The sequence below is a fragment of the Stenella coeruleoalba genome (assembly GCF_951394435.1).
Source record: "Stenella coeruleoalba genome assembly, chromosome: 4".
NCBI classification, from domain to species: domain Eukaryota; kingdom Metazoa; phylum Chordata; class Mammalia; order Artiodactyla; family Delphinidae; genus Stenella; species Stenella coeruleoalba.
Window position 1 is genome coordinate 143,425,852 of NC_137149.1, and position 133,012 is coordinate 143,558,863.

At 39.0% G+C, this 133,012-nt stretch overlaps 1 protein-coding gene and 1 pseudogene across 2 annotated transcripts; both read left to right on the forward strand.

Moving 5' to 3' along the window:
* Positions 1–29,799: 29,799 nt before the first annotated feature.
* On the forward strand, positions 29,800–121,434 carry LOC307185554 (uncharacterized protein; the record flags this gene model as incomplete). The annotated part of the gene is made up of 9 exons (XM_079919850.1): positions 29,800–29,935; positions 75,311–75,327; positions 80,152–80,286; positions 81,732–81,789; positions 106,851–106,908; positions 108,070–108,116; positions 113,348–113,439; positions 114,185–114,328; positions 119,482–121,434. The coding sequence occupies 6 exons, from the start codon at positions 29,800–29,802 to the stop codon at positions 108,113–108,115; spliced, it is 450 nt and encodes a 149-aa protein (XP_079775976.1). The 3' UTR covers position 108,116; positions 113,348–113,439; positions 114,185–114,328; positions 119,482–121,434.
* Positions 91,535–92,494, forward strand: LOC307186194 (large ribosomal subunit protein eL33-like; annotated as a pseudogene). The gene has a single exon. The product of its transcript is annotated as a large ribosomal subunit protein eL33-like (transcript).
* Positions 121,435–133,012: the final 11,578 nt, after the last annotated feature.

Sequence of the window (133,012 nt, forward strand, 5' to 3'; positions counted from 1 at the left end):
CATATTCTTATGTAATAAATAGACTTGATCTTTTGGATCAAGTCAAGATCTTTTGATCTTTCCCCACACCCTGCAATTTAAAAATCTCACTTTATAATGGGCAGAGCTGCCCTTAACAGCCTTCAATTCCCTGCTGGTCTCTACCATCTGGCACATTTTCTTGGAGCTTGTGACATAGACATAGATTTTTGAATGTCAGAGCAGGAAAATTTCTTGCTAGAGAGACACTGAGGTGTCAGTCATCATTAAAATCAAGCTCTCGAGTGACTTAAGTCAATTCCTACCAATGGAGGAACTCCTGCCAATGAATATCAGCATCTGTATTAGGTTAGTAAAAAAGTGGGGGTTAGAACCTGTCAGGCCCTCATCTTCTCTGTGACCTTAACTCCCAGCCTTAGTCATTTAAAAAGTCTTATTAAATTCCTGTATTAGTGTGCATATATGAAATAGTAAACTAATAAGGACCTACTGTATGGCACAGGGAACTCTACTCAGTACTCTGTAATGGCCTATATGGGAAAATAATCTGAAAAAGAGTGGACATATGTATATGTATAACTGATTCACTTTGCTGTACACCTGAAACTAACACAACAGTGTAAATCAACTATACTCCAATAAGAATTTTTTAAAACTTCCTGTATTAGAAGACTACTTATGAATTCATAGTTAATTTTCCAATACCACTGTCATTATCCGAAAAATAGCTCAAACATGGAGTGTGTCTAAAAGTCTATAGCATTGTTCCAATCCCAGCAATTTCTTACCCGAAACCTAGTCACAAAGAAAATTGTTTTCGTATCTCCCAGAGTATGAGTAAAGGATATGCCCATCTGGGGGGAGTAGCTGCAACCATCCTCCTTGCTTCTTACTGAGAATCTCCACGACACAGGGGCACTAATCAGCGTAACCCGTGCATGGTCCCCACCCCATGGGGCCTATCAGCTTGTTGACCAGTTACAGCATGTATGGGAAGATAGCTATAATACAAATCAGCATGTGATAATTTTTGAGGTTTGTAGTGATAGAGTAGTTGTTTTGGTTCACAAACTTTTTTGGCTGTCTTCCGCTTATTATGGGCAAAATTCTCTATGAACCCCCAAAATCACTGACTGTCACTTTCCAGGGGAAAGAAAAATGGGTTGAAAAAAAGACTCAGAAGAGAACCACATAAAGCTTGTTGGTACCAGCATATATGAATCACTCATTAATTTATATTTATGATGATCTGGGTTCATGCATTTAACTTTTATAAACCAATTCTCTATAAAATGGCAATAGTTTTATTACACTCCATTTGGTAATATGTGATAAATAATTAACTAGGGCAAATTCACAAACCGCACTAATCAGCAAATTTTGAGAAGAATACAAAATGATCTGTTTTAACAGTGGTGTAATGGATGACTAAAAAATACAGGTCTTAAGTTCCAGTTATTTGCACAAATATGCATTACTACCCACTATCGACTTAACCAAATAATCTTAACAAAACTGGGGTGGGGCCGGGCGAGGAGGTGGGGACTGGGGTATGGCCGGGTGAGGAGGCGGGGACTGGGGTGGGGCCGGCTGAGGAGGCGGGGACTGGGCTGGGGTCACGTGAGTAGGCTACCAGAAGCCAGGGAACCCCCAGAGTCACCAGAAACTAAGAAGCAAAGAACAGTAATGCAGCCCTGCTGAACCTTGATTTTGGATTTCCTGCTTCCAGAACTAAGAGAGAATACATTTCTGTTGTTTTAAGCCACCCAGTTTGTGGAAATTTGCTATGACAGCAAGAGAGACTAATACAGGGAGAAGACGTCCAAGGTGAGAAGGCAGTAGGAGTGTGGTCTGAGGTCAGCAAAGAAGTCGGGGCTGGAGGTGTACATTTGAGACTCTGATCATTTAGGTAACAGATAAATCATGAGCACGGAAGGAAGCATGTAAAGGAGACTCAGAGGAAGAGGGCTTCCTCCCCCTGGAATGCTCATCCCCATCCTCATCTCTTTCAGGACTTTGCTCCATTTCTGGGGACCCCCTTTGAGCACCCCGTTTAATCTCCTGCTCCCTCCTACCATTCCCCTTCTCCTGCTCCAACTTTATTTTTCTCCATAATGCTCTTCTCTGAAGTCTACAGGATGCTTTGCTTATTCATGTATCTGTCTGCCTGCCTTTACTGGGATATAAGCTCCATGAGGATAGGGTTTTCGTCTGTTCGGGTCACTGGTGTCCGGTGCATCAGAGGTGCTTAATAAATATCTATGGAATGAATGAATTGAGCGAGTACAGCACAGACAAGGGAGATTTTTGTAAAATAGGCAGGAAGACAGGAGCGTGCCTGAATGCTGAACGCTGATGAGATGGAGCCAGGAGAAAGAGGGAGGTCAGAGACAGAGGGCAGAAAGGAAATCTGCAAAGTCCTGACGTCCCTAAGGAGCTAGGCAAGGATAGGATCTGAGCACGCGGGAAGAGACTGACCCTAGTAAAACAATGAATTTCTTCCATTGTAACGAAACGAAGAGGAAAAGGTGGCTGCAGATGCTGTGTCTTTAGATTCGGAGTCAAGAAGGTAAGAACCCCAGACTTCCAGCGGCACTTTCTATGTTGCCTTGCGATTCTTTCCCAGCTGTGCGGAACAGCCTGGTGACAGGTGCAGGAAGGCCGAGGGCTGGGTTCAGAGATGAGGCTTTACACAAGAAAAGGACAGAAGAACACTGGAGAAAGAGCATTTGGCAAGGAAGTGGCTGAAATTGAGGGCTAAGGATTTAAAAGTAAACTCTAGGGCTTCCCTGGTGGCGCAGTGGTTGAGAGTCCGCCTGCCGATGCAGGGGACACGGGTTCGTGCCCCGGTCCGGGAAGATCCCACATGCCGCGGAGCGGCTGGGCCCGTGAGCCATGGCCGCTGAGCCTGCGCGTCCGGAGCCTGTGCTCCACAACAGGAGAGGCCACAACAGTGAGAGGCTCATGTACCGCAAAATAATAATAATAATAATAATATATTCTAGTTTTTTCCGCTTGGTTTATTGCTTTCGTCACAATCCTGCTCCAGTACACTTTATCTCCTTCTTTTCATTCCAATAAATTTTCTTTATCTGCTCCTATGTATTCTGTTATCTCTTTTCTACCTCCATGCTTCTAAGTATTCCTTTCATTTATTTGGAGTTAGTTTTCCTTTTTCCTTTAAAACTCTCTCTATCTCAGGAACTGCCACAGGATTCTGCGTGGCTGTTATTGACCTGCTGACATTGTTCTTGATCAAAAGTCTGAATTATAATTTCAATTACATTGCCGAAGATTTACCTACTAATTGACTTGGGACATGAATTCATTCCTCAGGTGAAAGAAACATGGCTGGTGAAAAGCCTCTAATGGGCGGCGGGGGGGACAAAGCAAAACAACATGGAATTCTTATTTGTTCATTTCCAGAGCAGTGTAGGAGAGATATGTAAATAATAGAGCTACTTATATCAGCTGTCACCCTGCTTTACCCGAGAAGTAACTTTGCAGCTCCTTTAAACAATTCTGCTTGACATCTATTTGGATGGGTGATAATTGTAAAACATTTCAGTGTCAAGACCTTTACATTTTAATGCTATTTTTCATTTTAATGGAGTTGGAAGCTTTGAGAACAGTCTTGATGGAAATCTACAACTGACCCTGAATCCGCTGTTACATTATACAGTTCAAGGAAAAGGCAACTATTTTGTCTCTGAAAAGACATAATCCTGTGCCCAACCAATTTTTAATTGAGAGTGAAAGAAGAAAAAATAACTTTAATGTTTTGGAACTGATTAGACAGACATATTTCCCACTGGAGATAGGATTTTCCCAAATTAAAAACATTTTGGAGTATTTAAAATAAGTTTGTTGTTGTTTTGCTAACTATCTGTTGAAACATGTATCAATATTTTGCTTTTCTGGAAAACGTCCTCTGCTCTAGGCTATGTGATTCCTTCCAAAAATTTCTTTTAGTTTAGTAAATATTTTTATCGAGCTGATTGGTCCTGTGCTTGAGAAAATATGTTTTTATGGTTTTATGAAAAAAACCAATTCATTTCCTTTCTCCTTGTCTTTTATATTTTTGACTACACTTTAAAAATCCAAAACGTATGAAGCTAGCTCACTGAATATGTATTTAGAGATAATGGAATGTAAAAATTTGATATTTAATTCTTTTCATTGATGCACCGTATTAAAAAACTTTGTAAATAGTTTTTGTTTTCTTTTGTTTCCATCATACAATTGGATATTACAAAAATTGATACACTTTGTAAATCATTTTATTTTCTTCTGTGTTCATTCTACACTTATGTATTATAAAAAATTGATACTGTGCCTGTATGAGGAAAAAAACCTCTCTTTTCATTTTCAGGACCAGGAGACCTGGTTTAATTCATTTTCAATGTGCACGATACAAAAAAGAGCAATTCTGTCTCTTTGAAAGTCATGCTGTGGAGCTGATGTTATGACTCTAGAAATGCACAATCTTTAGTGCAAAGAACGCATATAAACTGTAACCTCGTACAACTGGTTAGTGAGATTCCAGCCACAGCTCTGCACATTCTGACATCATTTCCCTTATCTGGGTCGCGTTTTCCTCACTGGTAGGACTGGAATCCATACTGGCCTTAATTTGCAGGGGTTTGAATATAAAGTAATCGATGAAAAACATTGTGTGGTATGTCGCTCTTTCCCAAGGCAGGAATTGGGATTGCCTTTAACTTTGCATATCTTCACATGATAGCTCTTCTGTGACCTGTGAAGCCCATGGGATGCAGTTGAAAACAAATTAAAACTGGTAATCCAGACACAAAAGTGCTTACTCTAGCTACCTCACTCACTTGTTAGTGATGCTTGCACTTCTCCGTCAGTGGTTTCAAATATACTGTCAAGATAAGGAGATTGACTTGTTTTACAATACTACTGTGAAGAATAACCAATAAAAGAGACTTCCTCTATTTTGAAAAATCAGGAAAGACATCATAAATGCTACACAACAGTGCTCTAATTCTACCTTCCCATCATAGCCTCTGGGATTAATGTATTCATGGATACAAAATAATGCTTTAGTACAGAGTAAGCAAATGTCATTTTCCTGCCCATGCCATAAAAATGCTCTTACTTCCTGAAATAGTTCATTCAGATTTTCAAGATTTGATAACAGTTGCATTTCACTGTACATGTGCAACTCCATTGCTTAATATTTTCATAAACCTAGAGAATTCACAAACTTGTAGTCCCTATTTTTCACTGCTATTGGAACGAAACTAAAAGCACAAGCTAAATGATGTTTAGAAAACATTCCTGGAAATGCCCTCTGATCATGGGGAGAAAAATAAAATCTTACATGGTCAAGCCACTTTATTTGAAATACTTCACTTATCTTATATGGGAGTACCAATCTGCAATACCAGGAGGTAAGTGGAAAGTCGAAGGGATGCACAGCTCTATCTTCTAAATCTCCAAAAGGACCAGGTGAGATGGAGGGTAGGATAGGACTCCCATTGGAGTTCTTGGGTGTGTTTGAATGACAGGGAAGTGCTGTGTTCTTATCCTGCATCTACCTTGAAGTAGAACTCAGCAACTTGCCTAACTTCCAGCACGGCCCTGCCCACACCAGCCAAAATTCCACTGCTCATTAGCAAGCTGATTAAGTTTTACCTATGGTTTAATGGGGAATATGGAGGGTGTTTAAATTGGATACCACAAGGCAAACTTCACAGAAGTTCCCATTGGATGTCCTCCCCTCCCCATTTCTCTCTCACTCTGAGCTGCTTCATCATTTTCCTCTCCTTCTCCCACAATTGCTCAGTATCCCCAAGTAAAGCTGCATTTTCCAAACAGTTTCCACATAGCCAACCGAGTCATCACTGCCTGCCCTGTTTAGCCAAACAGAAGCCCCAGATGTCCCAACATTGTCTTTGGAAAGCAGGTCAATGCTTAGAGAAGCCTTGCCCGGGGAGCTGTCAACTGCCCCTACCACGACCTGGCAAGTCCTGACTCTGGGAGGCTCAGGAGGGAGCACAGAAAGTCCCCAAGTAAAATAAAGTGTCTCTCCTGTAACTTATTGCCAATCAAAAAGTATTTATTGGGTTTCCCTGGTGGCGCAGTGGTTGAGAGTCCGCCTGCCGATGCAGGGGACGCGGGTTCGTGCCCCGGTCCGGGAAGATCCCACATGCCGCAGAGCGGCTGGGCCCGTGAGCCATGGCCGCTGAGCCTGCGCGTCCGGAGCCTGTGCTCCTCAACGGGAGAGGCCACAGCAGTGAGAGGCCCGCGTACCGCAAAAAAAAAAAAAAAAAAAAAAGTATTTATTAAGAACATACTCTTGGGGAACAGACACTAAGTCAGGCATTTGAGTATGGCAAAATAACAACCAGTAACAATACAGCAAAACCAGAAACAAGGCTGGTGCCCATATAGAGGTAGCCATTTGGTAGGAAAGACAGTAACTAAGCAAAAGGAGACACAGATGTATGTACAATCAGAATGGGGATAGGAATGAAGATGGGAAGACCACACTGTGCTATTAGCACATAAAATTGACCTGGCCAGGGACCGCAGGGGGAGTCTTCTCGAAGAAGCTTAGACACGAGGGAAGAGTAAGATTTAAGTAAGCAAAGGAAGGGGTAAGTGGTGAGTTGTTTCAGACAGTGAGGACAGCACAGGCAGAGGAGAAACACGATATTCCATGAAATGAAAGGAGGTGAGTGTGGCTGGAAGGTGAGCAGAAGCGTGGTATGAGATGAGCTAGGGAGAATGAAGGGCTGGTCTTCGCGGGTCCTTGTGGGCCAAGTCAAGGGCTTTGGTCTTTAAGTCCTTTGAAGGTTGTTAAACTGGAAGGGGGCATGGAGAAAAGGGATGCCACACACCATATTTATATTTGGAGGCAGTAGCTCTGAATAGGATTAGAGAATGAATTGAAGTGGGCAGGGGTGGGCAAGTGGATATGGACGAGTAATTGGAAAGCTGTGGCAGTGGTCCAGTGCAGGCAACAGGGTCTGGCACCAGGGAGTGGTAGCTGAGACAGAAGGAGGTGAATGCATGTGAGCATTAACTTGGGTTTGAGAAGGAAAGTGAGGAAGGGAAGTCTTAGAGTGACTGATGGATTTGAGGCTTGCGTAAGAGGACGAAGACAGGTGGCATGTGTGTTAGAAGGAGATACTACTGGAAACAGGTCACTTGGGAAGGGAGGCCAGGATGGCTTTCTTAATGTGCTGATCCAGAGATGCATTTGAGAAATGCATGTGGAGATTGGCAGTATGAGTCTGGAGTTCAGAGCAGAAATCTAAGTTGGACATAAAATTTGGGGTCATTTCCATATAGTTGTTATCATTGTTGTTAATTAAAAAAAAAAGATTTACTGAGATATAGTCCGCATGCCATAAAATTCACCTGTATAAGGTGTATAATTCAGCGGTTTTTAGTGTATTGCAGATATGAGCAACCGTCACCACTGCAGGGCAAGACCATGGGCTTATTTAAGGTGATGTTTATGAATTTATAGTGCAATCAATCAACAATCAGATATTTATTGTTACCTCTTCTGGCAGTTTTCCAAAAGTCTTTAAAAATGGGTTACTTTCCTTCCATCACAGTTCATAGCCTTGGGCATGAGGTTTGTACCTTATTAGTGGTTTTAAGATAACAGGGAATGAAAGTTGGTATAACAAGAAGATCCACTCAGTGGTAGCTTAATTACACCAGACAGAGCTAGTAGCTAAAATCACAACTTTTGTGTTATTGGACCTCACTTTTCCTACTCTACTTCTGTTTTATCCGCTACCACTCATTTGCTTATTTATTGATTCAGAAATGTTTGTTTAGTGCCTACATGTGCCAGGCTCTCTATTACCTCAGAGATTACCTCTTCCACCCCAGCCCTGCCTCATTGCTTCTCACACTAGCCTTCTCCCTTTCCTTTATACTCGTTCTTTTTTTCTCTTTGTTTCTGTATCTCAGGATGGGAAGTAGGATTTATCAATATTTTCCCCGACTCTCATAGCTTTCATCCATGGACAGAGGAATATGTCAAGCCTTGAGGTGACATCCGTTACGACCCACAACTGAGGTGTCTGTGAAGCCTGTGTTTCTGCGATACCCATACAGACCTGGGATTATGCAGAATATGTCACATTTGAATGGTTTATTTATATATTCTCCTTACTAGACTGCTAATTTTTATGATAATTTCTGTATTTTATTAACCACAGTTGTTTATATAATAAATATTTATTGAACTACTATGCACAGGAGGGGATGAGGGAGGATAGAGTATTTAGAAGAAATGATCTTTTACAAGGAACTCCGAGTCCCACAGAGTAGATACACAGGTGTACATACATGAACATGACATGACATAATGCCATAGTATAAGTATGCAGGAGGAAAGAGTAACACAGAAGAGTCTGGGTTAGTCAGGAAATGCTTTTTGGTAACAGTTAAATTCAAAATAGATTTTGAATGGTGAATTGCTTACCAGGGACTAAGAAGATGGGGCCAAGTGAGAGAGATTCGTACCTTATAAGCAGATGGAACTATTAGAACTGCTAAAGCCTGAAAAGTATGGAAAGATTGACTTGAGAAAAAGCAGAAAACATAGGCAGAAGCCAGATTGCGAAAGGCCTTTGATCCATGCTAAGTGTTTGGGCTTTGCTAGGCGATAGAAAATGAGTGAAGAGCTTCAGGGAGTTGGAATGTCATAATCTTAGTTGTCTTTTGGCAGAGTCATTCTGGTGGCAAGGTGGAAGACTGCCTGGAAAGACCGAAACTCAAAAGAAGAGGATCAGTTAAGAGTGTAGACAAGTGATAAAAGAAGTCCAGAACTAGGCTGTGGGAGTGTGAATGCTAGTCTTCAAAGCCCAGTGTTCTGCGGGTTTGTCTTTCCAGACCCCCAGGCTAGGGAGCCCAATGTGGGAGAACCTCTGCATTGTAATTATTCTCTAGTTTGTGGGTCACCCACTCAGGGGTATGGTACTTGATAATGTCGTGAGTCTTCCCCTCCTACTGGACTCATTGTGGTTTCTTCTTTATGTCTTTAGTTGTAGATCTTTGCTGGTAGGTCCTGGTCTTTTTCATTGATGGTGGTTCTGCAGATGGCTGTGATTTTGGTGTGCTCATGAGAGGAGGTGAGCTCAGGGTCTTCCTACTCTGTCATCTTGGCTATTCTCCAATGATGTTTCTGAGCACTAGGTGAGGAATAGACTTGGGGAGAGTAAAAGACCAGTTTTATATCTGTTAATTTGGAAGAGCCTTTGGAACATCTGGGTGGAGATACAAAATAAGCAAATTTACAGAGCTTAGGAAAGAGGTCTGTGTGAGTAGTAAAGAATTGTAATTTGTTAGCCTAAGAATGGGAATCAAAACCATGAGAGCCAATGAGGTTGTTAGGAAGAGGTAAGAGTGAAAAAAGAAGAGAATGTAACATGGAAACCTGAAAAATACTGGTACTGGACAGTGTGATACAAGAATAAGATACACATAGCACTGTAAAGGGGCTAGTGAGGTAGCAGAGAACTAGGAAAAGCCAGTGAAGGTGACAGATTAGAGGAAATTGGTGATAAATGTGAAAAATAGGTAATGTAGGAATTTAGTCTTGTCCATTGGTCTGATAGTTAGCATATCTATCCTAAATGTCTTTTTTTAGAACAATTCTAAAGGTAGGCATGAGGAAATAGATTGGTGAGAAAAATCTATCAGTAATCAGATGTTACTGGGTTGAGGGATAAACAGAAAGTAAGGAAAATAACAAATGGAGTGTAGACATTTTTAATCATAGCACAGCCTAGACGATTAAAGGGTAAGAATATTCACTGTCCTAGGGGAAGGGCTCATTAGGCTTTTTTCTTATAAATACTCCGAGGGCAACAGGTGGAGGTAGGAGTTTTTCTGCTGTGTGTTTCACATGCTACTACTGTCAATGGTGAGTGACAATTACCAAAAAGAGGCTCTTCTAATAATTAAGATTTTTCTTTTTAATTTTTTTTAATTAACAGTTTTATAACAGGAATGTCCTTCTTGATAAAGAAATTCATTACCTAAGATATGTTAAGAAGATGCTGAATAGCCACTTATCCAAACACTGGAGAGGCAGGTGCTGCATCATTTAAGGGTTTGAGAGAGTCTTCTTAACATAAGACTCCATTAAATTATTACCATTTGTTTATAATGGCTGACAATTGTAATGTGAATTAAATTGAAACTCTAGATTTCAGTTCTCTTGACTTGCTTTATAATTCTCTTCTTGTCTATGTGCTCTCTTTTCTCGTGAAACCTTAGCTTGTGTTTCCAAGAAACTCTTTCTCTTTCGACTTTGTCCCATTTTTTACAAAGGCCACCCGGTTGACTGAAATGGTCTCTCGTCTCATCTGTATCACCTCTCTGTTCTTCTTGATGCCTGTCTTTCCTCAGACTAGTCTTCATCTGGTTCCTGTCACATCAGTTACTCAGCCCACTATGTCCTGGTATGGGACAGGTCCACAGGTCAATGACGCAGCCACTGCTTGTCAGAATGTCAGCAAACACACATGTGCTTTTAGATGAGTCATTTGCTAATTTGCCTAGCAACAGCCATCCTAAATCAGCACCCTCTAAGTCCATGCAAAAATTAACAAATGAAGAAAAGATGGACTTTGCAAACCAAGAGCAAATAGAGAAAGGCGATGATTTTATGTGCTGAACACCTTGCTCTTTAGATATGTTTTCATATGAGGGAAAAACCCAAATTCAAATAAATAAAAAAATGATGATGTGGAGGGTACAACAACGAGGATTTGATTACTATTTTCCACCTATTTATATGAATTCATTGATTTATCAGCAATAGTCCTGAACTTTATCGACTCCTGTTTTATGTGCATCATAAATGGAATTTTTATGAATTCTGTTCATAATTCTTAAGCTGGAACGATTTTAAGTAACTGTTTTTCAAATAATTGAGGGCTTGCATTTTTGAGTATAAACACTGCTCTATCTTTCTGAAATAGACTATACCTTACATTTCTTTCTTAAAATGAAAATGCTAAATATAAATCTGACATTTTGCTGATTCAGAATTAACATTATATGATCAACTGATATACTCATCTCATGGAATGACTCAGCCTTTTTTTTTTTTTAATTTCAACTTATATATTGAAAACTGTACCCCAGATTTCTTTTTTCTTTTTTTTTTTTAACATCTTTATTGGAGTATAATTGCTTTACAATGGTGTGTTAGTTTCTGCTTTATAACAAAGTGAATCAGTTGTACATATACCTATGTTCCCATATCTCCTCCCTCTTGCGTCTCCCTCCCTCCCACCCTCCCTATCCCACCCCTCCAGGCGGTCACAAAGCACCGAGCTGATCTCCCTGTGCTATGCGGCTGCCTCCCACTAGCTATCTACCTTACGTTTGGTAATGACTCAGCCTTTAATGGAGCCCCGACAAGCTAGCAAAGACCAGGTTGGGCTCTGAGGCTGTAGTGTGGAGGGCTTGCTTGCCCCTTAATGGCCACAGTTGGCTCTGATTTCAGACTTTCCGTTTTAGACTACCTTACCATCAGGCTCCTGGTTTTAGCTGTTTTTGAGAGTGGACTCACGTCTAAGCAGCACCTTCCTTCACCTCTAATATTTGGGTAGATTTTATGTATATATAATAAAAATGAATATATAAATTAAGTCTGTAAGTTAAATGCAAATCTGCCATGAGTGTCCTAAAGGGGCTCTCCTTTGAGTAACCGCATAATTTTAAGCCCAAATGTGTCATCAATTTTAGGTGCTGAGAGGTCACACATACGTATAAAAAATAGAAAATAGAAACATTGTTTAAAATAGAAACAGGATTTGACTACATGATGCCTTGAGCAAGTCATTTAATTTTCCCAATTCTCTGTCTTCCTTCCTGGAAAATGCATGGAAGAGTACCCCTGTAGGAGGACTGTGGTCATGAACAGAGACAGTTTGTTTAAAGAGGCTGACACATCCAGGGTCCTGATAAGTCAGTGACAAGACTAGGCCTTGTGAAAGGAGATTTTACTGTGCTTAAATTTTATAACCCCAGGTCCCAGAAAACTGCTGAGAAGCAGGAAAATGGCACATTTGAAGAAAATATTTTATAAACAGGTCCTCTAACACAATCCAATCATCATCAATGCCACATACATGGAGGACAAATTAGAAATTCATGGCCTCAGAGAGAAGGAAATAAAACCTGTTGCAGGAACATGGTAGAATAATGCTAACTTGCTACTGCTTTGCACAAGGACGTGATTACAAATGAAATGTGTAACTTCCTGAAGAGCAAAAAAGAAATCCTTGTGACTAAATTTGTTGGGCTAGAAAGGATAAATGCTGCAGATAACAAAGAAACTAAAATTATAGCTCCGAGGAAGCAAGAGAGGAACATCAAATTTGTGTTGTGTGTGTGATTAAATCTCAGAGGAGCATGACAAGAAAACCTGAAGTGAGAAGAAGAGAAATGGGAGGTACAATTTATAAATCTTCAGTGTCCTGTTAGCAAATTGGAACAGTTTTGTGTTTGTCTCTATGAGGAAATCACATTTCCAGGCATTAGGCCTTGGTGAAGACAGATTACAGGTAAGACATTAATGACAAGGACTTGCTTAAAAATGGAGCATATTTAGTCATTTTTCTTCTCAAAATGAGTATTTGGACATTTGAATGATTGTCAGAGGTAGATCTGAAAGCTGAAATCTTTCCAGAAAATCCAGGTCCGGCTAGTGCGTGAGTTGGAGAAGAAGTTCAGAGGGAAGCACGCTGTCTTTATCACTCAGAGGAGAATTCTGTCTAAGTCAACTTGAAAAAGCCGTACAAAAAATAAGGAAAAACGTCTCAGGAGCACACTGACAGCCGTGCATGATGCCATCCTGGAGGACTTGGTTTTCCCAAGTGAGACTGTGGGCAAGAGAATCCACGTGAAGCTGGATGGCAGCTGACTCATAAAGGTTCATTTGGATAAAGCACTGCAGAACAATGTGGAACACAATGTTGAAACGTTTTCTGGTGTCTATAAGAAGCTCACGAGCAAGGATGGTAATTTTGACTTCCCAGAGTTTCAGTTGTAAACAAAAATAACTAAATAAAATATCATTCACAATAAAAAAAAAAAGGTGCTCTGTAAATAGCTGTAATTTTTGTGTGCCTATGGAAGGAGGTGAACTCAGGGTCTTCCTGCTCTGCCATCTTGGCCACTTTTCTCAATGTTCTTATCTAGGACTTTTACAGTTTTTGTTTTACATTTAAGTATTTAATCTATTTTGAGTTGATATTGTAGTGGTGTAAGATAGAGGTCCAATTTTATTCTTTTGCCTGTGATTATCCAGTTTTCCCAACACCATTTATTGAAGACATCATGAATTCCCCACTGAGTATTCTTGGCTCCCTCATCAAATATTAGTTGACTCTATCTGAGGGGTTTATTTATGGATCTGAATTCTGTTCCATTGATGTATGTGGGTTTTTTTTTTATGCCAATACCATACTGGTTTTATTACTATTGGTTTGTAGTATAGTTTGAAATCTGTGGTATGATACTTCCAGCTTTGTTCTTTCTCTGAATTGTGTTGGCTATTTGAGGTCTTTTGTGGTTCCATACAAATTCTAAGATTGTTTTCCCATTTCTGTGAAAAATACCATTGAACTTTTCATAGGAATTTTATTGAATCTGTTTTTGTTTTTAAATAATGCCATCTAAGGAATAGATATAACAGTATTACTCTAGAAGTTTCATAAAGTCTCTGCTCTGTCCAATGCGAGAATTGATTTTTAGGTTAAACCCTTACTCAGAAGTCCTTTCAGAAACAAAGAAACAATCCAAAAGTCTCTTCCTATTGCTAATAAAGGAGCCAACCACTAGTAAAGAATGCAAATGGAGAGAACGCCTTGGACAACAGAACACAGAAGGTAGTCATCCCTGAGTCCATGTCCATCTGACAGTTCAACAGACCCTATTGAACAAAGGCTGAAGTTCCTTAGAAATCAGTCCATGAGGATTTCTGTGTTTGTGGTATTAACAATTGGCAACTATAGACAATATGATAATGCAGATTTTTATGGAAAAATGTATGCCACCCAAAATAGATTTAGCAAAATCAAAAAGGAGTATCCCAGATTAACCTAGAAGAAAATCATTCATTTGGCCTTACCTGACAAAATGTTTTCACCATTTTCTAGAGGTTAGATAATTAACATGGTCCATGATATTATCAAGCACCTAGTAGATACCAAACACATGCTGGAGCGTTAATGGTGAATTAAAACGCAGGCTATGTCATCAAAGAGCTTACAGTCTAAGGAACTAGAATCCCACATATAGTCTGTGTTTGTGTGTATGTGTGTGCGTGCTTGAGTTTGACGCATTCTGAACTGCAAATTGTTGTTATTTTATAAAATGAATTTTCATTCATTCTCTATTGATCTCTCCACTGTATTTTATAATAAACTCTAAGACCATATTATTGAGAAATAACTGGAAGAGAAACAGTTACCCGATTATTCCATCTGGATAGCAATGACTCATTATGACCAGGAACATGGCCCTAACAGGCTTATTTGAAGCTGGAAGTGCTATATATTTTGAACAAAAACACATTATTCTTTTACAACAGGGAAAAATCACTGTGAACAGTTGTACAGAAAAGTGATGTTAAATACAATAGATAAAATAGTTATTAACCTTCCTTTCAGTGATTTCAACAAGAATCCAAATCTTCTTCTTATGGAGGAGAATCTAATTTTTTCAATAGATAAAATAGTTATTAACCTTCCTTTCAGTGATTTCAACAAGAATCCAAATCTTCTTCTTATGGAGGAGAATCTAATTTTTTCATTGTTATCTGGGCATAATTCATTGGCAGGGAATGAGTCCTCACACAGACACTGGTGATAATACAGCATTTTCATTTTCCTTTCATTCCTCTGTAGTTCAGAACTTTATGTTTAAATAATGAATAGAGGGTAAGGATGGTATCTGAATCTTCCCACCTTCACTGAGACAGCAATACCTCTCTGGCATGATTCCACCGTGCTAGTTCAGGCTGGGATTGCCATTTTGATACTTTTGAAAATATCTCTTCTAACCATCTCACTTCATGCTTCAAAGGTGATTATTTCAAGCTCAATTACATCTTCTTGGTGAATTTTGGCATTTCTGGTGGAGGAAGTTGGCTTTATTCTGACATATGGTAGGACGATCATCTCCAAATGGATAACATGGACTTTAGTCAAAGGACGTGGACATGTTGCTTCAAAAGGTATTTGGTATTCTAAACTAGGCAGCTGCAGTCATGCTTTTAAATCTTCTGACTTCGTGGAGGAAGAGACCCAGCCTGACTATTTGTATATGTATAAGTAGTTCAGTTAGTTTCCCCCCAAAATTCGTATGTTTGGAGTCACATATGAGAGTAGCACCTTCAACTATTTCCTATGACTAATTACTGAACAACAAAGGCTTCCGCCAAGCCACTGGAAGAGCATCCTTCTGGTTTGTAATTAATGCATCTCCTTTGACAAGTCACTAGTAGGAGGGAGGAAAGAGTTTATTTTAAATAGTGAACACAGCTCTATTTGTCATAAACCCAAGGTGAGCTTTTCACAACCACATTCCATTTTTTTTGTCTCCAGCCTAACAATCTCTAAACAAGGGAAATCTCTCTCTAGTTATGATGTGTCTGAGGCGCATGTGCTAGCCTTTTGAAACATTCCAACCCAATATCCTTCCTTTCTTTTAAATACTAAGCATGAGGTCATAAATTAGAAAATGTACAGATTTTTTCAGTCCTAATCCCATTTATTAAGGTCTGACAGAAAACTCCATCTAGTTAAACCTAGTTGCAGAGCATTAAGATTCATTAAAGGGAACTGTAATGCATCTCTTTAAAAGAAGAGCTGGGTACATCCACTATATTCAGAGTTAATGGTTATTTAGCATAAATGTATAGAACATTTTTTTCCTTCTGACATACTTTATGATATTTTGAAAATCTCAAAAACAATAAACTATAAAATGTAATTTTTCTCTCTGAAAGACTGTCTTGTGGGTTTCTCACTGTCTAAAGTGCATTACTGTACATTTTTTTGCAGGTACATATATCTGATACAGCAGAGCCCTTTATGACAAGGAAGCAAATTGCAACAAGTCCATTTCCTGTGGAGTTAGAGGTGTTCTTTAGTTACTTTCTGATCTAAATTGTCCCATAAGAGACAGTGTAATTATGACAATAAATAGTTTATCTGGTTGCTTTATAAATAGAGATATAATTTGGTCTCAATACAGATGAAACATTTTCATTATGTTTTGAGATGAAAAGGTAAAGTATGAGGATAAAAAAGTAAGTCAAATGAGGAGTAATAAGTAAGAAGAATAGCCAATTCTTCTTTTTTTTTTTAACATCTTTATTGGAGTAAAATTGCTTTACAACGGTGTGTTAGTTTCTGCTTTAACAAAGTGAATCAGCTATACATATACATATATCCCCATATCCCCTCCCTCTTGCGTCTCCCTCCCACCCTCCCTATCCCACCCCTCTAGGTGGTCACAAAGCACCGAGCTGATCTCCCTGTGCTATGCGGCTGCTTCCCACTAGCTATCTGTTTTACATTTGGTAGTGTATATATGCCAATTCTTAATTAGCATTAGCTGATTATCCAGGTAAATGAACTTTGCTCTCTTTCATTCTCTGTTTCTGGCAGGTTTACAGATCAAAGACAAGTAGGTTAAAGCAACATTTACAAGTTAAACATTTTTGTCACCTCAATCACTCATTTCACAAGTAATAAAAGTTACTACCATTTATTGGTTAACCATGTGTCAGTCTCTGAGTGAGGACTCGACCCACATTAGCACACATTTAATCTTCACAGCAAGTCTGTGAGTTAGACATAATCCTGGTTTTATAGATGTGAAAACTGAGATTTATAGAGGCTGAGATCGTATAGCTAATTAGTGGCAGAGTTATGTGACTCCAAAATCTGTGCTTGTAAACTTACACTCTTCTATGAATTTGGTGAACACTACTCTGCTGACCCCTAAGAGGACATCAACTATTTGGGGCGCAGGCTTAAGCAGTCCACTGACTATAACGAATTTTGGTGCAATACCATGACTGTGAATGAACAAATGGCAAGCCACCACTTCTACAACTGTAAACTCTCCCTATTTCGTTTTGTTGTTTAAAAATCAGGTTATCCGTCTCTTTATTTCCACTGTCTGGCCATGATTGCAAACAATTACAACCAGACACATAGTTACTATTTATAAGTAAGAATTTTTATAAATACATATTTCACTTGTAGATGAGCAAAGCTGCTCGGCTTATGGGCTGAGTAGGAGGGGAAATTGAGGGTACACACTCTACCTAGGTGTGTGCCTTCAGTTAATGCTATCTTTTTGCTTCCTGACATGTCTTTTGATGGATGTCAAATCAATAACCCTTAATGCATAAGAGGGCACAAGAGGCCAAACACTTCTAAGAAAAAAAATATATTTGTACGAGGGAACTGGATTCTAAACATAGTAAGAAGCAGAAGCTCAGTACTGAATCTGGTTATGAGATGGAGATTGGGTGACAGGGATTCTGAAGCTGATCCCTAGTAACAGCCTCCCTCCCTCATAGGTCTGTGGATCTAGGAGGGTCTTCAAAGGCTCCTAATTTGTGCTCCCCTCTGGCAGTGCTCACACGTAAGATGGTCTAGGCATGCCTGTTTGTGCATTCTGTGGTCTTTTGCATCTTCCATTTCTCAGTTCTTTGATTCATCCTTTTTCCTGACTTTTCAGACCCTGGACATAACTACATTAATGGCTTATCTCATACTCACTCCTCTGTTTATTCAGTTTAAAGAACCAGAGGAAAGAAAGTGGGGAAAAAGTGTTAACAGAGCAAACTATCAATTGACCGCCCCTCTAAAACGTATAATGAAAAGCACTTTCAAGTTTTTATTTGATTTTCTAAAATTGCATTGTGGTTTCAATTCCCTAGCAATATGACTATTAAGTGAGCAAGACCTCTATGACTGTCTCTTAGCAAACCAGCTAACTGGAAGGCAAATTTTTTTCAAGTAGTGTGCAGGTGTCATAGGGAAGAACAAATCTGACTCCACACTGGATCCGTTTCTTTTACTTTAACCTTTGTGTTCTGTTGCTTTTGCTGCAAGAATGTTGGTTGCCTATAGCCTGAAATATACAGGATAGCCCACTCTCAATGTTACGACCTTTAAAGCTATAATACTTTTCCATTCATATAGAGATAAAAAGTGGCAGAACAGAGAATAACACCTGCCTTGTTGGAGATTTACAGGAACATTGTGACTGGACCTACCTGGACAGCTGCAAGAACAAAGGATTCTGACGCCAAGAAGTATGCAGTAACCAACCACAACCCCTCCCCTTTTAGTATAACACAAGCCTGAATTCTAACTCAGGGAAGATGGTTCCTTGGGACACTAGTCCACCCTCTTCTCAGTCTGCTGGTTTTCTGAATAAAGTTACCATTTCTTGTCCCAACAACTCATCTCCTGATTTATTGGCCTGTCGTGCAGTGAGGGGTAAGAACTTGGAGTTGGTAACACGGTACTTATGCTAACAGAAGAGGCATCTTGAAGCTCCGCTGATAATGATGGGCATTTAATATTCAAAAGGATACATGCAATATTTATGGTTATTTTTAACTTCCTTATTAAACTATTTACTATATAGGCCTCACTAAGTATTCATTACTGGCTCCTTGATGAGGGTGATGTGTTTTATATACACTTTTTTGGCTACTACTCACGGTTACAATATAGGCTGACTATATTTTAAGTTATTTTTTTAAAAGCTTCTTAGATATTTTGGTTCCAAATTCTTCCAGGGCTGACTAAGAGTGCCTAAGTTGTTTTTAGCTATTTTTTTAAGAGGCAAATAATAATTTATATTAGTAGTGGTTAGTATAGAATTTTTCTTTCCTTTCAGATTTGGAGAACTCCCTGAGGCTGGAGCTAGCATTTGGTGGCATGGTGAGACCTTTGTGCTAAGTTTGCAGTTGAGCAACTAGTATCCTGGGGGGATGAAAGACAATATCAATGGTTCCTGGAATTCAGGTGTTCTTCTTGAACCCCTGTGTTATAGAAAAATGAACATGGGAACTTCCTCTATTTCCGGTCAAGGTAAGAGGTTAGGGATGATGGTTGGGAAAAATTATATCGTTCGCATCATATTGGGGGAAAAACTAAGAACTCCTGTGATCATTTGAGAAAACTGTGTATGCAGACACTTGAACCTCTCCTTATGATATATATGCCCTCAAATCTGTAATAATATCACCATGCTTTCCTTTCTATAAACTAAACCTCTTCCTTCTGATCAATGTGAATATTTTGCTATTTATCTGTTTAGTTGTTAACTATTCCACTTCTGTGGTTAAAAAAGTCCTCTGTTATTCTTCAAGTAAGTCACCTTATAGAGATCGTAGTGTGTCTTAGTATAAGTAATGGTTCCCAAAAGTAGTCTGCAAGAGACTACATCAGAAATTACAGTCTTTTAATGTATGTATTTTCCCTCCCTCATATGTAGGGGTGTGTGTGTGTGTGTGTGTGTGTGTGTGTGTGTGTGTGTGTGTTCCTGGGTCTCACCTCATTTATCAGGCAATTCTTGTACAAAAGGCTGTGTGGAAAACCCGCTAACTAATGTCACATTCCAAACCCCCTCATTTGGCCGTTATAGAAAGATGTAGGAAGTCCTCATGTTATCTGTTGGGTCAGGTATTCAGACAGTGAAGTTTTTATGTGAGTTGTGAAGAGACAGAAATTTTTATCTTTGTGTAACAATATTACTCTTGTAGATTTTGTGTCTTTTACAGGCTTTTCCTGTAGGATTGGGGTGTTAAAATGAAAGCAAGTCTTCTCCAACTTGTCAAGATGTGCTAAACTGAGGCCAGGGCTCAGGAGAAAGTAGGCAGGGTGCTGTATCTAGGTGGGTTTTCATCTAGGGCAGGTCTTGAGTTAGAGTGGAAACAAGCAGATTGGGTCCTTGTGGCCTTTCTGAGGTTCAGGGAGCAGAGTTCTGGCTGGTAATAAAATATTTATGTGCCTGGAGGACATCATCTTTGTTGTAAACACTGCCGGGGGTACTTGCTGGTGTGTTACTGAAACAGACTTCGATCCCCTTGCCCCTGGGCATAAAGCCAATCTACTGACACCGGGTTGGGGTGAAGGAGAGTGCAACATTTATTGCAGGCACCGAGCAAGGAGTCCAGGGAAGCTAGTGCTCAAAACACCCAAATTCCACTTGGGTTTCAGCAAAGCATTTTTAAAGGCCAGGGGTGTAGGGGAGTCCTAGGGTATGTGATCAGCTCTTGCACAATTCTCTGATTGATTGATGGTGAGGTAACGGGGTCACAGGGGTTAACATTATCAATCCTTAGGCACCAGTAGGTCTTGGGGCTCAGGGTCATCAAGTAGTTAACTTCTTCCATTTGCTGGGGCTTTTAGCATCTGTAAAAGGACTCAGGAATGGGCATCAGATACTGTTACCTAGGTCCTTCAGAGGAGCTACGGTACAGGGTATGGGGAAGGCATCTGTCCCAGGAAGGCCCCATACGGTTCTGCTTGGTTACAGGTGTCGCTGCACCCTGGAAGGTAGGTTACAGAATTGGTGGAGTTAGAATTCTGCTCTCATGTTGTGGGAGACACCAATACTCACAAATGCTGCAGAAAGGAAATGTGTACCTGCAGTCAGCAGGAAGTAACCATCCACGAGCATCCTGAGTGTGTCGTTACCTAGGAGACCTTAACTTTTCTGACCTGACATGTCACATTAAAAAAACAAAGCAGGGCTTCCCTGGTGGCGCAGTGGTTGGGAGTCCGCCTGCCGATGCAGGGGATACGGGTTCGTGCCCCGGTCCGGGAAGATCCCACACGCTGTGGAGTGACTGGGCCCGTGAGCCATGGCCGCTGAGCCTGCGCATCTGGAGCCTGTGCTCCGCGGTGGGAGAGGCCAGAACAGTGAGAGGCCCAAGTACCGCAAAAAAAAAACCCAGAAAACGACAACAACAAAAAAAAGCAAAATAAACAAGATCCAAACTTGTTATAAAAAAATCAAGGTTATCAGTATTAAAAGGCCCTTTTAAAGTCTTGGCCTTGATATGTGCTCTTGGACTGTCACCATGGACTCTCTGCTCTTTAGTTCCTAAAATGAAGTTTTGTTTGGGTCACATCTGACTTTGGGGCACTTTCAAAGCGGTTCAGCTGCTGAAATGTAACACCCACTGGAGAGAAAGGAGAGCCCGAGGAGCCTTCCCAGGCCTAAGCGTGCCCGTGGAAGGGTTCACGAACTCTCACAGAGGGATGGTTTAACCCAAGTTTCATCCTGTTTAACTTAACCACTTAAAGGGCTGACTTTTTTATAATGTAGCAACTCGAACAGATTCCACATCTCTTTTATCACTGAACTGTTTTCTTTCCAACTTGTTATTTTCTATGTGTGAAAGGCTTTAGATCAGATACTGAGATGCTCCTAACACTGAAGGGAGCTTAATTAACATCAAAGGCAAATTCACAGTAAGAGAAAATAAAAGCAGCAAGTAATAGAAAGCACAGAAGCTAGACCTACAGGCCTACGAGGCTTAACGCCCTGAAGACAGTGTACCAGATCAAGGGGGGCAGAATAAAAAGTTGAATCTAACTTAAAAGAGAAATCCCCTCATTGCTAACCCCAAATTCTGCATTCAGTATATCCTTAGGACAGACATCCCACGGGGGCAAATCCCTTTTCTTTTTTCTCTTATATTTACATTAAACCAGACTTTTGTGATCCCACGGCATGTTATGGGGCAGGCCTCCAAGGAAGCCCTTCACAGGGGGACATAGGGGCTTGGTTCGGGAGTGGAAGGGTGACTTGGAGTATGATCACCTTTGTGGCCTTTATCTCACGAGCAGCGTGTCCCTGTGGATGAAGCCAGGAGAAACATAGCATCTTAGCATATGTTGGGTCTATAGCAACTGTAGATTCCTTGGGTCACCGTCCTCTTCTGAGTTTCTAATGGCCTCGGTCCATCTTATTACTCAACCCTTTGCTTGGTTTGAGCCTTTGGTGATGTGACATGCCACACTGAACCCATGTTAATGAGAATAACACAAGGGGCTGAAACTAACAAGATCTTTAACACTTGAAAATTTTCCTGCAGTCTCTTGATTATGTTTGCCATTTGTGGATCATGTGTGTTCCAAGGCCTAGGTTATAAAAAGAATCATACATTTTCCAAATGGCCATTTGGCTGTTAGAAATTCTGATAGAAACCCCAACAGATTGCTATGCACATTACATAGGGTGCCGTGGGAAGATCATGAGCTTGCAGTCTTTCTGGTAGCATAGCAACAATTCCAGGCATGACGGCTCCTCAGCACGTTCAGCAAAGCAGCGCGTTCAGTGCTTTCCTGTAAGATACTAGTGGCTGAGCCAACATCTGACTAAAGCCTGGCCTTGACTGATTATGCTGTGGGCAGTGCTAATAACGTGAACGGTAACAGAACTCTGCTTCAAAGCATTTCCCTCTTCCTAAGAATAAACTTGTGTTTAAGGGTCTTTGTTATTATTTATGTCTCTACCCATGAAACATACCTTATGATATTAAGATAAAAGGGATCCTCTTATATTTCATTTAAGATGTTAATTCCATAAATGATTAAATATTTACTGAAAAAGGAGAGAGGTCCATTGGTGTGACTGTCTGGACACTATTTCACAATCATTGGTTTAATGTGCTCCCCTCCCCTTGACAATTTTCTAACACAGAACAAACCCAAACCAAATCCAATCAAAACAAGACAAATAAAACCCTGCAACAACAACAAACAGCTAACATTTGGGCATGCTTCCTATCTGCACGAATAAAACGAAGCATTTCATTGATATCATCATGAACCCATTACCCCCATTTTGCAGATGCAGAAACTGAGGCTCAGAGAAATTAAGTATGTTATCAAAACTACAGAGAAAGTTAGAGGTGGGATGTGAGCCCAGGTCTATCAGACTCTAAAACCTGTTCTACAAGCCACCCTCCCTTTTTCTCCAGGGACTGTGATCTGCCATTGTACCTCCAGTGGTGGGTACAGTGCCTGATGCTTTAGGCACATGGTAAATATGTCTGGAGTGACTCGATCCAGCTCCACACAGATATTCAGTTAGTCTGAAGAGTTTTCTCTGTTTCTCTAGGCACTTTAAATTATGTTTGGAATTCCTTTTGAGAAGTCAGAATTCCAGGAACTCAGTTTAAAACTCAAGGACGCTGTAGCTTTGGTACAGACAGCAGTCTTACTTGGGGACTCCACGCAGCCTGCATGACAAGTTGGCAAATGAGGAAAGTGAGGGGCATTTTGCTGAAGGACTGGAGTGAGGTGAGTAAGCAGGGAAGGGAAATGGATACATTTGTTGTTGCCTCAGAGGTTAATGGAAAATGTCCGTGCTTTGCTGAGCATAACTCGCTGAATAAAAGATGGAGCAAAGTTGCTTAACAAGGTCACTCAGCTCTGGGGGGATTTTGGATCTATGCTCAATCAAATCCTTACACCTACAGTGGCCGAACAAACCTTGCAAGTGGAGTCAACCAAATTAGTCACCCGGAATTCAAGGGATTGCAATTTCTTAGGATTTAATTCCTGTTACCATCACACCTGGGAATGACACCTCCTAATTGAGTGTCTTCAGTAATGCCCAGAGGCTCCTCTGTGATAAGCCCCAGAGGACAACCATTTATCTCATTTAGATTCGGACTACTTGCTGAAGAAAGGCATTTGTGTCAGCAGAAGAAGCCAGCTTTGGAATATAAGGAGGGCCCCAACACTGTATCACCTTCTAGAGGAACAAAAAAGAGGCACAATTTTTTAAACTATTGAAAGGCATAAGCATAGGGTTAAGAGTTAAGAGCTCTTAGCTGAGACCTGCTGTATAGCACAGGGAACTCTACTCAATATTCTGTGATAACCTATATAAGAAAAGAATCTAAAAAAGAATGGACATATGTATATGTATAACTGAATCCTTTGTTGCACAACTGAAACTAATACAACATTGTCAATCCACTATGCCCCAATAAAGTAAAAAAATTAAAAAAATTTTTTTAAAAAGAAAAAAATAATTTCTTGCTCTGTGAAATTCTACCTCCCCTCCCCAACCAAGTTAGTTATTTCCTTTTGTACTTTGTGTCTGTTTCTGCTCTTCTGAACAGTCCATACTTACTTCTTTAGTTGTCTAGGCTGTGCACTGCTTGAGAACAAGCTCGTTGTGGTGTTTGTCTCTATCCTCAGCGCCTAGAAGGTGCTTAAGTGCATAACAGGCAACAATGAATATTTCTTGAATGAACAAATGAATGAATAAAATCCCATTGTTTACAGGTGATAGAAAGCAAGACCCGGAGACATTGAATTGCTTAGAGTACCTATTTGAAAATTTGGGATCAGAACTCAGAACTCCTAGTATCAAGTTTTCTGTTTATACATTGAAAGGCAAATACTGTTTGGGAGAATATTGAGTAAATATCCAGTATCAGTTCTAATTCTCAGAGAGAGTTTTATGCTCTGCAACAAAGTTAATCAGTCATCACTTCCAGTTTATCAGCCCACTGAAACTTGGAACACAGAGGAATCATAAAGCCCAAATTGCTTGCCATGGACTAGACTGCTCTCTTCCCACGAGGTTGCTTGCCCACTTACATCAAAATTCACATGCTGTGCTCTCTCGGTTTAGGCTTCGCGGAATGTCAAACATTTTTTTATCATTGGTTGCATAATGCAGCCCATTTATGAATGGCAGTGGGTATAATAATCTTTTCCATAAGGCTAGTCCCACAGAGGGGAGGATTCTGTCATGACACTGTGATGAAAGCTAATTATGTTCCCCCTTCCAAAATCCTTCTTCCATCATGCCAAGAATGGCTATCAGGAGATTGCCAGTTGTAGCGTTCTCCTCTTTCACTCAGACTCTGTCCAGAAATGTATTTACCACGGAGATGGAAAGTGTCTTTCCCTTTGCCTTAGGGCTTCTACATATAATTTTGACAGCCTTTACTTTATCAAAGAAATTGTGTCAATTTAAAAAACCATAGCCTTTCTTACTCTGGTTGAATATCAAATTTTAGACACAGAACGATCTCTTGAATGTTACATTGGAAAAAGACTTTCAGCCCAAATGAGTAAAAATTTATACTTTTGAAATGCCATTAGTGTTATAATGATCACTGTGGCATTCCTTCAGAAGGATTTCCTTAAGTTTGAATTTTCACTGTACGCCACTATCGTTTTAAGCCGTTAACAGGTATACTTGCCACATGCATGCCAGGCTATATATATATATATGTATATATATATATAATCCCAACCTGCAAAACTTTAGGCACGGATTTCTGATGGAAACACAGAGCTAAGCATCTGAGGCTGATGCATCTCAACAAATGGCAGAGCAGGTGCCACTAAGGATTTGATGTATCCTTTCCAAACAGCAGAAGTGCCCTTATAGACCGGAGCATACCCTGTCTTTGTATTTGGCCTTTTTTCCCTGCTTTTCAGGGGTTCTATGTCCTGGCTGCCCATTAGAAATATGTGCACATTATAAATACCTGAGGGAGCTTTTTTAAAAGTTTGAGAATTGGGTCCCATCCTAGTCCAATTAGGTCAGAAAGTCCAGGGATGAGATCCAGGCATGGGTACTTTTAAAAAGCTCCCTAGGTTATTCTATTGTTCTTTAAAGCCACATCCAAGCTAAGTTGTGACTTGCAGTCACATTAGGGGGCTGACATAGTCCCCAGAAATGCATTCAAAATATCATAGCACGAACTTCCCCTGTCGACGAGCTACCGAAGTGGTTATTAATGGTGTTCTTTTGCTTCAGTCCCCTCCCTGCGCACCACCTCGAACTCCCTCCCCAAGGCACTTTCCAAACGACGACAAATTTAAGTGAAAGGTCAAATCAAAGTAAGACCAGGGTGAACAGAGGAGCCAGCCTTATACTATGCCCAGAACAGCCTCTAGCTTGAAATGCCTAAACACGCAGACATGACCAGAGGGAGAGAAACGGTGCAGCAGAAATACTCTAGGCAGACAAAAGCCTCTTCTCAATTTCGGCTGCTCTTATTTCAGTCTAGTCAGATTGTGAGGGCTGTCCTTGTGTTTCTCGTATTGCCGCACTGTCTTTTCACTGACGCTTCTGCTTAATTGGTTGCTACTTCCCCAGAATTTGAATTCAAGGTAAAGTTACTATGAAAAACCTTATCTGTCCTGAACCAGTTATTATGGAAAGAAAGACTTCACGTGATCACATCAAGCCTTTCTTCTCAGCTATCCACCATAACGCCTGGTCCACAGCACTCCACAGAAGTTGACTCCTGGGGCTGGGACCCATCTCTCAGAGCCATGATGTCTGGTGACCTGAAAGGAAAAGTGTTTGGGCTGCTCCTTCCTACTTAAGATTCACTACTTGCGCTGACTAGAGTAGACAGATTGCAGCTGTGGTAAAACCGCTATTTGTTCGAGTTGGTTCTTTCACTCTCTACTGGGCCGTCTTTCAAATTGACAGTTATAAGTAATGACAAGGAGACCCCCTCAAGGTTGGCGGGTATGATGAGTAAGTAACAGGCTGACATAACACCTGCAGTAGAACAATCTCTCAGCTGTCCCCCTGAGATGGAAAAAAAGCCTATTCACCTTTACCAGCTCCCCGCAATGAGTCCTGAAATCTCAGCTTCTCTTCACCATGAGCCTTGACCCTTGGTTTGATTTAATCTCACAGCAGCCTCTACCTTCTTCCTCTAATAAAAGCCTAAGCTATTTAAAAGGAAATGGAGTGAGCTGGCATACCTTTTGACTTCATTTTGGTAGGTAAATTCACTGGATGATGGAAAACATAATCCACCAGGATAGAGAGAGCGACAGATGAGCAGCCCTTGGACAGATTAGCAATTCAAGGTTGGCTTGGATTACAGCCATCAGATTCAACAACCCGGAGTGAAATCCACTAACTCATCACTGATAAAAAGAATTCAACTGTTTTATAGAGTCATTGTCATTTTAAAGTTGAATCCACTCTATCAACATGTCGTCAATTTAAATTTAGAAGAATAGATGTATTATTTATTTATATTTATTTTATTTAATTCTCTTTTGTCTATGACATCAAGGGCAAATGATGTGGCTTTTAATCTGGTTTTTCACAATAGTCCACTTCCTGCACGTCAAGCACTAGTAACTGATTTTCTGGGCTATTAATCAAATCAATTTAAATTGATGAGGGCCTTTGGTTTGGGAATATTGTAATTCAAACTTTGGGGGTTTTTTTTGAGTGGCTATTGGCCCTGATGTGTTTTTTTATTTTGTTTTGTTCTGAGTTACCCCTGTAGGCATATTTCTGGCACTAAATTCAATAATAAATTCTCTTTACTAATCTCCCAGAAAAGTCAATTTAATTTTCATGTACTTGGATTATAATAGCTTTTGAAAGTAATATGGATTAAAAGGCAAGTTTCAAATTCTCGACCTATTATTAAAAAGAGCTATAATCATTATTACATCTCTAATATTGTTAGAGACTCTTAATCCAGTGATTATTCACCCACTAGACCAAGAATCAGTCACACTTCTTTAGAAACATTATGATTTATCATCTTAATAGGAATTTGAGTATTTTAGAAACGAGATGGGCTACAATGGCAGGACTCTTTTTTGCTGTTGCCAGAATGGTTATTCACTGGGAGGTTTATATAATGAACGATTTGCAGGCTATGCCCAGTGAATGCTACCTCTGCTGCACACCTGGAATTGCTTTTTCATTCTTCTTATAAATGCCTCTAGGCATTAGGCCACTATGGAATAATGACCAATGACTCATTGCTGTTAAAATGGAAAGGGCCCCAATCCACCTCAGCTTTGTGCCTTTCTCCTTGTTTTATATTACGTATAACCTGATACCTCCAGTTATTGTCTTTTTGGATGAAAACCTCCTCTCTTGTGGTCTTCTTCATGCCCATAAGCAGTTGTCATTCCCAACTCTTGGAACCACAATGGAGAATAGAAGAACAATGCCACAGTTAAGGGCCAGGCACAGATTTGGCTTACAATAAAGTGGAATCCTGAAGTTCTCAGGAAAGCTGTTGTGGGAAACAAGACTATTTCAACCTCAAAGATCTCTCTTACTGAGTGTTTAGTTCTCTGTTAAAGAGAAGACCAAGGGTGTCATTGGCCCCATCTGGCTTAGATTCTGGAGGTCACTTGGGACATTGGTCTTGGGTTGGTAATAGAGAGGCGAGTCAGCATTTCTAGGATCCAGACCAAGTGCATCTAAACCCTGCATGGCCAAGAATAAACAGTATCAGCTTTATTGATGTGTGAAATAAGAGTCAGAAGCAATGTCTATTGCCCTGTAGCAGTAGCTGGCTTAAAGTTAAAGTTGGAAACAGTGGTGTTTTTTGAAATGGAAAGGCATTGATTTGTCCCTTCCATCCCAGGAACAGATTCTTTCCCTTCTTTTGGGGAGCTGCATTTCCTTCCACTTCAACTAATTATTTCATTTCATTGTCTTAGTCACAGGAGTAATAGCATAACCCAAGCTGGAGTACTTAGAGTACTTGTTCATTTCTTATTTTGTTGCGTGTGCTTTAGGTGTCATAACTAAAAAGTTTTTGCCTAGACCAACATCAAGGATCTTTTTCCTTATGTTTTTTTTTCCAGGAGTTTTATGGTTTCCCGCCTTACATTTAAGTCTTTAATCTGTTTCAATTTATTTTCTGTGATTGGTGTAAGATAGGGTCTAGTTTCATTCTCTTACATGTGAATATCTAATTTTCCCAGCACCATTTATTGAAGAGACTGTCTTTTCTCCATTGAGGATTCTTGGCTCCCTTGTCAAATATTATTTGACCATATGTGCATGGGTTTAGGCCCTCAATTCTATTCCATTGGTCTATGTATCTGTTTTTATGCCAGTTCCATTCTGTTTTGATTACTATAGTTTTACATTATAGCTTGAAATCAGGAAGTGTGATGCCTCCAGCTTTGTTCTTCTTTCTCAGGATTGCGCTGGCTATTCAAGGTCTTTTGTGCTATCCATGATGGATTTTTAAAACATCAGGGCAAATAGGCACTATCGCCAAAACAAATACACTCAAACTAAAAAGGTTTTATTCTAAGTATTTTTCCTTAACAATAAAAATGTTTGTTTTATGAAAACAAATTTTGATTAAAATTTTTAAAATACTTTGTAAGTATGAAGTGCACTTTTTATTAACAAAAATAAATTGAGCAATATGTTGAAGTAAGGGGTTGTACAATTTAGTCTTATTTATTATTTATTTAGTCTTATTTATTATTTATTTAGTCTTATCTAATAAGACACTATTCCTGACTTATTTATTTAAAGACTAAAAAATCAAAACAAAATATCCTGGCTTTTTCTTTCACGGTTAGTGTCTTTATTTAAAATGACTAAATAATATCTCAAAAATAAATGTTCATTTTCCAACTGCAGAAGCAGTTACTACTATCATAACCTAGATGATCTTAAATAGCATATGATGTACACAGTTCTCCAGTTTCTTTCTATGAAGTCACCTGGGGAGAAGTCCTTCAAAGCCACACCAGGCTCCTGAAATTTCACTGTGGTTGGTTTTATAGAGCATATTTGTAACATCCCTGTGTCGTTTGTGGTTTGTTGCCCACGATTTTCTTTCTATCGCATTGATTGGGACTGAGGTTTTGGAGGTATCAGCAAAGGCCGGATTATAGAACAAAAGAACTGAAGTCTCTGCAGCCTGGCAGGGTTGAGTATGAAAACAGGAAAAAAAAATAGGAGACTGTTGTTTCGGGCATGAATCAACCTGGGAAATTTACCTCTGCTTATTCCCCCAAGGTGGTAGAGAAAAGGCAGCATGAGCGTGCTGTTGGAGAAGGTCAGACAGAGGAGGCCCAGATATCTGCTCAACTCGACATGGTTTGGGGTCTGGGTGAGTGGATTTGGGGATGTTGGGAATATCCCAGAATGACTGTCAGGGACCTGGAAATATTGGGATATTCCAGGAATCTAGACTTTGGGTAGACATTGACCCCAGACAGGAGATTTCATCCCTGGAAGGAGTGCCCTTAGTGCCAGAATCTGGGTAAGAGTTAAGTCACTGAGGATCTGGGTGCCGGTTGGGAAGTTCACATTGCCCTGGTTTGTGAGGAAGGGCCTCGCCACAGGGAACCCAGTCAATCCTGACCTGCTACTGGCTTCCTATGCTTGAAAGAAGATGCTGGGATATTTCCAACTTGACTAAAAATGGACTAAAAATAGTATCACTGATACTAACAACAGCTAAGAATTACTGAGATCTTTCTACATTCTAAGCACTAAGTTCTCTACACGTTTTGTCATTTAAATCTCACAGCAACCCTATGAGGTAAGCTCTGTCTTTGTCTACCTTCTACAGAAAAAGAAATCAAGGCTAAGTAACTTGCCCACAGTCATATAGCTGGTAAGTGGTGAGCCCAGGTTTTAACCAGGAGTCTGGTTTCAGAGCCTGTGGTCATCACCACTTTACCATTGGGTGATTACAGTCTACCTAAATGTATGGATGTCAGGCACTGTCCCAGGTGGGATTTCTGGGAAACAGATCCTGAGATGGAGTTTAGTATGCAAGATGTCTATTCGGGAGTGCCTTTGAGATCAACACCTGGGGGAAGCGAGACAAGATTGGGCAGAAGAAATCAATCCACGGGAGCTCTGGAGCCAAAACGGCCTGAAAATAGTCCTGTGCTGGACTGAAATGGCCTGGGCTGTCCCAGAGGGCAAGATCTTGGGCAAAACAGTCCTCTGTAGCTGAGGTGTTTATGAAGAAGCTTGTGGTGAAGGCTACCTATTGACAGTGGTCCTAGCAGTTGGGGAACTTTCTCAGAGGAGGTCTGATCTGGGTAGTACATCCCTATGTCCACTACAGGTACCCTCATGTTTTCTGAAAGTATCTAGAAAATATGAATTAAGATTTATTCTGCTACTAAACTGACCTTAAATCCCAATTGCTCCACACATGCCTAGTTTACACTTGTATTTCTAGCTTAATTATTAATAGCTTTCCCTTTTACTCTTGAAACTATCTTGGTTGGATGTAAATTATTTTGTTTTTCTGATGCTCTTCTGCTTCTCCTTGTTCCTCTACTTATAATCTTTTATTAACTCAGTTTCTACAAAAAATTAATTTTATAGTAATAAAGACCATGCCTTTGTTTACAAAATCTTTCAAAGAGAAAACAATCATCAGGTCTGCCATGATTTATCCATTATAAGCATGCTAGCTGAGAGAAAAACTCAAAGTTTGAAAACCACAATTAAATATCTTTTCTTTATACACATATTCATGGGATCGTTTTCTTTAGTCTTGTATACTATAATGTAAAGATGACTCTGTAATTCCTTAAGACCGGGTACCTAAATTAAATAAGGTCTGTTGTGACACTTTCATAAAACATTTATTTTAAAACTGGAATGAATGAAATATCTTCAGGTCTTCTTACACTGTATTCAAATGAAGTAACATCAACATGGACACATGAATTTCACTAAGGCATCACCCCTACCCCCCCCCCGGGGCATGTCCCTTACTTAGAAACCAAAGTATCTTTATCAATTTTTGTCAATTACGTTTGTGAATTTCAAGGTGGTATCCCCTATGATCTGAGAAGTCAGCCCCTGCATGTACCTCTGCTATGGTCTCCTGACTAAATTCCTGTTCTCACAAACCATTAGAAATGGGAGCTTAGAAGCCAGTCACCACTGCCCTCACCGTCAGCTTGCTTCCCTGATGATAATGATGCTCTCTGCAGTGTGAAGGCCCTCTCTCCCCCATGGTCCCTGATACACACTGACCTCCATTTGGGATCAGATGTAGCGCTGATTGGGTTCTGAGCTTCATCACAACAGCCTTGCTGCTTGTACACCTTGGTCATAATAGATCACATCTCATCCCCAAACTGAGACCAGGGATGAACCATCTATTCTCTCCGTTCTCTTCTCTCTCAAATTTGGTCTAGGCATCTATGCACAAAATATCAAAGGTAGTATTTGCCCAATACACATAAACTCATTAAACAGATACCTGGAGGATCACTGACCCATCCGTTTATCAGATGTTAAGATAACATTTTCAAAAAGTTAAATAGATGTTAAAGATTCAGAGATCTATTTAACTGTATCTATGATACAGAATGATGAAATTGATTACACACACACATGCATATAGAAAATTATTGATGGAATAAGAATACTAAGTAATTTTGAGTCAAAACTGGTTAATGCCCGACTGGGCAATACAATGGTAACCTTTGGGTTATCTTATCTCTTCTAATAGATACAGATCATTTTCATCTCTCCTGGACAAAAATAATTTGCAATTTATCCATTTTCTACAAGACATCCTCTGATTTTTCAGAACCTGAGCCCTAATAGCTAGTACATAATGATTCAAATAAAGTCACATTTCCTAGGGAGTCAAAAAACCCTCAGGGAATCAGATCCCCCTCATGTGAACTCATTAGACCACGCTGGGCATGAATTTGAAAGAGTTTGTTGTAATATTCTTGGTTTTGTTTTTTCAAGCTTTGAACATACAGATATATCATGTTTTCCAAATACAGATATTCCATGAAGGGTTCTGATTCCTTCTTTAGTCTGAACTGGTCTCCACACATATAAGTAAGGCTCTGAGAAATAGGGTTTTCATTTAGGAACATTCCTCATAGTTCACCTTAACCTGTGTGTTTTTTGCTCCAATCCAGCACCTTATTGGTTTGCTCTTGTTCTTGTTTTACTTTATATATGTTTTTGTTGTAAATATGACTTTTCACATAAGCTTTCTTATATCTGTTGGGCAAGACCATTGTGTATAAAAAATTAGCAAATAAAAATACACTTATTACATCAAATACCATATAATTCGAAGTTTATAATGCTAACTTGCTGAAAATGGCCTTTAACTTGAACACGTCTATAATTAATGTAATTTTTTAAAAAGATAAAGTGATTTAAAGAAAAATAAAGCAAATAATTCATAAATCAATTGCTTAAAGTATTTAATGATTATGGCATTGGCATTGAACTCTCAAAAACCTGGATTTGAATTCTAGTTTTAATTTGTTAGCACAGGGAACTCTACTCAGTGCTCTGCGGTGACCTAAATGGGAAGGAAATCCAAAGAAGAGAGGATATATGTATATGTATAGCTGATTCACTTCGCTGTACGGTAGAAACTAACACAACGTTGTAAAGAAACTATACCCTAATTTAAAAAAAAAAGTATTAGGAGCCCTGGTAGCTCCTAATTGGTGTGGCAATTTGGTTTGCATTACATTTTTAGCAAGATCATTTATCTGTGAAGAACTTCCTCAATTCTACATGTGGATGACCCCATGGCACATAACAACATATCAGCCCATTAGTGTCTCAAAGCACCTTCTGAATTTTAAGTAAAGATCAAATATTTTATAAATGCATATAAATACTTTGGGCATATGAACATTAACAATAATGTAATTGTATGTAATGTAGATATTTTTCTACTTCTAATGCAGGAGGGACTGTAAGAGTTCACTAATCTCATGTCTGATATGGCAGCAGTTTTGCCAACTGGCGTTTCTCTAGAACTATTACTTGTTAATGTTCCTAAATGTGCTATCATTGCTGTCCAGTAACAGAACATTCTGCTGTGATCTGAAGTGTCTACATTGAACTGAGAACAACACACTGCCCTCGTTTATGAATTATTTTATTTTTTTATGTAGGTGGAAAACATAACTGAACCAAGTAATAATTATTAGTTATTTATTTAAATATATCTCATAGACTGTATAAGTCTTTGGCAATCAAGGGCAGTAGCTGCTCATATAGAAAATTTGGAACTAGTTTTTCCAGTGAAAAGAAACTTTTACTAAACCCTAAGCTGTTTTCTACATTAACCCACATTTTTGGAGATATATTTATCTTTTCAAAGAGTATTGTCTCATTATTTATATTTTGTGCAGTTCATATATGAAACAAGTCTTCAGATAAGACTCAGTTCTGTTAAGCACCTTGTTTACTCTGCAATGAAACTCATTTACTGAGGGAAATAATTATTCATAAAGTCTTCAGAGTTTTTCCAGGAAGGCACACAGTAAATGTGAAATATTCATTATAATGGGAACATTTCAACATTTTTCTGTGCTTGTTATTTTGCTGCAGAGAATATCTACCAGTATCTACTAAGAAGTTCGCATTTGACCATTTTTAAGAAATTTCAAAAAATTGGTGATGTTGAACCTAATTACTCTTTCTTTTTTTTTGCAAGAGTCACATTAACCCTTTTGCCTCCTAAATATTTATTTTATTAAAGTTTTATTTAATAATAAATAAAATGTTATTTTATTAAAGTTTTATTTATTATTAAATATCAATAAATTATTAATTCATTATTTATTAAATTATTAAAAATCAATTGATTGTTATTATAACTATATATTATATTATAATTTATTAATTATTAAATTATTAAAAATAAATAACTTTATTTTATTAAAGTTAGGCCTAGGTCTGCCACACCATGGAGTATCTTGTGGAAAATCATAGAAAATTAAACTTGGTTATCTATTGTTGATCTGATATTCAATAGAGTTATATTAAAATCTATCTTCAATGACTGCTTTCTCAGAGGTCATAAATCCCAGCTTCTGTAAGGCACATCACTGAATTATTTTTCTCATATTATTTTGCAAAATAATATATTTCATATCAGGGAGATAAGTTAAGATGCATCTTACTGAGGCCAACCTGATCAGATTGCAATAGATAGTTCAGCTACCATATAGAGATAGATAGATAGATAGATAGATATTTTCAAAGTGGTTGGTTTAGAGTCAGACTAAGCATCAAGAAACTGTATTTATCCAATTGTGCACAGCAGGGACAGGAAGGAATGTACATAGGAATTGAGAGCCCTGGGGGAATCAAACAAAATTCAGAAGTGATAGCATCATATTCACATGGAAAAGTAACTATTGATTGATTGAACTCTATAATGTAACATCAATTTTATACATATTAAAGAAATATGGAATACTTCTTAAAAGTATTAAAAATATACAATATTTATAGAGCTAACGGTTCTTCCAGTTTCCATAGTGCTCAGAATATTTTGAATTTCTGTTTGGTCCTTTTTGTCTGTAACACTTATACTATGTTCATCCAGAATGAGCAAAGAAATTCCTTCAATATATGGGTCGACTTCTGAGTCACAATGAAAGATTTACTATTCTTAACTACTTAGTATATGTTTTTAAATGTACCATAATGAAGATAATTTCTTTATTTTTGAATTTTAAGTGAAATCTTAGTTAAAGCTGAGTAGCTAAGATACAGTCAACTCCATCATTCAAAGGGGAATCATCACTTAACATTCTGATTATAATTCCATGTGAAATAAGCAAAAAACAAAAACAATCTTTTAGCATCCAAACAATATGGAGAAAAATCACTTACTTCTTCATTGAAGCCAAATGCTTTAAAATTCTATTTACTTTTCTAATTACTGGCAAAATAAATTATGGCATCTTTGCAAGGGAAAGTTCTGTAGCTTGCTGGGGTCCAAGGCAGGCTACCCCCCAATGGCATATAGGTTATTTTGAATTAAAGATACTTAAGAAATGGCCAATACAAGAGGGATACTCAGACCCTCCCCTGTATCTCCCTGAAATCAGGAAATAAATATCCCACGTGAAAGGTCCTTTCCCTGCATCTGGACAGCCTATGTTAGAGATCCGGAATTTGGGCAGAGAAGCCTGTATAAACAAACACTGTTTCTTCTCTACTACTCCAAGCCCAAACTTTGTTTAGATTCCTCCCTAATTAAGCACCCAAAGCCTAAATCCTTTGTCCTGTTAATTCCTCACAAATTTGTTTCTTTGTCTAAAAAAGTGTAAAAGCTGTTTGCTTTGGCCACTTCCTAGGTTGCATTCCTGAGACCTCCATGCAAATGAATTAAAATTTGTTTCTTTTTCTTCTGTTAATCTGTATCCTGTCAATTTTATTAGTCCAGCCACAAGAATTTAAGAGGAGTCAAGGGGGAAATTTCCCCTTCCCCAAAACTCAGTCAAAATAATGGAGTAGATCCATATTTCTAGGAAGAAAGCAAATGGTGAACTAATGTGTATTGTATAATACTAATTGTTTAAACAAAGTTTAAAAGGTTGCCCTTTGTACGTCTTTTACCTTTATGTATGCTAACCATTTTCTAGAAGGGACTTTAGACATTCCCAATGAAAATTTGGGCTGTGGATTTGAGTGGGGCGACTTTCATATTTTTATGTAATGTTGGTTCATGTTTCTGCTTTACTTTTATAATTTAAAAAATGAATTAGTTTATTTTAAAGATCAGTTGGTTTTCTCAGACCCTACTTTCTCAGTGTTGCACTGTAAGGTGGGAGGTTCAAAATTACAGAAACTCAACTTAAGCCAGTTTATGTAGAAAGTAGAAAGGATATTTTTTATTTTTTATATTTTATTTCTGCTCTTCTCTATGAGTTGGCCTCCTTCCAACTTAACCACATTGTGAAGGAAAGAGATGCTGCCAGCAGGTAGGCTCGTATCCTCATGGCCTTTCCATTAGTCCCTAGAGGGCTTTTCGCCCCAGTCACATGAAGGAACTCTGATTATCCCAGCTTGTTTCACTTGCTAAGGCCCTGGACCAACCCCTCACACAAGGAGTGGTGTTTGCAGACATATGCAAAGTTATTGCCTCAAGACTCAAGGCCAATTATCATGGCAAAGGAAACACAACCAGAGCAAAAAGGGGTAGCCTGTTTCCCAAAAAAGGGAGAGGTGTTAGGTGGGCAAAAACCACAACAAACACGCATATACACATAATATTTGGGACGTTTATCTAGATATTAGTTTGACTAATAAAATATAAATCATTTAAATGTATTAATAAATCAATAGTAGCTTTTGTCAGTATAGATTTTATCAAACACTAGACACTAAAATTATAAGTTTCTTTTTGTAGGAAGGAATAAACAACGTTATAACACTTTAAAATTTCCTTATGTTCAGAGCGTTGAAATCACTGGTTGAGGTCTGAACTAGATTGTTGGCAGTATTAATGGAGAGCAGGTGCAGATGAAGAGAGGTTTTGGTACAGAAAGTAGAGAAGTTGGAAACTGTCAATTATGGGGGCAAAGAGGCATAAAAATGATATTCTTTCAATGTCCTGCTAATTATTTTTAAAACTTCACAATCAAACAAGTGTCCAGATATACGACAGTCAAGAATCAAACTTAGTAACAAATATTCTGCCTTTCTGCTTTGTATTTTACTCAATACACTTATGCAGAAATAATACATCCTTTATTATTGTTTATTTTAGACAAGAGGGTTACCGTGTGTAATAGTATGGGAATGCCAGACCTGGGGAGAACTGAGCAGATTAGGGAAACATGTGCTGGACTTTTGGATTTGGGCTTGGTTTCTGCAAGGAGTATAGAGTGAATGCTTGATGGTACAACCAAAATGCTTTTGGCAGAACAATACAGAGAAAACCCCACTGGCCTCCAAGGACAGGAGAGAGTGATTTAATAGTGACACTGCGTCCTGGGCTGCTCTTTTGGTCAGATAGTGAGTACACTTGCAGCTGTGAGTAAACTGAGGTGCTGAGAGGCTGAAAGGACCAGCGAATACATTTGAGAAATGCTTTTCACTGTAAGAAACTTCACCACCATCATGCACAATACAATCATATTTTTGAATACCTACTATTTGATGTAGCTCTTAGGTTTCTGGAATGAATTTGAATTGCCTTTTGCTTGAAACAAGGACATTCATTAAAGGAGAATATGCCATCAATCTCTGCTTCCTAATATAACTTAATGAATACCTAGGCCATACAAATCATGGGTAATTCAATGCTTAGTTAATGTTTGTTGGCTCAAAGAGAAATCAATCCTACTGGGACACATTATGATAAAGGGTGCTTTCTGGGACTGTCCAATATACGCTCTAGAATATTCCCTGAAAATGGTAGATTCAGTCTATTCTTGACAAATTTTTGGAAGAACTATCTATCCTAGGATTTTAAAGAAAGCCAAAAAAATGAAATTTTAGTGTTCCATTATTAAATGTCCTCCTGACCGCTGTGGCTGGGATAAACAATAAATGGCTGTGTGAGCTGGGAGTGGGCGTTCAAGCACCTAGCTCTTGGGGGAACAGAGAGAGGCTGGTGGCACAGTGGCCATGGATTTGCCGGGGCCCAAGAGAGGCAGCCACCTGCCCAGGGAGGCATGTGTCATGAGGTGAGGGTCTTGCATTGTACATGGCTCTCCTGGTTGGTGGCCCCATTGGGGTAGCAAATGAGAAGTGAGCAGGGAAGAGAAAGACAAAGGAGGAAGTTCAGGTGGTAGCAAAGGGTCACCAGCTGTAGCTTCAGGCCCCGCAGGCGTAGGGCAGAGATCCGGCCCCCTCCACCTTTTTCAGATGGAAGAAGAAAACAAACACCCAAGGCTCATCGAAATTGTGATGGGCTCACCAATAGCCCCAGGACAAAGTCAGAGATCACTACCCAAGCTTAAGTTTTCCTAAGCTGCAGAAATAGAAAGACTTGCTGAGCAGGTCATAGAATGAATTATGGAAGACCCGTATGCTTCCTTACAGCAGTTAGATTGGCCCTGCCCCACCTGTGCCCAGCAAGGGTAAGCTCTCCTGGAAACTGGTCCTCTGGACAGAGACCAGAGAAGAGGAGCAAAAGAAGAAACAAAAACATCAAGCAAATATTGCAAAAGCTGAGCAACTAACAAAGGGTTGAAGGAATAAACAGGTTCTGCCACCAGAGAAAAATCATTTGATTTTGAATCTCTGGGAGGAACACCAAGATTTCTTCTCTGGATTTTAATGAAGATATTATTTAGTAAATGAAGTCTGTTTGTGCTAATTCAATGCTTAGTTAATGTTTGTTGGCTCAAAGAGAAATCAATCCTACTGGGACACTTTACGATAAAGGGTGTTTTATCAGGCACCCTTGATCACAGTTCAAGTGCCTGACCGTATGGAAACATTGTGTTAGTTCTAAACTCAGTACCATAGTAACTTTTAAGCTTGGGTGTTGTTTAAAAACAAAATCCAACTGAGCAAATTTGAAGATCTACTTGGCTTTATTTAATGATTCATGAATCCAGAAACATCCCATCAAGTAAATAGAAGGGCACTCTGTGGAACTATACAAAATGGAAGGCTGTTATAGAAATGATGTGGGACAAGGAGGTTATTAGCCAAAAAGAAAAGAAAAGAAAAAAAGAATTGTTTCCGCCAAGGTTATCTCACTAGCACTGACCACGATATTCCAGACATTTTATTCCTGGGAGAGATTGAAACTGCAATTAAGTTTTGGTTCACTGTTCTGGGGGAAAGTGGCTTCACCTTCAGTTTCTTTCTTTCTTTCCTTCTTTCTTTCTTTCTTTCTTCCTTCCTTCCTTCCTTCCTTCCTTCCTTTCTTTCTTTCTTTCTTTCTCTTTCTTTCTTCCTTCCTTCCTTCCTTCCTTCCTTTCTTCCTTTCTTCCTTCCTTCCTTTTTACAAGGTTTACAAGGTTGCCATTAAAGCTCATATGATTTGTCCAGTGAAGTGGGTGCTTTCAACGTTGGAAATTGTGTAAGGTAAACCTCAGATGGGAAACACATTTTCTAATAGTTAATTTGCCACTGTGAGGGCATCGGCCTTGCAGCCTGGGAAGATTTCATCCTATCTGGAAAATATACACACAATAACACGAACATATTGATAACCCATACTAAGTGACACTTGCTTGAAGTCCAGTTGCAGGCGCTCAAATGGTCCAGAGGGAGGACATCTGAGGCCTCTGGGGACGAAAATAGTTTTTCCAGAATTATGGACCTGAAAGGTTAGACATTGGTGGTAAACCATTTTTTAAAGAAGTCTTTCCACCAATGTATATATACAATTTGAGTCATCTTAAATGCACTACGGTGGGTGAAGAAATGCAAAAACTGAGTTTGCTAGGGGGCCAGGAAGAATCGAACAGCTGTCTTGGGTTTCCCATAGCTCTGACTGTGTGTTTAATTAACAGCAATTATTTACCCATCTTAATTTCTCTGATTTAGGAGCAGACTGTTGCCATGTTACAAGGAAATCAGTATGCTGAGAGTCTGGCAATAAGGGGTTATTTTTTGCACAAGCAGCATGGACTCAATCTACATGTACAGCAATCTTTTTAGATTCCTTTTGTTGCTGCCTTTGCAGTCAGACAGGGCACTCCCCTGATACTCAGGTTTTGTTCTTTTGGTGTGAGCTTCAATTTTGATGTCAGCAATTTCAAAAGGTTACATAGTTATGAGAAAACTTACCTCTTTTAATGTTGAGGGTACTAGGTTTAAGTAATCAAAGACCTGAGAAATTCAGGAAATTATTTTGGCAAAATACAGAATCCTTGTTTTCTAGGCAGATTATTTAAAAGGTAAAGAAAAACCTTTCATAATCTCTTATTATCAAGAGTAGACCAATAGTCCAAGAAGCCTTTAACCTTTTAGCCAATGAAAGAAAATAAAGTTCTAGTTTTATATCACTATACTATTAATATTAAAGCTCATTCTTAAAATCCTCACAGTAACAACTCAATTTTAGGCAACCTGATTACACAAGATTTCTTCTCTCTCATTTTCTCCCTCTTCCTAACTTTCTATGTCCATAGATCATCCTTCACTTTTTTCTTCCCATTCTGAAATAATCAAAAGTTTTATTTTAGATAAAATTACTCTCATTTTCCTTAACGTGAATGCATCTTTATACCTCATACCTTTTCTTAGCCAAAAAATACATCCTACTCCTCTTCCACAGAGAATTGTTTCCATTATTAGTGCTAGTAGTTTTAATTATGCATATTAATTACAAATATTAGCCCCTATCCAAACTATCCCAAAAAACTGAAGAGGAAGGAATGCTTCCAAACTCATTCTAGCAGGCCAGTATTATCCTGATACCAAAACCAGACAAAGATGTCACACACACACACACACACACTACAGGCCAATATCCTTGATGAACATAGATGCAAAAATCCTCAACAAAATATTATCCAGTCAAATTCAATAATACATTAAGGGATTATACATCATGATCAAAAGGGATTTATCCCAGGGGCACAAAAATTGTTCAGTATCTGTAAATCAATCAAAGTAATACATCCCATTAACATACTGAAATATAGAAAACATATGATAATCTCAAAAGATGCAGAAAAAGCTTTTGACAAAATTCAACATCCATTTATGATAAAGAATCTCAACAACGTGGGTATAGAGGGAACATATCTCAACATAATAAAGGCCTATTTACAGACCCATAGCCAACATCATACTCAATAGTGAAGGCTGAAAGCATTTCCTATAAGATCAGGAACAAGGCGAAACTAAGTCAGCTAGAGAGAGACAAATCCTGTACGATCTCATTTATAGGTGGTATCTAGAAAACAAAATAAACAAAGAAAACAAAATGAAAACAGACTCACAGATACGGAGAACAAACAGGTTGTTTCCAGAGGGGAGGAGGGTAGGGTGGGGGTCACACAATAGGAGAATGGTTAAGAGGTACAAACCTCCAGGTATAAAATAAATAGGCCATGGAGACGTAATATACAGCATAAGGACTGTGGTCAACAGTATTGTAAGAGCTTTGTACAGAGACATTGTTAATAGACTTATCTTTTGATCATTTTATAATACATGAAAATGTCAAATCACTATATATTACATCTGAAACTATTATAGAATTATACATAAACTATATTTCAATAAAAGATAAATATAAAAAAATAAAAACTTAATTGATAAACCATAAAGAGAGAACTAAGTAGATGGAAAGGTAAATCACATCCATGAACAGGAGAGCTCCGTATCATGCAGATATGTATTCTTTTCATACTGATCTATAGGTTCATTTCAATTCACAACATCATTTCAGCATGGTTTTGGGGGAACTTGACAAATACATTCCAAAATTTAGGTAAAGAGCAAAGAGTCAGTGATAAAAGACAACCTTGTAGAAGAGAAATAGAGCAATCTACTTAGTAATAAGACAGTGAGGGTGCTGGCCTAAAGATAGGTAAATAAAAATAAAAGAAAATTGAGAACTTAAACCTATACATTATATATAATAGGGATTGTGTTTGCAGATCACTGGGAGAAAGAAAAGCCTATTCAGTAAAATATTTGGCATTATCACTTATCCTATGACACAGAAATTTCTTCCTAGATGTATTTTCTGATAAACTCCTGCAGAGAGATGTACAAAATGTTCATATCAGCACTACTCAATAGCAGTAAATAAAACCATTATTTCTATTTCACTCTATAGATTCAAGTTACATTTCTGAAAGAGTAAGACTTAAATGTAGAATCAAGATCTCAAAACTTTAGGGAACAATACTGAGAGAAAGATCGTCATAATTTTAGAAATCAGAACAACAAAAGATAAAATTACTATGTTGGCACTAAGGACTTATTTCCTTATTAAAGACACGATAAAAAGTGACAAGACAAATACATAAAATATTTATGATATATACAACTGCCAAATAATTCATATATATCATATATATCATATATATATATCATATATATCATATATATCAATAAAAAACACAAAATCAAATGGGAAAAAGAACAACATATGTGAACAAGCCTTCCACAGGAAGAAAACATGAATTATAAGTGAGCATTTCCCCACCAAATGGGGAAAATATCTGGCATTATCATATACCCTGTGATACAGAAATTCTTATTTTAAATGAATTTTCTAGATAAACTCCTACACAGGAAATATTCCAAAATGTCCTTAGCAGCACTATTCATCATCATAATGATTGAGAACAACTCAAATGTCAGTTAAAAGTAGAACTGGAAAAAAAATTACAGACATTGATGAGGGTATGTCAAAGGGGCACAGAAGCCAACTCAAAGAGCTCCCAGTGGCCAAAGCAGTATTTGGTTATAACTCCAAATTAGAATTAGATAGTGATAAATGTTGCACAACATTAAGAATGCACCAAATGCCACTGAATTGTTCACTTTAAAGTGATTCATTTAGGGCTTCCCTGGTGGCGCAGTGGTTCAGAGTCCACCTGCCGAAGCAGGGGACACGGGTTCATGCCCCGGTCCGGGAGGATCCTGCATGCCGCAGAGCGGCTGGGCCCGTGAGCCATGGCCGCTGAGCCTCCGCGTCCGGAGCCTGTGCTGCGCAACGGGAGAGGCCACAACAGTGAGAGGTCTGGTACCGCAAAAAAAAAGTGATTCATTTAATGTTTATGTAAATTTCACCTCAAAGAGAGGTACTAAGCTTCAGGATTAGAAGCAACCTCTGAAGAGCAAAATAGTAATAAAGTCAACAAAGGAGCACGACATCACTCCACATTCTTCCGTAACATTCTCTGTTTTCTTATATTTCTCGAAAAAATAAATGTTATGGTGGGAAATATTGAATTTCCATGGTAAAGAAACAAGAGCACGGAGCATTGATATTTAGAGATGTGCTCTATTTGGTGTGTACTCACCAGAAAGTGAAGCTTGGGTCATAACAACTCAAAGTATTAACAGTTGTTATTCATGAATAAAGCCATCACACATTTACTGAGTTTGTTTCCAAAAAAGCGGTAAGCTAAAAAGCTGATTGGAAGTCTTTGCACATGCATGGGGCTTTTAAAATGTAGAGTGTTAGCAGGGACACTGACTGTCGAAATCTTTAGGTCTTTCCTCATGGGCTGTTCAAATTCTTCAAACAAGTAGGTTGCCAGATTTAGCAAATAAAAATATAGGATGCCCAATTTAATAGTATTCTATTTAAGTGAAGAGTAATTTTTTTATCATAAATGTGACCCAATTATTAATGGGGGTATAGTTACATTGAAAAATTATTCATTCTTTACCTGAAATTCACATTTAATTGAGCATCCTGAATTTTATCTGGCAACCCTATAGACAAGCCTCTTATAATCTCCTGCCTGAGGGTGTAGAATCCTTGCTGCCGACATTCTTGGAGTTAGGTTCAAGCAGAAGACTGAGGTTACCATATTTCTTATGTAAGTTTTCAAACAAATGCCTGTTTTGAATATAGTTTCCTATGATCTGTTTTATTCCTGCTGAAGAATAAAGTTACAGTCTTCTGCTGGGGTGGAGAAGACCATTTGGCAACTCAAATCTTGTTAATCTACTTTAAAATTTTACATCTATTTTGAGTTCCTTGTTTACACCTACTTCACTTCTACATCCCCACTTCGAGATGTACTTGTTACCACCAGTCCCTGAGAGTTTTGCCATCTGTGGTGGAAATTGTGTTTCTTCTTGGCTTTCTTTGCAGCCAGTTTAGGATTAAATTTACTCCAGTCTTCTGTGACAGTTATCACTTATCTACCTATTTTTCAATTTTATAAATCCATCCATTTGGGCAGGGAGAAGAAGCAAATATACGTCTTCAAATCTTCTTTAACTAGAAGTCAGACTGTCTTTGTCTGTTCAGGCTGGTGTAACAGAATACCATAGACTGTCATACTGGTCATAACAATAGAAATTTATTTCTCGTCGTTCTGCAGACTGAGAAGTCCAAGATCAAGGTGCCAGCACACTTGGTATCTGGTGAGGTACTTGTTCATATACCGCTGTCTTCTCCCTGTGTCCTCACATGGTGGAAGGAGCAAGGGAGCCCTCTGGGACCTCTTTTATAAGGACACTAATATCATTCATGAGGGCTCCACCCATCAACCAATCACCTCCCTAAGGTCTCAACTTCAAATAACACTACATTGGGGATTAGGTTTCACCATATGAATTTGGGGGGCACACAAATATTCAGTCTATAGCACAGATCTAGATGTTTTAGTAGTGACAAAGAAGAGGTAATCTTAATCTTAAATAAGCTCTTCCTGAGAATAAAAAGTGAGAGATTAATTACTGACTCATCTTATGGGGGTATATAATTTGATCCAAAAAATCAGGAAAATATTTACAAGAAAATGAGTTTAATTTTTCTCACAGATATTAAGAAACCATGCCACACAATTTATTGTGTATTATTTATATTAAAATACTTCAAAACATCTTGAGCAAGTTGAATTAACACCAGGAATATAAGGATATTTTTAATATTTGAAAATCAGTTAGTGTCATTAATCAAAAGACACAAAGAAAAAATATATAGCTATATCAAATAGAAGAGGCATCTGATAAAATTCCCCATCTGATGTAATTCAAGAGAAAAACTCACAGTAAATCAGAAATTTTAAAGTAGGGATAACCTATATTTCTACCAAATAATCAAGACTAAATTTCATATTTATCTACCAAATATCAAAAATAAACTTAGCATTTATCATTAGTAGCATTCTAGTTCATGTCAAGAACAACAAAAGGATGCCCACTATCTCTACTGCTAATCAAATTATACTGGAGGCTTTGATCAATTCAGTAGTTTGGGAGTAAGAAATAAAAAGTGTGAGAGTATTAAAAAAAATAAATACACACTTTACAGAGAGAAAGATGGTCTACAAGAAAATTGAAAATAATCTACAGGCAAGTTATTAAAACTAAGAGTGCAGCATGACTAATGTTGCACAGAAAATATACAAAAGATAATTGCAATTTCATACATCAGCATTTTTTAAATTAAAAATGTACTTTTGGAAAGACAGAGGAAATGTAAGTGCCTAGGTAAAATCTAACAAATGAGGTTTTAGACTTTTATAGGGAAAATTAGAAAACTCTATGAAAAAAAAATTAAAATACCTGAGTAAAATGATGTATAAGTTTGGAAAATTTAAATAAACAAAATGTAATTTAGCTTCTAATTAATTTTTATTTTTATTACAAAATCCCTTAAAGTTCCAATAGAGTTTTTGTGATTTTATATGGAAATTTAAAAGCTGATTCAAAAATTCTCTTGTATCAGTAAAGGGTTATGAATAAACCTAAAACTTTGAGGAATACAGATCGTATGGATTCACCTTAGCAGATATGAAGACTTTTGATGAAGCTGTAAAAATATAAAATGTGACAAACTGATGCGGAGTTTGAATGCTAAGTCATGCAACTGAGAGCTAAGAATGAGACTCGTTCATATGAAGACACTTATAGAGGTGTCATTACAAATCCAGGAAGGAAAGATGATCTATTCAATACATAGTGCTCAGGTATTGGAAGAATAAAATTAAATCCCTGTCTCACAGTATATATAAATTACTTTCAGATGGACTAAAGGCCTAAATGTGAAAAAACAACACTTTAGAGTATTTAACAAAAATATTGAAGAATATCACTGTCATTTCGGCATAGAGAAGGCTTTCTTAAATAAGATGCAAAAGGCACAAACCAAAAATTAAAAGAATTTATGATTTGATTTATATCAAAATTATAAATTTCTGCATTTCTAAAGACACTATAATCAAAGACAATTCATGCCTTGAGAAAAAAATATTTTCAACAAACGATTAGCATCCAGCATGTTTAAAGAAATGAAAAGCAATAAGAAAAAAGACTTCACACAGAACTCATAGATCAGTAAGCCCAAATTAGCGATACAAATATAAACCTACATCATTATAAGTCAAGGAAGTAAAATATGTCATACTCATGAGATTGGAACTTCTTTAAATATGAAAACACTAAATGTTGTTGAAGACGCAAAGGACAGGAACACTCATACCTAAGCACGAGGAAGGTGAGAGTGTAACACCACAACCATTCTGAAAAATAACTTGATTATATTTAACCCAGAAACTTCACTTCTAGGCACAAATCTTTATTGAAGCATTGTTTTTAAGAAAGGAAAACTGAAAACAACTTAAGTATTCATCAGCTGGATAACAGGCACATAAGTGTGGTATTTTCATACTGTAGAATACTGTTTAGCAGCTAAAATGAATGAAGAGTGCTATATGCACCAGCATTGACAATGCTCAGAAAGACCACAGGACAGGAGGCAGGACTCAAGGTGGCAGAGTAGGAGGCTATGGAGCTCCTTCCTCAATGAACACATCAAAAGTACATCTACCCCCTCCCCCTGGTAGCCATAAGCTTGTTTTCTACATGTGACTCTACTTCTGTTTTGTAAATAAGTTCATTTGTGCCATTTTTCTTAGGTTCCACATATAAGTGATATCATATGATATTTGTCTTTATCTGATTTACTTTACTTGATATGATAATCTCTAGGTCCATTCATGTTGCTGCAAACTGCATTACTATGTGTAAAATAGATAACTAATAAGGACCTGCTGTATAGCACAGGGAACTCTACTCCATACTCTATAATGACTTATATGGGAAAAGAATCTTAAAAAGAGTGGATATATGTATATGTATAACAGATACACTTTGCTGTACAACAGGAACTAACACAATATTGTAAATCAACTATACTCCAATAAAAATTAATTAAAAACAAAAGCAAAAATACATCTACATGTGGAACAATTCTCACTGAAAACTAACTGGAGACTGGCAGAAAGACTCCCGTACAACCATGGCTGTAAGAAAGATACACAAAGAATTGGGTAGGAAGGGAAGGAACGCAATCAGACCAGGACCTATGCCCGTGGGAAGGGACTCAGAGGAAAAAGGAGATTACATGGGTGGAGATCCTCCCTGGGAAGTGAGTCGTTCAAGCCACACATTGGGAGTCCCAGCCCTGGGGTCCGACACAGGGAAGATAAACCCCTTTCAGTGGTTGGAGGGCTAGTGGGACTCGGAGGAGGGCTGTGGGAAGCCTGGACTCTGCTCTTTAGGAGACAGACTTGCTTGCTTGATCCTAGAACAGGACAGAAAGGGCAGGTTGAAACCACATGTGTGACTGACTGGTATCTTGTGACCACCCCACTGTGTACCCCAGCCTGAGCCAAGCGAATGCTCCAACACCAATCAACCTAAATACCCATATATATATGGACGTATATATAATGAAATATTACTCATTCAGCCATAGAAAATAATGATATTTTGCTATTTGCAACACTGTGGATGAACCTAGAGAGTATTATGCTTAGTGAAATGAGTCAGACAGTAGAAGACAAATGTTTTCAGTTATATGTGAAATCTAAAAAATAAAACAAACATATATAACAAAACAGAAACAGACTCACATCTGTAGAGGACAAACTAGTGGTTACCAGTGGGGAGAGGGAAGTGGGGAAGGGCAAGATAGTGATATGGGATTAAGAGACACAAAGTACTACATATAAAATAAATAAAGACAAGGATATATTGTACAGTACACGATAATATAGCCATTATTTTGTAATAACTTTAAATGGGGTATAATCTATAGAAATATTGAATCAATATGTTGTACACCTGAAACCAATATAATGTTCTACGTAAGTCTACTATTCTTCAATAAAAAAATAAAAATTAAAAAAAAATTTTTAGTTAATATAAATTAAAATAAAAAGAACTAGAGGCAAAGAAGTTTCAGGCACATTATCAGCATTTTCAGCTAAAAGGAAATGAATACGGAAATTGCTTCATACCTTTTGGCCATTTAAAAAATTAAAGTCTTTACAAAAAAATAAAGAACATATAGAATCAAAAATGCAAATTAAGAAATAATATGTAAAGTTTAACAGCATTGTAAAGTCATGTGTAGTAAATCAAAATATTGTTCTTGGATACACACACAAGTAGCAAAATTATAAAAATATACACGAAAATGATAAATTCCAAATTCAAGATAGATGTTATGTCTGGAGAAAGAATGAGAATAAGGGAAACCGGAAGAGATATACAGTAGGCTTTACCTGTATCTGAACTGTCTAATTTCCTAAAATCCTCCAAGGCAAATTTAGTAAAATATTAAGATAGACAAGATTGTTGTTCAGTATATTATTCTGTAGTTTTTCCTATATGAAATATTTAATAATACAAATTATTATTAAAGACAAATACTGTATGATATCACTTATATGTGGAATCTAAAGAATACAACAAACTAGTGAATATAACAAAAAAGAAGCAGACTCACAGATATAGAGAACAAACTAGTGGTTACCAGTGGGGACAGAGATGGGGGAGGGGCAAGATAGGGGCAGAGGAATAAGAGGTCCAAACTATTAAGAATAAAATAAGCTACAAGAGTATATTGTACAACACAGGGAATATAGCTAATATTTTCTAATAGCTCTAAACGGAATATAACCTTTAAAAATTGTGAATCACTATATTCCACACCTGTAACTTATATTGTACATCAAATATACTTCAATAAAAATAAAGTTACTGACATAATCACGCACACCCCCAAAAGATTTAGGCATAAAAATAAGAAACTTCGGGAGATAAATGAAAGTTATTTGTTCTATCACGCGACAGGTCACTCTAAAAATGTTTAGCGTTCTTTCTTCACTTTTTTCAGTGGGCGGTCTCTTTCTAGCATGCCTCACCAATGAAGAAATATTCATCATATTTAAAAGATCTAGATCAAGTCGTATTATGTCACTGGGCCCATCTAAATGCACACAGTCCACTTGGCCACCCTCTCTCCTGTCTCCAATAGTGGTCATTTCATTATCTTTACCACCCTTTTCCCAATTTCCCTCAGCCCCACTCTTTCTTGTCCTTGTCCAATGACCTGCCCCGAGAGGCTTCTCACACACCTGCTCCTATCCCTGCCTTTCCCTTGAGGCCCAGAGGATGTCAGGTCCCTCCTTTTATAAGCTTGTTGCTGCACACTTAGGCATCTCTCAAACACATTTCCTTGTTTTACTGTGTCTTTCTTACCTTCTCTGAATCTGTTCTCTTATCTGTAAAATGGGGGCAATAAATACTAATTTCCAACGTTGTTATAATGATCAAGTGAGATCAAACAGAGAACCTATGTCAATGCTAACTTTTACTGTATAAGCCATATGTATTAAGAGTTGTAATTTATAATCTAGGTTTTTAAGTGTAGGAAAATTTTATTGACTTCCTTAGAAGAGTTCTATTTATATAATATTTCTTTCTAAAATATCTACAAAAGCATTTGTGAAAGTAAATTCATGAACATAAATCAGGGAAGGAAAAGAAAAGTAAATGTGTACCAAGTGTTAAGATGGGACTGCAGGAAAGATTTTTGAAAGTTTGCAGAGAATTACTAATTTGATAGTCATTTTGGTTTCTCTCCACTCTACATTTGTCCCATAAGGTGATATTTTCTCCACCAGAACTAGTCAGAAGAATGCTTGAGTTTTGAAAGTATATATTTTAAAATTCATAAAAATGATGAATTATCTTATGTTTGAATTAGTAAATTGGTATAATGCTTTGTATGAACAGCAGGACACCAAAACACTTTTGAACAGTATTATGAAGCATTAAAGATGCTTCCTTTGGACTAACTGCTCATTTCCTAAATGAATTTGATAGCTTTTCTCATTTAATAAAAGGATGAATTGGAAAAATATGAACAGATTGTAATAACCAGAAAATAAATGAATTCAACAACCTGGAAGAGGAACGATTGCCAACAGACTGAATAATAATGTAGACGAACTTTGGCATGCACAATCTATGTATGAATAAGAAATACAATTTTTGGCACTTAATTTTAGAACAGACTGCCTAGAAGTGGATTTTGGAAAAAATAACCTTTTTAATATCCTAAAAAATGTTTTTCTAAGGTTTTTAGTCAACTGTTTTACCTAATAATTTAAAATATCCTGTATCTCTCCCTCGCTTTCTTCCTTTCTTACTTCATTTCAAAAATGCAAAAATAATCGTGTTAAGTATGACTATAATGAAGATTATAGTTCTTCCTATTTTGATTCCATAAAACACACAAAAAGTGGAAATTTTGCTCTTTTGCTTAAATATCTTTATTATAGTTGATATCTCTGAAAAAAGAATCATTATCTTAATAGAAAACTGGCATTTTCATTCCAGCCATTTCCTGCTACCTCAGCTCACGGGACCAAGCTTCTCCCCTGCCCACCCCCAATCTCTGCCAGTGAAGTGGCTTCCTAGTGGGTGGAAACTTTTCCTCCTTCACAGCTCCCTCCCAGAAGTGTGGGTCCCATCCTTACTTTTTTGTCTCCGTTTTTTCTTTTTTCTTTTGCCCGACCCAGGAATGTGGGGATTTTCTTGCCTTTCAGAAAGTTTAAGGTCTTCTGCCACCATTCAGTAGGTGTTCTATAGGAGTTGTTCCACATGTAGATGTATTTTTGATGTATTTGTGGGGAGGAAGGTGATCACATCTTACTCTTCCACCATCTTGAAGGTCCCCCCAGTACTTAGAATCATTTAAAATTTTTCATGTATATCAGATTAAATATACTGTTTCATATATCTATTTTCTAAGAAAAAGTAAGATGAAGATTATTGATTTTTCCTTTTACCTTGAGACTAATCTGTAAATAAGAAAACTACACTCTGATTTCTTGTAGGAATCTTTTACTAAACTAAAGGAAGCTTTGTCAATGGAACTCTAAAGAAAAGAAAAACGAAATAAAACTTTTTTTCAAAAGTGTACAATTAAAAAAAGTGTACAATTTTGAATTGTCTAATTCAAATAGTTAATGGTTTATTTTAATCTTGGTAGGCTTGAGAGGGGACAATTTTAGGGAATACAACTTTGGTGAAAAAAGTCAAAAAATTTGAAAATCTAAATTTGATGATGACACAGAATCAAACTGATAAATGCTTTAGTTTATAATTGCTCTTGGTAAATTTCTTGTCTATGGAATAAACAAGCACTTCTTTAAGTGCCTTGGTTTCAGTTGCTTTGAAAAGTAGAATAAAAAATGGGTTTAAGGAACTGTGAAAATTGACTCAGGGGGTACAATTTGATTCAAGACATATTTGACTAAAATTTTTCAATTTTCTCATCTAAGAATAAATAATACCCATCTGTATTAGTCAATGTTCTACAGTGAATCAGAAACAACAGAAATGTTTCCGGGAGAGTTGTAGTTTGAGTCCAAAGACAGTCTGATGGCAGAATTCCTTCTGGCAAGGGAAGGCCAGTCTTTGGTCTATTAAGGCCTTCAACTGATTGAATGAGGCCCAACAACTTGTGAAGAACAATCTACTCAAAGTTCACTGATTTAAATGTTAATCTCATCCAAAAAAACACCTTCACAGAAAGATACAGAATACTGTTAGACCAAATATCTGGGCATCATGGCCACATAAAACTAAACATCAAACCATCTCAAAAGAATATTCTGAGCATTAAATGATTTCATACGTGTAAAACACTTAGGACATCACTGGCACCTAACCTTCATCAAATGTTAAATCCCATTATTGTTGCTGTTATTAATATTCAAACAGTTACTTTGTTAAAGTGGAATTTTAAAAATGATTACTGTTTTATAGCTTGTATAAGATATTTCTATTGTTTGAACAATGAGGCATTTTAAGTGATCGTGGAAAACAGCAAAAAGATGTAGATAAGAGCTTCCTAGTAAATCGCCCGGTGTTCTCATTCACATTAAACCTTTCCGAAGAGAAATACATTGATGTATCTATCCCAAGGTAAATACACAAAGAAAAATAATTTCTTTTACAGTGCTTTCCTCGGCACTTTAGAGATACAACTCTTTCCTTTCCAGTGGTAGAAAGAGCTCCGTTCCTCAAATCTGCTGAGGAGAAGTGTCTTGCTTCATTTTAAAGTTTGTTCTTTCTCTTTCTCTCTTCCTTTTGCTACTGCTGGGGAATCAGTGTAAAATAAAGGTCCATCTCACAAAATCTTAGGCTGCAGTACACCTACATTACTTACATTTAGCTCAAGTGGAGGTGTTTATTACAACCAGGAAAGTTATGAAAGATGTGCAGTTCCCAAGAGGATTTGGCCTCCCACCCAATCAATCATTCACGAATGCACAAGGTTAGAAGCTGGCCTTTCCTCTCTGCACCCACTTCATTGTCCGGTCCTATACTGCCCCGCTCGCTGATCTAACAACTGAAGCCCGAAGTTCAGAGGTCAGCGGTTTCTTACCCTGACAGTGATGATGTTCTCTCTTTCTTCATTAATTGTGAATTCTGTCAAAGCTTTTTTATGTTTTTGAATCATAGTTTTAGGAACGCTCAGATTCCTTAATAAACCATGTCTTTTCTCAGACAACTTTTCTGACTTCCCATTTATTGCAAGACGGTTTGAAATTACTACCTTTGATTATGAACACCCTTGGTTCTTGTCATTTTTTGCACAGACTTTGAATTGCTTATTTCCTTCTCATGTCATATGGGAGTTCAGTCCGTGTGCAGATAGTTTTGCTGCTTCTGGTATGAAAAAGCACTATGCTGCTGCTTCTCTTTTGTCCCAAGTTCTTTGTTTCTCAGCGTTATTAACAGTTAATCTTCTAAAGGCCTCTGCTCACACTGTAGTTGTATTTGTTCTGGGTGGAGACTGACAGGGTGGGCGGTAGGGCAGCTCTGAGCAGCTCAATTGGGCAAATTGAGAAAATGAGGCAAAGGTGTTCTGGGTACACTTTGTGCTAATTTTGGCTTCCCAGCCCTCCAACTCCTGAAGCCTGCTCCTCCCTTTTCCACTCCCCAACCAGCACTCTTCTTCCGCTTTAAGATCCTTCTACCTGGGAGAGGCTAATTTTTATTCAAGTGTTAGGTTACTTCTTAATTTCCATTATATATGAGGGCCATAGGAAGAGAGCAATCTTCAGCCCAAGGGAATATGAGTTGAACACCCAGGAATGGATAATGTGTCCTTTCAACCATATTATCTAGGTGATTACATACTCTATTTGTCTGGGGGTCCTTAGAGAAGGTCTCACCATGAAATAGATTGTGTTGGATTCCAGGTAAGCACACCAAATGTAACGGAAGCTCCTGGTTTCCCACTCAGATCCCCCTGTCCTGCTGGTGTAGTCATCTTCCAGTTGCTTACCACGTCAGCTGCTAAGGACTCACAACTGTACCCTTCTCAGAAGACTCCCCATCCGTCAATTGAAGGCACCTAGCTTGAAAATTCCTGGGCAGTTATTCTTACTTCAGGGACAGCCCATGGCCATGGCCATGGCCAATGGCAGACTGATACACAGGACAAAATCCCAGGCACTCAGCTAAAGCTGGAAGTACAGTGGGCTACCATTCAGTCTCTTGAACTCCTCATGGGCTCAGCTTGAAGCTGGTTTCAGCTGAACCCACATCTTTGCATAGCTTCTACCCATCTTTGCTTCCTTCACCTCATAGGGTTCTCCCAAGAGCATGGCCTCAAAATCACGTGCACAAAAACACACCCTTAGGCTCTGCTTCTAGGGGACATGACTGAAGGCCCTGAGCATATACTTAGGGAACCAGCAAAGCATGGGACCTAAGAGAAACGAGGGACATTTTTTGCAGAAAGAATTTGGTATTGCAAATTTTAGAAAGTAACATTGCAGCACTTGCCATGAAGGAAATCAGAATTTTGACTTCTTTTTAAGAGTTTCATATTGTTTTTCTTTTGAATTACATCAGACAGGGCACCTCATCTCTTGAGTGCTTGGTTACCCTACACATCTTAACCAAGCATTGGTAGTAAGAAAGGACATCTCTTGCACATTCCTATTTGTTTTCCATTCATTCAAAACCACATATCTCTGTGGATTCATGAAAGCAAAAACGTAGATAAACTGTAGAATTCACAAATTTAACCATGTGCAAATCTCATAACTACAAATGAATCTTCCAAAAGAAGTGCATAGTTGAGTTGCTGGGCGGCAACACCCACTGGAGGGATTTGCACTTGGCTGCTCTAGGAGCCAATTCTGGCCCAGAGAGATGTGGGAGGCTCTGATATATTCTGTATGTGAAAGGAGGTCGACCACTTCCAGAACCCAGTCACAACTGCGGGCTCGTTTTGCTGGGCATCCTGTCTAGAAAACTTCCAAAATAGCAGAGAAAACCCAAAGAATTTTTCCGTCCATGGCAGCAGGCTTCTGATTGACCATGGAACTGTTCAAATTTGGGTGATCCTTTTATTAGATGGGCTATATCTCTTCAGTTTTTCACAACCCAGAACCATGTCTGTCTACGCTCACATCTCACATTCTAAAGCAGCTAGATTCGCCCATGCAAGGCACATTCTATCCATAAAATTGGCACCTTCCTTGTTTTTCTGCATCTTCTCTGGTTCTGCCCTGATTGAATGGTTTTACACCCCATCTCTGATCTGCCTCTGGACCTTCTCATTTGACATTGTTATTTGGGTTCACTTAGGTTTGATTCCTTACTTACCTCTCTTCCCTGCCTCTTCACAGGAACTCCTGCAGATGGATAATCCAGTTGGGCATCTTTCAGGTTAAGTGTATTGACACCAGCTCATCCCTCAGGCGCCACTGCCTCACAGTGTCTTAGAAAATGTTCTCAGTGTATCCCTTATGATAGAAAGACAAACAGAACACAAGGGAAACCACCAAACAGGCAGGCAGCTTTCCACTGTCGAGCTTCCAAGTAGATTAAGCTCTTAAATTCTACCACCTTTGCTCCAAGTACTGTGAGGTCCCAGTGGGGTGAAAGGTGAGCTGATTTCTTGAACCTCTCCGTTGACCTCATCTTGTCGACCAGGGTTTCTCACTAGGGGATTGCTAGCTTATCATCACTCCCCGGCCCACACCTCCGTCCGTGTTACAACTACTAGAGCTCTAAGAACAGGGTCAAAAATCTTTTTTTTCCTATGACTACATCTGCTGCTTGCTGTCTTTCATTGCACACCCACTATGGGACAGGAACCGTGCCAGATACTTTCAGGGTCATCATTTTTAATCCGTACTGCTATGTGCAGGCTAGGAAGTAACTCCATCCTGCACATGAAGTTGTGGTTCAGAGGAGTCCAAGTCAGATATTAAGTGATATATTTGGATATAAACCCACATGCATCTGAGTTCCAAGCCTTTGTGCTATTACCTCCCTTTTTTTTAGCGTCTTCCAGCTGCTCACCTTAGCCTAGCAGCTATCCATTTGCAGAGCCCCTTGTACTAGCTACCTATTGCTGCGTAACAAGCTTAGTGGCTTCAAACAACACACATTTATTATCTCAGTTTCCATGGGTCAGGAGCCTGACCGTGACTTAGTTGGCTCCTTTGCTCAGGGTCTCAAAAACTGCAATCAAGGTGTCAGCTGGACTTCCCTCCTTTCTGGAGCTCGGTGTCCTCTTCCAACCATTAGCAAAATTTATTTCCTTGAAGCTACATGCCTGAGAGCCCTGGCTTCTTACTGCTGTTGGCTGGGGGGTCCTAAAGGTCTCCCCTTTTATGTCCCAGGGACCCACTCTCCTCTCCAGTGTGTTACCTTGGAGTCTTACAAATGTAACATAACCAAATGAGTGACAGCCCAACACATTTGCTGTATTCTATTGGTTAGAGGCAACTCACAAGTCCCTCCCACACTCAAGGGGAGGGGATCCTACCAGGAGTAGATTATTGGGGGGTGATATTAGGGGTGTCTGCCAGTCTCCTTTGCCAAAGTTCTCACAGGGCTGCTGAAGAAGGTTAGGAAAGCATGGCCCAGAGCAGGAGGGATGAAGTTTCTGCTGCAGCAGCTGGTCCCAGCTGCCATTTCCCTGCCCCAGTTATTTATCTACTTTGCTGGGGCAGGGTGACAATTTGGTCATAGAAAGCTTTGATATCCGTGATGGAAGGTTCTTTATAAATCCAAAGTACATTTTTCCTCCAAAAGAAAATAGAAAGAAGTCATCTGTTGCTAGGGAAACCACAACCTTTCCCTGTGCTTATTTAGAAAAGACACATATTCAAGACTCTTCTCTGTAGGAACAGAGATTGTGCTTTATGCTGGTGAGAATAAACAAAGAAAAAAATATTCCACTCAAAAAAAACATCCATTATTTTATGTCTTGTGGAAAATACTTTATTCTCTAGGGGTAGGGTGGAGCTCCATTCAAAATTCACCCCTCTTCCCCCTTGATATTTATGTCTTGTTGGCATATGAAACTTCATTTGAGGTCATCAGAATCTTTGGATCTGGGCAAGACTGGAGAAGCTGAAGGGATCCTGGACAAACCAGCAAATACCTGTTCCAGGAATGCCTAGTTAAAAGGCCACGGGACTCCCCCTCGCGCCCAGTCAGGAGTCTCCAAGCATTTTAAATACTCTTAGTGCACCATCATACGTCTTGATTATTGCTAAACTATCACATTCTTGTTTAATTTTCGGGTGTCTGGAATTTGAGCTAAGCCCCACCGCCTTAGACCTTTCGATCCGCGGCATCCCCTCTGGGGCAGGGCTGGGGCTGCCTCTTCCAGCGCCCGCCACGGGCTGCCTGAGCGATGCCTCCAGGCTGCCGGCCAGGCTGCCACCTCTCCCAGCCCAAAGGAACTACTAGCTAGAATCTCTGCCGTGATCTCCTGGGGATAATTTACTTGTAAAGGGTGGAGGAGAGGCAAGATGGGGCAAGGAGGCGATAATAACTGGAGCGGTCTGACCTGCAGAAATACTATCACGTAACAATGGTGGGTGTCTAGGAACAGGACCTTGCGTAGACTCAGAGTCAAAAATGAAGAGAAAAGGCATCTGAAAATGAAGGAGAATATTATTTTGGCTTGGCCTTGTGTGTCTTCTCTATGGGACTAATTCTTCTGCTGTTAGTTACTGTAGGGAAACTATCCCAAAGCGAAGTTTATGTCTTCTCTTCCTAGCTGGGGAGCTGTGTGCTCTTGGAGATTTTCCTCCCCTCCTCCTTCCACAGGCCCACATCATCCAGGGGCTGGGGAGAGGGGTGTGGACCCAGGAACCAAGACATCCAAAACCCATCTGCTGGGCAAGCAGAGCACTGCAGAGAGTTAGCTGCAACTGAACTATAGATAGTTAACTAATAGGTGAACAATTATTTTATTCCTTGCTTGTCTCAGACATGCCTTTCACGTTGATCTTTGTGAGTCAAGGCCTGTGTTGATGGCACAATAGTTTACTCATTATTGTGCTGACTACGTCAGGGCTTATTAATTCAAGCTGTTAAGTTCTCTCTTGGAAAACTTCTCAAATGATTGCAACCATAGTTTAAACTAATCTTAATCATAAAACAATAGGAATAAGTGTGGAATAAAAAATTCATTCCTTAGTTTAACATAAAGAGTTAAAAATGTAACTCTTTTTTTCTTTTTGCGGTACGCGGGCCTCTCACTGTTGTGGCCTCTTCCGTTGCGGAGCACAGGCGCCGGACGCGCAGGCTCAGCGGCCATGGCTCACGGGCCTAGCCGCTCCACGGCATGTGGGATCTTCCCGGACAGGGGCATGAACCCGTGTCCCCTGCATCGGCAGGCGGACTCTCAACCACTGCACCACCAGGGAAACCCCTGATTATCATTTTGAATCCACTTTGAACGCTTATATATAAATTTCTTATGTACTTTTATTTTCTGATTTTCCTTTGAAACATTATACTTCTCAAAATTGTCGGATTGTGGATGGAGGTACATAAACCAAATACCTGGATGAAAACTGAATATTTAGTAAAACAACTGGTTATTTCTAAGTATTTTATACTGATTAGATAAGTGATTACATTATTCTTTTATTTTTAGACCTTTCATACGTTGTCCTATATATATATACACAAGTATATACACACATATTTCCTGATAATGCTGTATTTGGGTATTAATCTATTTTACTTGATTATAAAAATAATATTTTTGTGTGTGGGTGTAGTGTATTGGTATCTTTTTAAAATTCAAAGTGACATCGACATACCTCTGCTTGCGTTAAGATTACTCCAGTGTGCCTAACTCTGGAATAGAATAATGAACCAGGCAGATTTATTTTTAATCCAAATACATTACTAATCCAATTTCAATTAAATGTCTTGTTTAAAACAAATGATCCATCTACAGGTTTCCCACGCTTTCTGAAAGTAGAGAGTTCCTATGAAAGCTTTTGTAAGTTGAGATCGAATAAAGAGAAGGACACATGCCACTAACGGATGCACAAAATAAATTGAGAAAAAGCAGATATGCAGGCAGACAACAGCTCAAAGCTATGGTGGCTACACGCTGAGATGCTGAGTGTAGTTCCTGGGAAGGAGCTTGGCACCACCCGCCCTGCTCGGGCTGCGAGCTGCCTCTATAATGGCTCAGCTCGCTGCAGAGCAAATGCTGAACACTATTTTTGATTTTTACCTTTATTCTTAAAAGCGAAAATCTCCTTCAGATTTTTATTCAGTTGACAAAAACAGGTACTAATGTAAGCCTTTCAAAAAAGCGAAATGCCAAAGTGAACTTTGGAAAAGTCGGGGATACCTGGAACATATTGCAATGTCAATAAATTGGAATTAAAAGGGTGGGTCAAGAAGGGATGTGGGAGCCTTCTGCATTTTATTGAGATATGAGCAGAACTGGTGCCCAGGGGTCAGGGCCAGCTGTGAAAAGATGATTTCATGTGAGTTCTGTAAACTTACCCCGGGAAGTGGACTCAGCCACGAATATTGCCTGCAACTATCATACGATATCCTCAGTCTAGGCAACTCTGTGTAATTATAATTGAAGGGGCTATTTAAACTCAGGTTCTTCTGCTACCAAACAGCTGGTTGTTCCCTCGTGTTAATACACTGGTGTGCAGTCACGGAGGCAGTGGGAGAAGGGGCGGTCAGGGAGAGGTAGGCAGTTCAGATTTGAGTGCGAGGGTGTTGCCGTGTGAGGCTTGGAGACGCTGCGTCTGCCGTGGTGGGACGGTTAGAAGAAGGGCTGCAGACAAAGGACAAAAAGGGGAGCATAGGTGTTGCTTGTTTCAATAGTTCACCACACAAACTCTGTACTCGGTTGAATTCCAGGAGGTCCGTGCTATAAGCCACATCTTTAACGACCTTAGGTATTTTCACATATCCTAAACCCAAACAATGTTTCTCTTGCCCCTGAATTTCCCTGATAGTCATTTACTTTTTCGCTACCCTCTTTAATTCTTTGTTGATTGATGTTTAGATTAAAAATCTTTGTTTTTTTAGCTTCCCAGTAGGAAATAGATGAATCCCCATCTTGAAATATCATTTATACCAAGGTTTCTTTTCAGGTCAGTTCATTAATAGCCACCAAGTGTTAATGATTAAGTCATTTTGCACATTTGAAAAATGAGTATTATATACACAAACTATACTGAAGCAACTGAGAAATGGCTTCTATACAGTCCTTTGCAATTGACAATGACCAAACACTAGAATAATCGTTGTATCAGAGGCTAGTTTGAGGAATTTGCTTTGTCTTGTCCTGTGCATGGAACAGGGTCATCTACACAGTGTGTGAACAAGTTAAATGCCACCATTGAAGTGGGCTTTCAGAAGGGTCAAGCTTCCTGCCCTGCAAGGCTGTTAGCTGTGCAATTCTTTATATAGGCTTAATGCCAATTTTCTTTATAACTTACTGAATACATTTAAGCATAGTACTGAATATATGCATTCCAGTCCTTTTTTTCTTTGATACTTTCATTCTTAAGCAGTTTGACGATTCAGTGTAAGGTACATGTGAGTTTATGTTTATAATCTTTTATGATTATAAGAAAATTAGGTGATTTCTTATGATAAATTGAATGAATACTTGTCTTTATTCAAGTCATGAGGGCTTTTGTCCTTGTATTATACATAATAAATATATAACTGATGTCAATCATACCATATCCCTATCCATATGTGTAACCAGTAGATGTATACCATGTGTGGAAGCATGAGGATGTGCCCCTGTGCCACAGAGATCCCCTTCAAGAGAGAGAAGCCAGCTGAGAGCCTCCTGTTGTCAGCCCCTTCAGATCCTCCTCAGTTGTTGAGTCAAGGTCACACTGTTTTTGAGGTGAGCCAGTCAATGATCAAGCAAGTCTGTGGAACAACATCTTAGCCATCTCCACCCCAATGTGATCCTTTACAGGGGTAACCTATGCTCCGGTGCCCCCCTGGGGAAGCAGGGACTCTCAGATCTCTACTGCTGTATCATGGCTCCCTGGACTGATCCTGCTTCTGCTCTTTTACTTTCAGGTGTCACTCCCAAAGGTACTTACTGTACTCCTAACTCTGTCTCAACATCTGCTTCCTGAAGTCAGACTCCAACTGCCATAGTAGAGTATAAAGTTCACCTTGCACTTTCACTTTTCATTCTGATCTCCAACTTCTCACTAGAAATGTAGGGATTAAAGAGAAGATGTATACTCTTGTCTCCTTTATCAAAGATAAGGTGACCATATGTCCGTGGGTTTATCTCTGGTCTTTCTATCCTGTTCCATTGATCTATATTTCTGTTTATGTGCCAGTACTATACTGTCTTGATTACTGTAGCTTTGTAGTATATTCTAAAGTCAAGGAGTCTGATTCCTCCAGCTCCGTTTTTCTCTCTCAAGATTGCTTTGGCTATTCGGGGTCTTTTGTGTTTCCATACAAATTGTGAAATTTTTTGTTCTAGTTCAGAAAAAATGCCATTGGTATTTTGAAAGGGATTACACTGAATCTGTAGATTGCTTTGGGTAGTATAGTCATTTTCACAATGTTGATTCTTCAAATCCAAGAACATGATATATCTCTCCATCTGTTTGTACCTTCTTTAATTTATTTCATCAGTGTCATAGTTTTCTGCATACAGGTCTTTTGTCTCCTTAAGTAGGTTTATTCCTAGGTATTCTATTCTTTTTATGGCAATGGTAAATAGAAGTGTTTCCTTAATTTCTCTTTCAGATTTTTCGTCATTAGTGTATAGGAATACAAGAGATTTCTGTGCATTAATTTTGTATCCTGCTACTTTACCAATTTCATTGATTAGCTCTACTAGTTTTCTGGTAGCATCTTTAGGATTCTCTATGTATACTATCATGTCATCTGCAAACAGTGACAGTTTTACTTCTTCTATTCAAATTTGGATTCCTTTTATTTCTTTTTCTTCACTGATTGCTGGGACTAAAACTTCCAAAACTATGTTGATTAATAGTGGTGATAGTGGGCAACCTTGTCTTGTTCCTGATCTTAGTGGAAATGGTTTCAGTTTTTCACCATTGAGAACGATATTGGCTGTGGGTTTGTCATATATGGCCTTTATTATGTTGAGGTAAGTTCCCTCTATGCCTATGTTCTGGAGAGTTTTTATCATGCAATGGAGAAAAAACAGCCTCTTCAATAAGTGGTGCTGGGAAAACTGGACAGCTACATGTAAAAGTATGAGATTAGAACACTCCCTAACACCATACACAGAAATAAACTCAAAATGGATTAAAGACCTAAATGTAAGGCCAGGGACTATAAAACTTAGAGGAAAACATAGGCATAAGACTCTATGACATAAATCACAGCAAGATCCTTTTTGACCCAGCTCCTAGAGAAATGGAAATAAAAATAAACAAATGAGACCTCATGAAACTTAAAAGCTTTTGCACAGCAAAGGAAACCATAAACAAGACAAAAAGACAAGCCTCAAAATGGGAGAAAATATTTCCAAATGAAGCAACTGACAAAGGATTAATCTCCAAAATTTACAAGCAGCTCATGCAGCTCAATAACAAAAAAACAAACAACCCAATCCAAAAATGGGCAGAAGACCTAAATAGACATTTCTCCAAAGAAGATATACAGATTGCCAGCAAACACATGAAAGGATGCTCAACATCACTAATCATGAGAGAAATGCAAATCAAAACTACAGTGAGGTATCACCTCACACCGGTCAGAATGGACATCATCAAAAAATATACAAACAATAAATGCTGGAGAGGGTGTGGAGAAAAGGGAATCCTCTTGCACTGTTGGTGGGAATGTAAATTGATACAGCCACTATGGAGAACAGTATGGAGGTTCCTTAGAAGACTGAAAATAGAACTACCATATGACCCAGGAATCCCACTACTGGGCATGTATCCTGAGAAAACCATAATTCAAAGAGACATGCACCACAATGTTCATTGAAGCACTATTTACAATAGCCAGGACATGGAAGCAACCTAAGTGTCTATCAACAGATGAATGGATAAAGAAGATGTGGCATATATATACAATGGAATATTACTCAGCCATAAAAAGAAATGAAATTGAGTTATTTGTATTGAGGTAGATGGACCTAGAGTCTGTCATACAGAGTGAAGTAAGTCAGAAAGAGAAAAACAAATACCGTATGCTAACACATATATATGGAATCTAAAAAAAAAAAAATGGTTCTGAAGAACCTAGGGACAGCACAGGAATAAAGATGCAGACGTAGAGAATGGACTTAAGGACACAGGGAGGGGGAAGGGTAAGCTAGGACGAAGTGAGAGTGACATTGACATATATACGCTACCAAATGTAAAATAGATAGCTAGTGGGAAGAAACTGCATAGCACAGGGAGAACAGCTCAGTGCTTTGTGACCACCTAGAGGGGTGGGATAGGGAGAGTGGGAAGGAGATGCAAGAGGGAGGAGATATGGGGATATATGTATACATTTAGCTGATTCACTTTGTTATACAGCAGAAGCTAACACAACAATGTAAAGCAATTATACTCCAATAAAGATGTTAAAAAAACACACACGCACACACAAAACATTCATTGCACATCTGCTTAAATAAATAAATATATATATAAAGAGACGATGTGTATTTTAATCTTCTTTGGAGAACTGCTATTATTGTCTATCCTCCTTGGGCCTCCTGGTTGTGTGAGGGAGTGAAACCCGTTTTTATAAATACACCTCTCCTTTCTTGGACTAAATTACTGTGATGCAAAATGAGGGTGGAAAATTTCAGACCATTAAACTTAAATTTAAGGATCATCTTGTCCTTTTCATTAAAAAGAAAAATCCAGCCTACATTTCCTCCTTGATAAAATAGACTGCTGACTCCTAATTGGTCATTTTAATAAAAGAAAGTGACTTGTAATCATATAAGCTTCAGCTATTAAAAATGTTCTTTCAGTAACTCTTACATGTGCCTGCTCTGATGAACTCTTCTAGTTCTCTATGTGCTAAGAGGTTCATTTGGGTCATTTAAAGTCAATTCTATGAACCTTTAAATATGCACAATGATGTTAGTACCCTATCCTAAGCCTTCTAAAGTTTAAACTAGGGCTGAAATGCTTTTTATTAAGTTAATTGGCTCAAATATGAAGTTTATAATTACCAAGTACATACAGTATGGAAAATAGATAAAATGCTGCTTTTATAGAAAAAGATAAAGCTATTTACAGCTTCAGTTGGCTAACTGTTGAGATAGTAAATAAATAAAGCAACAAAAGACTCAGGAAATACTCTCCTTCCTGGAATATTTTTGCTCTCTAGTTTTCTAAAACAGTTATGGAATTTCCACCATAACAATTTTAAAAGGCTGGATTTGAAATCAGGATATCTGCATTTATATCACAGCCCTGCTACTCACCTTTTGTGCAAAAAATAGTATCATTTAACTTCCCTTAGATTTGTTGTTGTTGGTTTGGGTCTATAAAAAACTTCAGAAGATTGTTGTGATCCCCAGATGGGAAGATGTAAATGAAAACACTTTTCAAGCCTAACAAGGTTTATGCTGGTATCAAATATTGTTATTTTTTCTATATTATCAAATCTAGAAAACAGATCCAGCTTATTTTGAGAAAAAGTTATTAGGTATTTTGTAAGGAAAATAGGTAAAGTTGATATTACTATCAAGACACCATTATTACTGTACCACAAGCAGCTTGGAAAGCTTTAAAAGGTGTAGAGTGACTGTGACTAAAATCTACCACTTTGTACACAGTGCACCCTGTCTGTCATGGAGTGTTCAATCAGACACTAGTCTTTGTGCCATATTCATTTGCTAAGTGACTGTGTGTCTCTGAATTTGAAATATATATATATATATGTATGTATTTGTTAAGAACTTTTGAGGGGTTTTTTGTTTTGTTTTGTTTTGTTTTGTTTTGCGGTACGCGGGCCTCTCACTGTTGTGGCCTCTCCCGCTGCAGAGTACAGGCTCCAGACGCGCAGGCTCAGCGGCCATGGCTCACGGGCCCAGCCACTCTGCAGCATGTGGGATCTTCCCGGACCGGGGCACGAACCCGTGTCCCCTGCATCAGCAGGCGGACTCTCAACCACTGCGCCACCAGGGAAGCCCTGAGTTTTTATATACTGTACTCTTGCTCATATATTCATACACAGGTAACCTCTAGTCTTTCTTCTCCTTTTAATCTTCCTTTTTTGTTATATTTTTAGTTAAGGAATACTACTTGTATTGAGTCATATGTGGCCATAAGTGTAAAATTATACAGCAAGAAGCCCGTTTCATGGCATGACTTGAACCAACATCGTTCTCTTCTAGCAGGACTGCCTTTCCCCTTAACTATCCCTCTGTGTCCTGGAGCTCCTCTTCAGAGATGTCTGTAACGAACACGGGCTACCTGCGGTTGGGGAACCTCAACGGGGCCTAGCGATCAAAGACCTCTCTGTGTCCCATGGTCTCTGCCTGGCCCAGCAAATGCTTGTTTACCAAACATTTGCTTCTCCACGGGAGTTGCCTTCCTCCCCTCTGAAGTCCACACCACTATCCCAGCAACGGCTTTTATGTCGTTAGCTGAAGATCGTATTTAAAGTGAGGCTTTTGCACATTGGCTTGAGTTACTCATTTTTCCTGGGTCTCTCCCATATACACGTTATTACACTCTTATTTGATTTTTCTCCCATTTATCTGTCTCATGTCAATTCAAGTCTTAGACCAGCCAGAACAACCTAGAAGGGTAGAGAAAAATTTCTTCCTCCCTGATCCTTTGAAAGCAGCTCTTTTGCCCCTTTCCTGTTTGTCCGCTCCTGCTTCCCTCTAACCTTGAAAGAACCTAATTGTAGGAATGAACCACTAGGTAATTTAACCTAACTCCTGACTTACGCTCCCCTGAATGCACACCATGTCTTGTCTAACCTGTTGACTATTTTCCTAGTAAGAATGAAGAATTAAGCAGTTGAGAAATGACTAGCTCTCTACCCCAGACAGCACCCTTAGCAAGCCTGCAGGCAAGATCACACAGGTAAGGTAACATCTGAAGTGAGTCAGCCAGTCTGCACTCAACGGACAATGATGCAGAACCCAACCTCCTGCCTCGATGACTCACTGAAATTCTTTCCCCCCTTTTTCCCTTTAAAAACTGTCATGGTTGAGCAGCATCTTTGGAGTTGGTCTCCGGGCATGAGTCCATCTTCTTCCCAGATTGCTGGCTATTCTAACTAAAGCAACTTTCCTTTCTATTGACACTTGCCTCTCAAGTTATCATTGTTTGAGTGGCAAGCAGCTGAAGCTGAGTTCAGTAACAACTTTATTAAAATTTCAGACATTACGCAACTTTGACAGAAAATGCGATGTTTCCTTCCTGCCTCCAACACTTCTATTAACACTCCTCAGAAGTAGCAACTTCTAACAGTTTGTTGTGCGTCCTTTCAGAGTGTGTGTGTCTGTGTGTGCGTGTGTAATACTGCTCTGGGCAGGCTGCTATAACAAAATACCATAGGCTGAGTACATTAAAAGACAGATATTTGGGACATTTATTTTTCATGGTTCTGGAGATTCTGAAGTGTAAGATCAAGATGCCAGCCATTCTGATTCCTGGCAAAGATGGTCTTCCTGCCTTGTAGACAGCTACCTCTCACTGCGTCCCTAATTAGTGGAGAGGGAGCAGTCTCTCTCTTCCTTTAATAAAGTCACAGATCTCATCATGAGGGAGCACCCCCATCATCTCATTTTGCCATAACGACATTCTAAATGTTTCCATCTCCAAATATCATCTCAGTGGGAGTTAAGACTTTGACATTTGAATTTTGGGAGGAACGCAGTTGAGTCCAAAGTGTATGTATCTACACACACACACACACACACACACACACACACATTTAAATATATATGTATATAAAACAATTTGAATCATATGAAAACAATTGTAAAGTTTTTCACTGGAGTAATTTTTTAAATAGATTTCAGTTTTACAGAAGTTTTAGTTTCAGAGCAAGATTGAGTGGGAGGTGAAGAGATTCCCCATATACTTCCGTGCTCCCACGCAGGCATAGCCTCTTCCGTTATCAACATCTTTTACTAGAGTGGTACAGTGATTACAATTGATTAACTTACACTGACACATCATTATCACCCAGAGTCCCTAGTTTAAATGGGGTTCACTCTTGGTCTTGTACATTCTATGGGTTTGGACAAATTTATAATGACATGTATTTACCATTATAGTATCATACAGAGTATTTCAAATGCCCTGAAATCCCTCTGTGTTTTGTTTATTTATTCCTCCCTCTCCCCTAAAACCTGGCAACCACTAATCTTTTAACTGTCTCCACACTTTCGCTTTCCAGAGTGTCATATATTTGGAATCATACAGTATATAGCTTTCTCAGATTGGCTTTTTTCACTTAGTAATATGCATTTGAGATTTCCCCATGTCTTTTCATGTCTCGATAACTCATTTCTTTTTAGCACTGAAGAATATTCCATTGTCCAGATGTACTGCAATTTATTTTTATTCATTCACCTACTGAAGAACATCTTTGTTGCTTCCAAGTTTGGGCAATTATGAATAAAGCTGCTGTAAACATCATCAATGTGCAGAATTTTGTGTCAACCTAAGTTTTCAATTCCTTTGAGTAAATACAAAGGAGTGAAATTTCTGGATTATATGGTAATAGGTAATAGTGTGCTTAGTTTTATAAGAAATCACCAAACTTTCTTCCAAAGTGGTTGTACCATTTTACATTCCCACCAGAAATGAATGGCAGTCACTGTTGCTCCACACCCTTGCCAGTTGTCAGTGTTTGATGTCAGTGTTCTGATTTTGGACATTCTAATAGTTGTGTAGTGCTATCTCATTGTTTTTTTGTTTTTTTTTGTTTTTTTTTTTTTTTTTTGCGGTACGCGGGCCTCTCGCTGTTGTGGCTTCTCCCGTTGCGGAGCACAGGCTCCAGACGCGCAGGCTCAGCGGCCATGGCTCATGGGCCCAGCCGCTCTGCGACACGTGGGATCTTCTCGGACCAGGGCACGAACCCGTGTCCCCTGCATTGGCAGGCAGACTCTCAACCACTGCGCCACCAAGGAAGCCCTATCTCATTGTTTTAATTTGAGTTTCCCTGATGACATTTGATGTGGATCATCTTTTCTTGTGCTTACTTGCCACCTGTTCGGTTATTTTGCCCATTTTTAAATTGGGTTGTTTGTCTTCTTATGGTTAAATTTTAACAGTTCTTTCTATATTTTGGATAAGTTCTTTATCAGATATGTCTTGCAAATATTTTCTCCCAACATGCTGTTTGTTTTGTTTTTCTCTTGACAGTGTCTTTCACGGAACGTAAGTTTTTTCATTTTAATAAAGTCCGGCTCATCAATTCTTTCTTTCATGGATATTATGCCTTTGGTGTTATATCTAAAAAGTCATTGCCATACCCAAGTTTATTTCCGTTTTTCTCTTATATTATCTTCTAGGAATTTTACAGTTTTGTATTTTGCATTCAGGTCTGTGATTCACTTTAAATTAATTTTTTTTGAAGGGTAGAAGATCTATGTTTATATTCTTTTTTTTTTTTTTTTTTTTTGCATGCACATATCCAGTTCCAGCACTGTTTGTTGAAATGACCAAATTTTATCCATTGCGTTGCCTTTGTCAAAGATCAGTTTACTATATTTAAGTGGGTCTACTTCTGGACTCTCCATTCTGTTCTACTGCACTTTTTCACCAGTACCACACCCTGTGGATTACTATAATTTTACAATAAGTTTTGAAGTTAAGTAATATCAGTCCTCTAACTTTGTTCTTCTCTTTCAGTATTGTGTTGACTGTTCTGGGTCTTCTGCCTCTCCATATAAATTTTAAAATCAGTTTGTTGGGGCTTCCCTGGTGGCGCAGTGGTTGAGAGTCCGCCTGCCGATGCAGGGGACACGGGTTCGTGCCCCGGTCCGGGAAGATCCCACATGCCGTGGAGCTGCTGGGCCCGTGAGCCATGGCCGCTGAGCCTGCGCGTCCGGAGCCTGTGCTCCGCAACGGGAGAGGCCACAACGGTGAGAGGCCCACGTACCGGAAAAAAAAAAAAAAAAAAAAAATCAGTGTGTTGATATCCACAAAATAACTTGCTGGGATTCGACTGAGACTGCTTTGAATCTATACATCAGTAGTTGGGAAGAACTAGCATCTTAACAGTATTCAGTCTTCCTATGAAAGAACATGGAATATCTCTCCATTTCTTAGTTTTCCTTTTATTTATTTCATCAGAGTTTTGTAAATTTCTTCGTATAGCTCTTGTACATATTTTGTTATATTTATACTTAATATTTCATTTTTAGGGGTGCATTTGACTAATTTTAACTTGAGTAATTTTCATTGTGTAAATAATGCAATAACAACATTTAGTGAAATTCAGGAAACCAAAATCACTAAAATAATGTTACCCATATGGTTTTGTTTATTAATATTCTCTTCCAGTTCTTTTCCAGGTGAATATCTACTTTGCATAGTTATAATTGTATTGCACACACACTTGTGAATCCCATGCTTAAAAATTGACATTGATGTAAATATTTTCCTTGTGACTATGTGGTCTTAATAATTAGCCTTGTCCAGAATTGCAGGTATGTATATCATTATTCATTCCTATTGATAGCTGATTTTTTTTCTTATGACTGGGAAGTTGGTTTTAAAATTCACAACTTACTAGGAAAAGTAGTTTGCAAATACTTATATATGGCTACAAGTGTTCTGTTACTTTCTACCTATGTGACTTTGAGTAAGTTCCAAGCTTACTGACTAACTATGCCTATTTTCCAAATAATACATCTATCCTTTTCCTGGAGTGTAATGAGGGGTGACCCCATAATTCATTTTAGTTCCTTAGACTAGTCCAGCACATAGAATGTGCTAAATAAATAACATATATATATATGTTTATTAAAGATATTATTTACAAATGCTTACGTAAAATGTTTAATATATTTTAAATGTTAGATATATGGTTAAATCAATATCACAAAATTTGAGGTCCACAAACTAAAATATCAACCAAAAAACACTGCAATAATTCTATCAAAAGAAGTCCAATGATTATAAAGCTGTTTTGCTTTTCTGTTAGAACTTCAGTAAAAGATGAATAGACCAGTCATGGATGATTCAACTTTCCCCATTAGGCCAAAACTTCCATTGATTCGGTTGATTGCTGACAACTATTTTCTGAATATTTGCGGAAGTCACTGAATGGGTAACCTACAGAAAATATCATTGCGAGAAGACTCCATAAAAAAATGCAGTAGGGGGCTTCCCTGGTGGCGCAGTGGTTGAGGATCCGCCTGCAGGTGGAGGGGACGCAGGTTCGTGCTCCGGTCCGGGAAGATCCCACGTGCCGCGAAGCGGCTGGGCCCGTGGGCCATGGCCACTGGGCCTGCGCGTCCGGAGCCTGTGCTCCGCAACGGGAGAGGCCACAGCGGTGAGGGGCCCGCGTACCGCAAAAAAACCCACAAACAAACAAACAAAAATGCAGTAGACCATTAAGAGTTTACTGCACTTAGCAAAAAACATAATATTCCCAGGGCTGTATCCTTGTTGGTGATGAAATAGTAAGTCTTTATGCCTAAAATGTTCATATCCTAGAGAGACAGATGTCTTATTTCAAGGTGCTTCTGAACAAGCCGTGAAGAATAGCATTAGCTTACCCTCAGGGTATGATTGACTTTGCTCTACAGGGCAGCAAGAGCAACCTCAATTCTGTATCCATCAATGGAGATTTATGATCTGATTATAAAAAGCAAAATGCAGAAAATGCACTGAATGCTAATAGAATCCACATTAAAAAAACTTACAAAGTTTTGCGCACATGCACATACATGGATTCATTTTGGTTGTTGCTTTGCCAGAAAGAGGTACAGAAGAGCCTTCAGTGTATGACTTTTCTTAATCCAGAAATGACTGAAAATGATGAAAAAGTATACTTTGAAGTAAATCATGGGCTTATACCCCATCCTTATACTTCTAATGATGCTGAAAATTTCCCTTAATGTTTTTTTGTTGAGAAGAAGGTCTGAATAGGTTGGATCTATGCATAATTATTTTATGGTTGAGCAAAATTTTATATTTCTCTACAACAATCCAAGAGAAGCTGGGATTTCTTCCAAGAGCTGTCTCATGCTTCATTCATTTTAAGGCCACCTTCATCTGCAAAGACCATGGTTACTTAAGAAGAATTCTTTTATCATAAGGACAGATAAAATTACTATTGGTTATTTAGGCATTTGATTCTTTTCTAAAAATCATAGGAAATGTTTTCTGAAATTCTGGGAACAGATGCAAATTGAACACGTTCAGGGATGGGGTGATCTTATTTAGCCATAGTTTATATGAAAAATATTTGAGTATATTATTCATCAGAAATTGTTTCCTGCTGGAGTTGAAATAATCAAGTAGAATTCAATAACACCATTGGCAACTTAGAGAATAAACAGAGGTCAAAATTTGGGTTACCATCTAATGCTTAATAATCTAAGAACTCTAGTCTTGTATCCACAGAACCTGGGGGAACAAAAAGATAAGGAAAATTTACATTGCATGGGGATTTTTCAGTTAATGGAATCTTGGACTCTAATGGAGGCTGGACATCACTAGCTTCCCACCCCACCACATTAAAAGACCATCTCCTGTGTCTCCCATGGTGATCTGTCATATGGTCATTCAACTTCTGCCTTGATATCCCATTGTAGGAGAGCAGAACTTGTCACCCCCAAATGTGTCTCTTTGGCATGAGGGTGAATTTAGGCTGATTATTTTTAAGAAACAGTCCAGGAAAGTTTTTCTTGTTACCTCCCTCTTAACTGTCTGAAGAATTTAGATAAAGGTCCCGTTCGAAGAATAGAGCTATCTGCACCAGAGACATCTCCAAAAGAGCATGGCTAGGTGTGGAGGGGGGAAACTGCACAGGGCCTCGACATCAGAGTCCACTCTGGGTCACATTTTCTCTGGCTGGCCCAGCAAACATTTGTTTACCAAGCATTTGCTTTTCCATGTCCACATGAATTGCCTTCCTCCCCTTTGAAGTTCCAAACTACTACCCCAACATCCTTTTTTGTCTTTGGCTGAAGATGTTGTTTATTAAGGCGAGGGCTTTGGCCATCTTGGTGAGTTACTCAGTCTTCCTAGGTCCCTCCCATGTGTACATGTTACTAAACTTTTGTTTGATTTTCTCTAGTTAATCTGTTTTATGTCGATTAAAATCTTAGACCAGCCAAAAGAACCTAGAAGTGTAGAGAAAAATTTCATTCTCCACACCAGCAATTTCACTGTTGGACGCATCTAGTTGCTGAAATCACTTATATGGAGATGAAACTCCTCCCCAAAATGCTCACTAATTTTTCCTGGATCTGCCTCTAAATAGGAGAGAAGATTTGTTCCTTTTGTTTACAGATCACTATTTATATAATTAAAATATGATAACAGCTTAAGGAAAACTATTATGTTTTTCCCAATCTCTTCTTGCTCAGGCCAAGCAAAGTTACATGCACAGGTTTGGAGCCCAGCTGAGATAAATTCCTTCTTGCCTTTTCCTAGTTGTGTGGTATTATTGAATCTTTCTAAATCTTAGTTGTTTTGTTTGTTTGTTTGTTTGTTTCGGTACGCGGGCCTCTCACTGTTGTGGCCTCTCCCGTTGCGGAGCACAGGCTCCGGATGCGCAGGCTCAGCGGCCATGGCTCACGGGCCCAGCCGCACAGCGGCATGTGGGACCCTCGCGGACCGGGGCACGAACCCGTGTCCCCTGCATCGGCAGGCGGACTCTCAACCTCTGCGCCACCAGGGAAGCCCTAAGTCTTAGTTTTATTGTCTGTAAAATAGCTACAAAGCAACTGACCTTATACATATTCTCTGAGGATTAAATAACAATGCAGGCTCTCAACAGATGTTACCTACGATTTTTATTCTCTTTAAGCATTCCTTGTGTAACTTAAATCCTTAAGAGCTAGAATAGATCCAGATAATTGTAACTTGAATCTGTTTCTTGAAAAAGGTCAATGTTTAATTTCTGTAATTTTTTGAGAGTGGGATGGTGGAGAGAGGGGGTGAAGGAGAGGAAAAGAAGAGAGAGGGAGAGAGAGAAAGAGAGGAGAGAGGTGTTCGGGTGGTGCAGACGCATTTCTCTTGTATCTCAGGCTCTGGCGTTTGAACTCCATCGGGGGCTTGCTTTCTACTGTGTAGGATATGGTACTTCCTTTATTTCTCCTGGAGTCAATTAAACATGAAATTCAACCCCTTTCTGATTGCACACATTCATACATAAGCACGCGTGCGCGCGCACACACACTCACCAAGTCTCTGAATGTGTAGCAACGTTAATAAAGGTTTGAGAAATTAAAAGGGCTTTGCTTTGCAGTATATGAAAACTTAAACTGAATATCTGACATGTTTGTTCTTGTGAGGGAGGAAAAATAATTTTCTCTTTACTCTTCTAGGGTCTTGGCTGAAGCCCCTTTGTAAGAAAAAGACAGATTAACAGGGAAAAAAAAGACAGAGGTTTAATAACGTGTATATGTTCTGGTATACAAGGGAGATACCCAGGAAAACTGAGTAACTTCCCAAAATGGACCAAGCAATCACCTTAAATATAATTTCCAATTAAAGACAAAAGAAAATGTTGGGGAGTCAGGGGAGAGTCAGTTATGAGAGATTACCAGTAAAAGCAAAGTAAAGAAGGGTAAAGTTGTTAAGTAATTTTAAATAGTTGCCGTCTCCATTGATAAGAATTTCTAGAGGTTTAGAGTCAACCCCCTCTTCCTGATACAGAGAGGAAGACATCTTTACAAACGGAGATTTCTCTTATGTATGTAAATGTCCTTACAAAAGGGTAATTTCTACTCAATTTCCATACGTCTGCTTTTTAAAAACATAATCAGCCTGTCGTGGGCTGGCAAATTCTGCTCTCCTTTGCCTATTAAAGGATGTCACTTGCCAGCTGGTTCTACAAGGATTGAGTCACTATCCACTGTAGTCTCTGACCTACAATATACCCTGGAAAGAGTTTGGGGCAGGGATCGACATGAGGCACACTGAGTCCTGGGAAAACTTGCAGAACAGGCTCTGAGATAGTTAGATATTTACATGAGAAAATTTTATGAACCCAGGTTCTGGCATCTTCCCATACTTAGAAATGAACTGAAATAATTGACTGAGATATCTGTTCCTAGTGACTAGCCGTATCCTTCTACTGAGATGTGTGCTTGACTGTGCCTACCTCCACCAAAATCACATATGCACTGGCCTCTCCCCTTACCTATTCAGAGCAGTTCCTCAAAACTTTCTGAGAGTCTGTCTCAGGGCTACAGACCTCAGTAAGTCCCCCAATAAAACCAAAACTCACAGCTCTCACAGCTCTTGTGCATTTCTTCCCCTCAGTGAAGGACCCTTCATTGTAAATATCTCCTCTACATTCAGCTATGTACCTTTGCCACCTTTTCTGGTCTCCTTCCTCTCTCCCAGGAGCAAACCAGAAAAATTCCTCTGAGAAGTGTCTCCTTCATTAAGGGATCAGATTCTTAAGATTCAATTGGTTAGACTCTAAGAGTACTAGTGACAGGTATTACAAAAGTGATTTGGCTCTAATTAATAAATTCCTTTTTTCAGAGATCTTATCCCTTTATAAAATTCAATAACAAAATAATGTAATCCTACAGAGAGTTTTTTGCACTGCCAGTTTGAGAAGGCGGTGTAGTTATTTACGGAAGATCTTTAAACAAGAACAGTTTTTACTACTTTGAAATCACTTGCAGATGTTATTCAACATCTTTGCAATTTTGTCATAAGATCAAAACTAAGATATGGTACTTGTAACAGCCATCTGTTTAATGCTTTGTTGAGAAACTTTATTTCTTCTAGTTTTTTAGGATAATTTCTGTGAGTCCAAGTCTCTGCTAAGGTGAATGTTTAAAATCGTTTTCTTCACAAGTACCTAGTACTTCTGAAACTGCTAAAATACATCTCATGGGGCTCTGAAGAGCTCTGGTCCTTTATGTCTCAGCACAGAAAGAATTCAGTGAGAAGCAAAGTGATAGATAAGAAGTGATTTATTAGAATAGGACACTTACGAGGCTTACAGGTGGGCAGGTGAGAGGGTACTACACCCTGAGAACTTAGTGGGCTACAGTTTTCTAATCAAAGGAAAAGTGAGGAGGGGGATAAGACCACCTTCTTCCTCATTCTTGAGTAGATGTCAAGCTTCTATAATCACCTCCTCCTCCATGTCAGGTGGGGGAGTTTCTTGTGGTATGGTAAAGGGGCCTCTCTCCCCGCAGAGGCCTGGGGACAGGCTCTTATATATGGTAAAACTGGAACTGTCATGGTGCTATGGAAATGATCAAAAAGGCAGTAATATATACTAAAAATGGTAAATCATCTCAGATTTCAGTATAACGTCACCTTTTCCTTATACTTTTGTTTTTTAGGGTACACAGAGGAGCATGTACTAGGAATCATTAACTTACTGAGCTCACTGGGCAGGATGTGGGTCTCATTCCACCATTGTTTTATTGTTTGGGGGCAGGTCTCATGTTTCTGTTGCATGGGGTTTTTATTTTTCTTTTTTGTTTTTTTTCATTTTAAGTAGACTTTATTTTTTAGAACAGTTTTAAGTTCATAGAAAAATTCATCAGAAAGTACAAGAGTTCCCATATACTCCCTGTCTCAATCACATTGCATGGTTTTGTTGCTAAGCAAGCTTGCCTGGCTTTCTGGTTAAGCAAACCTGCTTTCTTGAGTGATCATTAACTTACAGGGGTCTTCCTTACTTTTTTCTTTACTTACAATCCCCTAGTGGGATTTAACTATTTAATCACCTACTTTGTCCATTTACTCTGTCCCTATCATCCCCCCTGCAGGTGTTTACTCTTTTATGCTTAAAAGGGGGGTAAAGGATGACCACCGATTGTTGAACTGAGAAGGGACGCAGGCCTGCCTGGGGAAGGAGTAAAACACCTGGCTGACTGTCCCTTCTCTGTTGGGAGAATTATAAACCAATGTCACTTTGCTTAGTATCTTTTAGCCCTCTTTGATGTTAAGCATTGGAGGATGAGTTTATGAAAGATGTAAATTAAAAGAAATACAGTAATAAGCATTAGAAAAGTCACTAAAAGAGATTATAAATATGATTTTGGAGATCCAAACCATTTTTTTAAAACAGTTTCCAAATCTGGAAGAGGGTCAATTAAGGTCTCAATCTGTTTGTTTTTGACTAGGTCCAGAACCTCAGTGTTTCATACTTTGGGGTCTATCAAGTCTTTTATCTCAGTTATAGATTTAATCTGTTCTTTATTTTCTGTTAATATCTTTCGGTAATAAGGGTGGCTTCCTTGTCCCTCAAGAAACAGAGGGACAATTTAGTTAATAAGTCCCTTCCATTAAAGAGATAGGACGGTCAGGCACAAACAGAAAGGAATGTAAAAATGATCAGCTTTTGCTGGTGCACAAAAGGGGTTCCAGGAAAGTGTGCCCCTGTCTCTTTCCTGACTCTCCCATTACATATTTTTTTATGATTGGTAAGACTTTCAATCCTTTGGGTGAACACCAAAAGGGTTGCACCAGTGTCTATGAAAAATTCTTTCAAATGGCCCACCGCATCAAGGACCACCTGGGACTTGACACTAGTTATGTAAATGGCATCTCTAGGCAGACCCACTTTGGGCCTTGGGCCCCCTCAGTCTTCTGATCGCAAAACCATTTAAGGCCGAGGGGCCTCCGTCACTCTCTGGCATCTGGGGAATTCCCTCTGCCAATGTTCTGGCTGTTTGCAAAGGGCACATCGATCACAATCTTTCCTCCAGTGCCCCTTTTGTCCACACATGGTATACTGGTTTTCTCTGTGTACCCATGGGCCTTGTGGTCTACCACAGCCAAATTGGCCTGGAAAGTCCAGCCTCCTATTTGGTGGTCTCTGAGTGGACAAAGCCACTGCCATCACTTGGGCCTTTTGTATATTTTTCTGGGTGTGTTCAGCCTTTTCAGCTATATCCCTAATATTGAAAACTGAATAAGCCAATTGGAGCAAAGCGTTCATAGGGGTCTGAGGACCAGCAGTTGCTTTTTGAATTTTGTGTCTGATGTCTGGGGCAGACTGGACAATGGCATACGTAGCCAAAGTTGCCTGTCCCTCGGGGGAGGAGGCCTCCACATTCCTATACTTTTTAAAAGCTTCCTCTAATCTCCCTTGAAAACTGCAGGATTTTCTTCTGATCCCTGTTGGACTTCTTTCACTTTTTCATCATTGACAGGTTTTATTGTAAATTTTGTCATACCCTCTATTAAACAATGAATCATATGGGCCCATCTATGCTTATCAATAAAATTTATCTGGCAGTTTCAGTGTGGATCTGACTCTGGGACAGCATTGCTCCCCACCCGCTGAACTGCATGGCCCTGTTGGTCTCAGAGGCAGAACTGTAGGGGCAGTTGGTTGGTAATTTAGGCTGCTGTGGGTGCTAGGTAGGCTGAAAATGGGGCCCTTGGGTAACTCAGGGTACAAAGGAGCTCCTGGATATGGAGGTCTCTCCTCACCCTCGGGTGTGTTTTCCCCTGGGATAATAACCTCGGCTGGAGCAACGGCTCCTACCTGTGAGATAGCCATTGTTTCCTTATTTATTTTCATTTTGGATGCTCTGTCCATTGGTGAAAGTGGGGTATTAAAGTCCCCTACTATGAATGTGTTACTGTCGAATTCCCCTTTTATGGCTGTCAGTATTTGCCTTATGTATTGAGGTGCTCCTATGTTGGGTGCATAAATATTTACAATTGTTATATCTTCTTCTTGGATCGATCCCTTGATCATTATGTAGTGTCCTTCTTTGTCTCTTCTAATAGTCTTTGTTTTAAAGTCTATTTTGTCTGATATGAGAATTGCTACTCCAGCTTTCTTTTAGTTTCCATTTGCATGAAATACCTTTTTCCATCCCCTTTCTTTCAGTCTGTATGTGTCTCTAGGTCTGAAGTTGGTCTCTTGTAGACAGCAAATATATGCGTCTTGTTTTTGTATCCATTCAGCCAATCTGTGTCTTTTGGTGGGAGCATTTAGTCCATTTACATTTAAGGTAATTATCGATATGTGTGTTCCCATTCCCATTTTCTTAATTGTTTTGGGTTCGTTATTGTAGGTCTTTTCCTTTTTTTGTGTTTCTTTCCTAGAGAAGTTCCTTTAGCAGTTGTTGTAGAGCTGGTTTGGTGGTGCTGAACTCTCTCAGCTTTTGCTTGTCTGTAAAGGTTTTAATTTCTCCATCAAATCTGAATGAGATCCTTGCTGGGTAGAGTAATCTTGGTTGCAGGTTTTTCTCCTTCAACACTTTCAATATGTCCTGCCACTCCCTTCTGGCTTGCAGAGTTTCTGCTGAAAGATCAGCTGTTAACCTTATGGGGATTCCCTTGTGTGTTATTTGTTGTTTTTCCCTTGCTGCTTTTAATATGTTTTCTTTGTATTTAATTTTTGACAGTTTGATTAATATGTGTCTTGGCATATTTCTCCTTGGATTTATCCTGTATGGGACTCTCTGCTCTACCTGGACTTGATTGACTATTTCCTTTCCCATATTAGGGAAGTTTTCAACTATAATCTCTTCAAATATTTTCTCAGTCCCTTTCTTTTTCTCTTCTTCTTCTGGAACCCCTATAATTCGAATGTTGGTGCGTTTAATGTTGTCCCAGAGGTCTCTGAGACTGTCCTCAGTTCTTTTCATTCTTTTTTCTTTATTCTGCTCTGCAGTAGTTATTTCCACTATTTTATCTTCCAGGTCACTTATCCGTTCTTCTGCCTCAGTTATTCTGCTATCGATCCCATCTAGAGTATTTTTCATTTCATTTATTGTGTTGTTCATCATTGTTTGTTTCATCTTTAGTTCTTCTAGGTCCTTGTTAACTGATTCTTGCATTTTGTCTATTCTATTTCCAAGATTTTCGATCATCTTTACTATCATTATTCTGAATTCTTTTTCAGGTAGACTGCCTATTTCCTCTTCATTTGTTAGGTCTGGTGGGTTTTTATCTTGCTCCTTCATCTGCTGTGTGTTTTTCTGTCTTTTCATTTTGCTTATCTTACTGTGTTTGGGGTCTCCTTTTTGCAGGCTGAAGGTTCATAGTTCCTGTTGTTTTTTGTGTCTGTCCCCAGTGGCTAAGGTTGGTTCAGTGGGTTGTGTAGGCTTCCTGGTGGAGGGGACTAGTGCCTGTGTTCTGGTGGATGAGGCTGGACCTTGTCTTTCTGGTGGGCAGGTCCACGTCTGGTGGTGTTTTGGGGTGTCTGTAGATTTATTATGATTTTGGGCAGCCTCTCTGCTAACGGGTGGGGTTGTGTTCCTGTCTTGCTAGTTGTTTGGCATAGGATGTCCAGCACTGTAGCTTGCTGGTCGTTGAGTGAAGCTGGGTGCTGGCGTTGAGATGGAGATCTCTGGGAGATTTTCGCTGTTTGATATTATGTGCAGCTGGGAGGCCTCTTGTGGACCAGTGTCCTGAAGTTGGCTCTCCCACCTCAGAGGCACAGCACTGACTCCTGGCTGCAGCACCAAGAGCCTTTCATCCACAGGGCTCCTTAATTTGGGATGATTCGTTGTCTATTCATGTATTCCACAGATGCAGGGTACATCAAGTTGATTGTGGAGCTTTAATCCGCTGCTTCTGAGGCTGCCGGGAGAGATTTCCCTTTCTCTTCTTTGTTCTCACAGTTCCCAGGGGCTCAGCTTTGGATTTGGCCCCGCCTGTGCGTGTAGATCGCCGGAGGGCGTCTGTTCTTTGCTCAGACAGGACGGGGTTAAAGGAGCCGCTGATTCTGAGGCTCTGGCTCACTCAGGCCGGGGGGTAGGGAGGGTCACGGAGTGTGGGGCGGGCCTGCGGCAGCAGAGGCGGCATGACGTTGCACCAGCGTGAGGCGGCGGCCGGCGTGACGTTGCACCAGCGTGAGGCGGCGGCCGGCGTGACGTTGCAGCAGTCTGAGGCGCGCGTGCGTTCTCCCGGGGGAGTTGTCCCTGGATCCCGGGACCCTGGCAGCGGCGGGCTGCACAGGCTCCCCGGAAGGGGGTGTGGAGAGTGACCTGTGTTCGCACACAGGCTTCTTGGTGGCGGCAGCAGCAGCCTTAGCGTCTCATGCCCGTCTCTGGGGTCCACGCTTTTAGCCGCGGCTCGCGCCCGTCTCTGGAGCTCTCTTAAGCAGCGCTCTTAATCCCCTCTCCTCGTGCACCAGGAGACAAAGAGGTAAGAAAAAGTCTCTTGCCTCTTCGGCAGCTCCAGACTTTTCCCCGGACTCCCTCCCGCCTAGCCGTGGTGCACTAGCTCCCTGCAGGCTCTGTTCACGCCGCCAGCCCCAGTCCTCTCCCGGCGCTCCGACAGAAGCCGGAGCCTCAGCTCCCAGCCCCGCCCGCCCCGGCGGGCGAGCAGACAAGCCTCTCGGCTGGTGAGTGCCGGTCGGCCCGATCCTCTGCACCCCTGTTGTTGTGCTCTCCTCCGCGGCTCCCAAGCTCCCCCCTCCGCCACCCGAAGTCTCCGCCCGCGAAGGGGCTTCCTAGTATGTGGACACTTTTCCTTCTTCACAGCTCTCTTCCGCTGGTGCAGGACCCGTCCCTATCCTTTTGTCTCTGTTTAGTTTTTTCTTTTGCCCTAACCAGGTACGTGGGGGGTTCCTTGCCTTTTGGGAGGTCTGAGGTCTTCTGCCAGCGTTCAGTAGGTGCTCCGTAGGAGTTGTTCCACGCGTAGATGTATTTCTGGTGTATCTGTGGGGAGGAAGGTGATCTCCGCGTCTTACTCTTCCGCCATCTTCCCGGAAGTCCTGAGATAGCCATTGTTGAACAGCCTTTTCCATGGATACAGCAGCTTCCATCAGAGCAATAGTTTTCTATTCAAAAGTTTCATTCCCTTTGTCAAAATCTACCATGCAATTTAATGAAGATTTGTAGTTACAACTATAGATGTTATCCCGTCCAAAGTAGTCTCGCAATGAGGTGTTAACACCTGAGAAGTTGCCACAAAGGAATAGTACAGAAGGTGTCCCCAGTGGTGTTGACAATGGGCAAGAACTTGTCTGACTGCAAATTGGAAATAAAGGGTCAGCATTTGTAAGGGTTGGAGGGAGAGGAAGACTGACATCAGGACTCAGGAAGTCCTCTGTTGGGCACTTCTAGTAATTAGGGGGAAAGTACCTTAAGTCATGGAAGTTCATTCCCTTCAGTTTTCTTGGGCATCATGTACTTAAGAATATCTGATAAGAGGCTGGTTTTATCTAGGTTGGACATAGTCCTTTAAACAATTTTTGTCTAGTATGTATAATCCCCTGGTTACAGATTATGGGCATCTAACCTTCATCCAAAGATAGGTTACAGTGACCAGCATCAGAAACAAGTTTAGAATATCTTCTTAATAACTCAGTTAAGCTTTACAATAATATAACATAGCAAGAAAGAACTATTTGAAAAGTAAGTTATAGACAGTAGGTACTGACCTCAATTAGCAAAACTAACATTTAATATCATCTATTAAAACGTAATTTCTTTTTCTCTAAAATTACCCTTGATCTTACCAAACATAGCCAAATTAAGATTAATTTGTTTAAAAAATAAGTCAGGTTAATTGATCACACAGGCTTGTATAATTTGTCCAATAAAGTGGTTGCCTTGATTACTAAAAATTGTAGAAAGTATACTCCAAGTGAAAAACATATTTTTAACCTTTCTTTTTTTCACTATGAAGGCATCAGTCTTGTAGCCAAGAAAGGCTTTAACCCATTAAATAGAAAATGAGGCTTGCCAGGAAGCTGGGAAGATCCAAGTGACCATCTTAGATTTCTCATAGCCCTGACTGTTGAATTTATGCTATTGTTTACACATTTTATTTTCTCTCATTTAGGAGCAGACCGTAACCATACTACAAGGACATCAGGATGGCAAAAGTCTTGACAATAGGGGTGAGTTTTCTTTCTGACAATTTACAACAAATATAAACTTATTGACGTTTAGTAAAGCCAGGTACAATAAAGTATTACACTTAATGTTGATGACTCTAAAGACATGTCTGTGTTATAAAGCAGAAACTAACACACCATTGTAAAGCAATTATACTCCAATAAAGATGTTAAAAAAAAATTGAAGTAAAAAGAAAAAAAGACATTTCTGTATTAATTAACAAACCTTAATAGTTAAGTTTACAGGCTTGAGTTGAAACAGGGATAGACATAGAATGTAGGAGAAAAGTCTCAGAATTAAGAAGGAGTGTATAGATTGCTAAATCCTGTCAGAAGCAACCCAGACAGTTAAATTTCTTCCTTTTCACATAACATTTCCTTTGTCTCCTGCACCAGCAATAAGATCCCTTCCTCATCTCTAAACATCCACACCACCTTTCTATGGCAACCCACGTTGATTGCCACCATTCCTCTGGTTCCCTGTCTTTAGACATCCATACCATCGTTCCTCTGGTCTGTACCTAGGTACCCAATCAGAGCCCCAAAGCATTTGGGGTTGATCAGCCTGTCTAAAATGGGCAGTCATTGACTGAGTGTCCTCTCCAGAGCCCCTGGCTTGTGGAGTCCCATGGCCCTATTAGGACCTGACCCCTGACCTCCTTATTTACCATGTCTCATCTGGGTCGCCAGCTGAAACTGTTAAAACATGTCTCGGGGCTCCGAGGAACTCCTGTTCTTTATGTCTCAGTGAAGAAAGAATTCAGTGAGAGGCCAGTGATAGAAAAAAAGTGATTTATTAGGGGCTTCCCTGGTGGCGCAGTGGTTGGGAGTCCGCCTGCCGATGCAGGGGACATGGGTTCGTGCCCCGGTCCGGGAAGATCCCACATGCTGCAGAGCGGCTGGGCCCGTGAGCCATGGCCGCTGAGCCTGCGCGTCCGGAGCCTGTGCTCCGCAACGGGAGAGGCCACAGCAGTGAGAGGCCCGCGTACCGCAAAAAAAAAAAAAAAAATGTGATTTATTAGAATAGGACACCTAGGAGACTTACAGGCAGGGGAGTGAGAAGGTGCCTCACCCTGAGAACTTAGTGGGCTACACTTTTTATAATCAAGGAAAAGTGGGGAGGGGACACTTCTTCCTCATTCTTGGGTAGACATCAAGCTTCCATCATCAGCTTCTCCTCCATGTCAGGTGGGGGAGTTTTCTTGTCCCTCCATGATCAAGGTGGGACTGTCATGGTGCAGTGGAAATGAGCAAAAAGGCATTAACATATACTAAAGATGGTTAATCATCTTGGATTTCAGTGTAATGTCACCTTTTCCTTACATTTTTGTTTTTACTGTGTGCAGAGGAGCATGTCCTAGGAATTGTTAACTTTCTGAGCTCACTGGGCAGGATGTGGGTCTCAAGCCACTATTCTTATACCGTTTTGAGGCGTGTCTCATGTTTCTGTTGCATGGTTTTGTTTCTAAGCAAGCCTCCTTGGCTTTGTGGTTAAGCAAACCTGCCTTCTTGAGTGATCATCAACTTACAGGAGTCTTCCCATACTTTTTCTCTACTAACAATCCCCTAGTGAGATTAACTATCTAATCACCTACTTTGTCCCTTTACTCTGTATCACTTGTGGGGTTTTAAGTCTCTCCTTACTCCTAGATGCGATTGTAAGCTCTACAAGGGCAAGAATCCCGGTGTGTGGTTTCATGCTTTTGCTCATCACTTGGCAAAATGTCTGGCACACGGTAGAGTTTTGCAGTGGAGGGAAAACTTACCTCTTCCCTTCTAAATTCGTCTGGCTGGTCTAATAGTTAAATTGACATGAGGTAGATGAATAGGAGATAATCAAATTTTAATTTCACACATATGGGAGTTTACAGAAATATGAGACTCAAAGAAATGACTAAAGCAGGCAGCTTTTATTCCTTTTAGACAAAGAAGTGATAAATTTGTGAAGAATTGACAAGACAAAGAGACTTAGGTTTGGGTACTAATTAGTGGGGAAACTAAGCAGAGCTTGTTTACATAACCTCTGGTTCCTGAATTCCCTGTTTCTGGCAATAAAGATGTGTCTCTACTTCCTGATCAGAGAGGGTGCCCTTCACATGGGAGATTTATCATTGCTTTGAGGAGGGCAGAGAGGAGGGTCAGAGTGTCTTTCTCGCATTGGCTGTTTCTCAAGTAACTTTACTTCAGAATAATCAATATGCCAAAGTGACATTTTGGGGGCAACCCCCCCGATTGCATCAATTTCCATAAATATAGGTTGAATAAATAAATGAATGAATGAACAAAATTTTTAAGATTTCTTACAGAATAAAAATGGCAAAAACTCCCTGTAATTCTTTTTTAGAGAAAGGAAATCAAGATGTTAATATCTGCCTAGTTGCCCAGTCTTTAAAAAATTAAAACCATAGTTTTTATGGTAATTATAAACATTTTATGGTAATTATAAACATTGTAATTACGATTTGGCACTAATCATAATCACATAATCATAATGCCTAATTATGATTTGACATTAAAATAAAATGTTATGGAGAAAAGGAAAAAAACAGGCCAGCGAGGCCTAATTTGAATTCTTTTGATAACTACTGATATTTCTTTTTACAACTCACATCAGAACAATGATTATTGGTGAAAAACAGTATAGGAGTAACCTGTTATCATTTGTATAAATGCAGATAGAATTTTCACAAGACCCTTTTGTTAGAAATCAATGCACAACTGCCTCCCTCCTCTCTCCTCTCCCCCGTAAAAGACATTTTAACACAAGGTCCAAGAGGGTGAACTCTGGAGCCAGGCTGCCTGAACCCACACCTCAGCTCTGTACCTTCCAGGTCATAACTCTCTGGGCAAGCTGCACAGCCCTCATCAGCTCAGTTTCTCACTTGGAAAATAGAGATGATAATGTACCTACACGTAGTGTTATTTCTAGAGGTCTGGAACAGTGCTCAGTCTTCTCCTGCCTCCTCAATTCCCATTCCTTCCTTCCTTCCTTCCTTCCTTCCTACCTACATTTCTCTTTCTTTCTTTCTTTATCTTTCCTTCTTTCTTTCTTTCTTCTTTTCTTTTCTTTCTTGTCTTCTTTCTTTCTTTCTCTTTCAAAGTGGTAGCCCCTTAATTGCTGCTTCTTTCTATAATAATTTCCTAATCTACTTTATATTAATTTGAAACATATGAAATGTGTTCATGGTTGAAGGGAAGCAGAAAATGCCATCCCAAAATATGCCTCCTGGGCAAAAGGATTATTTTAAGCTGATTATTTTTAACAAATAGCAGACAGAGGAAATGCTCTGAAAACTGAGTAGACGTTGCCCTTTTGTGAGGGGTATTTACATTTATAAGGGCAATCTCCATTTGTAGGGTGTCTCCCTCTCTGTACCAGGAAGAGGAGGATGACTAAATCTCTAGAAACTCTTATCAATGGAGAAGGCAAGGACTTAAATCTGCATAACAACCTTTCCCTTGTTTACTGTGCTTTCCTTGGTCATCTGCTATAACTGGACTCCTCGCTCACAGCATCCTCTTTTGTCTTTAGCTGAAGATCATATTTAAGGTGGTAGCTTGGGCCATTTCAGGGAGTTATTTAGTTCTCCTGGGTATCACGCACATATACGGCAGGCGTACATGTTATTAAACTTCTGGGTTTTTTTTTTCTCTCTTGTTAATCTGTCTTTTTATTACAGAGGGGTATCAGCCAAGAACCTAGAAGTGTAGAGGGGAAAATATTTTTCCTTCTCTACAATGTTTTTGTTTTTTTTTTTTTGCGGTATGCGGGCCTCTCACTGCTGTGGCCTCTCCCGCTGTGGAGCACAGGCTCTGGACGCGCAGGCTCAGCGGCCATGGCTCACAGGCCCAGCCGCTCCGCGGCATGTGGGATCTTCCCGGACCAGGGCACGAATCCATGTCCCCTGCATCAGCAGGCGGACTGTCAACCACTGCGCCACCAGGGAAGCCCTCTCTTGCTGTTTTTAAGAGTCTTTAACTTTAGTTTTTACTATTTTAATTATCATATGTCTCAGTGTGAACCTCTTTAAGTTCCTCTTTGTGGCACACTGTGATTTCTATGACTGTATGTCTGTTTTCTTTCTCAGGTAAGGAAGGGTTTCAGATACTATTTCTTCAAATAAGTTCTTTGTGACTTTCTCTCTCTCTTCTCCTTCTGGGACCCCTATATAGTGCAAATGTTAGTATGCTAATGTTGTCCCAGAGGTCGCTTAAAATATCCTCATTTTTTACAAATTCTTTTTTTTTCTTTTTTCTGCTCCACTTCAATGATTTCCCCCCACCGTGCCTTCCAGTTTGCTGATCTATTCCTCTGTATCATCTAATCTACTATTGATTCCTTCTAGTGTATTTAAATTTTAGTTATCATTTTCTTCAGCTCCATTTGGTTCTTCTTTATATTTTCTAACTCTTTGTTAAAATTCTCCCTGTGTTCATTCATTCTTTTCCTAAGTTTGTTGAGTCTCTTTATAATCCTTACCTTGGACTCTTTATTGAGTAAATTGCTTATCTCCACTTCATTTAGTTCTTTTTCTGAGGTTTTGTCTTGTTTCTTCATTTGGAACCGATTTCTCTCTCCTCATTTTGCCTAATTCTTTGTGTTTATTTTTTATGTATTAGGTAGATTAGTTATATTTCCTGAACTTTGAGAAGTGGCCTTATGAGGTAGATATCCTATGAGACCCAACAGCTCACTCCCCTCTGTTCACCAGATGTATATACTGTGGAGGTGTCCTCTCTGTGGGCTGTGTGCACCCTTCTGTTGTGATGGGGCCAATTATTGTGAGTGTGCTGGTATGTTGTGCTGGCCCCCAGTCCAGAGGGCTGCCAGGCCATGCCTCATGTGGCTGCATGGCCCAAGGGATCCCAAGGCTGTGGCCAGTCTGCTGATGTCTTGGGCCATCTCCTCCATGGGCTCCATTGGCTGGGGGGTATGGGCCAAGTCTGGTGGTGCCCCACTGTTGGGCAGGATTGGGCCCACCGGCAGCTGGCTATGGGTCTTGGGACAGGGGCAGGACTGGTGCTGGCTTGCTGGTGGGTGGGGCCTCTGGCCTTAGGGCCTGAAGGGGTTCAGAGTCGGTGCTGGCCTGCTGATGGGCTGGTAAGTCCCATACACTAACTGCATAGAGGGAGGACTCTAACAGGGCACTTGCCACCACTGACGTCCTCGTTGCAGACGAGCTCCCCAACGTGTGTCCCATCATCAGTCATATCCCTAGGAGCAGTCTGAGTTGTCACCCGCCTCTCCAGAAGGCTCTCCAAAATCGGCAAGCGGATCTGACCCAGGCTCCTTTCAAATTACTGTCTTGTCTCTGCACTGGAATTTGGAGCATGTGAGATTTTGCACACTCCCTTTAAAAGTGAAGTCTCTTTTTCCCACAACCCTCTGACTCTCCCGTATGTAAGCCCCACTGCCTTCAAAGGCAGACATTCTGGGGTCTAGATGGGTTTTTGTTTTGTTTTGTATTTTTTGTTTTTGTTTTTGTTTTTAGCTACAAGCCCCCTGTGATGGGGATTCTGATATGGGAGCTTGGGCCCCTCACTCCTTGGAGAGATCCTCTGAAATTGTGATTATCTTCTTAGTTTTGGGTCACCTCTCCCAGAGTTTCGTTAGATACCTCCTCTTTACTCCTCCTATCTATCTTGTTGTGGTTCCTTCCTTATATATTTAATAGTGGAAAATCTTATCTGGTAGTCTTCAGGTTGTTTTCATAGCTAGTTACTCTGTATATAGTTGTAATTTTGGTGTGCCCATGGGAAGAGGTGAACTTGGGGTGTTCCTGCCATACCATATTGGTCACACCTCTTATGCACCTCTTTTACATTCTATTATTGATTATAACAAACAAATTCAATAACTAATTTTACATTATGTCTTCTTTTATTGGGCTTTTGTCTCCCTGAATATCCAGCATTATTCAAAATCAGGTTCACTCTTGTCACCAAACTAATTTGTAAAAATTTAAAATACAACATTAAATATATTTTTTCTTTTCAATCTACTCTTCTGCAAATAGTAACTCCACTATGCCACTAACTGTGATGATTATGTGACACAAAGCGGTAGACTTTTACTAGATTTTAGCATAATAATTTATACATTAGCATTATGAATTTAATTGTAGCAGAAGTCTAAAACCATTAGTAACATGCATTCATTACTACTTCAGAGAAACTGTAATCCAGTCTTTCCCAAACTCTATCCTTCATGGAGAACCATATACAAAATAAGTGAGGTAAATTGTGAGTACAACATTGAGAACAACTATCTACCAACGAATTGGATAACCTAGAAGAAATGAATAAAATTCCTAGAAACATAAGAATTGTTTCTACCAGGACTGAATCATGAAGAAATTAAAGATTTGAATATATCGGTAATGTGTAAAGGTGTTAATCAGTAATCAAAAGCTCTCAACAAAGAAAAATACAGGACCAGATGGCTTCAGAGGGTAAAATCTACCATATACTTATACAATAATTGATGCCAATTCTTCTCAAATGCCTCCAAAAAATTGAAAAAGAAGGAACCCTCCCAAACTCAATTTATGAAGCCACTGTCACTCTGATATCAAGGCCAGACAAAGACACTGCAAGAAAACAAAACTATAGGCCAATATCCCTGATGAACATAGATATAAAAATCCTCAATAAAAGACTAGCAAACAAAATTTAACAGCACATTAGAAGGACTGTACACCAAGACCAAGTGAAGTTTATCCCTCAGAGGAAATAGTGGTTCAACCTATGCAAGTCAGTAATGTGATATAGCAACACTAACCAAATAAAGGACATTAGCAACTCCATAGATGCAGAAAAATTTTTTGACAAAACTCAACACAGTTTCATGATAAAAACTTTCTACAAATGGAAGAAATTTGTCTTAACACAACAAAGACTATATGTGAAAAGACCACAGCTATTATCATAATCAATAGTGAAAAAGTGAAAAATTTTTTCTTAGACCAGGGATAAGGCAAGAATTCCCACTTTTCCCGCTTCCATTCAACATAGTACTAGAAGTCTAAGATCAATTAAGCAAGAAAAATGAATAAAACGATGATGGAAAAAATTGAAGAAGACACAAATAAATGGGAATACATTCTGTGTTCATGGATTAGAAAATTTAATATTGTTAAGGTGTTATACTATACAAGGTGGTCAACAGATTCAATGCAATCCCTCTCAAAGCACTGGTAACGCTCTTTACAGAAATAATAATAACTATCCTAAAATTCATATAAAACCATGAAAGACACTGAGTAGTGAAAGCAATCTTGAGCAAGAAGAACAAAACTGGAAATATCACGCTTCTTGATTTCAAAATATAGTATATCACAGCTATAATCAAAATAGTATGGTACTGGCATAAAAACAGACATATAGCCCAATGGAACAGAATGGAGAGGCCAAAGATAAATGGTCAGCTGATCTTGGACAAGGTTGCCAAAAATACGCAATGGAGAAAGGACAGTCTCTTTAACAAATGATGCTGGGAAAAAATTGATATCTGTTTGCAGAAAATAAAATTGGACTCTTATCTTACAGCATGCACAAAAATAAACTCAGAATGGGTTAAATATTTAAACATAAGGCCTGGAATTGTAAAACTTTTAGAAGAAAACATAGGGAAAAACTTCATGACATTGGTCTTGGAAATAATTTCTTAGATATGACATCAAAAGGATAGGCCAAAAAGCAAAAATACAAAAGACAAGTGGGACTGCATCAGACTAAAAAGTTTCTTCATGGCAAAGGAAACCATCAAAGAGTGAAAAGATAATCTATAGAATAAGAGAAAGTATTTGCACATCATCTATCTGATAATGGATTCATATCCAAAATATATAAGGAACTCCTATAACTCAATAACAAAAAAATAACCAAATTTTTAAAAATTGGCAAAGGTCTTGAACAGACATTTCTCCAAGGAAGAATCAACAGGGGAAAATTAAATCAGTCACAATAATACATCACACCTGTTAGGAAGGCTATTATCAAAAAAAAAAACAAAACCCAAAAGATGTTATCTTGACAACACTTATTAGTGTTGTCAAGGATGTGGAGAAACTAGTTCCTTGTACACTGTTGGTGGGAATGTAAAATGGTGCAGCCACTATGGAAAACAGTATGACAGTTCCTCAAAAATTTAAAAACTGAATTAACATAAGATCTAGCAATCCCAGAGAAGTATACATCCAGAATAATTAAAATCCGGACCTTCAAGAGATATATGCACTCCCATATTCATTGCAGCATTATTCATAATTTCAAAACTATTGAAACAGTCTAAATATCCATCCACAGATCAATGAATAAAGAAAATGTGATTTATACATACATCAGTCAGCCTTAAAAGAGAAATAAATCCTGCCATAGATGACAACATATATGCAAGTGGAGGACATTATGCTAAATGAAATAATCCAGTCACAGAAGGACAAATACTGCATGATTCTCCTCATATAAATTATCTCAAACAGTCAAGCCCATAGAAACAAAGAATAGGATGATGGTTGCCAGAAGCAGCATGGAGGGGAAATGGGGAGTTGCCATTTAACTGGTATAATATTTCAGTATGTAAGATACATAAGTTCTAGAGATCTGCTGTATAACCATGTACTTATGCATAACAATACTGTGTATTTAAAATTTTGTTATGAGGGTAGATCTGATGTTTCGTGTTCTTTACCATAATTTTATTTTTAAATCTACGGGGAAAAAAGTAGAAACCACTCGTCTGTGATTTGATTATAAAAGTAGAAACCAGTAAACATTAGTACACATTCATTAATTTTAGAGTCTAAAATTTAGAAATTTTAAAATTTTGTTTTCTTCTGGGTTCAATGCCCTATTCCTCGCAAAGAATCCTTCTAGTATTACTTCAAGTGGATTTTCCTTTTCCATACTCCATCAGTTATTTTCAGAATATATTCCAGTTTTTCTAAATTCTCAATTACTTTATCTATTTTATTTATTCTTTACCTGTGTTTTGGACAATCATCTGTTTACCTTCTCCACCGTGGAGGGCTTTGTTTCTGCAGGACTGCTGCATAGATATATGTGTGGAGGGGTAAACTTCATTGCTTATCTGGATTAGATGCACTGTTTCTTAGATTACAAACGTTTCTTAGTTAACTTCCTCATAACCAGAAGTAATTTACTAAGGAATGGTTTGTGCAAAATAGGCTTATCTTAGCATGTTGAAAAAAGTTTTTTTTTCTATTTTTACATTAATTTATCATTTTAAAACCATAAAAATGTAAAACAATCTTTCCTCAGGACACTGATTTTTAGCATTCATTGTTGTTGGTGAGAAGTCTTATATTAGTCTGGTTTTTGTTCTTTTGTAAATAAACTCTTTTATTTCTTCCTTGGAAGGATTTAAAATCTTTTCATTATTGATGTTCTGAAATTCCACAATCATATATCTTTTCTTGGTTACTTGTTTGTATGTTTATTTAGTTACTGTTCTGGGTAGACCTTTAAATATGAAGGCTTGGGTCTTTCAATTCTAGCAAATGCTTTTATATTATCTCTTTTATAGTTTCCTTATCTACATTTTCTTTATCCTTTTTCTTTAGAATTTCTAGAATTGGAAGGTGGACTATTTCATTCATGTGTGTATTTTATTTCTCATATCTTTTTTTTGTTTTTTTAAATTGGAATAAAATTGCTTTACAATGTTGTGTTAGTTTCTGCTGTACAATGAAGTGAATCAGCTATATGTATACATGTATCCCCTCCCTCTTGGACCTCCCTCCCACCACCCCCATCCCACCCATCTAGGTCATATATCTTTTGAATTTAATCAATCAAGAAATGTTCAGGCATAAGTATTTTGACTACTTGTACACTGCATTTCTTTTTTTATCTTCAGTCTTGCTTTGGATTTATATTAACTTCTGCAATCATCATTTTAATCTCAGAAATTTTTCCTTTTTCACTGAACAAACGTGCTGTTCTTTTTCTATGTATGCAATGTCATTAAGTGAGTCTGAGGTACTAATTTTTTTTTTAATTTTCTCTTCCTTGAATTATCCTTGTCTCCTTCAGTCTTTTTTTTTCAGTTTGAAATTTCTTTTTTATGTCCAAAGCACTTAAATATTGGATACTTCTGGTTTGTCCAATGAAGGATTGAGACAAAACAAAAGGTTGATTTGAGGCTGGTGTATTGAACTTACTTTTTGATGATTAGGCATCACTTTAAGATGTTTCAGCGGTAGCTCTTTTAGCCATCTTAGAGCCTGTGGAGGCCTGCTGGGAGCAGGACTTCTAAAATGACAAATATGTCTGGAAGGCTGTGGTCCAAGGCCATTTTTTCTGGCTATAAGCTCTGTCTACGGAACAAGAGGGAGCGCAAAAGTCTTCTGAAAATTGAATGTGTATATGCTCGAGATGAAACTGAATTCTGTCTAGACAAGAGACGTGCTATGTGTACAAAGAAAAGAACAACATAGTAACTCCTGGCGGAAAACCTAACAAAACCAGAATAATCTGGGGAAAGATAACTCATGCTCATGGAAAAGTGGTGTGGTTCATGACAAATTCCAAAGTAATCTTCCTGCTAAGGCCATTGGACACAGAACCCAAGTGATGCTGTACCTTCAAGGATTTAAACTTACTGAAAAGTAAATAAATAAAAATGTGGATTTGTTCTCTTGAAAATAAATAAAAAGATGTTTGACTGGTAAACTATGATGGGACACTTCCTTCTAGTTGTCAATATCGAGACCATTGCCCAGATCAAGATCCCAAGCCAGAATACGCATTCAATTTCCGTTCATTCAGAGAAAAACTATTAGATTTTTGTGCTTTGGTTTCTTTGTTGAGGAGAGAGAGTTAAACAATTTGGGAGGCCATTGTGAAAGGAATATCTGTATGTGTGTTATAAATATACTTATATCTGTATATGTTCAAAGTATTTTTAATGATTTTGGGACTCATTGTTGACAACAGTATATCCAGTTCAAACAAAAATGATTGAATCAGGGCTTCCCTGGTGGCGCAGTGGTTGAGAGTCCGCCTGCCGATGCAGGGGACGCGGGTTCGTGCCCCGGTCCGGGAAGATCCCACATGCCGCGGAGCGGCTGGGCCCGTGAGCCATGGCCGCTGAGCCTGCGCGTCCGGAGCCTGTGCTCCGCGACGGAAGAGGCCACAACAGTGAGAGGCCAGCGTACCGCAAAAAAAAAAAAAAAAAAAAAAAAAAAAATGATTGAATCATTAAGCTTTGGCTTATATGATACCAAATTAAATGGCCCTGTCCATTACATTAAATGAATAGTTAAATTAAGTATGTTTGGGCTTCCCTGGTGGCGCGGTGGTTGAGAGTCCGCCTGCTGATGCAGGGGACACGGGTTCATGCCCCGGTCTGGGAAGATCCCACATGCCGCGGAGCGGCTAGGCCCGTGAGCCATGGCCGCTGAGCCTGCGCGTCCAGAGCCTGTGCTCCGCAACGGAAGAGGCCACAACAGTGAGAGGACCGCGTACCGCAAAAAAAAAAAAAAAAAAAAAAAAAAAAAATTAAGTATGTGATCTACATAATCAAAATTTGAATGTGGGATTGAGACTGGTGAGAGCATGAAATTCCTTTCTATATTCGGGTCTATGTGTGCAAGTTCATTAACATAAACTGTGGTGCTGTAAAACCACTCTAAATAGAATAGTATCCTACTTAATATATTTACAATTGAGCTGCTTTATTAGGAGAATAATTTGAGCTTCTGAAGTATGGAAGATGTAGTACAGTAGTGCCCTATCCAGGATGCAAGTCAGCAGAATTCTGTGGAAGTTCTAACCATGATACAGCACCAGGACACAAATGAGGAGTCTGGCTAATTCCTCAGGAGATCGTAAGAAAGATCTTTTCTTACTGACACTATCTAGTTTCTGTCTTCTCAGCAATCAATAGGACTTACTTTGTGCAGGTACTCTATAAGGCAGTGGGAGAATAATAATAATAATAATACACACAAATACCAAAATATTCCTCAGGTGTGACAAAAACTTAATATAATTTCCACTTTTCAGAAAGGTTTTTTTTCTGGATGCAAGCATATATTTATGTTTTTGTGGTAAGAACACAATATGATATTTCCTCTGTTCAGTTTTTAAGTGTACAACCCATTATTGTTGACTATGTTGTGCAATGAGTAAGCTCTCTTTATTTATCCTGCATAACTGAAACTTTACATTTGTTGATTAGACACTCCTCATTTCCCCCCAACCCCCGGCCCCTGGCAATCACAACTCCACACTCTGAGTTTATAAATGTGACTACCTTAGATACCTCGTATAGGTGGAATCATGCAGTATTTGTCTTTCTGTGACAGGCTTATTTAACTTAGTATAATGTCCTCCAGTTTCATCCGCGTTGTCACATATTGCAGAATTTTCTTCTTTTTTAAGGCTAAATAGTATTCCATTATAGGTATATACCATGTTTTTCCTTATCCATCCATTTGTCAATGGACATCTAAACTATTTCCACAATATAATTCTGAATAGGGAATACTGCTGCAATGACGTAGGAGTGCTGGTATTTTGAGATCTTGATTTCAGTTCTTTGAGATAAATACCTAGAAGTGCAATTACTGGATCATAGGATAATTCTATTTTTAACTTTTGGAAAAACCTCCATAGTATTTTCCGTAGCAGCTGCATCATTTTACCTCCCATCAAAAACATGTAACAATTCAAATTTTCCCATATTCTCACTCGCTATCTTTTTTTTTTTTTGATGATAGCCATCCTAACAGGTATGAAAACTGCATCATGGTTTTGATTTGCATTTCCCTGATAATTAGTGATGTTGAGCATTTTTTCATATATCTGTTGGCCATTTTATGTCTTTTTTGGAGAAACATCTATACAAGTCCTTAGCCTATTTTTATTTTTTTGTTTTTTTGGGGGGTTTTGTTTGTGTGTTTGTTTGTTTTTGGCTGCATTGGGTCTTCGTTGCTGCACATGGGCTTTCTCTAGTTGCAGCGAGCGGGGGTTACTCGTCATTGCAGTGTGCAGGCTCCTCATTGCGGTGGCTTCTCTTATTGTGAAGCATAGGCTCTAGGTGCATGGTCTTCAGTAGTTGTGGCGTGTGGGCTCAGTAGTTGTGGCTCATGGGCTCTAGAGCACAAACTCAGTAGTTGTGGCATATGGGCTTAGTTGCTCCATGGCATGTGGTATCTTCCCAGACCAGGGATTGAACCCATGTCTCCAGCGTTTGCAGGCGGATTCTTAACCACTGTGCCACCAGGGAAGTCCCCCTTAGTCTATTTTTAAATCCAGTTATTACTTTCTTTAAATTTATTTTTAATGAACCCTAATTTATTGTGCAAAGGATTTTCCAACTTATTTTGTTAGATCAAATAACTAAAATACACAGGGAAACTCACTTTTCCCTGTCATCCACCTCCTTCTCAGCTACTCTTGATTTGTTCTGAATCTGAGAGATTCCTCTGAAGTAGAAAGGAGTAAGGACTCTGGTGTCAGAAAGGCTCTTTCTAACACTCCCTAATTGTGATCCCCGAGCAAGTTGGTGGCTTTCTCAGTCTCAATTTGTCATCTGCATAAAGATAGCAACAACAGTGACCTCATTAGATTGTTTGGAGGATTAAATTAGATAACATGTGACAGTGCCCAACATTAGCTAAGTATACAATATGGTCTTGAAAATGAAACCCCTTTTCCAGTCGAATTTACACCCTTCCTGTTGAGGTTTCCCATATTCCAGTTGCCATTTAGCTAAGTCTTTGCAATGTTTTTTTCTCCAGCCTAGTACACAGTTTCCTTTACAGCTTAATCTTTAGAGTATTTAGGTCCTTCCGAAGATAAAGCTCTTCACTGCAAGACCCCATAGCCAAGCTAGGCTCATTCATTCTTTTATGGACAATTTTCCTTTGTAAGAGAAGCCAAAATCAAAGTTTCCTGAAACGTGAGAGTTTTCTGTGCCAAAGACCTTAAGGAATTCCTTGTATTCTCCAGTACCTTAAAAACAACAGCAACAGAATTTTTGGAGATAATTTCATTATTTCATGGCATCACTAACCAACTCTTGGTTTTTATGGGAGTAATTTTTTCATTTGTAGATTATCCTTGTCCTTGATTTTTCTGCCCTTATCTTGTCTGCCCCTTGGCTATTTTTATAGCTCATTAGTGCCTCCATCAGAGGATGGGAAATGGAAATAAAAGAAGAAGAAACTCAAACTCAGGCAGCACCTATGCAACATAAAACGGACCTTCGGGGATGAAAGGAAACCCACCGGGTTGTCTGTGGAGGTCTTAATGACGGAATTATGCTTACCATTTGATTTCAGACTGTTATTCACACAATGCAGGTTGGCTACTGAACTCGATTTTCTCACAATCCTTAAAATGGTTTATTGGTACTCATTACTACAATGATATCCCTCAGGCACCCAGGCCATCTGGCATGCTGACTGTCTTGGTCTTTGATCAGTGGGCAGGTGTCTTCACAGAGCTTTCAGCCTCATCCTGGTCTGTATGCTGATTCACATCTTCCTGTTAGGGCTTTGCATCTCATAACAACTTCAAATTTAGCAGGAACCTGCCAGACACACTGATATCCTGGGAGCCAATATAGCTAGTGACTTCTAGGACATAGAATGAACTGACTTCACTCACTTTTCAGGCTAGAATGAAGGTAGGATTGGTTTACATTCTTGAATGATGTATTCTGTGTAAGGCTTGGCCATCAATAATCTTCAATTTTTTCCTGAGAGTTTGTTAGTCTATAAATGACGTAGTCCTTGCCAAAAATATAACCTTGACAAAAACTGACTTGTTTTCCAAAACGTAAAAACTCAGTTCATTACAACCAGTTACACCATCTATAGCTGTCTTAGTGTTATATTTTGTTAACACAGATTTGGTTGTGAAACTGTAGATGTCTGTGGATTTTCAAATAAGTCTGCTTTAACTTCTCATTATCATGAGAACTAAGAGTGGGGTACAGTCAGCTGAATTGTGTGTAACTAACTTTTTGTTTAGAAACAGCATTAAGAAATGCTTGGCCAGAGTGCTTTTGTATTATTTAACAATATGAATTTTTTTTTTTTAATTTTTTTGCGGTACGCGGGCCTCTCACTGTTGTGACCTCTCCCGCTGCAGAGCACAGGCTCCAGACGCGCAGGCTCAGCGGCCATGGCTCACGGGCCTAGTTGCTCCGTGGCATGTGGGATCCTCCCGGACCGGGGCACGAACCCGTGTCCCCTGCATCGGCAGGCGGACTCTCAACCACTGCACCACCAGGGGAGCCCAACAATATGAATTTTAATACAACTTTTGAAGCACCTATATATTAAACATTTCTTTTAAATTCAGTGTCTCCCGGGGAGTTTTCTTTCCCATAGAAACAGGAAAAAAAGAAACCATGAAAAACTTCTAGTCAGACAATCTTTGGATATTGCAATTGCCTGAGTGGGCTTAATACTGCTCTTACCAGTTCTCAAATCTTATTCAGGTTTCCGAAAAAAGTGCACTTGAAAACTGAAATATTAAATATTGAATCTCCCTCACCCCGTTAACTGAAACTGCCACAGTCAGCCTCTAGGTGTTGGAATGACCCTGGTAAGGAAATTTGGTGTAACCGTGGCAGTTACTGCAAATTTTCCGGCAATATTTTTGCAATACTTAGACTGAAAACATTCATGACAGGACATGGTGAGGAGGCAAAGAAAACTGGGATTAGAAAGAAAAGGGAGGAACAGAAAAGTAATAAGGAATTTGTAAGAAGAGCAAGGAACAATAGAGCTGTAGTTTCCTAAGTTTAGGGCTGAATGAATGTGCTCTGTGTCTGCATCTTGAGAGACAGGTAAGCCAGTTGCTGAATGTCTGTTCTTCTTTGAATAGCTTTTTTTATTATTATTATTTTTAAAATAATTAGGCTGAAAGGAAAATGTGTAAGGTAAGTTGGCTACATGTAAAATTCATTTCATACCCATTACTGGGTCTCGAGAAACTGGCTCAAAGATTTGAAAGGGCAAATCACTGTATGTGTGAGAAGCAAGGACCCGGTCTTGAAGACACTGCCTTGGCAGACAGTAACCTCATTGTGAAAATTTAGGACAGCTGTGAAATTAATTAGCTGTCTTCTCCAACCGTGTGAGGCTACAGCAAGAGTTAGAACTCAGAGGAACCCCCAGCAGTGGACACGCTCTTCACAGGGAACTAGGAATGGGGGTACTTTGCTCTCATCGAATTGTCACGTTCATGTCACAAAGAAAATGGATGAAAACAACAGAAAAAAAACCCACTTTTTTTCCCCATCTTGAGCGTTTAATTGAGATCTTACGTTGCTTTTAAAAATGAAATATGGTGGCGCAGTGATTAAGAATCCGCCTGCCAGTGCAGGAGACTCAGGTTCGAGCCCTGGTCTGGGAAGATCCCACATGCCGTGGAGCAACTAAGCCCATGTGCCACAACTACTGAGCTGGCGCTCTAGAGTCCGCACAACTACTGAGCCCACGTGCCACAACTACTGAAGCCTGCGCACCTAGAGCCTGTGATCTGCAACAAGAGAAGCCACCGCAATGAGAAGCCTGCACACCGCAACGAAGAGTAGGCCCTGCTCATCGCAACTAGAGAAAAGCCCACGTGCAGCAGTGAAGACCAAATGCGGCCAAAAATAAATAAATTAATTAATTAAAAAAATGAAATATGGGATAATTAACTCTCTTATCAGACAACAGCCAGACTGCAATGATTACTTAGGAGAGTTAGAAAGGACGTCTGTTCTACAGTCAACATGACCTTCATCATTTGTTAGCTTGTTTATCTGGTTGCTTTAAAAAGTTTTTTCAGAATATTTTCTTTTTAACTACATGGGTAATTATCATTGTAGTCTTTACTAATTGATTTTTAAAGTCACATTCAGAGTTCCACGCCTTGCATTTGCAAAGGTCAGAAATGTTTTGAACAGAAATGGCATTGGGAAGGGGGCATCTATAAATACTATTTCAGATTTTAAAAGGTCACATGAGAAGGAAGAAAAAATTCATCTTTGTACTTTGCATGTCTCAGACATATCATGTGCTTTTGTAAATGAGTCCTTTGCCAACACACCATATAATATGTTCTTATTAATGCTAACCTTTCCCCCTCCATAGTCTGGATTTTACTGTAACTTGGTTAGAAAGAAAGAGTATCCCTCACATGGCTCAGCAATTGATACCCATCTAATTAGGGAGCTATTTGGAACCTCGAGACTTTAAAGTTGAGAAGAATGTTAAGGATTAGCTTAAATACCTTCTTTTACTAAAGGAGAGATGAAGACCAGACATTTGACATGATTTGTTCTAGTGAGAGAACTAGTTATGTCAGAACAGAACTAGAACATAGGTACCCTGATTCCCGATTTGTACTCTTTATTGGTGCAACCTCTGTGAGCTACTAGAAATGCTTCCTTTGGAAGGAAGGGCTTCAAAAATCTAATTCTTAAAAATAAAGTCCTAATTAGAATTTATTTTATTTTAGTAATATTTTGTTTAAAATAAATCTTTATTGAAGTATGATATAAATACAGGAAAGTGTCAAATGTAACATGTATAGCTTGATGAATTATCACAAAGGAAACACATTCATGGAATCAATACCCAAATAAAGAAATGGAATATGGCAAGCACCCCAGAAGTTCCCCCTTGGGTCCTTTCTCAGTCACTACTACTGCCTGCTCCCCTGAGACAATAACAATCCTGATTTCTGTCACCTTACGTTGGTTTTTGCCTGTTTTTGAACTTGTGATGAAAGGTTATAGAGAAAAGGGAACTCTTGTACACTGTTGGTGAGAATGTTATATAGCCACTATGGAAAACAGTATGGAGTTTCTTCAAAAATTAAAAGTAGAAATTAAAAATAGAAAAATTAAAAATAGAAAAATTAAAAATAGAGCAAGGTATTCCACTTCTTAGTATTTCTGAAGAAAACAAAAGCATTAATTCTAAAAGATTTATGTATCCCTGTGTTCACTGCAGCATTATTCACAATAGCCAAGTTGTGAAAGAAACCTTAGAACTATCAATGGATGAATGGATAAAGAAGATGTGGTGTATATATAAAATGGAATATTAGCCATAAAAAGGAATGAAATCTTGCCATTTGTGACAACATGGGTAGATCTAGAAGGTATTTTGCTAAGTCAAATAAGTCAGACGGCGAAAAGACAAATCCCGTATGATCTCACTTATACAGGGAATCTAAAAATAAAACCCCCCAAAACAAAAAAAATAAACTCATAGGTACAGATTGGTGGTTGCCAGAGGTGAGGGGTGGAGGATGGGTGAGATGAGTGAAGGGGATCCAAAGGTACAAGCAAACTTCCAGTTAAGAGATTAATAAATCTTGGGACTATAAGGCACAGCATGGTCATGACAGCTAATAATACTGTATTGCATATTTGAAAGTTGCCAAGAGAGTAGATCTGAAAAGTTCCCGTCAGAAAAAAAAAATTATGTAACTAACTATGGTGACAGATGTTAAGTAGTCGTATTGTGATGATCATTTTGCAATATATACAAGTATTAAGTCATTATGTCGTACATCTGAAACTAATATAATACGTCAATTATACCTCAATAATAAAAATCATTGCTTTTTATTTTATATGAAGGTGTTACTTATATATGTTCTATTCAAATAAACTTTACTATATTTAATAATATTCATTATTACAACATTTGTAATAATGAATTGAAAGTTTAATTCAAAAACTACAAGGAGAGGGCTTCCCTGGTGGCACAGTGGTTGAGAGTCCGCCTGCCGATGCAGGGGACACGGGTTCGTGCCCCGGTCCGGGAGGATCCCACATGCCGCGGAGCGGCTGGGCCCGTGAGCCATGGCCGCTGAGCCTGTGCGTCCGGAGCCTGTGCTCCGCAACAGGAGAGGCCACGACAGTGAGAGGCCCGCGTACCACACACACACACAAAAAAAACTACAAGGGGAAATCTTTCCTTTCTGAGGTCCTCCGCCCACAGAATATTGGCACTGAAAGCACCCATATTTTGCTTCTTCCCATTTACATTTCATATTAACTTTAACTCATCTCTCCACTGTCCCCCTTTGCCTAATAACAGAATGGAAGCTCCACCATGCCTGCCATGTCTGATGCACAGGAAAGGGTACAAACTTAAGTCAGTGCTTCAGTGAGTGCGTTGATCTGACCAGATGAACCAGAGAGTTTTCCTACTGTTACCCCATCACTAGCTGCTCCAGAAACCAGGTCTCATTATATATACTTAGAGGCAAATATACAGCACTGTCTTTCAGACTGATGGTCAGAAAGATTCTGGGCTTAGCAAAGAAGCAGATAATGAGAGGAAAAATCAAGGAGAGCAGAGTTGGTGTTAATTCATTGTTGTTAAGAATTTTTATGGCAAAAACACTGGCAGAACCAGCCGTGAGATTCTAGTTGAAGGTGAAAGGAAGAAAGTCTTATTTTCATTCTCCTGGGGAATAAGGACTAAACATGGATTGGACTTGGGGAAAAAAATGAGCAGAACATTTTCCTCTGACTGAACAGATTTCTTCATAAAGCTCCATATCTAAGATTTTCAACTTGCTCCTGGAAAGAATTGGAAACATGGAGAGATGCAAATTATAGGTGCAGTAAGAATGAAAGTAAATCCAACAAAAAGCTCTCATTTTCTTTCATTTTAGTGAAATATCTCTGCATTTCTTAGCTGCTACTTTAGTTTTTATTTCTATTATAATTCATGTAATTCGTAGTTGTGAAGATCAAACCATCAAGCCTCCATCCATGCTAATGTGTTAAATGGGGATCTTTTTCTTTTGTATCATCAGGATTTAAATGTTCCCTTGGTTATAAGTTGTCTGAAAGTGGAAATCAACTGGACGTGAGTTGAGAGTACTTTCGCACTGAAACAAAATTTTATTGCATTTGTTAAAATCTCAGAATTTTAATAATGGATTATTTCATGTTTAAAGTGACAGAATATAATTTTGATTTTATTTGGTATATATCTTTTAAAAAATATCAAGTGAGCTTTATAGATCTAAGTGAGTTTTATGTGGGAGGAACTATGATGAATATTGGCTCTTATATTAGGTAATATGGAGTGACTTATTATATTAGAACATATGGAGTGACTTCCTTTTTTATAGGTGCTGGTAGGTGTGGGGTGAAACTTCTCAGGATGACAGTGAGAAGACTCGTATTCTAAACCATCTCCCCTTTGCCTGTCCCAAAATACTAGCTCCAGTTAAAATGCAAATGCTCATGTCATTGTTATCTTTCCCATCTCAATAGCAAAAAATTTAATCTTGCTGCAGATAGAGGTTGGCTATTTAGTGCAACAAACAAATTAAATCACAGAGAATATGGAAACTGCCCAGAATTCTCCAGACATTTCTAGTCATTCTTAGTTTGACCAAATGCTAAAAGTAATTCATCCTGTAGAGGTAATAACAAATTCAAATATTTAAGGCCAGATATATAGCTAGGTTGGAACTAGATTATATTTCATTAAAAAACCTTATATTTATCGAGTAAGATTTTGTTCTCCGTCCAATCAGAAAGATACAAGACCAGAAATCTAACTGAAATTTGCCTGTTTATGACTTTCTATTTTCCTTTAGCTCCAAAAAATAAATGTATTCTTTACCTTAGAGTCATCTATGAGTAAGTAACACCTAAAAGCTAATGTTTATTGAAAACCCACTTTAGATAGAGTTTTACAAGCACTGTCTTACGTAAACTCGTGAAAGCTTAGGAGGTAGGTTCTATTTTTGTCACATTTATTTCACATATGAGAAAACTGAGGCTTAGCAGTGGCAGAGCTAAGGTTAGAAACCAGACTTTTCAAAATCCAGAAGAGATCAGGATTGACGCATATGAGGCAATCCAAGCAGCTAGTCAGTGAATAATTAACCTAGCTGTCTCTATCAATATCTATCTATCATCTATCTTCTATCTATTACCTATCTCTCTATCATCTATCTGTCACTGATTTTCACAGAAATATGTACAAAATTATGTGTATATTTACTGTAAATAGATGGTATGTGTGTGTGTTTTTACAGCAGAGGAACATGTTATTGAATTTGCTTAACTCTCTAAAATTAACTCATGTCTCTCTTAAGATTAAATTACACGGTATCGGTTAGGGTTCTTTTTAGTTACAGGAGATGAAAGCCCTTAAACTGGCTTAAGCAGAAAGAACAGTAGTAAAATACTGGCTTATGTGACTAAAAGGTCCAGGGGTGGCATGATTAGCGACACCATCAGGACCATATTTCTTTTTATGTGGTGGTAACCCGGCTGCCATCAGTATCAGGTTTCTGTGCTCTGAGGACAAACATAAAAGAAAACTTGCTTATTTTTCTTCAGCAGATCCCCCCACATCCCAGAACAAATTCTGTTGACTCTTTGTCATGTGGCCATTCTTAAGCTATCATTGTCTGAGGAAAATGTTATGTTTTCCTTGTCCAAGTCTGGGTCATATATTTACTCCTGTAACTGGGGTTGAGGGCATGGGCAGCCCTGTGCAATCCATGTGGACTAACGATGGACATTAGTAGGTTTTCAAATGAAATTCAGCAAATTATTATCATATAAAGAGGAATGGATATTATTTGGCAAAAAAAAAAAACCCAAGTTATACTACAGTGTTCCCAATAGTTCAAATATTTTACAAGGGATATTGAACCCCTTTGCAAGAATGCATATCAAATACTGAATTTTGTAATAAAGCATTTGAAAATGCTGAGTTTTTACCAAATACTAGGGTATGATTTTTGTGAGTTAGTTATATAATTGATGGATAATGAAAATAAGATCATCCATTATAATTGCTGACTAAAAATAAATCCTTGATGTTACTATATAGGAGGGTAAGACATTCTACATTGAACTAGTAATCTGGTCTATCCTCCAGTCCAGAATTTTCTGCCGAGGGTCTTATTTTGTGGAGAAAACAAATGGTAGATGCCCACAGTATCACTTTTTCTAAATGATCTGATAACAATGTAACTGTCACGTCAATGCACTTCACAAGTTCCCTGAGTCATTAGTTCCAGGATTGTCGACTCTGCCGGTCTGTATCTCTTCTCTTGGCACTTTGGGTAATGTCTGAAATATGGAGCTGGTGTGATCTATTGATCTTCTTGCTAGCACTCTTAACAAGATTATTGGAAAAGGAGTTCAGTTAGTAGGAAAATAAACACAAATTCCAACAGCAGAAAAACATTTGCAAGCTGAAATCCTTCATGTCAACTCACGTCAGCGCTTTAGATGCATCCCACCTTATCCTCAGTGTCTGAAACCATGGAGAGACTTTTTTTGATCACTGACCTTAGAAAAGTGTACATGATTTAACCCTGGCTAGAGTCACCAACATTTCCAAGTGTTAGATTGATTCTATCCCTTTCAGGTGATTAACATTTTTTTGGGTCATCTTATGGCTGTCATGAATGGAAGAGATTTTTTCAATTTTATTTTCTTTCAGCTTTATTGAGATATAATTGACATATAACACCGTGTAAATTTAAAGTGTACAGTGTGATGATTTGACACACGTACTTATTGCAAAAGGACTATGGCGATAAGTGAGTTAAGGCATCCATCACCTCACATAATTACCGTGTGTGTGTGGTGAACATTTAAGATCTACTCTCATAGCAGCTTTCAAGTATGTACAGGCATAGCTCAGAGATACTGCAAGTCTGGTAACAGATCCATGCAATAAAGTAAATATGTCAGTAAAGTGAGTCTCATGAATTTTTTGGTTTCCCAGTGCACATAAAAGTTATGTTTGTACTACGCTGTAGTCTAGTAAATGTGCAATAGCATTATGCCTAAAAAAACAAAATGCTGACCAGTATCTAAAAATGCAGGATTGCCACAAACCATCAATTTGTAAAAAAAATGTAATATCTGTGAAGTTCAGTAAAGTGAAGCACAATATGAAGTTTCCTTATCATAGAGTATTGTTAACTAAAGTCACCATTGCTGTACATTAGATCCCCAGAATATATTCATCTTATAACTGAAAATTTTTACTTTGGGGCCAACATCTCCCTATTTCCCTACCCTTGCCCCCAGCCCTTGGAAACCACCATTCTACTCTCTGTTTCTATGAGTTCAATGTTCTTAGATTCCACATATGAGATCATACAGTATTGTCTTTCTCTGTCTAACTTATTTCACTAAGAATAATATCTGCTAGGTCCATCCATGTTGTCGCAAATTGCAGTATTTAATTTAATGGAGTAATATCCCATTGTGTATATATATATTATATAATATCACATTTCCAATATTATTATTATTAATATTATATATATATATCACATTTTCTTTATCCATTAATCCATCAGTGGGCATTTAGTTTGCTTCCATGTCTTGGCTATTTCGTGAATAATGCTGCAATTAACATGAGAGTGCAGATATCTTTTCAAGATACTGATTTCATTTCTTTCAAAAATACATCCAGAAGGATTGCTAGATCCCATGGCAGTTCTTTTTTCAATTTTTTGAGGAACCTCCATAATGTTTTCCATAATGGCTGTACCAGTTTACAGTCCCACCAACAGTGCACATCCTTGCCAACACCTGCGTCAAGTAAGGCTATCAGGACCATTTTTCCAAGAGCATTATTTTTAAATTAATGTTTTTTTCTTCCAGGTTTCTTGACACAGTAACTGACATACAGCACTGCATAAGTTTAAGATACACAGCATAATGATTTGATTAACATACGTCATGAAGTGATTATCACAAGTTAAGCGAACATACCTCATCTCATATAGGTACAAAATTAAAGAAATAGAAAAAATTTTTATTTTCATATACAACATACAGCAGCATTAATTATATTTATCATGTTGTACATTATATTCCTAGTGATTATTTAGCTTATAACTGGAAGCTTGTACCTTTTGACCCCCCTTCACCTAATTACTGCCCTTGCCCTACACCTCTGGTACCACAAATCTGATCTCATTTTCTATGATTTTGTTTGTTTTGGAAATATAATTGACCTACAACACTATGTTAGTTCCTGTTACACAACATAGTTATTCAATATTTCTATACATTTCAAACTGATCTTCATGATGTCTAGTTACAATATGTCACCATACAACAGATATTATGTAGTTAATGACTATATTCCTCACACTGTACATTTCATATCCATGCTGTTTTTAATGTTTCATTGTTTTTTTAAACGTAATGCCCTTGCACACTTAATAGAGTACATTATAGCATAAACATACCATTTATATGCATTGAGAACCCCCCAAAATTGTGTTACTTGTTTCATTGGATATTCACTTTATTGTAGTTGTCTGGAACTGAACACACAATATCTCCCAAGTATGCCAGTATTAGCTCCAACAGTTGTTTGGTGGAATCTTTAGAGTTTTCTACATATAAATGATGTCATCTGCAAACAGAGACAATTTTACTTCTTCCATTCTGATTTGGATGTCTTTTTTTTTTTTTTTTTTTTTGACTAATTGCTCTGCCCAGAGCTTCCAGTACTATGTTAAATAAGAGTGTGAGAGTGGGCTTCCTTGTCTTGTTCCTGATCTTAGAGGAAAAGATTTCAACTTTTAACCACTGAGTATGTTGTTAGCTGTGAGATTTTCATACATGGCCTTTATGATGTTAAGGTATATTCCTTCAACCCAATTTGTTGAGAGTATTTATCATGAAAGGATGTTGAATTTTATAAATTATTTTTCTGCCTATAAGGAGGTGATCATATCATTTGTATCTTTCACTTATTAATGTGGTATATTACATCGATTAATCTGTAGATGTTGAACTATCCTTGTATCTCAGGGATAAATCCCACTTGATCATGGCATATGATCCTTTTAATGTGCTGTTGAGTTCTGTTTGCTAGAATTTTGTTGAAAATTTTTAATCTATATCTATTAGGAATAATTGTCTCCAGTTTCCTTCTTTTTGGTAGTGTCCTTATCCGGCTTTGGTGTCAGGATAATGCTGCCTTGAGGGAGTGTAAAGTGAAACTGGTCCTCTTACCCCACTCCAGGCATCTAATTTTGGATTTATTTTTCTCTAACAGTGTGCTGGAATTTCTGTGTTGGACTCCTGGACTTCCACAAAGGCTCTCTTGTCTTAAGGTGAGTGCCGAAATCAGTGTTCTTCGAGGGGAAGATGGCGGGAAACTCTTGCTCTGCCATGTTGATGACATCACTCTCCATTACTGAAAGAGGTTTAAGCTAAAGCCTGGAAAACTCTGAAAAACAATTCATTAATTACAGGGGAGAAATGTATGTTATCAGAGGTTAAGCAATTAATGGAAAGCTTGACTAGGCTGCTCCCTCACGAGGCATGAGTATAGGATTTTTCTTTATTACAAAATTGGATTATGTTTATATTTTCATTGGGTGTAAATTTACCACCATTTCAGAATGAATAAAGTGACTTTTTAATGTCTGATTGGCTTTAGTTCTCTTAGAGTCCTTTCTGTGTTGGGTAATGGTTACATTTCTAAGCACTGATACGATATTACTCATAATACTATTACTAACAAATATAGCTGACTCTTATTGCATGTTTACTATGTGCTATGTATTTTGTTAAGCACTTTTTAAGACTTTTTCTCAGCCCAGACTCCTGAACAGAAATCCAAACCCGTATACCTGCCTACCAGACATCTTCCTTTGGGTATTTTTAAGGTCTATTATAATCTTCAACCCCAATCTTTCTATTCTTCTGTGTTGTCTGGGTTAGTAAATTGCATTCCTATTACTCAGCTCCTCAGTCTTGGATCTGGACATCATATTTGGCTGTTGTTCTCTCTCCATCTTAATGGATGAAATATCAAGCCCTTGTTTATAAAGTTGTTAATTCTAGCCTTGCAAAGCAGCCTATCTTTCTTCATCGCCATGCCTGTCACCTGGCTTATACCCTACCTGTCCCATTGCAAGGGGCTCCTAATGGATCTTCATACATCCATCCTTACTGCCCTCTGACCTATGCTCCATTCTGTAGCTAGAAACATGGTTTAAAAAGCCAACATATTCATGTCACTTCCTTATGAAACACGCTTCTATAGAAGAAACATTTACTTCCCCATTCTGTCGCATCTACCGCCCCCTCCCCTAGCCCACACTTTAGCATTTCTGAACATTCAGGTCTTAGTTTAGAAGGTACTTCTTCAAAACATGTCCTTGATTTCTTACAATAGTTTTGGTTTATCTGTCATGAGTCCACAGTACATCTTATTTTTCTTTTTTAACTCTTCATAATTTTGTTTATACTGCCTATCTTCTCCACAGGACAACACAGTCATGCTCACCACAATATTTATATTGTTTGGCATAAGGTAAGACTTCATAAATGTTTTCTGAATGAACGAATAAATCCTACATGGGTCCTCCACTTCTAAGCCTGACCCCTTTACGCTATGCCATTCTGCTTTTAGACACATTTTGATTTAATATGCATGTTATAAAAAGTTAATATTTGCCTCAGGGCTCCAAGAGGATCACCCAATATATTCAATATAGACATTTACATTTTGTTTTCTACTTAGCCAATATCTCAGTTTTTCTTATTAATAAAGATCTCAAGGCTCTTTTTGAAATCATTAGCATAAAGATCAGAGAAGAATGGACATTTCTGAGTTAACGTGATTAAAGTATATTTTAAATAGTGCTGGATTATCCTAAGGCAAATTAAAAATGTGTTTCAGGCAAAAGATTTTGAATATTGACATTTCTTGAAAAGAAAAAAGGTAATCCTAATGGAAAAACCAGAAATTTATTAAATTTCCTAAAACTCATATTGATGCTAATTATTGTCGTTACTTTTAATTAGACAAGAGGGCACAATAATATTAGAATCATTAAAGGTCTTAACAGGACTCAATTTTGAATATTAGTGTTAAAGAAAAATACTTGATTTTCTACATTTTCTAAACCAAGTTTCTTTCAGTTTTTGTGTTTTTTTTTGCGGTACGCGGGCCTCTCACTGTTGTGGCCTCTCCCGTGGCGGAGCACAGGCTCCGGACGCGCAGGCTCAGCGGCCATGGCTCACAGGCCCAGCCGCTCCGTGGCATGTGGGATCTTCCCGGACCGGGGCACGAACCCGTGTCCCCTGCATCGGCAGGCGGACTCCCAACCACTGTGCCACCAGGGCAGCCCTCTTTCAGTTTTTATGATAATAAAAACTGAGAGGTATTGCATCTCAGATAGTATGGTAGGTATTTCACATGTATTATCTCTAATTCATGTCACCGTGAAAGTTAGGTGTTATCCCCCAATTCTATAGATGAGAAAAGTCAGAGTTAGAATGGGAAGGTAACGTAGTAACCTCCCTGGCCTGCATGCTCTCTGCCAGGTCAAACTGTTCACTGTGTGACAGAGGGTGTGCCTCCTTCCTCTTCGTATTCATTCTGATAAGACAGCTCCAGTGCTGACTGTGCAGCAGGACTGCATATATTGCTCCAATCTGCTTAAATTGGCTCCTCTGCAAACCTGAAGTGAAGCCCTAGCAGCTCGATAGGAAATCTATATATTCCAACAGGATGCCCACAGGGAAGCTGCAGAGCTCTAATTTGTAACGATCAGCGTAGCAGGGAGTGTGGCAGGGCTGCTTTGGATAAATGTACAAGACTTTCAGTCATTGTAGTTGGCAGAAGAACTGAGATTTAGTGTAGGAACTAAGCGTTTCCTTTAGAATCAGTCATTGCATGTATCAGGAGTCAGCAGGTAAATTTCCTTTATTCAGGGGTGCAGCTATGTTGCTAACTGGCCAAGTGATGTTATTTAGACAGAGATCAGTATTCAGTGTTCATAATGCTATGGATAAAGTTTGAGTAAATTAGTTCCCATGGTAAACCTATTTTGATCCAATAAAGTGTATTGAATAAATCAAATTTACCTAAGAAATTCTAGAAATAGCTAAGATGAATTGGGAAAGGGCTACAGCTATAATTTGTGGCTGATACTCCTTGAAGAGATGGTCTGTCTTAACCCTCAGAATCTTCGGCTTTCCTCCCTGAGGTAGGCCCTTGAGTGGCCTGGGTCAGTGCCAGCCACTCTCCTTTGGTGGCATGGGTATATCCTGGATGCCTAGAAAGAATGCTGCCGCTGAGCTAGACCTGGATTAGTGTCAAGGGGAGCCCAACGTGTACAAGTTAGTACGAGTTTCCGAAGAGATACATAGGAAAAGTAGTGAGAAAAGTTAATAAATCATGCAGTAATTTAGTCAATGGAAAATGAATATCGAAAAACCAATGAACCGCCTTTACCTCAAAGGTAGAGTAATAACATCTTCCCTTAGTTTTAATTTACTAGAAAATTTCCTCTTTCTTTTTTTAAAAAATATCTCCTTCATAATACACAAATTTAAGGCAGCCCTTTGCTTTACAAGCCAACTTCCCCTGCTGATTACTCACCCTCCCCCATTTTCTTAATGCATTCTCATCCCCTGAGTTACTGTTTGACAGACTGACTTTCCACCTGACACCTTGCCTCTTCATGTGAATTTCAATGAGTCACAGTGACTGCCTATTTTAACAGTTCAGCTAGTTCTGTAGTTACAAATGCATCAACTTAAAAAAAAAAAGTGCATCAACTTTCTCCAAATCACGGAAGGTGATGGTTAGAATATGGTGTTAAGGATAAGTGTGCTTATCCTCTTATAGGTAAATTAGCACTACTCAGAGAAATCGTCTAAGTGTACCATTAAGGATTATATCTCTGACCCCAGGGATGGAGCATGCCTTGCATATAAGGTGAAGCCAAGACTGCCTTTGACTCCTGCTATCCATTCTGCTTTGACTTTAGTCAGAGTGAATAGACACAAAGGAAAAAAGCCTAGGACAGCACTTCCCAGCTTCCCTTGGAGCAAAGTGTGGTCATGTGTCCAAAGATATACTGTAGGGATGGGAGTGATAGGCTGGAAAGAGCCTGAGTACCTGAAGCTTCAGAGCAGGAAAGCTCACCCCTGCACCGCCTAAATCCAGGTTTCTCTGTGAGAAAGGGATTAACCCCTGTCTTGTTGAAGCCACTGTTATTTCTGGTCTTTGTTACTCAAAAGTGAACCAATCCTAACTGGTTTATAAGGCAAAACCGTGAATGTTCCAAAGACTGTTAATAAAACCGTTCGTTTTATGTAGAAATTATGTCTTCAGAATATTAGTCAAAATGAAGAAATAGTTAAGCACAATATTTAATAAGTGAGCATTCAAGATCATACTTTGCATTAACTCTATTTAATAAAAAATTAGTGTCTCGTCAGATTAAATTAAATGAGAACACATATAGGCCACCTGATAGAGTACCAAGTACCTAGTGAGTGCTCAGTGATAATTATACTCTCCTCCTTCTAAACAAAAGGACTCTGTTTCCTTTGTAAAGCTCTTGCTACTTATTTTTATTATAAATATCGTTATAAAGTAGTAAAATAGGGTTTTTTCCCGACCTGAATGACATCTACCCCACTATAAAAGCATTCAGATAATTTGGTTATACTCTCTAGAATAATTTTGTCTAAACACACAAGTTGTTTATATCAAAGTAGTAATTTTGGGGCTTCCCTGGTGGCACAGTGGTTGAGAGTCTGCCTGCTGATACAGGGGACACGGGTTCGTGCCCCGGTCCGGGAAGATCCCACATGCCGCGGAGCGGCTAGGCCCGTGAGCCATGGACGCTGAGCCTGCGCGTCCGGAGCCTGTGCTCCGCAATGGGAGAGGCCACAGCAGTGAGAGGCCCGCGGACCGCCAAAGAACAAAACAAAACAAACAAACAAACAAACAAAAACAAAGTAGTAACTTTTTTCCCACTGTAGTACGTGGTCACCCGAGTGGCCCTCAATGAACAATGCCTCCTGGTAGCTATACTGTCATGTGTTGATTGTCCCCTCACATTTTGACACTGGGCTTGGCCAGGTGATTTTGCTTTGGCCAATGGGACATCAGCAAACACATGGCAAGCAGAAGATTGATGTAAATGTACACATTGGAGCTTGTTCTTTTGGACTATTGCTGCTACCACTTGAAGAGGCTTGGACTAGCTTCCTGAAGCATAAGAAATCACATGGAGTGAAGGGCCAGCTGTACCAGATATCCCAGCTGAGTCCAGCCCCTAATAACCCTTCAGCTGAAGACAGCTGTTTATGTGAATCTAGGTGGGATCATCAGAAGACCTAGAGTCATGAGAAATAATAAATAATCATAGTTTTACACTAGTAAGTTGATTCGTTACTCATCCATAGATGACAGATATGTTCACACACACAAACTTCTTTGTGTATGATGTATTTTTTTAATAGTAAGAGATAGACTACAAAGGTTACTTAGAATAGAATAGAATAAAATAGGGCTTTACTTTTCTCCTTGTACTTTGATATAAACTTAGGAAAAAACTTACTTTGTGTTTTGTGTGTTTGACAGCTAGAAATCAGAGGAATATGAACTATTAAATTTGTGCATCGTGTAAGATTTGACCAGTGACTGACGTTTTTGTTAGTTGCATTAGGAGGCTATCCGCATGATAACACATTTCAATAAATGTGTTATAATAAATAAATTTATTATAATAAATTTTAAGTATTTTATATTTAAATTTCAGAAACTTTAGTGAAAGCTCAAGATGGGAGGGAGGGAGGGAGAGAGAGGAGACTGAGATTGTCATTTACGCATATTTTTAAGAAGCAAAGAACTGAGGAATCAATCATATAACTCACCAGGCTATTCCCTAAGAGCCCCGTTTGGGTTGAAGGGAAGCAGAACTTGTCACCACAAAATATGCCTCTTTTGCATATTGATTATTTTAACCTGGTTGTTTTTAAGTAAGAGCAAGCAGTTGAAGCTCTGAAAACTGACTAGAAGTTACCCTTTTGTAAGAGACATTTGCATTTTAAGGGAAATCTCCATTTGTAAGGTATTTCCCTCTCTGAACCAGGAAGAAAAGGATGACTCTAGAAACGTTTGCTCAATGGAGCAGGCTATGACTAAAATCTGCATAACAACTTTGCCCTAGTTTACTATGCTTTTCCAGGTAACCTTTCATAACTGGCTTCCTCTCTCCCCCTGTGTCCCCCAACATCTTTTTATTTACTTACTTATTTATTTATTTATTTTTGCTGTGTTGGGTCTTCGTTTCTGTGCAAGGGCTTTCTCCAGTTGCGGCGAGCGGGGGCCACTCTTCATCGCGGTGCGCAGCCCCCCGTTGCGGAGCACAGGCTCCAGACGCGCACGCTCAGTAGCCGTGGCTCACGGGCCTAGTTGCTCCGCGGCATGTGGGATCCTCCCGGACCAGGGCTCGAACCCGTGTCCCCTGCATTGGCAGGCAGATTCTCAACCACTGCACCACCAGGGAAGCCCCCCCCAACATCTTTTGTCTTTAGTTGTAGATGATATTTAAGGTGATGACTTGGGCCATTTCAGGAAGTTCTTTTTCCTGGGTCTCTCCTATGTTTACAGTAGGTATACATGTTATTAAACTTATGTTTGTTTTGTTTTTACTGTTAATCTGTCTTTTTATTATAGGGGCATCTCAGCCAAGAAACTAGAAAAGTAAAGGAAAAATTATTTTTTCTCTCCTACAGTTTGGCAACATATGTAAGGACTTTCTGAGACACCATATTCTCTCTGAAGGCCACAGCCAGGACCCTAGAAAGCGAGCAGAAGCCGACGAAGGGTAAGAATTCTTACCAAAGTCAGATCTCCTCGATCTCACTCTGTAGAGCCCAGTCAAGACAGTGGAGCCGAAATCCGTCCTCTGTACACTGGCACCAAATTGGATCTGAGACAGAGTTTTGGGTGAAGTAGAGAAGAATAACTTTATTGCTTTCCCAAGCAGAGGGGGCCAGAGCAGGCCAATGCCCTCAAAACTGTGTGTTCCAACCTGAGGGGGCTTGTGAGGAGTTTGAGAATCAAGGGGCAGTGCCTGCATTCCTTCAATCCAGAGGTCATCTGGCATCAAGTGGTTTCATGATGGGCTTTTTTTTTTTTTTCTGTACGCGGGCCTCTCACTGTTGCGACCTCTCCCGTTGCGGGGCACAGGCTCCGGACGCGCAGGCTCAGCAGCCATGGCTCACGGGCCCAGCCGCTCCGCGGCATGTGGGATCTTCCTGGACCGCGGCACGAACCCGTGTCCATTGCATCGGTAGGTGGACTCCCAACCACTGCACCACCAGGGAAGCCCCATGATGGGCTTTTGTTGTTCTTGGGTTTATCAAACTATGACCTTCTCTCCGGAAGGAAGAATGCTTCATCAGGCAGTTAACATCTTCCATTTGGTGGGGTTTTCAGTTCTGCAGAAGAGCTCAAAGATATTTTTATGTGTATTCCTAGAGGAGGAACCAGGACCCTACCCAAAGTTTGCATTATTGTTTCTTAACTGCTCCTCCCTTGTCTCTGCATCCCCTCCCTTCCCTAATTAGCAACTGTTTGAACCTGCCCTTTGGAACTCAGGGAAGGTCATGGAGGCTGAAAGAAGCCCATTTCCTACAAATACGAAACGGGGGACACAGAAATACTTTTGTGCCCAGGAGCCCCACAGGGTCCCACTCAGTTTCAAGAGGAAGGTAAAATTTTCTTTTTCCTTTCATCCCAAATTTACACCATCGAGAGACAATATTTGTGTGAATTAGTTCCTTGGGTATAGTAACTTTGGTAAAAATTTGTTTCCAGTGCTCTTGTTTTCTATTGATCCATTTTCTCCCAGAGATGGTCATTGTTTTCTTTTGTCTTTGTCTTTTGTGTCGTTTGTCGTAGGAGGGGAATCATAGGTGTAACGGGTTTTCCTTTCATCTCATTCTATATCTTCAGAGTGTGGCTTTGTGATCAGTGAGAATAGTCCGTCTGGGCTCTGCCACCTGAAGGATGCATGTCTGGGCAAGCATCAGTCAAACAGGCTGAGGACCCAAGGAGTAGCAATCTCTTTGTCCCAACTTGTGTGCTCTCTCAGGAGTTTGTCAGGAGAAGTCCTGGTACATAAGGGATCTCTGTTCTCTCACTGTCTCATTACTGCCGGAAATGTCCCTTTCCAGGAGAATCTGCCCAGTGTCACAGAGTATTGGGCCTGTGACTGAAGGTGTCTCACATATTTGTGGGAAACCAGAGACACTGTTTTCACCACACCATTCTTACCACCTGTGGCAACAAAGATCTTTGCTTTCTTGGGCGAACTTTGGGTGTAAACTTTCTGGATCTTGTGAGGACCGCATCTTTTGCACTCTCTTCTGGGTTGCCTCTTGTGTCCATGTTTAAGTCCTAAAAAGCCTTAGTGGTTTGAGTGACCATTGAGATGAATATAAGATCCTGGTGGTCAATGGCCAGATGATGGATCCTGTGAGTTAGAAAACCTTCTATCTTTGAGAAAACAGAGTGCTTTCATCTAAAACAATTGTTTTATTGGTTCCTATATGGGAAGACAAAGTTGAAAAAAGGCCATGAAAGAGTATTGTGGTTAGTCTTAGGGACTGCCTTAAAAAGGTGAAATTACAAAGCTCTTTTTGCCTCCACTTTTAGAAGTTTCTACAAAATTTAGAGAGGTGCTAAAAGATTCTTGGTAATTCATAACTCCCACTCATAGGGACCTTGATTGGCTGCTAGAGGCTGATCTTTCCTCCCATGATACTATACTTCATCAGATAAGCCAAACAGCCCCCTGGGCCCCCCCCCCCTCACACAGAGAACACAGATGACTGGAATTTTTCCTAGGCCTTCCTAAAAATATCAGCTGAAGGCTGATATTCAGGGGCTGACAAAAACAATAGTAGAGGTTTTTCCCTCTAAAGGGAATTGGTCCCACTTTGATTTGTGCCCTTAGAAAGAAAGCCTTTGTTGAATGCTTCATACAGATTTTTGAAAGGTATACTACATCAGACTCTGAAGTTCCAGAACACAGAAATCTTTTGATTTACATCTTAGTTAGAAATCTCCCTGATTTGATAAAGAATAAACTAAAACTTTAAAGATTAAAGAGAATATAGTTATATGGGCTGATCAGCCTTTTGACATCATGTAGTCTACAGCTCTCCAGCTTTGAGGATTTGGAAACAAATGCTTTTGTCTTGCCAATCTCTACAAAACCAGAATCGCAGCTCTAGGAGCAATTCCACATCCACCTACCCTTACCAATCTCAAAACCTTGCCAATTCATCTCAAAATGCTTACAGGTATTGCCAAAGATCAGGACATTGGAAATAGAACTGTTCTGCACTTAAGAAGAAAACATTTCAATAGTAATCACTCTAGATCTGATAATACGCAAATATACCCCTAAACAGTTGTGTCTTTGTGATGTAGATTTTCTACTCCCATCTTCTCTAGGACCCAAGAGCCATTCTTTGAAATGCAAACTTTAGGGAGATGTTTCTGATTAGAAAGAGAAAAATGAACTATTTGGAAATTGCGCTAATAAAAACATCTTAAATGTCCTCTTCGTAAATATTAGTAAAAAGCTTTAGCCATATAAGTAGGTGAATTTAACTTATTTCAACTGCCAAAACAAAATTTGAATCCAACTATTCTTTTATAAACGTTGTGCTATTGTACTTGACTCATAACTAAAATTTTAGAAACAATAGTTATGTCTCTGTTTGCATCTGTCAGTATGTTTATGTGTGTCTATATATGTATGTTGTATTTGTCTTATTTTTCTACCTCTGGATGGTATTGCCAAAATTAATTTGTAAAAGAGCTCTGTTTAGTTGAGTTGAAGGACAAGCACTTGCAAGGATTGGGTATTCTAAAACTCTCAGAAATATGGAATTAATCCAAATGTTTCTCAAGTTCATGTGATCTGGGACAATCTTTGGTATAAAAGCTAGTTGAAGTTTGTTTATTTAATTGAAATAGGTATGTCTTCAGAGTTATTCAATCTGGGTTTGCTATTAAAATTTGTTACCTCTGTTATAAAATCTGTCAGCAAGAAAAATAGCTTGACGTGATGGCTAACTTCATCTGATGTCTCATGAAGTTTTCAAGTGTAGTCTAAACACAATTGTTAAGAAGTGATTTAGATAGATGCAACTGGGATAAGAATTTTACGGTGAACTTTTCACCTACAATTATATTTTATGGTGTGTCTACTTAAAAAGTTTCCCAAATCTTTTGGTAACTTCCACTGTTAGTTTTGTTAAGTTAAATAATGGAAATTCATTGAATATCTAGATCATTTCTAAATAAGATTATATATTGAACATTAATTACTGAACATAGGTTTACCTACTTTTTTTCTTTTTTTTGCGGTCCGCGGGCCTCTCACTGCTGTGGCCTCTCCCGTTGAGGAGCACAGGTTCCGGATGCACAGGCTCAGTGGCCATGGCTCACGGGCCCAACCGCTCCGCGGAATGTGGGATCCTCCCGGACCAGGGCACGAACCCGTGTCCCCTGCATCGCCAGGCGGACTCTCAACCACTGTGCCACCAGGAAGCCCAGGTTTACCTACTTCTGTCTTCTTATTACAGAGGAACTAAAGATATTTGGGTTTGTTATTAAACATGTCTTGGCCACATTGAAAGACTGTAATATTTAAAAAGGGCACGTGCTTCTATAAATTATTAAATATATTCATAAATTTGCCAGTCTTCAGAATGTTGGTGTAATACACAGTTTGTAACAGGGAGGAGCCAAATCAGACTCCATGTTGGATCTGTTTCTTCTCCTTTAACCTTTGCTTTCCTCTGCTTTTGTTCACTAAAAGGATACTGTCTATGCATAATGGCCTGCCTCGGGGAACCCTGCCCCTCTGCCTGAATGTTAAACCAAAGTGCCTTTGTTCAGGGAAACATCCCGACTCTGTCCATCTGTGGATGGCTGCAAGAAAGAAGAATTTAACACCTCCCCTCCGCGAGGCTGGCCATTCCAGGGGATATTTGCCAAACTTACGGCCTTTTTACTTTACTTCCTCATCTCCTCCGCCTCTCTGTGCTGTAAAAGAAACTGGCATCGAAACCCCGATAAGATGGTTATTTTGAGAGTTTAGTCTGCCCTCTTCTTGGTCTGCCAGCTTTCTGAATAAAGCTGTATTCCTCACGTCAGCACCTCATCTCCCAATTTACCGGCCTGTTGTGCAGCAAGCCGGGCGAGCTTGGACTCGGTAACAAGTTCACATTGTGTATTTCTTAGTTTTCACTAGAAATTAAGGTTTCTAAGGGTTAAGAATTCCAATTAATATATGTAATTAAAATTATTAGAAATAGTGAGAGAAATAACTCTATGCAAAGAAGGTAGGATGTGTTCTGGGGGGGTTGTTTGGCGTTTTTTGTTTTTTCCTTTTTTTGGTTAGAAAAGGCATGAAGTACAAAAGTGCATCTTTGTTGAGGGAAATGAAAGTGATTTTTTTCCTAAAGTAAAGCTGGTTATTTTAGAACAGGAAAGAGGAAAATGAAGGACAAACTAAATATAGACATTTGTAGAGTTACCTTGTGTAATCAAGCTGGCAGAAATTGAATTATTATAAGGGTTTTAAAATTAAGCTTTAATATCAATAGTGTACTTAGGTAAAACTGGAACTTAATTTTCTTACAAGTTCTATAAAGGTAAAGTTATATTGGACTATTGTCTGCTTTAATAAGAGTCTGAAAAGTTTTTCTTTACCCTTTAAGTAATCTGCTTAGAAAGAAAAGATTCTGTGTTTTATCAAAATAATTTCCTGGGCTTCCCTGGTGGTGCAGTGGTTGAGAGTCCGCCTGCCGATGCAGGGGACACGGGTTCGTGCCCCGGTCCAGGAGGATCCCACATGCCACGGAGTGGCTGGGCCCGTGAGCCATGGCCGCTGAGCCTGCGCATCCCGTCCGGAGCCTGTGCTCCACAACGGGAGAGGCCACAACAGTGAGAGGCCCATGTACGAAAAAAAAAAAAAAAATACTTTCCTAAGCTTTATGTTGTCTTAATCATGTCTTTGATTACTTAAGAAATTTAAATCTTCTCATTATTAAAAGAGCTAAAATTTGCTTACAACTATGTAACCTTCTGTATTTGTCTTTGAAATCTTTTATTGTTACATTGGTTAAATAGATAAAGTATTGTTTCATAATGATCCCTGACTCTTATTTAGTCAAGTGTCCAAATCTTTTGATGTTCTTAACAAACTTCTGAAAATCAAATTCTAAATGAAGTCCTTTTGACCTGGAAGTAACTTTGAGATTTTCCAAAGGGACTCTGTAACATCTCAAAAACTTTGTTCTTTTTCCTTATAAAAGAGAGATATTAAACTAATCAGGTTTATTTGATATGTTAAATTAAATGAGATGCATTGTCAAAAGAGAAGAAATGCTAAGCCTTCTTTTTTTTTTTTTTTTTTTTTTTTTTTGCGGTATGTGGGCCTCTCACTGCCGTGGCCTTTCCCGCTGCGGAGCAAAGGCTCCGGACGCGCAGGCTCAGCAGCCATGGCTCACGGGCCCAGCCGCTTCGCGGCATGTGGGATCCTCCCGGGCCGGGGCACGAACCCGAGCGTCCCCTGCATCGGCAGGCGGACTCTCAACCACAGCGCCACCAGGGAGGACCCCTAAGCCTTCTTTATGTTGTATTTGAATATAAGTGTTTCAGAAGTTATGTGAAATACCTAAAATTCTGATATGTGCTGGTATAATGTTAATCATTTATAATTCCAGCTATTATCTTAGTGTTATACGTAATGGAAATGAACAATTTCCTTGTCAACTGCATTGTAATGAACTCTCATTAAATTTTTAACCATGACAATTTTTAAGTCTTTTGTCATTTATAGTTATTATTATACTCTGATGCTCTTGCAAAAAATGTTCCTGCAAAAGTGCTTCATCTTCAAGGAGATTCATGGAAACCACTCTGGCAAACACAAGTTTCTGATAACTTGAAGATTATAAAGATGAACTGGGTAAGAATTTCCAGAACTTATGGGGAAAATGAATTCAGGAATTAATAACGTGGGACTGGATGAACTGATGAGGCCGATTGTAATGTGTATGACTTTTGTTTGAAACACTGATCATTCTTTAATGGTTCTCTCAGGTGTTCTTTGTGCCTGCTGCTTTGTGGCCACTCAGAAAGTTTCGCTGAACACCCAATTACATCATCAGAAACATCCAAATTGCAAAGGATGCTTGGACCCTGATATCTAGAAATCTTTTTGACTGGCTGTGAATCGGAAACTGGTTTCTAATTCACTCCAAACGTTAACCTTTGTTTTTCTTTTATTTCTATAGAAATTCCTTTTACTAAATACCTGGTTTCTTGAATAATATAGGCCTAACTTTGGGAGCCCATCTGCATCAAGGCCTTCTGAAATGAGACGCAACAGTTTAACTGAATTTACCAATTTTCTGGACTAGGAGAGTGTTTCGGTAAGCTGGAGTAGCTCAACTTCTGGGTTATAAAACTTCTACCGGTAGTTCCAAAGGCAGGACTTAAGGGAATCAGGATTTGTCACCCCAAAATATGTCTCTTTGGCATATTGATTATTATAAGCTGGTTTTTTTTGAAATAGCAGACATAGGTGAAGCTCTGAAAATTGAGTAGAAGTCACCCTTTTGTAAGCAACATTTACATTTATAAGGGAAATCTCCATTTGTGAGGGTGTTTTCCTCTCTGTACAAGGAAGAGAAGGACGATTCTAAATTTCTAGAGACTCTTTACCAATGGAGAAGGCAATGGCTGAAACCTGACCCTTGTTCACTATGGTTTTTCTGGTAACCTCCCAACACGGGCTTTCCTCCTGCCCAGGACCTTTTGTCTGTAGCTGGAAATATTTAAGGTGGTGGCTTGGGTCATTTGGGGGAGTAACTCAGCTTTCCTGGGTATCTTTTTATGTATACAAGAGACACACATATTATTAAACTTCTGTTTGTTTTTCTCTTGTTAATCTGTCTTTATGACAGAGTGTCTCAACCAAGAACCTAGGAGTATACAGAGAACATTGTTTTTCCTCCCCACAATGTGTTTATTCCATTAGTGAAAGGCAGTAGTGGGAGGCTACCAGTAGATGGAATTAATTTGCAAACCAGGCAGAATTGAGTGCACATTTGCTTTTCCATCATGATAATCTGCTTTCTGGACCCATGTTTTCTAAATGTTGTATCTTGAAGTATTTTAGGGCATATAGAAACAAAGTATCATTTATATTTAGGTGGTATTTGTTCCATAATTTCAAAATCCCCTTCCCAGCAATAAACTGTTGCGTATCATTTGCAAAACAAATGAGCTCACTCCTAATGAATGTCTTTCCCCTTGATTCAGTCTTATGATAAGTCAGACACATAATAAAGCATATATTTTATTATAATTTTGCTATTTTGTTAATTAATTTCTTACAGGTATCCCAAGGATCTTTTTTTTTTAGGATCTTTTTTTTATATGCGTAATATTGTGGGTAAATCCTGAGTCTGAAAGCCAGAATTCCTGAATTCTAGACCAGATGTAACATTGTCTAGTCACATGACTTACAAGCAAGCAATTTAATTTAATTAGTTTTTACTTTAAAACATGGGCTTAGTAATATCCTCTCTGTTCTCTTCAAAAGATTTTTAAAGAACAAAAGATCACGTATGTGGAGGTATTAATTAATATTAATGACACCTTAGAATTTAGAGTAATAATAAAATATATCTTAAATTATAATTGAAAAATTCTTCCTTAAAACCTTCTTGATAGTTCTTGAGTATTTATGCATTATCAGCTTCTGGCACTGTACACTGCTGGTAGTCAGTCCTATGGATGGTGGGTTAAGAGATAAACATTCTCTCAATGCATTTGAGAGAATATTATTAAGCAAACAAAAAAACTTAAATCTGGAAAAATAAAAGCAGGAGAAAATAGCACATTTTTGTAAGAGAACTTTTCAAAGTCACAATAGAATTATTTGGCTTTTGAAAGTGCTGGTTAAGGATGATGTGAACTTTATTCAAAGTGACATTTGATCTACCTTGCTACATTTCAGTTATATATTAACTCCCTGCTAATAATTCTCAGCATTTGATAAGTAAAATGTTTAGCGCTTCCTCTGAACACTTTTCTTCGTACAGCAAGCACTTCGGAAAAAATATCCTAAAATATACAGAAAAATATATTACAGACAATGTTATGCATACCATCAATCTTATTTTTGACTTCAAAAACACTTCTGGAATCATTTGCATAAAAACCAGATCTTTGTCTTTGAAGAGTTGATCTCCTCCTGCTGCTGTTTATCTTACACTGGATTAGCCTTCAAATGAGGGAAAAACAGCAGGAACAGATGAGTCCTTAAAAATAAAGATCCTGTTTTCGTGCAAATACCTCTAATAATTAAAACAGAAATAGGAAAGCCATACACAAATTCTCTGACAAAATCCAATAGAGTTTTTCAAGAATAAAAAGGCTTTTTTCATGTTTTGATTTAACGTCTGACGTCAGTGGAGTTTGCATGCGTTACTTTGATCTTTATAAAACCCTACGTGGTCCTCCGGCTGGTGACTTTCAATGAGGCCTTTTAGGCTTCCCGCAGCTCTCTTGCTCAAAAGGGCTGAGGGGAATCTAAACATAATTGTTTTCTGAGTTTAGTTTGCAAACATTTGTTGTATTTGAAGATTATAATAACATTGCGTGTGGTATATAACACATATACGTGTGTATATGTCTAATGCTGTAGTAGTTTATATTTGATTAGCTGTATCCATTAAAATATATTTCTCTAACAAAAGAGTAGCTTTCAGCCATTTCAAAGACGGGAATTGTTTTTATAATCAAATAATATTAAGTCCCCTCTTCACATGATAAATGTTACATTTTTCTTTATTCTAACTTTGGACAATGCATATTGTGTATATAGATTTTGAACCTCTTTTTTTTTTTTTTTTGCGGTACGCGGGCCTCTCGCTGTTGTGGCCTCTCCCGGTGCGGTGCACAGGCTCCGGACGCGCAGGCTCAGCGGCCATGGCTCACGGGCCCAGCCGCTCCGCGGCATGTGGGATCTTCCCGGACCGGGGCACGAACCCGTGTCCCCTGCATCGGCAGGCGGACTCCCAACCACTGCGCCACCAGGGAAGCCCTTGGGATACCTTTTATACGACACATGAACCTAGGGACATCACTCATACTTTTTCTAGGTAATAACCTCCTTGTTGTAGTCTTAAGGGTCAGAAGGAGTTACAGCGGAAATAATTGGATTAATAAGAAGGGAAAATACATTACTTTAATATTTTTAAAACATGATTCCTGTTGCTTTCTGATAGTCAGAATATTTCCCTTGATCACTCGACCATTATGATATTATATTGCTATACTTATATCTTGTGAGTCTCTACTAATAGGAACAGCATTCTTTATTTTTAGGTTTTACTGAGAGTTGAATCTGAATAAATAAAAACATCAATATTCCATAGATCCTACTACTTAAAATACAAAGATTTTGGGTTCTGTGAGAGGTATTAGTAAATCCTTTTTAAAAATAAAGAACTTTATACATGTTTTCTTTAGGTATGTTGTTTCTTACCATAAGATTACCTTCAAAATGATTAAACAGTCCAAGGTATTTTGTGGAAATGTCATGATAAGCTGCAATTATCAAACCATGCCAAAGATTCTTAACTTTCAGCTGAATATTGTGCAGTCCACTAATTGCTAGTCCTGCCTTCTATACTTTGCGTCTAATGATGATGTATTTATTATTTTAAAATATCTCAAAAATTGGAATAGGTTCTGCTATGGCTGGCTATTTAATCATTTTTTTGCAACACGCATTAAGTGGGGTTTATGATTTAAGTGGGCTTTTCCCTGAGGAATAATCTGACCTCAGCTGCAGAGGCTGGTGGAAAAAAGAAGAAAATCTAGGTTTAATAGCTAGTATTCAATGTCCTATGTCCAAGGAGGCATAAGAACTCAGTCCTGCATGGACCAAGGGGCTCTAAACTGGTGTTTTGGGTGCTGCAAGAAAATAGGGTGGGGCACATCTAAAGTGCGATGGGTGGCACAATGAAGATGTGGGAAACAAGAAAAAGAGTCACAGAGGCATAGGAATATGTCTTAGGTAGAGGATTTTTGATAGCTACTCATGTGGTAAAGTCCTGATCAGTTACATTGAAGTCAGAAAGGGCTACAATCCCAGTGAGGGACAAAAAAAATCCACTGATAGTTTTTACTAGACCTAAGAAAATATGGTAAGTGTTAAAAGAAAACTGTGGCCTGTGGGAAGGGAATAATTAGCACACTCCCATAGGCGGTCCCAGTCTTGGCAGAATGATTAATTCTACAGTTCATCTGCTGACATGTAGGAGTCTATAGTCAGCACTGGGTCGGGAACAAATGATGCTAAGCATGAAGGCTGAAAAATATTGGTGATTATCAGATAATAGGAATAGATTAAATTATAGACATTCTTCTGGTGCATCTAGTTCTCATTAAAAAGTTGACCTTATGGGTCATCCCTAAAATACATTAAAATCCTGGATGTTCCAGGCAACCCCACTCTTTACTCTGTCACTTATTCAAGCAGCAAACTATATTTTGGTTCCTACAAGGTTCTAGGAACTGGGATATGGGGCTTAAAGAAAACAATGAGCCATCTTTCTAATGATGGGATAGAGACAGCAAGCAAGTAAATACAAAATCAAGAAAATTTCTTGGTATGATAGGTTCTGTGAAGGGAATAAACCAGGTAAGTGACAGAGAGTGGCCAAGTGGAGGGACTTTAGGTTGGATGGTCAGGGAAGGTATTTGTGAAGGGGCGACTATGGAGCAGAGGCATGGAAGCAAGATCAGAGACACCACAGGTAAAGCATGCAAGGCAGAAACATCTTGGATCAGTTGAGTTACATTGAAAATGCTTGTGAGGCCAGATCAGAGCGAGAGGGTGAATAGAGGTCCATTATGAAGTAGATACACGTGAGGTCTAGAAAGCACGGCAAAGAATCGAAATTTTACTCTAAGTACAAAGAGAAGCATTGGATGGTTTTAAGCAATAATGTGACAGTCTGGATTACACTTAAAAAATTTTATTCTTTTCAGGGGGAGATGGTGTCGAAGAGTGAGATTGTTTGCCAGGTTTCTCCACTGTAAAGGTACCATTTCCCCTTTCCATACACTAGTCTTTGAAAGTAGGACACTAGGTCCACCCCATATTCAAGTGGAGGGAAATTAAGCTCTAAATCCTGGAAGGGGTTATCTACATATATTTGGAATTACTTGGATACTGTTTTATGCATGTTATATATTTAATCCTCATTACAATCCTATGGGCTACATGTGCTGTCACCATCACCCTATTTTACAGATGAGAAAACTGAGGCATAGGGAGATCATGTAATTTTCTTGAGGTTGTCCAGCTGGATTTGATAAGGAGCATCCAGCTCCATGAGGCATTTTGTTGACTCTTACTACTATTATTTTTCCCCATAGAGCCTGATTAATAAAAACAACCTGGAAAGTCAATTATAAAAAGAATGTAGACTTATGGTTCCCTAACCAACACCATTAAGAATAAAAATAGAAATTATTCTATTTCTTGATGTTTCTTGAAATTTTTGAGCACCTGACCACTATTTCTGCATGATAATCATATATTTTCTAAGGTTTAAAAAATTTTAATGTGTATTTGATCATTTACAAACCTAAAGAATTAGAAGAAAATACAGAGGGGTGTGCATAAAATGGTAATTTTATCTCTGTTACTGTATCAATTCTATTATAATTATTCTCACTTTTAATGTGAATTGCATTTCATTGAACTTATTTATAATAAGTTATTATAGTATTAAACATCATAATATGTTTGAATAAGCTGATGTACATAAATATGGCTTAATCTACTTTGTTTACTATTTTTATATTACATATCTGGTAATTTCTTATAATCTAGAGGTGAATGTTTCTATGACATTATTCAAAAGCATAAAAATTACTGTTGATAAAGAGTATATTGTTTGGGGTTTCTTTTTAAGGTGATGAAAATGTTAAAAAATTGTTGTGAGGATTGCACAACTAAACATACTAAAAATCATTGAACTGTATGCTTTCAATGGGTGAATTGTATGTGAATTATATCTCAATAAAATTGTTAAATAAAATTGTTAAAGAAAAGAATATTGTTTAATTCTGTCACAACAATGACCAGTGTTTAAGTCTGTTTGCCTTAGAGCAGGACACGCTAAGGCAGAATGTCAATTTCAGTTTTTCTAGGTTGCATCTTCTCATGTGCCATCAGTAGGCAGCGTTAGAAAGGAAACAACAGGCCCTGAATGGAGTCCCTTGTGCTCAGTCCCATGTCAGCAAACCCAGACTTCATACCTAACCTAACTGCAGTTTTAGCCTCTCCCAGGAATGTGACCTTTAACCAGTCTGTCTGGAATTACCTGCTCAGCACTAGTGAGGTAATCTACTTGCTAGACCTCACCTTCCCCCAAAGGAAGGTGACCTTGCCTGAAACAATCCACTCTTTGCTAGAATAACTTCCTTTTCCACTTCCTTCTGCCTATAAATGTCTTCCATTTTGTACAGCTCCTCTGTGCCCTTTTCTATTTACTAGATGGGATGCTGACTCATAAATCATTGAATGAAGGTAATTAGGTCTTTAAATTTACTCAGTTAATTTTTTTTTTTTTTTTAACAGCAGCATCAGCCTTGGGAGCCCTAATAGTCATAACAACTACTAGTGTCTGAGTTCTAATATGCCAGACCCTGTGCTGAGCATTTGGTATGCATTATTTAATTCATTGCGATAGGTAGGTGTTAGTGTCTCTGTTTAACAGATGAGAAAACTGAAACTGAGAATAGTTAAATAATTTAACTTCATTTGCATAGATGGTAAATAGTAAAATCAGGAAGGGAACCAGGTCTGCTTGATTTGAAATACTGTACTTTAAATTCCTGTCCCCTCATAGGATCCCCTTCTGTTGTGATATTCCCTTGCATTAAGATGGTGAAGGGGAGCAGAATTTGCCACGCTAAAATATGTTTCCTAGGCATAAGGATGATTTTAGGCTAATTCATTTTAAGAAACAGCAAACACAGGAAAAAAGCATTGGAAATGAGTAGAAGTTACTCTTTTGTAAGAGACATTTGTATTTATAAGAGAAATCCCTATTTGTAGGGTATCTCCCTCTCTGTACCAGGAAGAGAAGCATGACTCAATCTCTAGAAACTTATCAGTGGAGAAGGCAAGGACTTAAATCTATATAACAACAGCACCCTTGATTATTGTGCTTTGCCTGATGAATTCCCATACTGCTCTCTCTTCCCCCAACATCTTCCTTTATCTTTAGTTAGAAGTGGTTTTTAGGTGGTGACTTGGGCCACTTTAAGAGTTACTCGGTTTTCCTGGGTGTCTCCCAGGAAATGTATACAGGAGGTATACATGTCATGAAACTTCTGTTTGCTTTTCTCCTATTGACCCATCTTTCCTTTACAGGGACATCTCAGCCACGGACATAGAAGGATAGAGGGAAAATTGTTTTTCCTCCCTCACAAAGGGAAATAGTTTAAATAATTACAAATATTTTCTTGAACAGTGCCCTTTCCTCTGGTAGTCATTCTTTCCATCTCCATCTCCTCTCTCTCCTTCCTTCTCCTTGGCAGCCTCCTTTCCTCCTTCTCTTCTTTTCTTTCTCCTCCTCATGCTGCTTTGTTTTGAGGCAAGAGACAGATGGACCCCAGGCTGAGCAGCTGGAATCTGTCCCCTGTGGACAGATACTCCAAGATAAAGACAATAGCAGGAAGATAATGGGAGGTGCTGAGTCCAGCCCAGGTAAAAGATAAAGAGACCACATATTTCTCATTCTTGAGGTCAAGGAGACCTCCTGACTACACATGTGCAGAAGAGCTCCTCAGGGATCAGAAAGGAAGGGGGTGCCACCCCATAATATGTGGTGTCAACCTTCCCACAGGCCTCTGCACTGGAATCCATCTTCGCTAAGAGATGCGCATGCACACAAGGGAGGACCCTGAGTTATACCAAATATGGGCTCAGAGCCAGGCAGAGCAAGAGGATTGGCCAGAGGAAATACAGAAGAAATGCCCCATATAAGTCACTCAGGCTACCGCAAGGGCATGACTCTCTGAGCCCACCTGTGTGAGTCTATTCACAGGTACTCTTTTCCTCCTAATAAACACTTTAGTTGTTTCACTACTTTCTGTCTCTTTGTTGAAATTCGTTTCTCCAAAGCAGACAAGCCAGGGCCTTGTCACCAGCCATTGGCCCTTGTGGTCTAGTGGTTAGGATTCAGCGCTCTCTCTGCCACGGCCCTGCTTCAGTCTCTGTTTGGGGAACTGAGATCCTGCTTCAGGCCGCTGCAGGCCGAGGCCACCCGAGATCAGTCTGAAGCTGAAAACTAAAAGATAATGAAGAACTTTGGAAAAAAGTAGAAACCTGAATACGTAATTCAGGAGTAATGGCAGTTTAATTAAATTCTGGTTCCTTTTTGCAAGTTTTATAGAGGAAAAAGATATGGTCTTGGACTTTATCGTGTTATAAAATCTTGATTCTAATTCCTAAGAATAGACTTCCTTTTTAAGGTTGCCATCTGTCTGGGACTGGCTCAGAGTGGCCACAGATCACTGGACTGGTATAGTGGGACATTCCAGATGGCAACTGGAGCAGGGGAGACAATCACAGACTGTCCACTTTTTCATGAGAATATTGTCCTCTTTAATACCTATGAAGGCACCTGACGTTTCCTGTCATTTGAATCTTCTCATATTAATAAAATTATACATCAAACATTCATTAAGTACCTCTCATGTACATAGCACTATTTTATAGCTTTGGGGCTGAGGGGTAATGGGGAGTCTTTATCAACCCCAAATTCTATCAGACTCTCCACCATCACAAGTGCCCCAAATCAATATATAATCTACATAAAAATGTTTCCTTTGAAAATGAAGTATCAAGAGAAATCCTGCAGTTCATCCCAACCTCCCCCCTCAACAGAAGACACTGCTTATCCCTTCCTGTAGAGAAATTTTGAAACTATCACTACTGAAAAACCTGATTTTTTTTTTTTTTTTCTTTTTTGGCCGTGATGCACGGCTTATGGGATCTTAGTTCTCTGACCGAGGATGGAACGCAGGCCACCCAGCAGTGGTAGAGCCGAGTCTAACCACTGGACCACCAGGGAATTCTCTGGAAAACCTAAAACTTATAAAGTATGCCGTTTTCCCTCAATAAGCTTATAATCTAATTGGAGAGCAAATACATAAACTTGTGGGAAAAGTAAATAGCACTAAAATATTTACTGAAGCTTTTTTGGTGGGGGGAGCATGATTTTTTATAAAAATGAGTTCTCATTTTCCACTTGTTAAAAATCCCATTCAAAAATCGGCAAAATAATAATAATAATAACAATGCCCTGGAGCGTGAGTACATGGCAGGGGAGGCGACCCCAGCCCAGCCCAGCCCTGGGGGTAATGGGTACAACACCACACGGGGCAGCTCAACAGGGAGGACAGACCACGTGGTGGACAAGGTGGCACCCTGTGGGCAGTGACACCAACAAGACAGGAGGCCGTGGGGCTGGACACCTGGAGGCCACACTGAATGGCCTGGGGTAAGGAGGACCGCCCGCTTGCCAGGCTGGTCCCATGTGGTCCTGAGCAGGCTTCCCCCAGCTTTGGGGCAGTGGGATGTCAGGGGCCAGGCGTGATCCACAGGTACCTTTGTGTGGCCCCTGAGTTTGAACATTTGGGGTGGGAGGAAGAGGGGCTGAGGCAGTGAGGGTGAAGAGCAGAAATTTGCCACCCCAAAATATGTCTTTTTGGGCAAAAGGATTATTATAGGCTGATTAATTTTTTAAATAGCAGACACTGGAAGAGCTCTGAGGGCTGAGTAGAAGTTAAGCTTTTTAATCAACATTTGTAAGAAAAATCTCCACTTGTAAAGGTGTCTCCCTCTCTGTACCTGGAAGAGGAGAATAACTAAATCTCTAGACGCTCTGATCCATGCAGCAGGCAGAGACTTAAATCTGCATAACAGCCTTACCCTTGTGTACCATGCTTTTTCTGGTCACCTCGTATAACTACTCCCTTCCCCAACATCTTTTTTCTTTAGCCAGAGATATTATTTAAGGTGATGGCTTGGGCCATTCTGGGGAGTTACTCATTTTTCCTGGGTCTCTCATAAGAGATAGGCATGTTTTTAAACTTCTGTTTTTCTCCTTTAAATCTGTCTTTTATTACATGGGGATTTCAACCAGTAACCGAGAAGGGTAGAGGGAAAATTATTTTTTCTCCCCCGACAAGAGCAGCAACAACTGCTACCAATACTATCATCCAGGTGAAGCCCCACTATGTCTAGGGAAGGTGGAAGGGAAGCAGCCAGTGACACAGTGGCTCTCCCAGAACGAGGGCAGGAGTCAAGGTACTGTGGGAGGCCCTGGGGCCAGGGAGACAATGGCCCGTTTCCTCTACCAACTGGCTGGAGAGCAGACAGTGTGGGGCTCTCTCCCGGTCATAAGAGGGATTCTGTGGGAAAATTCAGGTACCATCACAAGATCAACTGTCACAGAGTCAGTAAGTCCCAGAAGCATCACAAGGAGAGCAGAGGTCAAGAACAAGCATCTGGAGCTCTCGACCTTGGTGTCAATCTGGTTCCATCACTTGCTGCCTATGTGCCCCCAGGCTTCAGTTTTCCTATCCATGGAAAGGGGAAACCATAGGATGCTGTGAGGAGTAATTAACACACCTAAAATGTACAGAACAGTCCCTGACAGCAGAGTAATGTGTTAGCCACCATTACTGCTTCCTGAAGGAGGGACAGCCTCAGGTTGGCTGTAGATTTGTAATTGATGGCCTTTATTATATTGAGTTATGTTCTCTCTAGAGTCACTTTGTTGAGACTTTTTATCATAAATGGATGTTGAAATATTCCGAGCTTTTTCTTTCTTTATTGAGATGATCATATGATTTCTACTCTTCAGTTTGTTAATATGATGTATCTTGTTGCTTGTTTGTGAATATTGAACCATCCTTGCCTTCCTGGAATAAATCCCACTTGATCATGTTGTATGATCTTTTTAATGTATTCTTGAATTTGATTTGCTTATATTTTGTTGAATTTTTACATTTATGTTCATTAGGCATTTATTTCTGCTCCGATTTTACTATTTCTTTTCTTCTACTAACTTTGGGTTTTGTTTGTTGTCCTTTTTCTTGTTCTTTTAGATGTAATGTTAGATTGTTTGAGATTTTTTTTGTTGTTGTTTCTTGAAGTAGGATTGTATCACTATAACTGTCCCTCTTAGAACTTTCTTCATTGAGTCCTATAGATTTTGGATCATTTTGGTTCTATTTTCATTATCTCCAGGTATTTTTAAATTTCATTTCTTTAGTGACCCTTAGTTGTTTAGTGGCATATTTGTTTAGCCTTCACATGTTGTGGATTTTTTTGCAGTTTTTTTCTTGTAGTTGACTTCTAGTCTCACACCCCTGGGGTCAGAAAAGATTCTTGATGTGATTTCAATTTTCTTAAATTTACTGAGACTTATTGTGTGACCTGGCATTTGATCTATCTTGGGGAATGTTCTATTTGCACTTCAAAAAAAAATGAGTATTCTGCTGCTTTTGGGTGCAGTTAGTAAAATGACCAAGGTGAGACCATGTGACAGCCTGATCCAAATTAAATTTGGTGCTACCTGGGACAGTTCTGTATTCTTCTCCTGGTTGGGCTTCCAGGGTGTCTGAGACAATTCAAGGAATTGTCAGATCAGATGGTACCCCTTCGTTGATCCCACTGGGGAAGATCAGGCTGGTAGAATCTGGAAACACAGGAATCTACCTTTTCCCCTCTTAGAGTTCCCTGTCCAGCAATCATTCTCTTTCCATATGCCCCTCACCCAAAGGTAAAACTCGAGCCCACCTTTCATTTAGAATTGGTGCTCAGAGGAAGTGTATTATTTGCTTTGTACACAAATTCCTATCAATGTGAGACACATTATAACAGTTTTTTGGTAACACATGCACTTTGTAATAAAAGTAAAGACAAAGATAAATATAAAAAGTAGGCAAAAATCACATATAACTCCATATATTGAAAGTAGGGGGGCTCCCCTGGTGACGCAGTGGTTGAGAGTCTGCCTGCCGATGCAGGGGCCATGGGTTCGTGCCCTGGTCTGGGAAGATCCCACATGATGCGGTGTGGCTGGGCCCGTGAGCCATGGCCACTGAGCCTGCGCATCTGGAGCCTGTGCTCCACAATGGGAGAGGCCACAACAGTGAGAGGCCCACGTACCGCAAAAAAAAAAAGAAAAGAAAGTAGGAAATATTAATTTTTTTCTTCTTTCTCTCCTTTTCCTTCTTCCTTCCCTTTTTTCTTTTTCTGTAAACTTATAAGTTGACCATGAGATGCAGAGTAGATTGAATTGCACAGCTTTGCTGTTCAATCACCCATTCTTGCCACCTATAGCGTTCAAACCTTTCCCATATCATTAATCTCAACTGAGCTAGTGGGAATTGGACCCTACAAACAGTTTTTCTGCCAAAGGAGATGACCCCAGGTGAATGTTTATAATATTTTTACCTAGTAAGCCAACTTTTTGTGTGTGTGTGTGTGTGTGTGTTTTTAAAAAACTAAGTCAAAACAAAAACAACAATCTGTTCTCCCCATGGTCTGATAAAATGGCTCAAAATATGTTGGAATTGAGATGAAAACAAATCACTTCTGTACACCTTCAGGACTTGCAAAATCTAAACTAATATCTAAGGAAAATGTATAAAACAGTAGATAAAAGACTCATACTTAGGTGAGTGAATATTCTTGCCTGGAGTTAGATAAAACCATTCACATCACATTCCTCATGAATGTCATCAACTAAGGCTGTATGGTTTGGAGGCCAAAATGATGGGTTCAGTTGTCAGGCAGAACTGGTTTGTAATCTCTCTTCGCCTATCCGTACAATCTGGGCTACATTATTTGTTCCTGCTAAGGTTTAGTTTCCTCATCTTTTGACTGAAGGTAATAACAACACTTTCCCAGTAGCATTGTTGTGAGCATTAAAAAAGGTAATCCACGCAAAGATTTCAGACCACAGTGAACTCGATAAACATTAGCTATTATACTACATAATAACGATAATAACAATTATTATTATCATATATTATTATTATTTGTACTCCTACCATGTGAAAATGTTAATCTAAATTCCAGTGAATCACACTGCCCTTCATCTATGATTCCTTTCAATGTAATATTATCATTTCTCCCACAATTGGTGGAATCTATCTCTATATTCCTTGAATCTGGGCTGGCCTTGAGATTTGCCATGGTGAAAGTGACGTTGGGTGATTTCCAACCCTAGACCTTAAAAATTCTTGCTACTTCT